At 32.8% G+C, this 144,179-nt stretch overlaps 14 protein-coding genes across 18 annotated transcripts; 6 read left to right on the plus strand and 8 right to left on the minus strand.

Moving 5' to 3' along the window:
• Positions 1 to 44,244: 44,244 nt before the first annotated feature.
• Positions 44,245 to 46,213, minus strand: LOC126769046 (signal peptidase complex catalytic subunit SEC11A). Its single transcript, XM_050487595.1, has 4 exons — positions 45,990 to 46,213; positions 45,646 to 45,905; positions 44,761 to 44,938; positions 44,245 to 44,444 (listed from the first exon to the last, which is right to left on the minus strand). Exons 1-4 carry the CDS (start codon positions 46,035 to 46,037, stop codon positions 44,394 to 44,396), a joined length of 537 nt encoding a protein of 178 aa, XP_050343552.1. The 5' UTR covers positions 46,038 to 46,213; the 3' UTR covers positions 44,245 to 44,393.
• Positions 46,214 to 47,321: 1,108 nt separating this feature from the next.
• On the minus strand, positions 47,322 to 50,712 carry LOC126768957 (NEDD8-activating enzyme E1 catalytic subunit). 3 transcript variants are annotated; one of them, XM_050487453.1, is made up of 7 exons: positions 50,637 to 50,712; positions 50,103 to 50,511; positions 49,861 to 50,021; positions 49,294 to 49,462; positions 48,555 to 48,804; positions 48,174 to 48,393; positions 47,322 to 47,645 (listed from the first exon to the last, which is right to left on the minus strand). In XM_050487453.1, the coding sequence occupies exons 2-7, from the start codon at positions 50,438 to 50,440 to the stop codon at positions 47,431 to 47,433; spliced, it is 1,353 nt and encodes a 450-aa protein (XP_050343410.1). In that variant the 5' UTR covers positions 50,441 to 50,511; positions 50,637 to 50,712; the 3' UTR covers positions 47,322 to 47,430. The 3 variants fall into 3 exon arrangements, with proteins under 3 accessions (XP_050343410.1, XP_050343411.1, XP_050343412.1); XM_050487454.1 differs by having other exon boundaries at positions 50,669 to 50,688; XM_050487455.1 differs by having other exon boundaries at positions 50,673 to 50,687.
• Positions 50,713 to 50,952: 240 nt separating this feature from the next.
• LOC126768874 (uncharacterized) lies at positions 50,953 to 58,618 on the plus strand. Of its 2 annotated transcripts, none has more exons than XM_050487254.1 (10): positions 50,953 to 51,044; positions 51,492 to 51,679; positions 51,807 to 51,968; positions 52,432 to 52,719; positions 53,088 to 53,253; positions 54,153 to 54,300; positions 54,885 to 55,044; positions 55,295 to 55,502; positions 56,138 to 57,037; positions 57,159 to 58,618. In XM_050487254.1, exons 2-10 carry the CDS (start codon positions 51,500 to 51,502, stop codon positions 58,496 to 58,498), a joined length of 3,552 nt encoding a protein of 1,183 aa, XP_050343211.1. In that variant the 5' UTR covers positions 50,953 to 51,044; positions 51,492 to 51,499; the 3' UTR covers positions 58,499 to 58,618. The 2 variants fall into 2 exon arrangements, with proteins under 2 accessions (XP_050343211.1, XP_050343210.1); XM_050487253.1 differs by having other exon boundaries at positions 50,973 to 51,069.
• A 1,640-nt stretch (positions 58,619 to 60,258) lies between these two features.
• On the minus strand, positions 60,259 to 61,978 carry LOC126768934 (ATP synthase subunit beta, mitochondrial-like). The gene has a single exon (XM_050487406.1). The coding sequence runs from the start codon at positions 61,861 to 61,863 to the stop codon at positions 60,316 to 60,318; it is 1,548 nt and encodes a 515-aa protein (XP_050343363.1). The 5' UTR covers positions 61,864 to 61,978; the 3' UTR covers positions 60,259 to 60,315.
• A 1,091-nt stretch (positions 61,979 to 63,069) lies between these two features.
• On the plus strand, positions 63,070 to 65,534 carry LOC126769024 (ubiquinol-cytochrome-c reductase complex assembly factor 1). The gene is made up of 5 exons (XM_050487562.1): positions 63,070 to 63,323; positions 63,401 to 63,568; positions 63,666 to 63,944; positions 64,819 to 65,013; positions 65,389 to 65,534. Exons 1-5 carry the CDS (start codon positions 63,297 to 63,299, stop codon positions 65,467 to 65,469), a joined length of 750 nt encoding a protein of 249 aa, XP_050343519.1. The 5' UTR covers positions 63,070 to 63,296; the 3' UTR covers positions 65,470 to 65,534.
• Positions 65,535 to 66,030: 496 nt separating this feature from the next.
• On the minus strand, positions 66,031 to 72,531 carry LOC126768911 (sphingomyelin phosphodiesterase 1-like). Its single transcript, XM_050487330.1, has 10 exons — positions 72,465 to 72,531; positions 71,777 to 71,919; positions 70,129 to 70,290; positions 69,745 to 69,921; positions 69,296 to 69,658; positions 68,373 to 68,545; positions 67,947 to 68,141; positions 67,381 to 67,551; positions 66,909 to 67,086; positions 66,031 to 66,403 (listed from the first exon to the last, which is right to left on the minus strand). The coding sequence occupies exons 1-10, from the start codon at positions 72,529 to 72,531 to the stop codon at positions 66,065 to 66,067; spliced, it is 1,968 nt and encodes a 655-aa protein (XP_050343287.1). The 3' UTR covers positions 66,031 to 66,064.
• Positions 72,532 to 74,347: 1,816 nt separating this feature from the next.
• Positions 74,348 to 81,118, minus strand: LOC126769237 (sphingomyelin phosphodiesterase-like). The gene is made up of 10 exons (XM_050487875.1): positions 81,052 to 81,118; positions 80,393 to 80,532; positions 78,949 to 79,110; positions 78,256 to 78,420; positions 77,632 to 77,994; positions 77,135 to 77,310; positions 76,382 to 76,576; positions 75,753 to 75,923; positions 75,396 to 75,573; positions 74,348 to 74,692 (listed from the first exon to the last, which is right to left on the minus strand). Exons 1-10 carry the CDS (start codon positions 81,116 to 81,118, stop codon positions 74,348 to 74,350), a joined length of 1,962 nt encoding a protein of 653 aa, XP_050343832.1.
• A 2,515-nt stretch (positions 81,119 to 83,633) lies between these two features.
• LOC126768940 (60S ribosomal export protein NMD3) lies at positions 83,634 to 90,474 on the minus strand. Its single transcript, XM_050487416.1, has 9 exons — positions 90,298 to 90,474; positions 89,963 to 90,097; positions 89,697 to 89,847; positions 89,183 to 89,426; positions 88,611 to 88,904; positions 87,714 to 87,823; positions 87,319 to 87,476; positions 86,576 to 86,749; positions 83,634 to 83,878 (listed from the first exon to the last, which is right to left on the minus strand). Exons 1-9 carry the CDS (start codon positions 90,345 to 90,347, stop codon positions 83,692 to 83,694), a joined length of 1,503 nt encoding a protein of 500 aa, XP_050343373.1. The 5' UTR covers positions 90,348 to 90,474; the 3' UTR covers positions 83,634 to 83,691.
• Positions 90,475 to 91,799: 1,325 nt separating this feature from the next.
• Positions 91,800 to 93,618, plus strand: LOC126768935 (ATP synthase subunit beta, mitochondrial). The gene has a single exon (XM_050487407.1). The coding sequence runs from the start codon at positions 91,910 to 91,912 to the stop codon at positions 93,452 to 93,454; it is 1,545 nt and encodes a 514-aa protein (XP_050343364.1). The 5' UTR covers positions 91,800 to 91,909; the 3' UTR covers positions 93,455 to 93,618.
• Positions 93,619 to 94,663: 1,045 nt separating this feature from the next.
• On the minus strand, positions 94,664 to 96,835 carry LOC126769051 (60S ribosomal protein L24). Its single transcript, XM_050487601.1, has 5 exons — positions 96,753 to 96,835; positions 96,555 to 96,630; positions 96,112 to 96,197; positions 95,290 to 95,451; positions 94,664 to 94,852 (listed from the first exon to the last, which is right to left on the minus strand). Exons 1-5 carry the CDS (start codon positions 96,755 to 96,757, stop codon positions 94,714 to 94,716), a joined length of 468 nt encoding a protein of 155 aa, XP_050343558.1. The 5' UTR covers positions 96,758 to 96,835; the 3' UTR covers positions 94,664 to 94,713.
• Positions 96,836 to 97,337: 502 nt separating this feature from the next.
• LOC126769057 (protein MIX23) lies at positions 97,338 to 98,510 on the plus strand. 2 transcript variants are annotated; one of them, XM_050487608.1, is made up of 3 exons: positions 97,338 to 97,456; positions 97,628 to 97,900; positions 98,335 to 98,510. In XM_050487608.1, exons 1-3 carry the CDS (start codon positions 97,427 to 97,429, stop codon positions 98,440 to 98,442), a joined length of 411 nt encoding a protein of 136 aa, XP_050343565.1. In that variant the 5' UTR covers positions 97,338 to 97,426; the 3' UTR covers positions 98,443 to 98,510. The 2 variants fall into 2 exon arrangements, with proteins under 2 accessions (XP_050343565.1, XP_050343566.1); XM_050487609.1 differs by having other exon boundaries at positions 97,367 to 97,456; positions 97,609 to 97,900.
• Positions 98,511 to 98,786: 276 nt separating this feature from the next.
• On the minus strand, positions 98,787 to 100,263 carry LOC126769056 (UPF0389 protein GA21628). The gene is made up of 2 exons (XM_050487607.1): positions 99,997 to 100,263; positions 98,787 to 99,121 (listed from the first exon to the last, which is right to left on the minus strand). Exons 1-2 carry the CDS (start codon positions 100,197 to 100,199, stop codon positions 98,914 to 98,916), a joined length of 411 nt encoding a protein of 136 aa, XP_050343564.1. The 5' UTR covers positions 100,200 to 100,263; the 3' UTR covers positions 98,787 to 98,913.
• A 907-nt stretch (positions 100,264 to 101,170) lies between these two features.
• Positions 101,171 to 104,616, plus strand: LOC126768951 (protein ST7 homolog). The gene is made up of 5 exons (XM_050487435.1): positions 101,171 to 101,443; positions 102,345 to 102,530; positions 102,966 to 103,154; positions 103,527 to 103,805; positions 103,882 to 104,616. Exons 1-5 carry the CDS (start codon positions 101,297 to 101,299, stop codon positions 104,485 to 104,487), a joined length of 1,407 nt encoding a protein of 468 aa, XP_050343392.1. The 5' UTR covers positions 101,171 to 101,296; the 3' UTR covers positions 104,488 to 104,616.
• Positions 104,617 to 107,790: 3,174 nt separating this feature from the next.
• Positions 107,791 to 109,101, plus strand: LOC126769238 (uncharacterized). Its single transcript, XM_050487876.1, has 3 exons — positions 107,791 to 108,055; positions 108,598 to 108,701; positions 109,048 to 109,101. The coding sequence occupies exons 1-3, from the start codon at positions 107,791 to 107,793 to the stop codon at positions 109,099 to 109,101; spliced, it is 423 nt and encodes a 140-aa protein (XP_050343833.1).
• Positions 109,102 to 144,179: the final 35,078 nt, after the last annotated feature.

A 144,179-nucleotide genomic window follows, 5' to 3' on the forward strand; every position in this document is an offset into this window, starting at 1 on the left:
CGTGTGAATAATTTCCCAGAATACTATTATTATATTATTATTATACTATATCACAAAAATCCACTGAAAACAAGAAATTGTTGATAAAACTTTTTGATTTTGAAATTCCTCTAATAGTGCGCGTGCGGTTCCTGCAGTGAACTGAAGTTCCTATAATGAAGTAAAACTTTTAATAAATAAATTAAGAGAATAGGCAAAATAAATATATTTTAAAGCACAAATATCTATCTTTTAGACAAATTATAGGATAAGCTAGAAACAAAAGATATACATATAATATTTAATTTCTTCTCAGTTTTACCACAGATGATAAGAATAAACAAAATAATATACCTGTATTTATGTGTGTGTGTGTATGCGTGTGTGTGTGTGCGTCAAATGCATGTTTGTGTGTGTAATATTTTATTTTATAATTTAATGATTTTCGTATGCATGTTACATAAAAATATTAGCTTCTGCACTCCTGCTCGATATAAACTATAACTGTGCAAAATTTCACTCTTCGCTGTCCGCGAAAATGTCGTAAAAAGGGGTACAAAGTTTTTGCTTCACGTATTAATATAGTTATAGCATAAACTTATATTATTTAATCTACACTACTAATAATATAAACAAAACTATTGTGGTGGAAAAATGTTTAATATACTTTACATCTTTACATAACAGATTACGGTCAAAACCTAGTCCATCCTATAAAAAACATCCCTAAGCCAGACTCCAGACTAATATTTATAAACTATTTTCAGTGTTCTCTTAAATAATTTGTAAGCATTGTCTTGTCTTGCATGCATATTGTCTTGAAACTGTCCTTCTTGAAACTGAACCGACTTATACAAAAAAATCCCACGTTTAAGACTCTTCAACGAGTTTTTTCTAGAGTTTAATGCGTTTCGGATTCCACTTTAACGAAGCAGTCTTCGCGACTTTTCTTATAGCCATATTTAGTTTCTCATAAAAGCGAAACAAATGGTAGTTATAATAAATTATGCAATGTTTATACGAGTTGAAAGAAGTCTATAAAGAAACTTCAAATAGCAAACGCATATTTTAATTAGGCTCGCGACCCACGTTAATATTGATAAGGTAATTTGAGCGATAAGTGTATTACGGGGCCGGTTAAGCTGGAGTTTGCGGGTTTTATTTCACATAATAACATATTACGAAGAACCGGTGGCACGCGGTCGACCGTCGCGTATTTTCGTTGAAAGTAAATAAAACTTTAACGTGACGTGAACGGCAATTATAGTCTTTCGTATTTAATTATATTTGTTTTTCGTTACTTAAAAGGCAAACAATCGTTTCCTGACTTTGATCATGGGGCATCTGATGGTGAGTCGCCATCACCAAAAGATATCAGAACTGTAATAAATATTAACTATCCCTTACTACTACAACTAACCTTGTGATCTAAGTTGTTATTCTTTGTGCTTATGTTTACACTGGCTCACTCGCCATACAAACGATAACACAACAAAACGAAGTTTTTTGTTTTGAAGTTTTGCTGTTTAGCGGTAAAATATCTATTGAGCTGTAGGTACATACATTATTTTCTAATTTATTTTAATTATGTATTGAAATTACACATACATGTTTAAATTTCGTATCATAATGAAATGCTAGAAAATAAAAACATCGTGATAAATTATTTAAACGTTAATACTATTTCCCTAACGGATTACTAATGAATGTAATTCGAATTCTAAACAAAGGAAACACGAAATAAAATAAAAAAGTAACACAGACGATAGGATGGGTGAAATCAAAATTGCATGCAAAGCTATCTCAACCGTATTTAACTTACAGAGAGGGTTTGTTAATAAATTGTTATTTTTTACTAATTAAGCCACAAGCCTGTAGCCTAGGTTCGTATGCGGGCTGTTAAATTTTGATTTCTTTTTATATAGTAAAAACTTACTTTTATATACTTGAACACAAAGGTATTTATAATCGTGAATCGTACACACAAAATATATATTCCTGTATATAAAAATTGGCTTTTATGATTTTTCGGTACGCTAAATATTTACGTTTTTTATTAAACGTTAAATTATGTTGTTCTTGATTTCATCTTTTTATCTCTTTATCAACATATATCTGAAAGAGATAGTAAAGAATTTTAATAGTTTTTTATTGGTATGGCATATTATAGAGTTGGTGGACAGAACACGTTAACCTTAATCAAAGATCGCGGATTCTGTTTCATTTACCTTTATTGTTGTTCATCTCGTGCTCAACTGTAAGGGGACAATGTACGAGGATGTTTAAGAAAAATCCACCACATATGAATTTCCTAACACGAACCGTACAACGAGAAAAAAGAAACGTTTTTAAAAGGATACGAAACATTTGTCCAGAGTGGGATATTTTCGGTTATTTCCTGTTTTTACTATACATACATAGAAACAACATGTACTTATATATACATCCGGATTTTCATCACTCTTGGTTAGAAGAGTCAATATTGAATTGTGTAACAAACTTTTACCAGTAACGACTACGTTTATAATCCGAATGTTGCGCTTGGTTACCTTTTTTCGTAAACAAACAAACATTCTAACTAGACTTTCGGATGAACCCGCTTCGATGTTATTTATACGAAAAGTTAACATTAATACCGCAAACATCTGAAACAACATAATTTGCATGACGGGTAGGAAATTCAATGAAAATAAACATCAGTAATTGTTTTATAAACATATTGCGTAGGTGAGTGATGTCATAATATTATCTGTGTTAATAGGCATATTAATTGTAAAAGTCTGTCGTGAATGTAATGTCAAGTCAAAGTCAACAGTAAAAATGATTGACATAGAAGCATTACACTTCCTTACTGATTGTCAAAGATCTACCACCAGTTCTAAGAGAAATATCTTATCATATATAATATATATATTAAATGCTATATGTAACTTCTGACTTCAGCGTAAACTTCCAATCGACCTTTCAATGTCAAACACTACGTCGCGTCAGATGTCAATCCACAGCAGCGAATGACGTCTCGTTCACAATACCCGATAATCAGTGCCGCGTGACGTATATTTTTTTTTAAATTTTGACATTTTCTTCTCACACGAGGTTTAAACTGCAATGTTTTGAAACAACTAGACACAACTCAAAGCATTTAAACGCCGCCTAAGATGTTAATATGCCATCATCAGCGTTTTAAAGAGACCACAACAGTACATTTCTACAGTAAGCATCGTGACGCGGTGCGTTGTGTGACGTAAGCGGCTGATGGCGCTAACAACACAAACGTTCCTTAACATTTTGTTTTTTAATTTAACAACTGAACATTTCTGAACGTTATTTGGGCTGTGGTAAAATCCTATACAATTCCCACAAAAAATTATTCGTTTTATGAAGTCGTGTAACAGACGTGACTAGTTTATGCCAAAAAAAAACTTTGTTTATTCAAACTAACAGTATCAAGTACTGGGACCTGTATGACCTGTAACAGTAGGAATATAAATGACGGGAATATAAATATCACAGTAGGTGTGTCACGACACAAAAAAAACTAGATAGAGTGACGTCAAATAGCCATATCATGTTAGTAACAAAAGAAATTACCTTTATAGTCTTAAAGATTCTTCTCCATAGAATTTACAATCCGAACCGGTTGTAGCTTCACGTTTTTTTTATTTTTGTTAAATGACTATTCAAAAGTATCTACTTCTAAGAGTCTATTCAAATAAAGTATATTATAATTTTTAATAAAGGGTACGTCATTAAGAAAGCCAAGATGGCCTAGTGGTTCGAACGCGTGAATCTTAACCGATAATCATGGGTTCAAACCCGGGCAAGCACCACTGAATTTTCATGTGCTTAATTTGTGTTTATAATTCATCTCGTGCTTGACGGTGAAGGAAAGCATCATGAGGAAACCTGCATGTGTCTAATTTCATTGAAATCCTGCCACATGTGTATTCTACCAACCCGAAGCAGCGTGGTGGAATAAGCTTCTCCTCCAAAGGGAGAGGAGGCCTTAGCCCAGCAGTGGGTCATTAAAAGGCTGTTACCGTTACTGTTCTCTGTTACGTCATTAATTGACGTATATTTTATTCACTTTATGATATCACACTTTGACTACATTATGATTCAATATAGTTGGAATAATACAGTGAGCGAAATAATGGAACGCTAATACTGTCCGCAATAAAACCAGTGCTACGGGCTAAACCGTCCAATAATAGAACGATTGCATGCGAAGGGGGAATGCCGACAGCGCTCAGGTATTGAGCACTCAATGTACTTAGGAAGGTCTATGGGCAGAGACCCTTGTATCATCCACGGCTGGGCGACCGCGGTAATGAGGGCGAGTTGCGTAAATTACGCAGTGGAAGGATATGAACGATGCAAGTGTTTGAACTTTTTACGCGTATTTAACTTGCCTACATACACCTTTATACGGTTGCATTCGTTGGTAAGTGTGTATCATAAGAGAGAACTAAAACCGAAGAATGTATTTAAATCAAATTTTGCAACTCCCAATATTAAAACAAAACATTATATTATTGTCTTCCCAACTTCATATTTGTGTCGGTGTATAACCGAAATGTATTTGCATATTTTCAACATACTTTGTTTATATTTTTAAAAATATTGCAGTGCTCGCTGAAAAGTTGAAAACCAATTATTTCCTTACATTATATGTTACAGTAAAAATTCTTAACCGGGCAAAATTATTCTTACCTAAAAACATTAGTCTAAATAGTTTTAAGTTAAAAAGTATTACTTTTGCTTTTTACTAAAAGTATGTTTTCCGGTTTGTCATATATCATATCTAGATAAAGAGCCTTCGCATTTTGAAAAATACTACATATAATTATCATTTTAATAATATTTGCGGGTAATTTTTATTATCTCTTTTGCTTTTTATAGCTTTGACCGGTACTGAACTACTAACTAGTCTTAAAAGTAACTTTTCAAAAAATTACTTTAAACCAACATCGTCAGTCAAAAGTAGGTTACATTAAAAATATTTTTACAATTTAATTTTGCATATAATATTTCAAAATGACATACTTATATCAATTTGAATATCATATTCAATAATATGAATTATTAGATATATAATAATACAAGTGAAAAACGCATTAATGCGTTTCCTCCACATTAAATCTCATATAAGCATTGAGTCTAACTGACATCATTTTTATAACAAATTCATTAAAACAATATTAACCATTTTTTTTTTTAATTCTGTATGATGTTTAGTTTCTGGTCAACCAACTTTTGATAAGGTATATTTGAAATAAAAGTACTTTGAACTTATTTTTCTCGTTAAAAGTGCTTTCGTCCGGTTAAGAGTTTGGACTGTGTCATTTACTGTTTACATGATATATATAAAATATATCAGGTAAAGTTCGAATAAAATATTTTAATTGTATTTAAAAATCGAAACAGGAAATGGTAACTTTTTTTAAATATGAAAATAAATCAAACAAAATTATGTACAAGCAAATTATACATTTCAATAATCTTATCCAAAAATATTCTTATCAGTAATGTACATACTTATATTTTCACAGCATAATTATTTCTTATCAAAAATATCTCGTTTTTTGACATTTTATTAAATAATTTGAACTCTGTATATCCGACAACTTATAAAATACTTTTTATCCCAACAAACAAAATATTTAAAAAAAACTATCTTCAAAGTCAGTTCATAGCTGACTAAGGATTTTTTCGCTAATGTCACTAGTAATTATCACCCAACCAAGTACTCAAAAACGAAGTCATTAACATATATGTGAGTTTTACAAAGATTTAATAATTCCGAACCAAAGGCCGACACCTGCGGCACGATCGTATCTCCGTGAGTTATAAGGCACAGCGAGCTTTAGCATATCATTTCCAACCCTAAGTATTTACCCTAAGTAGATGCTAAAATAGGAACTAAAACTGTGTCATTAAATTGTTTTATGATATTTTTTTTATCATTTTCTATAAATAATCTAAAACTTCAAGAAGCCTTTAACATGGTACATATACAGACAGATAGATAAACTGACATTATTACTAAAATTGTTGGCTTCTATTTGTATTAAAATTATTTTTATTATATAAACATTTAATAATATATTTCAAGGCACGGTCAGACAGAGTCACACATGAGTATTTTCAAACAAAATGTCAAGAGATTCTCATATGGTTTTTTTTTTATGTCAAGACAAAACCAGCCATACAAAACGAGACCTCCAGCAATATCAATGTGTTATTCCACTGTTTCGTTATCCATTTTTGTAAATAAATACAACTTCTTCGTCCCGCCGCCTGTTTGACTACTAAAATGAATACTAAAAGAAAACAACACTTCCTCACGGCCGCTGCGGCCGCGGTTCGGCACGCCGCGCTCCCATTGTATTCCCCCGAGTGCGTCGGTGACGCGACGTGGCCCGAGGAGCTCAGCAGCGCTGTTATCACAACGTCCATATTAACTACTCACTTCGCGTCAACCTCCCTCAGATGATAACATCCCCCGTGAGATGTCTGATCATACCATTACAGACACTATACCATTACCATAACTAGCAAAAAACCCGTCAAACATTGTCCTACCTGTATACCACTTGTCATATCAATCGGTTGATTGGTATATAAGTTGATGAGATTTAAAATAAAGTAAAAAACCCCAATAAAATATATACATGTGCTAACTTTTATGGTAATCGATTAAACGGTTTCTAAGTCTATTAATCTCGAACAGATATACCGATATCCATTTTTATATATTAGTTTTATATGCGTTTTCTTGAACATTTTAAAGAATACAAATTGAACCGAACAGCTTTATAAAAGTGAAATAAGCCGGTTGTATTTCTGCTACTTAACGTCATGTTGATATGAAACAGCTTATTTTATACTTTGGTTCGAAACACTATTGTTTTTATAAAATCCCTTTGTTTATTCTCTTTAAAGACTGTTATTAGAAACAATCTACTTATTGTTAAAAAAAAATAACTTTGCTACATTATTTTTATGCTATAAGATATAAATATGTAGGTATTATCTGTAATATTTATTAAATAGATACCTATTTGTGAAAAGTTATATATAGATTTTCTACTAGTTTCTACTTACTTTAAAAATATATTATATTATTTTTATTCTAAATTCTTCAAAACCCTCACTATATTTCTGTTAAGTGCATAAAGTTGTACATATAAGAATCTCATATAGGACATTTCGTATAATTGACCAAAAAGCTGTTGCAATTGTGCAATTATTCTTTTATGAAAACCGACTTAGTGATATACAAATTTGATGCGTGGATCTTTTAAATATTATTATTATTATGATCGATTTCGCATGACACACTGACATTTCACGAGCGTTTTCTGTGGTGAGTTTCGAGTTTGTTCTTACAGAATAATGCTTGGTCTTAGAAAGGCCAATGCTAACAGCTATTAAACATCTTCAATTGTACTGTATCTTTGTATTCCTTAATTCTCTTTTTATATCTGAGCATAGCATTGTTTTTTTGTAGTTGAGAAATTAATGAGTATTTAGTTTATGGTATGGTAAGTGCATATGTGATATAACTGTGTAAGTAAAACAATTTAATTATTAAATCAAATGCATGAAAAATCATTCGTTGAATAATAATACTTTAAACTAAATAAATACAAATAAGTATTAAAAATAAATAAAAAAGACGTATTTTAATTAATTAAGAAATAAAATAAATGAATATAGTTAAATATTGGTTTCACCCTTTCTGTCATTATTAATTTGTCATTCGAAACACAGCAATTTGTGTTGACTTATCACATGTTAAATAACATTTATAAGTGAGGACGCTTTATTTTTTAAAAAATGAAACCAAATTATGGTATAATGAAATCCTTTCTGCATATGGAGAAAAGAAATATATTTTATAAACACGAAAATGAGAAACTTCCTTTGACCAAAAAATTATTCGCTTCTATGGAAACACAAAGTGACTAGCAACGCAATTTCTGTGGCGATTAATAATACATTTCTTTAAACCAAATACATTTTTTAATATATTAAAATATTATAATTCTGTACGATTTAATATGTGTTTTGGTTATGAACCCATTATTGGTAAGAAATAAACATTTTACAACAAAGTTGTTGACATCATTATAAGAAGTTTTGATGACGAAATATAGTAGACGTCACTTCCGTGACATCACTGTTTAAAAATATTGAAATGATGTTCTGAAGCTCAGGTAAAATATTCTTAATTTAATATTAAAATGATATCTTACATATAATTTGCATATTTTCGCACACATAATATTAAAAAAATAGTGCATGCGATTATCGTTTGTTCTGAAATTGAGATTTTAGTAATTTGATAGCTTCAAATATTGTATTTTTGATCTTAGGATAAAGTTTTGCTATGGAAAGCATGTACTGGTTTTAGTATAAATATGCGGATGGCATACTAATCTGTCTATTGTATTTTTTATATTAAATATTGATAAATCTTGTTTATTTGTTTTTTTTTTAATGTTTTATAGTAGACAAATTTAATGGGATAAGAGAACTTCGCTCATAGACTGATACTGGCAAACATATAATACATCCTGATGACAGCCTTACTACTATTACCTAAACTGGATTACTGATTTCAGTAGAATACCTTTTAGGTAGGTGGTATTTGATAATTCACTCTATGATGCCATTTAAAAGTCCACCACCATGCCTTATAAAAATATTTCTTAACTATTAAGCTATTGACACCTGATGGTACATCAAAGATACCCTACTCATTTGTCAAATCAACGGAATATATGCGTGAGAACTCACAGATTGATGGGTCGGCCTAGATTGAATTACTCGCCACATCTGACGAGGGTCTTACATCTATGCGGGCTTGAGAATAAGAGTAACACTAACGAAATCCTCGAAGATTTTCTTATTCAGATACATTGGTGAATTCGAATTTTTACTTACAATATCTATGAGAAGTTATTTTCACATTTAAATTAGTAAATTATATTTTCAAACTAAACAAGATAATGGATTTTTTTTGTAAGATACAAATAAAATAAATTTTAAAATTAATATAAAACGTATTAATATCATAACAACGAAAATCACAAATGATATTTCACTATAAAATATTTCAGAAACAATTGGATTAAGCGCTTTAAATTCTCAAAGCTGGAGCGCAATTGCAATCAATTTTCGAGGACAATTAACAGAGGCAGGAGTTTATCGGTTAATTCTTTAATTAACGAACAGAGGTTACAGAGTGAGTTGTTTAATACAACGATAATCTGGCTAATTGGATACATTTACCACCATCCTGCCGAAACCGAAACAAGCCTCATCTGAAACTACACTTAAAGTGCATATTGTACTTGAACACGTTTGTAGAGCCGGATGAAGTTACTTCGACTCGAAGTTGCCAGGATATTAATTTTGTTTCTACACGGAAAACACTTATAAACAGCTCTAGCGTATTCAAATTAATATATGTGAGTTGAGTACACAACAAAGATGGTAAAATATTACAATTCACTAAATATGACGTTATAAAAACCATATAAGTTTAGATCTTAGTTCCCAAGGTTGGTTGCGCATTGGCGATATAAGCGATAGTTAACATTTCTTACAATGCCAATGTCTATGGCCGTTGGCAACCACTTACCATCAGGTAGCCCATATGCTCGTCCGCCTACCTATACTATAAAAAAAACAATAAGTTTTATAATCTCTCAATTTTTTGATTATTTTCAATTATCCCTAACTGTTGCTTAACGGATACCGTGCCACCTGTTATACTTTAATAGATCTGTGCCAGACCTTCAAAGATGTACCTACAACAATAACGTCCAAAATTTTAATGCAATAAGAACGACGAACGAACGGATGACAGACGATGAGCATGAAATGCAAACTAAAATAAACAACACTTGATTATCACATATAACATTTTCAGTCTTATCTTAATTAAAATTAATTATTTTTCATTTATAATTGTCTCTTAATTGCTAATATGCACAATTAAATATCTGCGAATATAACGTCTTAATTCGTACCAAATTCCCTGTCCGTTACTATCTATAACCACACAATGTAATTAATTATGGTGCACGGACCATTGATCGATATACTTCAGTCATTAGTTATTGTGTATTTTGACTACATGCAGCGGATAATTAGACCATTTGGGATCGCCATCTTAAATCATTTAAACAGCGATTAATATGGCTAATTATATTGATAGATATTCAGCTTAATAGATATAGCTTACGTTAGTGACCATCTGTAATTTATCTATTGTTGGGTTAAGAGTTAATACAGAGAGTTGATTTGGAGCTTAATAAGCACTAATGCAATTTGCATTGGTGCTCAAAGCTGGCAGCAAGATGTAAATTTTTAATAGAATTGATTTTAAAAACATAAAAGACAAATTAAAAGTAAGCGTAAATCGATAAGAGAAATGACCCGCCAAAGGATTTAATAACCAGTTAAGATATATTATGTATATGTTTTAAACATTTTAAATGCTTAATTTATATATCTAATATATCTAATACATCTATAGCAAAGGCCACTTTCAAATTCAGGTGAAATAATATCACATGCTAAAAAATTACGTAATGACAGTCTATATTGAATTTGTTAGCAATCTACGTAACAAGGCTAAAAATAAAGCCATAAGACAATCCATATTGACAAAAATGTCATTAAAACTAGTAGCCCTTTATACGACGAAGAGTTATTGTTCACAGAGTGCTATGAAGTACTTATTCTTATAAACGATAATGACATACAATTTCATGATTTAATCATTTTTTAAGACAAATTAAGTAAACGCAAAGATTCACGGTTGAAAGCGTCCAACCGACAGTTGTGAAACTTGCAATTGTTGGAAGGTTACGAAATTCTAAAACTGAGTCCACACTCCGGATTGGTGTGTGATCGCATGAAGTAACCACCAAATCAATCTTACTAAAAACACAAGCCAGCAACAGAACATTTATATATGTATTAATACATTTTGTTGAATACATGTAAAAATAAACAAATGTAAATATTGACAAGCAAATATGAAAAATTCTTCCTACACAGATCGTGATAAAATATTAGCACAAACCTAAAATGTAATAATACCGAAGTATTATTACGAAGCGACACATTAGCCGAGGGAAAGCATATTATTTATCATTGTTAGCATTTTATTTTTAACTTTTTTCTACCAACAACCTTTTACATTACGTCCGTATATACTATTATTTTACGTCCCCACAGCCATGAAATTTCAAATTGAGAATCGATCTTAGCCTGAATTATTTTTTCTCAGTTTCTGGTAATAGAACTATCAGTGATTATATTGTTACGACTATTTTAACAGCTTCGTTGGTTAAGTACTCAAATTGCAGATTCCGAGGTACTAAGAGGTACTGGCCACAACCTTACTAGGCATCACCTACTTATCGTATTCTATCGCCAAACAACAAGACTTAGAATTGTTGGTTTGGAGGATGAGCCTGTGTAATAACAGGCACAAGGGCCATAACATCTTAGGTCCCAAGGTTGGTAGCGCATTGGTGATGTAAGGAATGGTTAATATTTTTTACAGTGGAAATGTATGTGTGGTGGGATTACCTTATCAGGTGGAATATTTACCAGTCCAGCTACTTGTCTAAATAAAACAGGTTCAATCTGCGTTCGGTTCAATGAAAAAACTTATATTTGACAATATTATCCTTCTTAAGCTCTTACGAGCGTTGTTCTGGTGTTTGATTTTGCTCCGACATTTATTGCTGTTTCATTACTTGTTCAAATTTATACGTTTTAAATTTGAAGCAAAAATACAATTAAATTTAAAATTGAAATGTATGTAATCCAAGGTGACGCACATGTCTGTGGAGAAAATTTAAACGAAATAAGGTCTTGCGTAGTCTAGTCTTTGTCGAGATTGAATACTTGAGGTGCCATGAGGTGTCTTTATGTCTTTATTTATACTTGGAAGAGAGAACTGGAGATTCTTTAAACTAAATAGCCTAGCTAGGAAGCGTGTAACTGAAAATTGTAGAGTAATGTTTATATTATCCAAGAATTCTTAGAAAAACATTTTATGTGAAATAAATAAATCATAATAATTATCCATGTAGGTGTAAACTAAACATAATTATAAGTCGATAAAAGAATATTACTATGAACACATATATGCTATGTAAGCGTCAAACATCACAAGAGATTACTGAGCCTGTAATCGGGAAGGATAAAACGGATTTGTTTAAGTCGTGACGTAGAAAATTAATAGTCTAAGCACATGCTTGAGCTCCTAAACTAGATGTTGCATATTCAACGAGTGATTTGCGTAGGTAAGCAATCGCTAATATACATAATGGAATCTATGTATGTTCAATTAGACTGCGTATCTTACTTATAATATTAAGGAAATATATGTATTAAACTTGAGACCAACTTTAAGGGATTTAGAAGACTTACTTGTTTGTCTTTAAACATAATATAAAACATAAAAATAAAATACGAATTCTATCATTGCGATAGACAGCATCCTTACTGAAAGAGGTTATATGGATACGTAACTACATCCGCCACCCTGATAGGCCGGTGGCTAAGTTAGTTTAGGTTACCGTAACCGTACCGTAACAGCCTGTGAATGTCCCACTGCTGGGCTAAAGGCCTCCTCTCCTCTTTTTGAGGAGAAGGTTTGGAGCTTATTCCACCACGCTGCTCCAATGCGGGGTGGTAGAATTCACATGTGGCAGAACTTCGGTGAAATTAGACACATGCAGGTTTCCTCACGATGTTTTCCTTCACCGTAAAGCACGAGATGAATTATAATCACAAATTAAGCACATGAAAATTCAGTGGTGCTTGCCCGGGTTTGAACCCACGATCATCGGTTAAGATTCACGCGTTCTTACCACAGGGCCATTAGAATAGACGATAATCCTAAAAGATGTTTCCGAGTTCAAATCCGGACAGGACCACTGAATTTTCATGTTTATAATTCATATCGCGCTTCGCGGTGAATCGTGAGGAAACCTGCCCAAAATATTTTCCTCAAAAAAAAAAAGACGGGGACTTAGCTTAGCTAGGGACATTTATACAGTCTGTTACTATTATATAATGTCGGCATGTATAAACAAATTCTAAAGCAGGTAAAACCACGGGTTACAGCTACGTACGTGTAATATAAAACTACTGATGGTAGTGGCGAATTCACTTGGATAGGCTATATTTATTATATGGGTAGGTTGGGTAGGTATATAGGTATTGACCTGGTACTCATTATTCTGCCGCGAAACATCAGGACTTTGTACTGTTGTGGTAAAATGTAAAGATTCAGTGAGCATCTGTTTTACAAGGGATATTACATAGAAGGTTTTATTTATCATGTAGGATTTGTTTCTTACTGGCGTCAAAAATGGAGGAGCCTCTCAATTCGTCTATTTATATATGTTTTTATACATAAATGTTCGGATATAACTTTTTTATTAATCAATTTAGATGATACTTTTTGCTTGGGTCGAATATAGCTATAGCTGATTCCACCTTAATTTAATTGTTATTAGATATATTTTAAGTATTCAGGCCAACTTTTAATATTGTTTTTTTTTACATTTTATTATAAGGGCACGTTCCTTATAATAAAAACAGGCATACTTAAAAACAGGCATTTTCACATCTGCTTCCTTGTTCTTTTTTATAAAAATGAGAATAAAGAATTAGTATAAAAACAGATGATTCCAAAAAAATATTTCTCTAAACCTAAAATCACAACCAGATATTGTTGATGTTATTCCGCCATTTCTGTTGTTATATTCAAACACAAAAATATTCGCCATTATTTCCTTTACATTTTATTATGTTACAAAAAATCATAAAAGTGGAGTTTTCTTAACACATAATAAAATTCAAGATGTTCTTACATACAATATTCTGTGAACAAGTTTAAAGTTATTCTCCCATATTATTCCAGTATGCTGTTATCCGGTCCATGCAAAAGTAACAATACACTATGCCCAGTACGTATATCCGGATTCAGGTCTTTGTAGCAGGAATTACCAAAAAGGTTTTAATGTTTTTTAATACAATTTGCTTTGTTATATGGTTTTGGTACAAAGATATTCTGCCTACGTAATTAAGCTTTGCTTAAAATCTTTTCTTTTACATTACTAGATGATAATAATAACGAAAATTTAATTTTGTAAGTAAGTTAAAGCTTATTTATTTACAAAAACATTACTGAAATAAGTAAGTTATAATTTAATACTAGCTTCTAATTACCTTCCACAGGTAGAATGAGTCTTATTATATACGCCTTGCACCAGTAAATATATATATATATAGTTAAGTATATATATATATATATATATATATATACTTAACTAAAATTTTCTGTCAATTTAATCAATTAAATATACGAAGCTTTTACTTACAAATGTGAAAATGAAGTGATTAATATTGTGAAAGCATTTACAAATCAATTATTTTTTCTTACTTGATCAAGTCCCTCGCGAAAACAAAGCAATTACGACACTTGGACGTAACCAATGGCAATTAATTTATTTTTGGATGAACGAACGCGCGCTTCTAGGCATCATTCCGGCCTTTTATGTTTGTTTCAATGAAATATTTGAAAAGCCAAACAAATTCTCTGATTGATGATTTTTCTAGCGATTTATTAAATATAAGTAACTGCTACGACCTTGTATGCGTACAATTAAGGTAACCTTAAGATATTTAGAAAATGTAATTATTAAAAAAAAACTGCCGCGATCCAGGTCCTTAGTTTCAGCAGCAGCAATATGCATCTTTTTTTTAATAATACGTTTTTCTTCAAATCTCTGAGAAAAAAATGCTTCAAATACAAAAGTTAAATTTTTTTTAATTAATATAAGTAGGCAGACAATCAGATGGACTACCTGGTGGTAAGCGCCACTACTGCTCACAGACGCCGTAAGAAATATTAACCATTCCTTATTAAGAAGTTATGTCCCATGTGCCTTTATTTACACAAAATCTGACTAACACTGAAAAAGAGTTAGTTAGACCGGAACACAACAATACGAAGTGCCACTGTTTGGCAGTAGAATGTGTGAAAAGTAGGTAGGGCTTGCACAAAGCCCTACCACCCGAGGGTGTATTTCCCTATAGGCCGAGAAGGTCCGTGCCTAATGCGACTAAATTAGCCACGGATTTAATAATCCTCTAAGTGTCGGGATGATAATAATTAATTAGTAAATCCTTATAGCATCACTCTCATGTCTATCTTTTCATCAGTCACAATCTGTCTTTCTGATTTTAGAAGACAGTTTTAAGGCGATCGTTTAAAAAATTCAAAATATTTTTAGGAACGACAACACTTAAAATTTGCTAACATAAAGGACAAGCGGACGCAGTGAGCTACCAATCTACTGATAAGAGGCGGCGAACTATGTAAAACGCTCGCTCGAGTTTCGTATACTAACGAATGGTGTTTTGTTAACAAGAGTACATAGATGACTGCCAAACTATAGTCCATTGTTCGCTATCTATATTGGTGTTAAAAGAACTACATTAGGACACTATGAATTGAACATGCTTAATGTGTCTAAACAAAAAACGCCACCGTTGTTCGTCGAAAACATGTAACGATGGCATGGTGAATAGATTAGATACTCATGGATGTATGAGCTGATTTTTCGAAAATAAGTTAAAAACTTAAGCCTTTTATTTCAGGTACTTAGTGAATTTTCATTATGCGAAGTGACCAATGTAATAAATAAATAATAAATAATAATAATAATATGATGGGACATTATTATTATTGTAGACACACGGCCATCTGATCCCAAATTAAGCAGAGCTTGTGCTATGGAAACCAGACAACTGATATACTACATATACTACTTTTGTTTTGTAAATACATACTTATATAGATAATTACACCCAGACTCAGGACAAACAGACATGTTCATGCACACAAATGTCTATCCTGGGTGGGAATCGAACCCACAACCTTCGGCATGAAAGGCAGGTATCTACCAAACACGCCAAACGGCTCGTCAAACATGAATATAGACAATATGAATGTACATATATAATACCTTCTAACTGTCTCTTAATATATACATAAAAATTATATACATAGCTTACAAACAATGTCCTCCAGAACGATTTCGGCCACGGCAGCCAATCTCAGGAGAGATTAGCCAACTGCGCAGGAGATATTAAAGTGCACAAGTATGTGCGCAAAACAGGTGCACTTTCTTTTCCGTAGCTCCCATAATGCAACCACGAATCGGAGAGAGTTCAGACGCAAGACCAACGACTTTACGTTTATAAATACACAAATATAATCAATATATGTAGGTTACATTTTAAAACACGTTTTAAGTTACAAAACAGTTGAACTTTACGTTTATAAATACACAAATATAATCAATAAATGTAGGTTACATTTTAAAACACGGATGTGTACACACTTCCAACTTCCAGACTCTGGGCTGCTACTGAGAATTTTCTGACAAAAAACCCAAAAACTTTTTATTGGCCCGACCTGGGAATTGAACCTCCAGATCTGCGGGCCTTACATCAAACCACTAGACCGAGGCAGTATAAACATAGCTTATTTGTGATATTTTCGTTTTCTTTTAAATTATGGAAGTTAAATTCTTCGTTCGTTTCTAAAGCCCTGTCTGCAATTTCCGATTGCAATACCGTAATTTTTAAAATGTTCATCGAAAAATAATATTCATCCTTTGATAATACTAATAGTATTCGTCGGCATGAAGCACATGAAATTTAAAAGTATTTACTGACACAGCTTATTCAAACATCAAAGAAGTGCATCTAAGATGATATAACATGCATTTTCAATCAAATACACGAACGTATAAATTGATTTGAATTTTAAAATTCGTGACATCCTGACGTCGTTCTAATGGAATTTCCAATAAAAAAAAATTAATTTTTAAAAATAATTTAAATTATGATTCCTATCTATATAAAACATACGACTTAGCTCATGTACGATCTCATTAAATTACACATATCAACCAAGATAATCTTCTTGTTTTAGATATGTGTAGGTAAGAAGGATTCAGTGGGATAAAATGGGACGAAATATTAAAACCGTTCAATTTACCGCACCGAGAAAATTTACTTTATTTATTGTACTGACGACTATTTTTGAACAAAAAATTATTATTATTGCAAATTACCGTGAAGTTTTATTATAATCATTTTGGGTAGGCCGGTTGACGTGGTTGGTAGATACTTGTCAGATATTTATGTGCATGAACATGTCTGTTTGTCCTGAATCTGGGTGTAATTATCTATATAAGTATGTATTTACAAAAGAAAAATAGTATATGTAGTATATCAGTTGTCTGGTTTCCATAGCACAAGCTCTGTACAAACTTAAAATAAATAAATAAAGGGGTCAGATGTCCGTGTGTGAAAAATGTACCAGGATATTATTATATATATATTGATATTTCGACAATGATTCAGGAATATATTGCTCGAAAACACAAATGATTAAAATTGCTTTTAATTTTCACTTGATATAGAATAAAAATTATATCGCCGGAGGGTAGAACCGTATTACTAAAATTACAACATTTAACAAGGCCTTTTGATATGAAAGTCTGTCGGATACAACAGTTACACGGTCAATCGAACACGTATATTGGAAGACCGGGTCACGGAGGGAGACGAACTCGCAATAAACCGGCTACGTGATATCTGATTTAGCCCATTTTGTCTTCTTGCTAAAAGGAATGCCCGTAATTGATGGTCACCTTTCAGTAATACTTGAAGGGAGTCCACGTCGTTGCATAATCACGTCATTGAGGTGATACTTTTCCATTTTCGTAAAAGAATAATAAAAATCAATCATTATATCATATGTCTGATATATCAGATCTGATATATCATTTTCAAGTATAGAATTCAAAAACTTGAACACAAACGTATAAATAAACATTTGTATAAATACACTATACATTTAATTCAATTTAATAAATTCAAATCTTATTTTGTGGAGTTTATTGTGTATCAGATTTCATTAAAATCAGACGGAGCTATTTTCGCATTTATAATATTATATATTAGTATGGGTATATGAAACAATAAATCATCATGATTTAAATTTCATATTTGTATGCTCTTTGTTTGACATGGCCTATTGTCTGTGCATTTTCCATTATTAGGATCCACGTTATTTCCAGGCCACACCACACTAAAAATGGGGCAGTATCAGTCAAAACACTTCAATCTATTTATATCGACGATTACCAGTTCAAATCAAAAGCACCATTGATTTTTTTTATGTTGAAAATTTATTTCGTGATCGTGTGACTATGAGAAAGCCTTTGATTCGATCGAAACCTGGGCCGTGCTGAATTCTCTTCAAAGGTGCCAAATTGATTATCAGTATATTAGGGTGTTTAAGTGCTTGTACGAGAACGCCACCATGTCGATCCGACTCCAGGATCAGAACTCAAAACCTATCCAACTGCAGAGAGGTGTAAGACAGGGAGACGTAATATCTCCGAAACTGTTTACCGCTGCATTGGAAGATGTTTTCAAGCTTCTGGACTGGAACGGACTTGGCATCAATATCAACGGCGAGTACATCACTCATCTTCGATTTGCTGATGACATTGTAATTATGGCTGAGACCTTGGAAGACCTCGGCACTATGCTCGATGACCTCAGCAGGGCTTTCTAACAAGTGGGTCTAAAAATGAACATGGACAAGACGAAAATCATGTCGAACATCCATGTTGCACCCACTCAAGTCAAGGTTGGAAATTCTGCACTCGAAGTTGTAGACAACTATGTCTACCTAGGTCAGGCCATCCAACTAGGTAGGTCCAACTTCGAGAAAGAGGTCAATCGTCGTCGTCAAATCCCAAATACCGCAGTGTCTCAAGTCGAAAGTCTTCGACCAGTGTGTGTTGCCAGTGATGACTTATGGATCAGAGTCGTGGTCGCTCACAATGGGCCTCATAAGAAGGCTCAAGGTCACTCAAAGGGCAATGGAGAGGGCTATGCTCGCAGTTTCTCTGCGAGATCGAATCAGAAATGATGAAATCCGCAGGCGAACCAAAATAACCGACATAGCCCGAAGAATTGATAAATTGAAGTGGCAGTGGGCGGGGCACATTGCTCGCAGAACCGACGGCCGCTGGGGCAGAAAGGTTCTCGAGTGGCAACCACGAACCGGAAGACGCAGCGTGGGCAGGCCCCCTACAAGGTGGACCGACGACTTAGAACGAGTCGCGGGAAGCCATTGGATGCGGGCAGCGCAAGATCGGCCAACGTGGAAATCCTTTGGGGAGGCCTTTGTCCAGCAGTGGACGTCTTTCGGCTGATATGATGATGATGATGATGATGATCGGTGATAAAGGAATCTGTGAAAAAAGCTGCATGTGTCATGAAAATATGCCACTATACACCAATCCACATAGTGGCTTAAGCTTCAAGCCTTCCCTTTAAAAACAAGCCTTAGTGAAGCTGAAAAAATAAGTTATTTCAGACATTTGAAAATGGGTGCGTTTTTTAATGTTTTAAAAAATATTGTCTTACATTCTTAAAAAGCAAGGCATACAACAAATATTCTTAAAATAAAGTTTTTATAATATAATTCTGAATGAAAACTAAAACATCTAAATTCGAATCGAATTCTTTAATACAAATTAACATCTGATAAAACTAACTTCGTCTTCACTCGCCGTGTATATGTATGTAGTACTTTTCTACTCAGTGTATTTTAACTCGCAAGACATGTTCCGCTATCGCAAGGTATTTATTTGTTTCACTCGCGTACTGCAAGGTATTAAAAACTTTACCAGGTAATAGTCTAACGTGCATAAAGTTGTATTGAAATCGAATTGCATTTAACAAACCTACATGTCTTTAAATTTTTCCTTAAAACTTTTTTACTTTAAAATTATTGTATATATACATATATAAATATAATAGTTTTTAACCGCGAGTTGCTTATATTCCATCCGTATGTCTCTGAACATTACGGTTCGTAATCTATCTCTATACATCTCTATCTATATCTTAAAATGACGTCGGCTTAACTCAAATCAAATTAACAATTTGGCATTCGTAATTGTACGAATAAAATAATTGAATAAATTAAATCATCATCATGTACATATATTATTTTATTTTCTTTTCGCTCGTTTAGTGGCTAGCATTTAATATGCTGATCTGATATCCTAGGTTCAACTCCTCGGTAGACCAATAAAAAGTTATTGTTTTGTTCTGTCGTTCTAATTTTTTTATACTCTTGTGCCCCCGGAAACAAGTGTAGATGATGGTTCTACGACTATTACGCCTAAAATCTCATCAACGGTCTGACTGCAGTCCCATCGGATTTGATGTAAGGGGGAAAATATAATTAACCTGTGTTTCCATTTAGTTAGTTTATTCTTTCTTAGTTAAAATATTCAATTAAATAATTATTTTGTAATCTCAAGAAAGTATAATCTCATTTGAGATATGTGATTTATAATAACAATATGTATTTGTCTTTCTCAATCCTCCTTCAGGACTTATGCCTTTAAAAGGCATGAAAAATGAACCCGATTTTTAATACGTTTTTCTTAGTTGTTGAATTATTTTGTTCAAAACAAAAGATTGAATTAATTGCTAATAAAATTAGTAAATATTTATAATTAATATAAAACAATATATAGCATAATACATAGCGGGCGCTTGTACTATACGCGCCAGGCACACTCGAAGAAGTAGAGAGTGGTGGCAGAGAGGAGGCATGTGGGGTATAAAAAAGCATCATGTCATTGTGTGTGTGGATATGTGGACGCATTGATGATGTAAGCGATGGTTAACATTTCTAACAATTCCAATATCTATGGGTGTTGGTGACTACGTATCATTAGGTGACCCATATGCTCATCCGCCTACCTAGTCTATAAAAAGGCTTATGTTTATGTTATAAAATAAACCTAAATTACAATTTTCAGTTTTCTAGACTAAGTGGTTTTGGCTGTGCGTTAATAGGAGCAAACTATTTTATTATATTTATTTGGGTCTTCATTTTCTTTGTACAACTAATATTATTGAATAATACCATCAGTAATATTAATTTAAATTCGAATTATTTGACTCTTTTATATTATGTAAACTAGCTTCGCAAAATAAAAATGTATACACATAATTATGATATCTACATATATATTTATATATATTATAAAACTTGTAATTCCCAGATCAAGTGGATGCTTAGATATAAACATAAGCTATTTATATGTTTAACAAACGTAAAGAGCTTAAGCATTAACAAAAGAGAACATTACGGGACAAAAGTTAAAGCGCATCATTTATAAAATGAACACGAATGGTGCTATAAAGTGGAATCATGAAAGTTTACAACCTGCTTTAGCTTAGGGCGGACCATTCAATCGTGACGTAAAAAATTTACGATCACGCGTCAAGAGAAACACCAATGAGGCAATAAACAGTCTCCCAATACTTAAGGACTTGTTAAGTTCATTAGCAATTACTAGCATTGACTATCTCGTTGGTGTAGCAGCTAGTTTATCAGGCAGCAGATCGCGAGGTGCTGGGTTCAAACCCAGGGTCGGGTCAATAAAAAGTTATTAAGTTCTTCGGTCCGAAAATTGGTAGTTTGATGCCCAGTGGCAATATTCACCTGTGCCGTGGAAAGCACTTAAAGTTGTTGCCCCTGCGCCTGAATTCTTTCTGGACTAATTAGATGTGCAATCGATCTCAAATATGTAGAAACATTACAAAAGATCTAAAAAATATTCTCTTTAATATATTATTCATTAAACCTTGTTTCTATGAGGGTGTTTATACATACATATATACATATATATATATATATATATATATATATATACATATATATATATACATAATAAAGTTAGCATGTAAATTTGACTTCTTTTTTTATTTCCAAGAATAAGAATAACACTAATAAGAAGTAATATTAAAGTAAGGATTATTTTCATTATAGATACGTGAAGTTTTCATAGCAATACTAGCAATGTTACTTTACTAGTGATAGATAGAGATTAAAATAATTTTGTAATATTTAAGCCTTGCGCCACACAGACCGGAAACTGGTTCTTGCAAGCAGATACAGTGATATCATGTATCCGCTGCTTAATTGTTACCAAGTTTAAGTCAGTGGTATATTCATATTCTTCTTCCATGTAACGAAGTTACGTGAACCATCTATCTCAAGCTCGATGACATTAATACATTGCTAACAAGCTATTACGTAACCATTCGTCATCAATTAAATTTTAGTAGCGCTTTTTTTGAAAACCTGTAAAATACCCTACATACTATTTGTTAACATTACTAATTTCTATGACAAAAATTATTAGTATTTAATTAGGTTATTCAAGTCATATTGAAAAGTACATGAACTATAATGCGATTTATAAGTTGTTTTTTTTTTTGCGTGTAATGTATGGGATTTTATAGACATTAATTATTCATAATCTTTTATATAAAAAGGCAAAGACAAAACATTGTCTTTTTTTTTTTGTCAACTGATTTCCTTCCTATTTTTACTGTTGACGAGCTTTAGTGTTACCAATGAAAAAAATTTGATAATCACAGTAAAACAAATGTTTGAAACATTCAAATTTATTAATGTTTTTTTTCACAAATTGACAATAAAGATTACGGTCGAATTTAAACCACTTTGCGAACACTAGTAATTAATAAAATCACTCACTTTATTCAATATAACATTCGCCTCTTTATATTTATAATTGGCCTGAATGTTGAGTGGGAAGGAATGCCTTTAGGCATTAAGTCCTTTTGTTTCAATTACACAAATTTGGTTAGTAAGATTTTTTAAATCATTAAAAACATCACCTCTAGTTGTTAGTCCTTGAGATTGACTGGCATGTGTAAGATGATAATTTTAATAAACTTAAATAAATTGTAAAATTTTAATAATGGTACAAATTCTTTTGGATATTAAAATGGGTATTTCACAAGATCAATTTTTCGTTCCCTTAAAGTTTTGGTACATATAATTGATTTATTTCTTTGTCAGAGGCTCATTAAGGGATTTATTAGGTCCTTACATATGAAATTAGCGTTTTGTCGTACTGACAACTTTGATCTGAAATATCTCCTCTTTGGTTAAGAATTTCAAATTCAAATTTATAAATTCATTTAGCTGGTACATTTGGTTTTTGAAAACAGTCATTCATTTGTATTTTCCTCATTATTTTATTCTTTGGCGTCGCTTATTGCCGTAAAATGGAAAACATGAAATATCGTTGTATTTAGGAGTACGAGTTTTACCGAGGCAACAATGCTGCAGAAACAGCTCAAAGGATTAATGATGTGTACGGCGCTGGTGTCGCAAAAGAAATCACGGTACGTTTTTGGTTTCAACGTTTTCGTTCTGGAAATTTCGCCCTTCAAAACCAACTCCGTGGACGGCCGGAAACCAAAGTGGAAAATGAAGAATTAAAGGCTATTGTGGTAGTGGCTCCATCACAAAGCACTTCAGAGATAGCTGCAGGCTTTGGGGTAAGTGATAAAACTGTATTAAACCACTTGAAGCAAATCGGAAAAATAAAAAAACTTGAACGATGGGTACCTCATAAATTGAGTGTTGACTCCTGTGTTACTTTGCTCAACCGACACAATAATATAGGGATTTTAAATCGAATCATTACTTGTGATGAAAATTGGATACTGTACGACAATCGGAAGCGCTCGTTGCAATAGCTGAACCCTGGAAACCCAGCCAAATTCTGCCCTAAACGAAAATTAGCGTAAGTGTTTGGTGGACTAGCGACGGTGTCGTTCATTACAGCTTTTAAAATCTGACCAAATGATTACGGCAGATATCTATTGTCAGCAACTGCAAACCATTAAGGAAGAACTAGCTGCTAAACAATAGAGATTGGTCAATCGCTCTAGGCCACTGCTGCTTCACGACAACGCAAGACCACACACTGCACAACAAACAACCACTAAGTTAGTAGAGCTACAATTGGAATTGCGACATCCACCGTACCTTGCTCCAACAGATTACCATTTTTTCCGTAATTTGGACAACTTCTTACAAGGAAAAAAATTCAATTCCGATGCGGCAGTCCAAACCGCTTCAAAGAGTTTATTGATTCTCGCCCCCATGGTTTTTTTAGTAAAGGGATCAATGAACTACCTATGAGATGGCAAAAGTGCGTAGATAACAACGGTGCATATTTTGATTAATTAAATACATTTTACAAAAAAAAATTGACTTTATATTCCTCCCGTAGAAAACGCCAATTTCATATGTAAGGACCTAATATTATGTGATATTGTTATTATATAACAATGTATTATTATTATTATACATATAACATAACTCAAGCTGCTAAGATTTCGTCATAGCACCAACCACTAGGGGTTTCAAATGGAACATGTTTTTTTTTCTTTACTAATTAATAAACTTAAATTAGGTAAAGCAAATAAAATAAAACAACGCTACAGTTTTTTATACTTTGATAAATAAAAATAAAAGTCTTACCAAGAAACGATAACATACACTCGAGTTGAAAGTAAATAATATATTTTTGTATCTTTATATCAAAGTTAACCAAATATTTGATCAATTATATGTCAAAGAGATTTATTATCTGCAAATCATTATAAATTATTCAGAAAATACCTTCTAACTTTTAGACAGTTGTGTCGGTAGGTCAATCAGTCTGTCAATTATATTAACCACATATTGGAAATGTAGAATATTTTATATTACACTAACTTTTACAACTCGTGGCTTTGCTTACGTAGATAATGCATTTTGATCACTCTTTTCCAAGATGGATATATATTTACCGACAAGATTGCATTTTGATTACATCTTATTATTTTGTGTTATTTGTTTTTTCTATAACGTGCAATAAATCGTATTAAAAAACACTGGTCAAAATTGTAACCTGCAATTTTTATTAACTTTAATTGAATATGTTGTTTATTACTATAGGGAATAAACTGCGTGGCGAATAAATTGAACAACAGTTATATCTTTTAAATTCCGCCTTTTTGGAGATTTATTTACACTATCTATTTTATTTTAACTTAATTCTGTATTAATAATTATTTGGAGGCAGTACATTTTGTTTTTATCAAATGTAAAGTGAAAGAACAAAGAAAAAAGTGTATGTAAAGTTTTTTTTGTAATAAAATTTTATAGATTTCCTCGAGTAATGCAATTTTTATTTAAATATAGAAATTCAAATGGGCAAATATAAGTGGTAGATATAAGTGCTCACTATCGCACATAGACATTGGCTGTTTCAGAAATATTAGTCGCTCTATACACCATTAATGCACCGCCAAAAATGGGAATTAGTCTCTTATGATATTTATTACACTGGCTCACTCACCTTCCAAATCGGAACGGATCCACAAACATTATTGGTGGTAGAGCTTTGTGCGAGCTCGTCTGGGTAGGTACAATATATTCTACAGCAAAATAGCAGTGGTATTGTTGTGTTCCGGTTTGAAGGGTGAGTGAGCCTGTATAATTACAGGCACAAGGAATATAACATCTTAGTTCCCAAGGTTGGTGGCGCATTGGTGATGTAAGCGGTGGTTAACATTTCTTACAATGCCAATGTCTATGGGCGTTGGTGACCACTTACCATCAGGCCCATATGTTTGTCCGCCTTCCTATTCTATAAAATAAACGGATCGGAGTCGGTATCTATCCGGAAGAGCTCACCACCTACCATCAAGTAAATGGAATTTAGACTATTTAAAAAAAATACATGAAATATTTTATAATAATTATTAATCTTTTTTAAATTTGTAAAAAAAACTAATTATAACTTGAACTAACATTTAATCACATGATTTAAAATTTATAAGGAGTAGAACCTTTGTTGGAAGCGTGTTCTTATAAATTTACACATAGAATGAGCCCGCATGTAAAAATACCTGAGGTAGAGAGAAATAGTTTTTGGACCAAAAACTCGTTTAAAAACGGATATTGCATTCGAGAACGTTCCAGTTACATCGATGCGACATATACTATTAACCTGATGCGTATTATATAGCTCACGAACATCAGGGGCACACAGAAGTCCAAGATACAACAAAATATAACTTGGGTATATTTAATTTATCTGAAACTAGTTGAACCTCGCCCGAGGAAATTTATTTTTTATTGGCTTCTCAACTCACGCATTTTCGCTCATGGAGAGTTGGAAAAATATACAAGTGCATTTTCAGCGTGGCACGATTGTATAATCACAAAAAGTATAATTAATTATTTTAGTGTGCTAAAACAAATGATACATATAACAGGTCGATTGGCTGAAGTTGAATAAATCAAGGAATCAACGCTGTCGTAAAAACAAAATTTCCTTTCTTAATAAGTATTATAAAGATGTAGAGGTACAAATATAGTGAAACATAATCTCAAAATTTCAAGTTTTTAGTTTTTTTTTTTTTATAGAATAGGAAGGTGGACGAGCATATATACCACCTGATGGTAAGTGGTCACCAAACGCCCTTAGACATTGGCATTGTAAGAAAAGTCAACCATCGCTTATAGCCAATGCGCCACCAACCTTGGGAACTAAGATTTTATGTCCCTTGTGCCTGTAATTACACTGGCTCACTCACCCTTCAAACCGGAACACAACAATATCAAGTATTGCTGTTTTGCGGTAGAATATCTAGATAGTTAGATGAGTGGGTGGTACCTACCCAGACGAGCTTGCACAAAGCCCTACCACCAGTAAACATAAAAGATCTGATACGAGCATTGTAAATGTATATTTATTTACATATTTAGTTTTATTTCAGTTTAGTTTCAAAATTAAATCAAACGATGTAAAACATAAAACATGCCATCGATGTTTAACTATTTATCGTCCGGGATCGAAGCGTATCCGCCTAAAGCCGGTATGACTCTAATATATTTACCTACTCTAAAACTGCTAACAGAATTTTAAGTGAGCTCCTGCTTGATCCGGCAATTTTTTTCATTATATCCAGTGAGCCAACCAGCACCGCAGCCCGCAGATGAGAGCGCATTATTAATTACCTTCTGGCCCAGCATTTAATATTTCACCTTACTGGATCGTCCACAACCGCCTAAGCCTTAAGCCTCTCTTTAATTCGTCATATTTTGTTCGTAACAAACTTTGTAAGCAAATGTATTTTTTAATAATTTTATACAGCTTAAACAATTTTTCGATTAAGCCGTATGTAAGTTAACTTTATATAACCTTACTCATACAAAATACTATCTCCTTTTAAATTTTAGCGGTAAATTTCATTTAAAAATAAAACTCTTTTTTTTTGTAAAGAACATGTTTTTTTAATTATATTTCAAATAGGTAAGCTATTTATTATTTATTAGGTAGGCAGACTGGCAAATAAACCACCCGATAGTTACCACCAGCCAAAGACAATTGGCACTCTTTACGTATCAAATGTGCCACCAAACTGTCAGAGCCAATAGAGCTAAAAGCAATATACAATAAAGTTGTACTGTCAAGATCGCTTACATTTAATAATTTAGAATATTTTTTCTTTTGCGTATGTAGTTAATAGTTCATTGGCTTACCTTTTCAACTGGAACACATTGTATTGCGTTTGGTGGTAGAATAGATAGGGAGGTAATTTTTGCTTACTAGCTTAATATAGTTCAAATAAAATAAGATAAATCAAATTAGTTACTATATGTGTATATCACACGTATCGGTAAAATTGTATAAAGGCAGTAATTGTTAATTACTTTTTTTTCATATCTTATGTTAAATAATTTTTAATTTAAAATTTAATATTATCGTTTGAAACAAAAAAATAATTATTTTTAGTAATAACATATCAAACGAATGTCATCTTTTCACCGGTGTTTATGATTTTATATTAACGTCTTTTACAAAGATGGCTGTTAGTGAAACAACATATTTAATATTATTATTAAATAACTATATTTATATAACAAAATGTCATATGTGCTGCCTTTTTGGATATTTCTTGTAACATAGATATTAAAGGTAAAAGGTTAAAAAACCGTTAATATTCATTAAAGGAAAGAAGATGTCGAATGATGATACAGCTGATTGTGACAGTTTAGTAAATTGTACACCTCTATTACTGAAGTAAAACTAATTCTTCATGTCTCAAGACTTGTACTAACTGTATTTGGTTTGTGGTTTCCTTAACGTAGACTAGATTGAAACTTCGAACTTGCTTTGCAATCACATGAACCGCTTGCAGCATCTAATCTCTGACCAGATCTTGAAATCAACTTAAGAAGAAACTGCACCATGCATTATTTTAAACAGTAATGCGAAATTTGTAGATTGCTATTTCTCTTATTTACTATTTTATTTTTCTCTTTAAAATTATTGCAGATTTCAATAACGTAACGACTAACGGGCTAACTCATAAAAGTTGTGTAGAGACTGTTCAGTTAAACACTGATTATCTGTAATTTTTGATTTGATATTCAAAAGAAGAAAACACAGTATTATTTAACTTATCATATACTGAACAACATTTATAAATAATACCGTAAAGTATTATAAGGTTAATACGTAATAAAGGATCATTAATTTTTTATTTAAATCTAGTCCCACGCAATCATATGAAATACTCAAGTTATTTATCGAATTTCATGTTTTAATCACGACATTAATATAATTCATATACATAAAATATACTTAGAAATAAAAAGTCACAAGTCAATGTCACGCGGAAGCAATATTGGCCTTGTTATAACTTTCTAAAAGAGCTATCAACAAATATTTGTTATTGTAGTGTAATCCGACGAGAATGTTCTCGCCCAAGTAAATAGTCGAGCTGAGATCGATTTAATAAGTCAATAAACCGGCGTCAATTGAACCAATCTCTTTTTACGACTCCCCCGACTACGGGATCAGACATTCGTGTTAGAAATACACATTTTATGAATGTACTGAAACAATAAATAATTTATAAATCTATAGACTATCTATACAATTGCAGGCTTAAAAATTTACAATGAATCCAGTATCATCTGGATTATAGTAAGGAGTTGTTAAGGCTCGCGTAACGTTTAATTGTCGACTCAAAGTGAGTAATTAAAATGGATGTCGTTTCACATTTCTCATTAAATTATTATATAAAGCAGTAAGCCGAGATAATCCAGTGGATAAAACATGTGGGTCTTAATCTGCGCTTTTAATTCATCTTTACTTGTTAGTAGGGCTTTATGCAAGCCCGTCTGGGTAAGTACCACCTACACATCAGATATTCTACCACCTTACAGAAATACTCAATACTGTTGTATTCCAGTTTGAAGGGAGAATGAGTAGGTGTAACTGCCAGCACAAGGGAAATAGCATCTTAGTACTCAAGGTTGGTGACGCATTGCCGATTTAAGAGACGGTTAATATTTCTTACAACACCATTTTCTATAGGAGGTGGTAACCACTTATCATCAGGTGGCCTCTTTGCCCGTACATCTACCTATTTTATTTTTGAAAAAACTCGTGCTCGGGATATAAACAAATATCGTGACCATCTAGTTTTTGAGCGTCGTGGTACGGTTTACGGTTTAAGAATTTATTTCTTAAATTTTATCTTATATTCACTACCAGTCAACGCTAAGTTAGTAGAAAACAATAGATATAATATAAAATACTGTACTAAGCGTTGTTAAATTATTATTTAAAGTGCTATTACTACTGCTGAGCCAAATATGTTACTTATTAAAATTACAACAATATTAAATATTCAGATTTTGCCTTTATCTCGTAAAAATATTTCGAGCTAACATAAGCCATACAAACAGTTCGAAAATTCTGCACAAAAATACGACATTTAAAACCAGTAGAAACAAATAAACGTAACAGCAAAGACATAACCGACCGGAATTGCTGCCAAAGCGCGAGATCGCGTGAATTATATCCCAATGCCCTGAGGGCGACACAAATTTTTACTACCTTAGCTACCAAACACCACTTTTATGCCTTATTAGATATTACGTATCATTTAATTTACAAACATGATATAATTGTAAAAGTTATTTTTCTTAATTATCAAATTACTTTAATAAAACATAAACATTAATAAAATAACTGTAAATTTCCTTTATTTTTTTTTAAGTATACATCGATTTCAATCAATATACAAGGCTTTTACAAAATTAAATACAGAGAATGTACATATTGGATATTGAAAATATTAATAATGAAAAATGTTTTTAAGTAATTAAAAGAGCAAAAGTTTTGAAAGTTTGTTTCCATGATTTAAGTGTATGGTATTGTGGTGTGGGTTTGTTTTACGTCGGTGGTCAGTCGACTGCGGCTTGACAATTATTAGCAAGCACGTACCCGAATAAAATAGCTGCACGTAAGCGTGTATGGTAAAACTTGCATAACATAGAAAAATAAAATTACTTCAAAAGAAAATTACAATTTAAAAAAATAAATAAATTTGCAGTCATGATATTTTCTGAGAATAAAATCATCATAACTCGCTCAATATGATCCTTTCTGATAATGATTTATACGGATCCAAAGAAGTAGGTTTTAATGTTTTACACGAATTTCAATTTCTTTACAAATTATTGAACACATCAATATTATTAAAAAAAATAAAGATGGTATTACCTCCTCAAGTAGTAATGAACGTGTTTTGTCATTTTTCTCGATCTTAGACTCAGAAACAGCACTCGTGTTATGTATATAATGGTAAACTATTTGTGGCGCAATACTAGAAAAGATCACTGTTCTGATGAAATGAAGTCAGTTATATATTAGTAATATTACCTAATGTTGATAAAATATGTTATAGTATAAGTTAGTGCTATTTAGATTCTAGCATTTGTGCCACCTGATGTTATGTGGTCACCACCACCTATGAAGGCATCACATCGGCAATGTAAGAAATAACAACAACACTCACGTAAATACTCTATCATCCTTGGTAGCTAAGATGTTATTTTCTTAGCCCGTAGTTAGTCAGGTTAGCTATATAGTGGTTAATTACAAATGTACTGCGTCAAATAGGATCGTCGGTCGGTTTCCGTTTTGACACCAACCCTACTTTAAAGTTTTTAATACTCAATCGTATTTAACTAAACAAAAACTCCTTTAAAAGAACCTGTCTTTTGATACCTATTGAGATAGGGAAGCGCCTTATTACACAGGTGGAACATAGCTTCATGAACGTTTTCATATAAATAGATAGATATAAATACTACGTTAACCGATAAACACGGACAATTCAATGTACCAGACCTTGAATAGTAAAAATAAGAAGTAACAAAGTATCAGTCATTCTGTATGACAAATTCCAAACTCACCTTATTACAACACTTCAAGAATATACTCGTCAAATTATTATATCACCAACAATCGGTTGTCAACATTTCTCGGGTGAGTAATGAAGTAAGTTCGAAAAAGCAGTGCTATTCTGTAACTGCTGCTCATAATAAAAAAATACTTTTCGAAAATGTAATAATAATATGCCAATTTTGTTCTTAAACTTACTTGCGTTGGTATTTTAACTTTTATATTCTAATTATAAACCAATAGAAAATAAAAGTTAGTTTTCAAGAGAGCACATTTATAAAAATTAAAACAATGAAGAACTTGTTTTAAAGTACTATAACTTTTTTAATTTATTTTTATTTCGCCTTCTGTGGTTAGCTAAAAGGGAAATATATAGATTATACATTAAAATTTGTTATTCAGTTTAAAACATTTTCATCTGGACAAAAGACCTCCTATCCGCTAAGTCCAAAATGGAAAACCCGCTTTACACATCCATTAGACATTCTTTCACAATTTCTAGAAAATTCCCTTTATAAAGTCTTGCACTAAATTGCATAGTATTAAAATGTGCTCGTTAAAATAAAGAGGCCACTGCGAAAGAATTCCGCAAAAGACAATTTTCTTTTAACAGTGTTTTATGTATATTAATGACAAGAGAACAAGAACTGAGCGTACCGACGAACGTACGAGTCAACTCTCTATTGGAATTCTTAATTAGTAGATAGTATAGAGACAAAACTTATGTATTTTTTTAATTTCAAAAGTTTTTTATATTTATAATTTTAATAAATAATTAGTCTAAAATCGCAAATTACCTGTTGAAATGCACAGTTTTTGTTGACCGTTTGGTGAAGTTCTTTTGGCTTGGGCTTGACCATTATCTTACAACAGTTGGCAGTTGTTTTAAACGTTATTATTATTTTTCGTCCTGGGTTCAATTCCTAGGTCGGGCCAATAAAAAGTTATTGGGTTTTTGTCAGCAAAATTCTCAGTAGCAGCCCGGAGTCTGGAAGTTGGAAGTGTGTACACTCCCGTGCCTCGGAAAGCACGTTAAGCTGTTGGTCCTGCGCCTGAACTCTTTCCGGTCGTGTCGTGGATTACCGTCCCATCAGATTATGAGAGTTAGGGAATAGAGAGTGCAGTTGTGTTTGCGCACACACTTGTGCACTTTAATATCTCCTGGGTAGTTGGCTAATCTCTCTTGAGATTTTCCGCCGTGGCCGAAATCAGTCTGGAGGACCTTATTATTTTTCGTGTCGTTCGTCTCTGTCTATCTGGCCGATCCAACTTCTACTACCCCCTATCCTTCATTCGACTTTATAATAATGATGTCCTCCTGACCGATTTCCAACAACTGCGCAGAACATATTATAGAGTAGAAGTGTAAGCACAGACATAGAGACACTATATTCTTTCGCTCTCTTAATCCGATGGAACTGCAAATCCGAAACTGTACTTGTTTTCTAAGGCACAAGACGTTTTTATTACATTTCACTCTGGATTATTCATGAGATTTTTTAAAGAAGAACTCATTTATAATAAATAACTTTTTAAAGAACTATAATTTGGTTTTTTTTTAATTTATTTTCAATATGTAAAGACAATATAATAAAAATTATGTTGCAGCACGTTTTTAAGTATCTGACTATTCTTCTTTCAATACTTATGAGATTAAAGCACGAAACATATAATTACACAAGGTAGGTACCACATTTTCATCACATATTCCACCGCCAGACAGCAATAGTTAGCATTGTTGTGTTCTGGTCCGAACGGTAAGTTAGCCAGTGTAATTGTCATTACAAACACATAGGACATGTGCTTCGATATGTACCTGCACGGAATAGCCAGGCGGGAGGGTAACTCCTGCCAAGAGTATGGTATCTTCGGGCACGGCATGCGCTGGAGTGTTCTGCTTGGAGGCCTCTATGCCTTTCCCTTGCCCCCTTAGTAGGCGGAGACCTCTATCTGCCGAGCGTGATAAACGTCGTGCTTGGTTGCGAGAGGTACCGGATGGAGATGGACAATAAAAACTATTTGTATTGTATTCCATTTTATAGATTGCTTAAATACTATCCCTTGTTTTTATTTATACAAATCGCTTAGCGAACGAAATATAACAACTGTTTTAACGAAAAGTGTAAACTTTACATCAGCACAAATTTACTGAATCGAAAGGCAAATATGGCAACACGCACCCATTAAGCAAATATTGCGTTAGTTAATAAGTATAACATTTGGAATACGTAAATAAATATAATAGTTACAACATTACAATACATTACAATACAATGAAATAAACACTCATTGTTAAAGCTCGCCAAGTTACGCATTCAGTGATATTAGAAGATATATTCTAATGATATCTGCAAATATGGAGTTAAGTCAACAATTGGAGAATTACAATATAACCGAGTTGTTAGAACACGTGAACATTACGCGAAGAAAAAAGGCAAGCATATATAGGTATACATAACAAATTAAGCATATATAATTTGTGTCAATAATAATTAATCTTATGCTCGGATGTTAAATGTTTTACTAACTACGTAGAAAAATAAAAACATGTGTTTAAAATAGCCAATTAATTATTATACGATTATATTTAATGACCTTGGACGGATAATATAATCTATAAGTTCAATGTAACATTTAATTAAATCAAATGAACTTTTAGTCAAATCAGCTGTAAATACGACGAAACATGTTATCTTATTGCAATATATATTAAATCAAATAATTATTAAATATATTATTTATCTAATCCTAATACGAGTATATAACTAAGCCACGTATAACAAAAAGGTAGGTATTACCATGTTAATCGAATTTAGCTTTTCCGAGTTTTAAGCAGGAAAGTCAAAGTAAAGGGCTTACTTCGGAGGGTAACAGCCTCTCAGGATGAGTGGACGTCTCGTGAACATCCCTTTGATCCCCCTCAGTTCAACTTTGTCGCCTAATGATCCGACAGTCATTTGAGAAAAATCACCCGGCTGTACTTGTAAACAAATCGTTGAAGTGGTTGTCTGCGCGACAACCAAAATATTGAAGTACTACAAGTACTAAAATTAATGTAATATTCTGTAAGTTTAAAAATCTTCACCGAAATATACCATTACAATTATAATTGCAATGTCAAAATATTCTTATCATATATTTTTGTTTAAATATTAAATTGCAAAAGAAATATGTATCATAGAACACGAAACATCTAATAGATTTACATTCTGTGACTTATTCAACTAAACAGAACATAACAGTATTGTGTATACTATTGACATTCATCTGATTCATTGAAAAGAGCAACTTAGTTTTCGATTTTCCCGCCGCTTATTCTTACTAGAGGCTGTTGAAAATAGTGCAAAAAATGCTTAGAACAAATTATTGTTTATAACATGGGGCGGACTTATAGCCAATAAGGTATTTCTTCGAGACAACCCAAACGGATACGAGGCTTTTAAATATTAATGGGTAGGTGGTGCTTTAATAGACAAATACGTACGTAATACTTAAATTTAAAACACAAATAAAATAATTTAATTTAATTAAGATAAAAACTCTTCATTATTGCAAAATAATGTAAAAATGCTATAATATTATTTTTTTCTAAATCTCCAAAGAAATTTTGAACAAAAAATAGGTTTCAACTCTGATTTTGTGTTGCATAAGCGTGTAAATGATCTAATAAAACTTCCTCATTAACCAAAACTCAATCCATGTGACAATATACATTGTAACCAGCCACAAGATTTAACTTTACGATATTCGAACTTCAAACTCTAACTGCCACACTCAGAGGCATATTTTAACGTTTACTTTGGGTGCTTCTTGGTATAGATTTCGACACATTTTATTTATTCAGATTTTAAACGTGAGTATCATAATACATAAATATGTAATTATATACTTAATTCAAGCGAACTCCTTATCTGTTTTACTTTATTTCACTTACAAAGTATATTGTGTAATTATACTTTGTTTTCACTTTGATAGCTGTGAACAAGTTAATGGTATATATAAGTATGAACATTGGTCTGTTTTTCCTTTTATAACGAGACTGGAGATATAGTTTTTTTATAGTAATATTCTTTAGTCATAGCAGTGAATATTTACATTTTTTAAATTTCGATATGGCGCTTCTTGGTGCTCTAGGCGTTCTTGTGGTGCTTGTCCAAGTTAAAGTAAGTATAAAATAATATTTTAATAAATCGATATATCTTAATGTGATATAATACCTCCCTTTTATATTTAGGCAACAATAATATTTTACTTAAATGCTATAATCCTTTCCTTTAATCCTATATAATGTATTAGTTAGGAAGACAGTCGGGTAAGCCACCCGATGGTAAATGGTTATCTCCACCCATAGATATTAGCATTGTAAGAAATATTAAATGATGATGATGATGATAATGATATCCGCCAGACCGATTTCGGCCACGGCGGTCAATCTCAAGAGAGATTAGCTAACTACGCAGGAGATATTATAGTGCACAAGTGTGTGCGCAAACACAGGTGCATTCTCATATTCCCATGGGACGGCAATCCGACACGACTGGAAAGAGTTCAATCGCAGGACCAACGGCTTTACACGTTTTCTGAGGCACGGGAGTGTACATACTTCCAACTTTCCAGACTCCAGGCTGCTACTGAGAATTTTCTGACAGAAAAACCTAATAACTTTTTATTGGGCCGACCTGGGAATTAATCCCAGGACCTCCGCGTCTGCGGCCTTACAGCAAGCCACTAGACCAATGAGGCAGTCATATTAAATATCTGCCAGTTACTTTTTTGCTGTGAAGCACATCAGGTCAGCCACCGTAGATGTTAAGGATGTCTAGCGTCAAAATGTTTGTAGAAACAACGATAAGAAACTTTATGAGACAGATTGACATCGATGGATACTTTAATTTTTTTTCGTGTGTCAGCTCTCATGAGTTCCGTCGTACACCAAAATCACTTGAGACTTTGTGTGTCCAACACCACGATATTAAGTTATTCAAGCGTCATTGCACAAAGGTTTGCGAGCCGCCTAGACCGCCTGATCAGTAGCTGTACGTTAAATTGGAGTGTAAATAGGTATATCAATACTATTCCATATGAAAAAAGACGATCAAATGGTCCACCTGGTGAAAAGCGATCATTTTTCTTCTTACAAGTGCACACACTTTCCTTAATTACAGTTAAGACGCGGTGAGACAGATCAACGATATATTTTCCCTAAAGCCCATTATTATAGACTGAATGGATTTTTTTAGCGGTAGTAAAACCCAGGCTTAGTTAATATATACCCAAATTGGTCTGTAAAACTCCTTACCAATCGATTCAACGGTAGTAGCAATATCAAAGCTGTTGGCTATTGGGATAAGGACAACTTATTTCTATTATTAGACTATTATTTTTTTTTTTTATAGAATAGGAAGGCGGACGAGCATATGGGCCACCTGATGGTAAGTGGCCACCAACGCTCTTAGACATTGGCATTGTAAGAAATGTCAACCATCGCTTACATATCCAATGCGCCACCAACCTTGGGAACTAAGATTTTATGTCCCTTGTGCCTGTAATTACACTGGCTCACTCACCCTTCAAACCGGAACACAACAATATCAAGTATTGCTGTTTTGCGATAGAATATCTGATGAGTGGGTGGTACCTACCCAGACGAGCTTGCACAAAGCTCTACCACCAGTAAAAATTAGTGAAATTCAAAATAAAAATATTCTTTATTCGAGTAGGATCTTATAAGTTAATTCGTCATAAGCTACCACTGGTTCGGAATGTAGATACCACTGAGAAGAACCGTCAAGAAAGTGAGTAGTTACCATTTTGTATAAATTATAATAAATAGGCATGTAAATTAAATACAATTTAGTTTATATATGCCGCAAGAAAATCAATGAATAGTTACATCTTTTATCATATAATATAGCATATCATCGAGTAAAAATCTTAATTTTCATCATGACGTTTAAATTTTTAGGTTTTACCAAGATATACGTTTAAGTTCATTATTAAACACGCAATATATTTACATCCGTTTATTGAAGCATAATAAGCTCCAAAACTTTTTCTCGAGAGAATTGGTGACCTTAGCTCAATGGCACACTTACAGGCATTTTTTTAAATACCCCGAATAAAATTTATAAAATGAATATTTATCTTAATTTAAAAAACCCATCCTGTTCTTGATATAAAAATATAAGAAGATTCCTGTCGTTTTCTCAATTTTGTCCTAAATGTTATTTACCGGAAAAGTATAATAGCGGGAAGATCATTAGCATTTACATGGGCTAACAATTTTTTTGTTTAGTTAAATTCTTTCGTGTTTCTGCTGCCAATAATGCTATTTCAAGAAATAATAAGCCGGTATTACATTAGGGGACTCATTTGGACTTTCTCATTTCGCATAATATTAGGTTGACGAGGTATATTTGGTCACGCTACGTCGGATTTTCCACTTCAGCGATTACTATCAGAATGTTTGATTATATTCTGAAATATAACTAGATTATTAAATAACCTAAAATATATTTTTTTTGTTATGAAATGTACTAGACCGTTTTTTATTCTATAATATATATCAAGTTGAAGTTGATATGATTAACCTTCATTTAACTAATGTAAATAAAAATAATATTTGTTCGAGTAAAATAAGAAATAATAGTAATGAATCATTAAAAATATTAATAAATAATAGTAAGAAACTGCGGAAATCACAATTCAATGCAAGCATATCGATTGCATACTTTTAATTACTTAATGGCCTTACTTATAAATCTTACTTTATGGCTGTTTAGTTAAAGACTGATTTCCTGTCATTATTGATTTGATATTCAAAAGAAGAAGCACAGCTTTGTTTAACAAGTCACCTGTTGATAGAAAAGACAGTAAAATAATATCTTTAATAGTGTTCACTAGAAAGTTATTTTCATATTAGGTATTATTTTATAATAATTTACTTAAATGTAAATATAATTTAACAAGACATTTCAAACATAGAGATTTCAAGACAGACCGTATTCATAATTATCTGACAAACTCGGGATGTCTTATAATTTATGCAAATGACAGAAACAAAACTCTTCATTAAATATTTATCGTAAAACAAATGAGGACAGTTTAAACCCTCATTCCGAAATAGGGCGTACGTAACGCACAGCCGTAATAATTTGTTTAACGCCTGAGACATAGTTAATGGGCCAGTGAAATGTTAACCACGAAATGCCTCAGGAGCAAACGAGTGCCCCTCGCCGCATCCCCACTAATTTGCTTAACATTTAAAGGCTAATACAAAATAATTAAAGCTTAATTAACAAGATTACAGCATAAAATTTACCCAATTTAGTTAGTAATTCAATTATTCATGGATTGCCAACAAATATCACTTTTACTAAAAATTAGATAATTTTCTACTTTTTTTATTTTGACATAAAAAAGTGGGTGCGAATTTTTAATATTAATCGCCGCTTTTTCGTGTTTATTTCCCAAGTTACAGCTTGTTAACTTTGTAAAAGGTCGCTGGGGAAATATACTTTCTTGCTATGAATTTGTTTCTTGACCAGCCATGCGAGAGTTCAGTACTTTTCATATACCATAAAGAGACACTTTAAAATTCCATATAACAAGAGCCGTAAAGTTGTGGATAACATCATACATTTTTCAATTTATAAATTCCAATAAAATCCTTCATTAAATTTTTTTTTCATATTTTAAATAATCACGGTTGATCACTAAAATAATTAAAACGATAACAAAACGAACGATTTTAGTCAACATACAAAAAAGGTAATTTTATTAAGTTATTAAGCTAACGATAATGTAAATCATCACTTCATGAGTGCTAAAATTGATTTACTAAAAACTTTTACTAACCGCACTGAAATAGCCCACTCCATCATGTATGTTCGGTCCCTGGTTGGAAGTCATATTCATAAACAAGTGCAGGGAAAGTTTGGCAAAAAAAGTTTTTCTGTATTTATAGCGCCGGGAGGGCCAAAGCCGGCCACTATCAATACGAGACTTTTGGCAAACGAACTCGATGTGAAATCGCTTTATTGCGCTTATTGGGGCTAAGAACATAAATGACAGCAATACAGATTAGAGCACAAGTAATGCAGTGGAAACATTCAAGTATTCTTTATTTATGAAGCTTAAGCGAACTGCAGTGTTATTCTGTAAAAGCTCACTTCGTATCTCACTCGTAAAATATTAATAGCTGATTTACGGTGATAAATTTTGATGCGTATGCGTTATAATTATTCTGACAAATCATGGTCATGTTTAGTAGTATTTTTTGATAAAGAATGAAGTGTATAGACACTATTTCATTATATAATTGATCATCATCAATTAATCATACATTTATATTTATTCTTATTTTTAATCTATCGATGTAGGTACAATAAAGCATAAGTATACGTAATTTGCTTAATTATGACATTGACTGATTTTTAATAATTAATAAATTTAGACCAAATTTTTCATAGCTATTATTGATTACATAAATTATAAATAGATTTTTTTATAACTATTTATATATAGTTAATCGCTCGCGGCTTCGGTTAAGTGGTTTAGCTGTGATAGCACAACAGACAGACATATAACAGATAGTAACTTGGATGACCGAACTCACTCGTATTTTTATGTACTTTTTGTGAAACATTTTTGCACCAATATAGATAAACTTAAAGAGCAAAACCTTAATATACAAGAATTGCTTATTTAATATTATAATATATATTTAGATATATAGTGCATATGAGCTATTACTTCAAACGCAAATTCATGATATAATCAAAGTAATTTGATATCCAAACGTGGGGTGCAGACCTGGAGAGTACTCCAGGTAGAATATAGACGAAACACTTTTGGAGTCAATTTTGTTTTTGGTTTAGCCAATTTTTGTGTATAATATTATAAAGATATAAATTTAATATATACAATAATATATTAATGCTGAAAGTTGTAAAGTTTAGGTAACAAAACCAAAACTGACCTGAAAGTCAAAATTTAAAATTGTTGCAAAAATAAACCTCTATAAATGCCTACTTTGCTAAGTAGGGGTGGTAGGTTTATTTAATCTACATACAAGTATATCCTAGACTTTTGATATACCGATAGAATACTGTTAAAAGTTTAAATAACCCCATTAAACAGGAACTTCTTTACTGCTGCACGTAAAGCAAACACATAAAAAGTTTCTCACGCTAGTAGTTTTGCACTGCAAGGTACAACCACGGGGCATGGACGTGTCGTTCTAACTGCACTAAAAATAAAAGTAATAACACGATAAGTCGTCAGTTCCAAACGACGTTGAACAAACATTTAAAACTGATTCTTCTTATGATAAACCAATGACTGATCAAAATATTCTTCTTTTGTTCTGAGACCAATGCGTATTTTTTTAAATTTCTAATAAAAGGTCGACAGATTGGCAAATAGACCACCTGATAATATGACCATCACCGCCCGTAGATAATAACATTATAACAAATATTAACCATCATTTTAATCAACAAACGCCACTAATCTTATGAACTATGATTCTATGTCAAAAACAGGTTTAAACTGACTTACTCTTCAAAACACAACAATATTGGTGTTTGGTGGTTGTCTTACCTACACATACAGGCTCGCACAAAGCCCTACCAATTTTTAGCTATATCATTTTCAATAAATACTATTTTAATACAATATAATATGGCTGAGTATCCAGTTGCGTACTATTAGGCTGCCGATAAAACCTCATCCAATTTAACCCCTCTTAGACAGAAGACGACCCTCAACATTCATCATTTGAAAAGCACCATCTGTCGTAGGCTTATATCAATAATGTTGCAGGATCTCCCAGTATAATTATTATTATTAATCGGTAGGAAAATATCAAGTACTATACCTACTATATATAGAGATTAGTGTAGTGTCATAAAATAAAAAAGCAATATCGACACTGGCTAATCTCATATAATTAAATAAAAATAGAAAGCTTGTTCACAATATTAACATTCAATTCATAATAACAATTAATTCAACATTTTGAATCATCAGTGTAAAACAGGAATTCACCCATTTACTTGAAGGCTTTTCATATAACTTGCAATAGGCTTATTCCAGTAGCTCACGTATACATTTTATGACTTCAAAAATAGGAATAACTTCTCATATCGATTCATTTTTTTTATGTTTATTACCTTAGAACTCCGTCCGTCCGGTTATCTATAAACCGATTTGGAAAATTATTTTTTACCAAAAAAACTGGAATTAGAAATTTACTGTTGTAGTCTATGCCAGCCACGCTACCAAGTCCTTAGAACAATGACTTCTAACATTTAGATCGAATAAATAAATATAACAGTAACAGTAACAGCCTGTTAATGTCCCACTGCTGGGCTAAGGCCTCCTTTCCCTTTTGAGGAAAAGGTTTGGAGCTTATTCTACCACGCTGCTCCAATGCGGGTTGGTAGAATACACATGTGGCATAATTTCAATGAAATTAGACACATGTAGGTTTCCTCGCGATGTTTTCCTTCACCGTCAAGCACGAGATGAATTATAATCACAAATTAAGCACATGAAAATTCAGTGGTGCTTGCCCGGGTTTGAACCCACGATCGTCAGTTAAGATTCACGCGTTCTAACCACTAGGCCATTTCGGCTTTTTTAAATAAATAAATATAAGACGTTATTAATAAGAAAATCTAGGTTTAAATTATACATCATGAATCACGACTATCATAGAACCTTTGAACCTTTAAACCTAAGTAATGATGAAGCGCTTTCCTTTTAAAGATGATTCGGGCCACATCAATGGTCCGTATCATTACGAAAAGCCCGGATCTAGAATGTGTCGATTACGGATCTAATAGTAATCAATCTTTTTGTAGAAAATACTCCAGATAGTGTTAGAAATCATAAATAGATAAACCTCTATCATACTACCTACTCCTTTATTCACTTTTCTAGCTGACGTCAAACATGAAGAACGTCAACAAATCTTTGATATTTTTGATTCTGATTCGGATTCTGATTGCTTACCGATGTTGATGATATTTTTATAGTTATAAGTTACACCTCGAGGGTCAAGTCTAAAGAAAAAATCATAAAAAAACAATAATAATTAAAATTTGTTGAAAAGCCTAACCGTACATAAAAAATTAAATTTGTAACAAACAGTTAGGCATGTACATTCATATTGAATTATAAAATAAATATAAACAATATTTTTTTTACTTTCAATTTATAAAAACCACCATAAAACATTTTTTACAAAAATATAAATTTTTGATACAGATATGTTTTTAAAGACAGTTTTTTTTGTAAACATTAGGTATTATTAATGTTTGTTGGTTTTTCCATAGATTAGTTTTTGAACCGGCACATATACTTTATATGAATTTTATGTATTATTACTTCATACTAAAACAAATACGTACGGATTTCGATAAAAAATCGTATGAAGATTTTTATATTTTGGAATATCACATAGGATGCTTTTAATACCGGAAAACTGCATTGTCTTTGTGAGATAGCTATTTAGCATAATTCTACAATTCCCGGTTTACACTTATGGCGTAACGTTTTTAAAAATCGGATCTTGGGTCGCCTTGGAAACCCACAAAAGATACTACGCTGATAAGGAGCTTATGGCATAGATATTTGCCTTAATTCGGCCATTTTCTCTGTACATAAAAATGCCCGAAAAAAAATTGATAAAATTTAGTATGGCTAGGTCTTAGATTTTGGAACGCACCGGGTAATCTTTATTCCAGGAAAATGAGTTTTTGGAACAAAGTTCTTTTACACGGTTTACAGTAGAGTGAAATGGCAAACTTATCTATTAAATACTTATGTAAAAAAAGATAGTTAATTTCATTTTTTTCTTCCATGAAATCGGTAAGCGGACTGACAAAGGCGCCATTAACATTGGTGCCATTAGAAATATTAAACATTCCTTAAATCGCCAGCTCGCCACCAACCTTGGGAACTAAAATGTTATGTCTCTTGTGCCTGTTGTTACACTGGCATACTCACTCTTCCAACCGAAACACAACAATAATATACTATTGTTTTTTGGTGGTTTCTGGCTGGCATAAAGCTATATGACCAAGTTTTTTTTTATATATTATATAAAGATATTTGATGGGCCACATATTGGTAAATGATTACCAATGCACAGAAATTGGCTATGTATGAAATATTACACACCACCAACCAAGGAAAATAAGCTATCCCTAGTGCCTTAATCAATACTTGCTTCAATACTGGAGCACAGCAATAAAATGATTGCTGTTCTGAAGTAGAATAATTTTAGACTGTATCATACTTAACCAGAAAAGCTGTCCTACCACGAAGTAAATTAAAATATAATTTTATTCCTGGCAACTATCAAAATTAAAATTTTACATAATTATGCTGTTCTGAGAAAAGAAACAGATCTGTTGAAAATACAAGTTGACGTATAAATATTTAATTATGTGCAACAAAGACGTATTTAGGAACACATTAAAGAATGTTAAAAAAAATCATTGAAATAAAACTCACTGACCGACAACAAATTGTCTTACGAAAATTTACACAGTAGTTTCTTAACGGATCTCAGTACTCAATTTACATAAGGAAATAATTCATCCCACAGATTAAATTCCTTATTTGAAGTCTGCTAAATTAATAATTTTAAGAGAAATAAAATTTAAACTACCACTATTACTCCAAAAATACTTTAGGTTAAATAATAAAACTTTTGGTTTCACTGATATAATATTAATTTTTTGTTCATGTTATCGGATATTTTAGACAAAATTTAAAAAAAAAAAAAAAATTAAGTACATTTATTTGAGTATACTTTACTTATGTTTACTTGTATTACTTTCACAATATGTTCATTAAAACATAGTAAATGCATTAATAAAAATTGATTTGTTTTTTGTATACGGAACAGGTGAAACTCTATGAAGCTTTAACATAATAATTAATTTAAGTGTTATTAAGAAAAACAGATTTATTAAACCAAAATAAATATAATATTCACTCTAGAGAGAACTGCAATTAAAAAAGTGGAAATACATCTGAAAGTCCATTATTCTTTTTACAAACATACTCTCTATTCCATCAGATCGAATTACAACTTCACTCCCTATGTACTAATACATAAATTGCTAAACAGCCCAGGACAGCAAACTGAAATATGAAAAAAAAAAATTTATAAATTATTTTTTTACTATTAATTTTTAATACGAAAATTGAGCTCATTATTTTGATACTGACAAGAATACAGACTTAAATAGGCGACCTGATGAATTATGGGTACATTTATCAAAAATTAGTTACCAGATGATGTGATTTATCATATAATATCCCATATAGCTGCTTCCATAATTATTGGAACACATTGGCCTACTTGAGCTTCAAATGAAACAACACAAATCATTTCTATTCGGTTGTTAAATAATTTGTGATAGCTAAATGGATTTTATATTCTTGTCAAATTATTTACCTTAAACTTAGGATATTCATTCATATAAATTGTGACCATTCCAACGTATGGTAGAAACCCTCTAGTACGACCAACAACATCCTTCTTAGTTAGCCAGAGCTGACCCTGAGCATACAGGCCTCGATCATCAACACTATTATTGTCACCTTTAGTCAAAAATTTAACAGTACCATTGTTCCTAAAAAAGAAAAAAATAATAACCTTCCAAATTAATATCAATTATGTTGTACATAATTAAACTAATTTGACAGAAGAAAAAGTAATGTCTATGATACATGTATAAAAATAATAGCAAATCCCAGTTACACATTTAAAAAATATTTAATTCAAATACAATAATTACAGTAAATTAAATTTTACTAAGCAATTTAAACTTTCTTGTTACAATACAATGATTACAATATCATTTAGAAAATGATAATTTAAAAATAAATCTAGTATAGTTAGGTAACCACATGCATACTTTTAACACACAGACCTTAAGTAAATATTACATAATGAAGTACTATCATGTGCTTTGTTTGTGTTGATAATTCAGCTCATGCTTAACATTAAAGGACAACACAGTAAGAAAACCTGCATGTGTTGAATGAAATTCTGCCACATGTATCAGTACCAATTAACAGTTGGTTGAGTAGCTTGGTGGAATAATAGTGAAGCCTTTTTCTTAAGATGAAAAGACAACATAGCGCTTGGCTTTCCAGTTATCATAATCAATATTCATCTATCAATATAAAATGCTTTACATTAATTATTGTAAGCGCAATAATAGCAACAACCTGTTAGGAACCACCGTGAATATTCATTTAAAAAGCTATATTACGATATATTTAAACATTGTCAATTATTTGGATTGTTTTGCTTTGTTTTGTTCAGGTTACTTACTTTTCATGAAGCTTTAAAACTCTGTGAACAATGGGAATATCACGGCCCTCCACTTTGAAAACTACGATTTCACCGACACGCACTGGTTCATCGGGATAATTAGTAAGAAACAGTAAATCTCCTCTATGAAAAGCTGGCTCCATACTTCCTGAGAGCACAACAACAATTGGACTCTCACTGCCTGTTACGACCATCAGTCCTTTCCATATCATAAGAGCTGACGATACTATCATACCAAAGCTAAGTACTTGGTAAATAAACTGGAATGAAATAAAATTCATGAATAAAGGACCGGTACATGTTCACGTCATCTATACATTTAAATAATAATCAATGAAAGTTACCTGTCTCTTGTTCATTCGCTTAACATCGTCAAATAAACTGTCCAACATTTTTGTTTTTTACCTTTTTGAAAGATTCTAAAGAAAATATAAATTGTACGTTTTGGTTATCCTTACTGTAAAAGAGAGGTAAGTTTATGATTCGACAGCTCGACAGCACCACGTCAGATACACAAAACTTCAAAACATCGAAGCCAACAGATAAAAAATATACCGTCTTAACGTTATATAGGTCAATAATTGGCTCTGGCTCCACTCTGTGGCTTGTCCATTTGGTTTTTAGCTTTTGAAGTTAACATTTTGATTATCGATTCGATCGATTTATAATTCTATATGTAGTATCGATTTTTACTATTTTACAAAAAAAAAATATTGTTTTGTTGATGGCGATTTCATTATAATTTAGTGTTTTTTGTACAAAGCATTTTATGAAAGTTTTAAAATATCGGAATAAAGCATCAATTATATCGGAATGGGAAAAAATATGCCGGCGGGCGGCCTCGTAAGACGGTCAGAAGAGTCTTGTCGTAGACGTCATCAGATAAATATTCTATATCGAACGACAACATTAAATATGTATTTACTATGTAAAGATACAAAAAAAATGTATTTAAGTTTATTTTGCTTAATTAGCGATGTACATAACCCACAATTTTAGGGCATTCGTTTCTTTTTAAAATATTTCCAATTTTTAAATTTATACAATTAATCGATATTTAACTGGATAAGGTTTTTCTTGTCCTGATTTACCACTGTTTAAAACCATTATTTTCGATTTTATATTGATGGAGCGATATTAAGAATAGCAATAAAATTGAACACGTGACAAATGTCCTTATTTTTAAACTGATATATTTATATATTATTACGGTATTATAATGTTACATACATAGAAGTCAGTAGATAAATAAGATTAGGCAGCTTACATACTTCTATTAGACGAGATTTTAAAGTTACCTTTTACGTAACCTAAAACAGTTACGATCTAAAATAAATGTCAAAAAGATATAGAAAAATAACCAATTACCAAATTGACTAAGTATAAATGTGGTATAAGTTGTCGAATATCGTATGAAGTCAAAACCGTATTAGATAGGTATGCACAATTTCAGCTTTCTAAACACTACATTGACAGTCAAGGAATTATGACTATAGAAGTAATAAATATGGAACTATGAAGTTTAGAAGACCAATTTAAAGTTATTTATTAATATAGAATTTCAGAAAAAATTGATTGAAGTGATTACAGCCTAAAAATTATGACTAAAAACTAAACATTTGGCATTGTCATAATACATATTTTAATTATAGTAAATTTGAAATGATACTAATAGAAACAATTTTAAAATAATTTATTAAACTTCTTATGTTAATAATACAAAAGCATGTGAATTATATTCATAGCATTCAGCAATTATTATGGTTAAATAAACTAAAGGTAGTCTTATCGCCCCATATCAACATCGGCATTTTCAGAAAATTTCAGTTTAATTGTTAAAGTGTTAGGGGTTGTAGCATCAGCTACAAGTATATCACATCCATTGTATAGTCCTAACTCAGTAATTTTCTTTTTTAAATTATCTCTTGTTTTTTCTTCAATGCTCTTGATTGAAGACATGTACAAAGTTTTGTTGCGACCATTGATGATTGTTGTAATTCCTTAAAAAAATTGGATTGTAAAATTATATAAAGTATTATAAATATATATCTAAATCATTAGCCAATGGCTAGGTAGGCAGAATATATGGAGCTTTCATATGCTTTATAGGAGTCCAGTCATTGTCTTGGCAATGAAGGATAGTGAGAAAATTTATGTTGGAAGAAATTCCGCTATGTGTATCCACCACCCTGCACAGGAGCAGAATAGTGGAATACATCCCCAACATTGTCTTTCAAACCATAAAAGAAGTTTATATAATACTTCACAATGATCAATTGAGTAGTTAAGACATGAAAGTAATCAAATAAACTCACTTTTGCATTTATAATATTAGTTATTATTTGCAATTTATATATTATAGTATAAGTAGCTGGAAATTTTAGATCTATTTAATACTCTTTTTAAATTTAATGTAAATTTGTAAATGTAAATTTTATTCAACAACAATTAATCTAATAACCTTTTTTTTAATAATTGTATTGAAAATTCATTAAATTTTGGTGTTTTGGTGATTACATTAAACTCACCTGGACTTTTCATTAAATATCCTTTATCTTCACACAATTTATCATAGATTGCCTGCAATGTTGCATCAGATTCAATTTCCATTACTCTAGTAGTATTACTACAAGCAACACAATCTTGACGTTTCTCAGCTCCGAATGTGTAGGTATACACTCCTTCAGACATATTGAGAACCATGTAGTTGTTCATATTAGTACAGCATGAAGAAGCTAATTTAAAAACCTAAAACAAGTAATTAACTATATAAACAAAATTTTGGAAATATGTAACAAAGTGCTAGGTAGCACATAATCTTTTAAATGACCTTGCAACACCTAAGAGCAAATACTTATGGTAATAAAATAATTATAAAGCATCTGTTTATGTTCACTTATAATATTTACCTCAGTTGCACAAGTAGCAGCAATTGCAGCATTAGTACTTGCTACAGCTGGTATAATATTCTTTAAGACACCCTGAGTTAACCTGTATGTAACTGAAGTAATCCCATATTTCATGGCTCTTTCCTGTGCCTTCTCATACACCCAGGCAACATGCTGTGGATCATCACCATCAAGTGTAGTTGAACTACCCCAGGGATTTTCTTTCGCCCATTGCAAAACTTTAACATACTCAATACAATGCTCTGGTAATCTGGAATATTAATATATTGTTATTTAATACAATACAATAATAGTGTCGATTTTAATTGTTATAGCAAATTTCTTAACTTTCTCCAAATTATCATAAAGTAGATGAATAAAACACTTAAGGCAATTACATAATTAAATATGTTTTAGCACAGATAGCAGTATGTACTGTAGTAGTACAAAGACCATTGTGGAATAAAATAAAATTATTTTTTACATAAGCAAAGTATTACAGAGAAAATGTCTTGATTTATGGGGCCAGTATACTTAAATTTAAAATATCGTCCATGAGTAATAACGATAATTAAAACCCATATCAACACATTTAGACACTAATATAATATTAAAAAAATTGCAGCTCAATTATGACAATTTTATATATATATTTTTTTTTTATATTCGCCGGGAGGGCAAATGACTCTACTCCACCTGATGGTAAGTGGTAGTAGAGTCCAAACGCGTTTAAAGCGTTTGGACTCTACTAATTACATACCTTGGAGTGTTAGCAATAGTACAGAGTGGAAACGTTTTCTGAGGTGGGTAAAGATCCAAAGTGCACTCAATACATGCACTCATTCCTGGAAGAATTACTCTTGCATTTCCTTTGAATCCCTCTGTACCTCCATCCACCAATGGAATCACACTACTTTGATCTAAGCTTCCTGTCAACAAGAATTTATTATTACTTATCAATCAATATGTATGTATATTAATGATAATGATCACTATAATGTTACTAAAGTCCATCTGCTTACAGAATGCATTCCATTTACACAGTTCATTTAAGAACTATTACCAGACATTAATAGAAATAATGCTTTAAGCAGCATTTATCAACACAAATTCTTATGAACACCATATTAAAAAAAATATGGTTCTGACAACATTTTAAATGCTTTATGATATAATATTTCTAACTATTTTTGAAGTCACATCAGAAGGTAGACATGAAACATCAAAATTAAGATGAAAGTGTATCTTGGAAAGTTACAAAATCACATTATGATCCACAATTATAAAGCTATATACATATGTAGTAGGTAAATAAATAAAGTATTACTGTCATCATTGTATTGTAGCAAAGACATTAGCATTCCATTCAGCCAGCGTCTTGCAACAATTGAGTCAAGTCCACAAACTACAATATGGAACTGGCGATAAAATCCTTCATCTAGGTCCTGGATGGCACAATGATGCGCTACTGCCTCACATCCTGGAACCCTAAAATATATAATAATATAGCAAGAATTAATACTCAAATAATAAAATAAAAATACGGCTACTTTAGTTTTTATTAATTACCTCTTATTTACAAATTCAACTGCACATTTGGCTTTAGATAATCCAATATCATTTTTTCGAAATAAAAACTGTCTATTAAGATTTGATAGCTCTATAGTATCCATATCCACAATGTGTATCTTCTTAAAACCCATGAGAGATAAGTCCTTTAGTAGCTCGCAGCCAAGACCACCAGCCCCAACTATCAAAACTTTGCAGGAATTCATTATGAAATCTAGTATTTCAGCCGACGGTTCAAAATCGGGATGACAGAAAGGACCAGATCTCTCTAACAACTTTCTTATGTTATGCCATCTTCTCTGCTGGTAATCAAGGGTTTGGGATTCTGCATCTGCCATATTTTATTGTTTAATTCAACACTAACAGCAGTAGATTTTAAACTAAAGGTTTTTTGCCGGCAATCTGATATCTGCATCAAAAATAATATTTGTACTTAAAAACTACAAATATATCGCTTATTCCCATATTAGTTAACATACAATTAAGTCAAGAAAAAAACAAGAAATAAAGTGCAACTTTATTAATACTACCTACCATTAGATTCAGAACTTAAAATAAAACTTTACCTACTAAAAATTATTAACTATTGTCTTCAATCTCCTGAACATTCGTAAATGTCAAAACCGAATCTGCGAAGAATGACATATGGAAACATTGATTTAAACGAATGTACGTCTAAAAATATTCTTATGAAAAAAATACTACAATATATTAATAATTTTTAATATTTCGTAATATTTATTATTTTCTTTTTAATTGTTATACGAATGAAATATACGAAATTATATTTTATTATTGACAGATATAAATACACACAAATGTGTTAGTAGATGGCTGGTTAGCTATATCGTTGATATGTATTCATTTGTTAAATATGGCGTGATGGTGGTGAATTTGTCGAAACATAAGGATTTTCAAGTTCGAAGTTTTCAAGATTTCCTTGTAAGTTTCAAGGTTTAAATACTTGGTTAGTTTTCTGCATTAAATTCAATATTAGTCGAACGTGTTTTTTTAAGATGAGGATCAATGTTTTCGTCGAAATTCGAGGGAGAGACTGTTAGACTGTGAACATTTTATACTTTGTAGCACGTAAACCTCGTGATTAAAAACCATGCTTTAACTAAGTTTAACCGATTATATTTCTAGTTAAATAAAAAAGTTCTCTTAATAACACGATGACAATTGAGACCTTTAATAGTGATTATTAGATAACAGATCCTTTGTAAATAGTAAGTTTGTATAGTACCTTGGATGGTCGGCGTTATTCGAAACAGTGCATTTATTATCTTAACTGTTGAAACACGTTTTCCAAAATTAAAGAAAAGATATAATGCAGTAAAAATATGTCTTTGCATTTTTTCATGTGTATATATAATGTGATCTTTATAGATGTCAAAATGGCTGGTAATAAAATAAACACTAAGAAAAAAGAAGAGAAAAATAAGGCAAATAGATTAAGTGGACAATCAATTGAGGAAAATGAAGAAACAGATTTTTCATTACTTAGAAAACCAATACAGACAAATATAACTGGATTTTCTCAGGCTAGGAAAATTTTTGACCAAGCAACTGAAGAGGTAAAAATTTATTGCAAATATTAATTTACATGGAAAAGTTTAAAATTGAAATGTTCATATTACCATTTTTTTTTTTCAATGTTATTAATTTTCAATCAAAGTTAATTTATTTTTTGTTATGTTTCAGCTGAAAAGTTTGCTAACTAATGAATGTGATCTATTATATGAATGTAAGGTGTGTCGGAATATATTTAGAAGTTTGGCAAATTTTATATCACACAAACGTGTGTATTGCAAAGAGAAATTTAATTCATCTATTCATGGCCATTTCTTTAAGGAAACATGTTCTGTAAGTATTTCAAAAACATTTGAAATTTATCTTTGATTCATAATTGATTAATAATATTTATCTTATAATAACGTTAATAACATTTGAAATAATTTTGTGTATTGAAAAGACCTAGTAGTTGAATATTTTCAAGTAAGCACAGATTCGAACTTGATAGTAATATATTATGATTCTTTTGATAAATTTCAATACTGAAAAGTAATGTGTGTAACAGATTGTTAGATATTAACTAAAATAAATTTTAAATTAATTAAAAGCTTTATTTACTAAATATGCAAAGGAAATTTAAAAATGAGATCATAAAATTTCAATACTGAAAAGTAATGTGTGAAACAGATTGTTAGATATTAACTAAAATAAATTTTAAATTAATTAAAAGCTTTATTTACTAAATATGCAAAGGAAATTTAAAAATGAGATCATAAATACATATTAATAGTTAAATATTAATTTCTACTTACAGATACAGGAGGTATTAAAAATAAGGAAATTAGAGGAGAGTTATCAGGAGTCTTTGAAGGATTTAAATGATTCAAACAATTTAAAGGATGAAGACTGTGACAAACGGATTCCCATAACCAAGGACATAACAGAAGTAGTAGAAAGAATAGTTAAACACAAGGGAGTTCAAGAAGAAAAACTTCAGGAACAACAATTGGTTTTCCAGAAAATTCCAAAGAGTTCAGTTGCCGTTTATCAAAACATTGCTGGTATTGATGATGAAACCAGTAGTGATAGTATGCAGCTCCAAGTATGTTATTTTTATATTTAAAATGAATCCTAGTTTCTTAATGTTGTCAGTCATGGTCATTAACATCATGTAGATGACAAAGGCTTTGAGGGATGAAGCTTATTTCACTATGATGCTCCAGTGCCGTTATTTAATGTATATGCAAAATTTCATCCAACACATGTTGGTATTGAGTAACAATATGTTTTACTTTGCACCATATTCATGATGATTAAAAATATTAATTAATTATTACTTAATTTAAAGACACTTACAGATTTACCCTACAATCTTTGGTAAAGATCCAAATGCTTTTGTAAAAAAAAAAATCATAAGAACATAAACTAATTTTAATATAATTTAAAAATATATTTTGTGATTATTTGTAGGTAAAAGAATTAGATAATATATTATCACAAGAAAATGCAATTCTACAAAGTGATGGAACATTTAAAGTACAAAGTAAAAATAATCTGTCTTCAACTGTGGACAGTATAATACAAATAAGTGATGACGAAGAGAATGAGGATATGGATGAGCTTAAATGTAGAATCTGTAAGTATTATTTTATTACTCTTATGAAAACAGTATTATGTGATGCAATATTATGAATAAGCTCAAAACCTTCTCCTCAAAAAAGGAGAGGAGGCCTTAGCCCAGCAGTGGGACATTAACAGGCTGTTATTGTTGTTGTTGTAATATTATGCTTCAGCAAATCTCTATTAAAAATGTTAGTAAGGTCAATAATAGCCTGTAAATGTGTAGAGTAAACAATTTATTTCCTTTAATGGAGAATGATTAGAGTTCTAGCTCTGTTCCAATTGGTATTGGTCGATACTATGTGGCTGATTTTTATCTCACACATACAGCTTTCCTCACTATGTCTATATACAAAACATGAATTATAAATTTATGTTAAACTCATTTATATATTGCTTTGTTTTATTCTTTCTATATAATTTGTCTGCAATATGTGTATTGGCATCACCAATGAACTTTTCTTGCTTTTTTCATTAAAATGCAGTGGGTTTGAAGTTGAACCCTCTATCTTTGGTTTATTTGTAAATGTTTGATTGATGTAAATGTAATGTTTAGGTTAGTTTTGTAAAAATTTTCTCAATGTACCTCTGAATTATATAATATATTAAATAATCTTGTCTTATTTGTTTATATTTATACATTTATCATTGGATGGTGTTGTGTAGAAATATTCCAACACACAAAAATGTTAATATAATTATTTAAAAGAGAAAATCCTTTCTATAGTGGCATAATGTTATGGAATATCTCTATAATAATATGCATAACATTGTTACATAATTTTCCTCTTTTAAATGTTAATAAATTTTAGTTTAGTGTCATCTATGTTTCTGTGGGTTGGAACATTTTTATTTAAAATGTTCCAATTGTTTCTCTAAAGTGTTTATACATAATATTTATCTACAAATTTTTAGGTGATCTTCAATTTTCAACTCAAAAAACATTAAAGTTCCACATGAAGTACAAACACCTGGAGAGTCGTCTGGTCTACCCTTGTCCGGATTGCTTGGATATATTTTCAACTTCATGGAGTGTTTATCGACATCTATTTAAAGTTCATAGGTAAGAACATATATTGTCACTAATCTTTGTACATTGTTTCTATTAATCTCATGTCATACATTCATAATCTATCTGTATAAATAAAAATGAATATTAATATAGTTGTCCACTATGCGTTCCCAAACCATTGAGCAAATTGTGATGTATAGGCTAAAAAAAGTAGTACTTTTCTTTGTATGTTTGTCCTTCTATATAAAAGATTTACATAGACCCTTTTTTTTTTTTTTTAATATCCTGGGACGTTTTTCACACACGGCCATCTGATCCCAAATTAAGCTTGTACAAAGCTTGTGCTATGGAAATCAGACAACTGATATACTACATTTACTACTTTTCTTTTGTAAATACATACTTATATAGATAATTACACCCAGACTCAGGACAAACAGACATGTTCATGCACACAAATGTCTGTCCTGGGTGGGAATCGAACCCACAACCTTCGGCGTGAAAAGGCAAGTATCTACCGACCACGCCAACCGGCTCGTCAAATCGTCCTTATTCTACCCGTGCGAAGCCGGGAGGGGTAGCCTGTTTTATATATAATTAAAATATTAAATGATTCTTAAAATAATAATTTTCAGAAAAACAGCTGCTCAAATTCGTCGGTTGCGAGAGTCAATACAAGCAAAAGCATTCCGAATGAATAATCCACCCGCTTTTTATGAAAAGCGAAAGACAACTCCGAAGAATGTTGTTCCACAGAAAATAACTGAGGAGGAGAGACTCGACCAGGAAAATCAGGTACTTACCATTAAGAACACTTATGATAAAGTATTTGTTACACTGCTTGTAGATATATTATTATAGTAGTTTGATTATATTTTTATGTTATGAGTATATAAATCTATGACAGCTACCATTGTCATAACTGGATAAATGTATTTTGGCCATAATAAAAATAATCAGATTAAAGTTAAATAAACATTTTAAAGAGAAAAAATAATCTGATTGATATGAAATTTGAATAATTGTATTTTTTCAACGTTCTCAGGCGTGGCTAGAGCAGTTAGACGGCGAAGGTGACGGACGACGCTGTGGCGGTTGCGGACGAACCTTCGAACGTCGCGCCGCGCTCGCTGCGCATGCGCACACATGCGCGCGCAGGCATCGCCGACGTATACAGATACAAATCAGGAAAGATTACGACAAGACGCAACACAACCCCTACTTGACACAACCTCGTGTCGCTTCGGTCGCAGGTACGCCTTAATCGCCTTATGCGTCACAATTTCGATGGCCCACCGCCCAAATTAGTCTTGTTTGCCAACATAATAATTGTTAGTATGTCTCCAACACTTTTGGTTGGTCCGACGATATAGAACAGACATCTATACAATACCACTTTGTGGCATCTATATATAAGAATGGTATTGCCGCTACTTGTTTCACTATAAGATAAATAATTTATAAACTACTGTTAAATCTTGCTGTCTAAATGCATTTTATACCTAACTAGATTCTTTATATTTATAATGGCTAAGGCTGTGTTATTTAATTTATTCACAAAACAATATCAGCTTAGAAATGTATGTAATTTCATATGTCATATTTGAAAAGCTAATTCAGGTTAAATTAATGGGATTATTAGCAATGAAAAGGTCTTTTTATAACTTCACTCAAGTTAGAAACTGACTTGTGATTAAACTTATTTTTTTAATTAATTAACCATCATCAGTCATCATCATCATTTTATTAGTGTAGTTATATCGTCGTAATTTATGAAGCAGTTTCTCCAAATATCTCTTGCCAAACTAAAAAACACTGCTTTTATTTTTTAAGTATAGAAACTATCCATTAAAAACATTGTAAATAAAATATAACATATCCTTTTTAGATACTGCAACGGTTCTTGAAGACATTGAAATAGAAAATAAAACTGAAGATAAAGTGAAAAATGTTGAAAAAGATAAAAATGAGGAAAATGAAAAATATGAAGAAACTTATAAAAATGAACAAAAAGATAAAAATGAACAAAAAGATAAAAATGAGAAAAATGAAAAATATGAAGAAACTGATAAAAATGAACAAAAAGATAGAAATGAGAAAAGAGATACATTTGAAGAAAAAAATAAAACAGATAAATCTGAAGAACAATTAACCGAAGCAGTCATGACAATCATAGAGGAGAAAAAGGAGCAAAATAAAGAAAATAATGCAATGGAAATTGATAATACCATTGTACAAAATAAGCCATACTTTTACGACAGTACACTAATGAATAAATTGCCATTTGCTCAACAAGCCGAAAAAAGTAACTTCAACGCGTTTAAACAAAAAATGCAACCAGATACAGAAATAGACAAACTGCTCTGTAAAAAATGTGATAATAAATTTAAAGAATTTATTGAACTCTTTGATCACATGAGTGCACATTATAAATGGGTGCGATATGCCTGTAAATTATGTAACTTTAAACATTTTAATTTTGATAACCTTCTAGAACATGTAAAAGTCGTCCATAAACTTAAAGGTAATACTGATTTTTACTATAGCACAGTTAAGGCAATTGATGGAGCTGAAGCTTTAGAGTTTGCGGAATCTAACGATGAAGTAATTGTTGCAAATGAAATTTGTCCGGATTCAAGGCGGCCTAGCAGGTGTTCCAGTGATTCTAGTCGGTTATCTGATGATAGCTCCAGCAGCAGTACGCGGGTGACCGAGGTCGGGTCCCGGAAAAGAAAAGCGACTCGTTATAAGAATAACTTGAAGAAGAAGAAAGAATCTTTTATTTCAGGTTTGTTTTTTTGAGAGTAATTCGAAATGCACATTATTATTATAATGTTTTTATTTTGACATCAATGTTAAATGTATTAAACCCATACCATATCATGTTAAAAGTTATTTCTTTTTTTCAGATGATGTTGATGACCAAAAAGTAGATGAAAGTCTAAAAGAGGTTATTCTCATAGAGAACGATTCACTATCAAATTCTAAAGTATTTGAAGAGAATTCTTCAGATTTTGATGAACTTGAAGAGAAAATAACAAAACGACATCAAATTGAATTAGCAACTGTAACATCTCGTAGACCTGTTCGTAAGAAAACTAAACCTAAAAACGAAGATTTTGAATACGATTTGTCTAACTTGTTAAAACTGGAAGCGCAAGGGTATCGCGATTATCAGCCGGTAGCTGCTAAGCCAACACAAAGTAAAAAGAAAATACAGCAAGACATTCAAAATAACTATGACCTAATTAATAAAGATTGTTGTGGGGCATTAACAACTCTATCCCGTAAGTCAGTGGAAAATGCACAAAGTCATATGAAAACTCTTGATCTATTTAATACTCCAAAAGAAACACGATCATCGACTGTTTTTGCTCGGCCTTCGATACCGAAAATTACCAAAGTTGATAAAATATCCCCAAAGAAAGATGAAAAAGAATTAAAAGATACACCTAACGTAAATAAAGTTTTAGAATCATCCAACTTGCCTAGTTTTACTAAAGACGTTCCTGGTAATGAAATGAATGAAACTTCTAGTGCAATTTTTGTAAATAAAAAGTCTAAAACTGCCGAGTCAGAGTTAAGTAAAGAATTACAAGACACGCCTACTAAAGTGCACAGTAATGATAAAGTTTTAGTTGATTCTAACAAAGAACAAGTCAAAGATAAAGTACCCGTAGAAACGATAAAAGTTACCGGAGTTCCAGTAATAGACGCAGCAAAACCAAGCATAAACGTACCTATGGTGCCTATAAAATTTCGTCGACAAAGCTTAGAAGTCATTAAAAATCCTTTAATAAAGAAAAATATAACGGATTTTACAAAAGCTGGTATGAAAACTAAAATTTTAGTTATAAAACCAATAAATAGGAACATAGATGGTACTCAAGCTTTAAATTCACCGCTGAAATTTCAAACTATTAAGATAAAAGATCCTAATAAAAGCATAGCTTTAAAAGAAGATAAAAAGGACCAAGTGGTAGTGGTCAAAGTACCTAAAGTGGATTGTAATATAACTAAAACAATATCTAGTAACGTTATCGTCAATAACGTAAATCCGTCTACCGTTGATGAAATTAAAAGTCCTGTTAACGAAGAAATTGTTTTAGACCCAACTTCCAGTGAAAATGACGAAGGTGTGTTAGATGCTAATGTAAATAAACAAATAGACTGTGAGCCCACTTCTCACGTATCTGTTATTAAAACCACTGAAATGATCATTAGTAATGATAGAACAGAAAATGTCTAACGTCAAATGCTTACGCGAAGTATTATTTCTTTTTCTTGAGAATATAATGTTATGTTTGTACAGTTCTTAATATTGTAAGTTTAGGTAGAAAAAATAAAATTTAAGCTGCCATGCCTCATACTTAATTTTTAATATTTCCTGACCTGCCTATTTTTTTTTATTTTATTTAAAGTGTATACTGGTAAATGACCTGTCTGATAGTAAGTAGTCACCGCCATTACATTACCAATCTTGGAAACTGAGAGAAACTGAAAAATTCTCATCAAATAAATCATGACTATGAAAAATAAAATGGTAATAACACGTTTCATCAGGTCTTTATTAAAACTTTGTCATATTACTTATGATGAAACGATTAAGTTTTGCGATAAATTACGATTCAATACGTTCGATACGTTCCAATCGATGTGGTACGGGGTATAGTCTGTTAAAACAAACTCGAATCTTATTAAAATATCCCTCAATACCGATAAGAACACGTTATTTTTTTCTGTAAAAATGTATTAAAAGTTCAAATCGTCATCATTGCTTCATTTAGCTTCAAAACCATCGGCAATCGCAAATCGCAAATTGCAAATCGCAATAAGTAAAGTAAAAAAAAATAAGTACTTAGTCCAATCATGGAACATTTATAGCTCGTTTTTTATTTATATTGTGTCTTGGAATTTTCTGTCATTACTTCTAGAGCTTTCACGAATCCATAACCAAACGTAATTCGTCCGTATGCTTCACGACTGTTCTGAATCGTAGACAATAAGAATAAAATAATTAATGGTATCCTACTATTATATGCAAATACACCATGCAAAAATATATTTGTTTGCGCGTCTCGACTTATTATTCTCTTATCTCGAATTATTTGTAGATTTTTTGTTTAAAAAAGTAAGTACCTACACCGTGTTTTTTTTTTTCAATGAGAGTAATTAAATAAACCTAACATTAAATATTAATTGACCGTGTCCAGCATAGCAGCGTAGTTAAACAAAGGACAATTAAGTAATATGTAATCAATACATTTTTAAATAACATAATAAAACGATAATAAGTAATTTTGACAGCCTCGCTGTTACATGAACCCGGTGTCGGACACTGGTATCGACCACTAAACGTCCATTGCGTCGATGAACCCGAAAAAACTTCAAAAATGCAAATCTAGTCAATTTTTAGTGGCATATAATGACGTGTTTGAACTTGGCAGTGGCTGTTATAGATCTTACTAGACTATACAAATAAAGTATTTTCCTCAATGTGACATGCTTTTTTAGAAAATACATTTTACAGCTCATACTCTCGTTGTAAATATATAATAGAAATTGAAGTACATTCTTTTATTTAAAAATTAATTACTAATGAAAATACAAAATGATGAGATTGATGCTGTAAGAGCATGTTACTTGTACTTTTAAATATTACAGATAAAATCCTAACATAATATAAATGCACATTGTAACTGGTTAATATATAAGTATGAACTATATCCAAAAACCTTTTTTCATATTTATTACATTCATTCTTTGTCATATACTATTAGTAACCTTATTTTAAACCAATAGTTTAATTATTATTTTTCCTTCATTCATATATGCTCCCTAATGAAACATATTTATATATTGTATAAATAGGTTTTTTAATTTATTAGATTATATATAGATAAAATATATTTATTAGATTAAGTAGAATGAAAATTCATAGTAAAAAGGCAGTAATGCAGTAATTTAGGGCCTTATAAACTACGGGTTTCTAGAAATAAATAGACAATAAATTGTTACAGCTAAATTTATTATGAAATATGATACAATCTTTCATTTACTTCATATTTATGCATTTTTAGCTAAAGTTTCAGCTTTAGCAACAACTTCCTCTATCGGTCCAACCATGTAGAATGCAACTTCTGGTAAATGATCATACTCTCCTTGAAGGATTTTAGAGAATCCCTTAATGGTTTCCTCAAGAGGTACAAGTTTTCCGGCATGGCCAGTGAAAACCTCAGCTACCTGGAAAGGTTGGGAAAGGAACCTCTGGATCTTACGTGCACGTGCTACAGTCAGCTTGTCCTCTTCAGACAACTCATCCATACCAAGGATAGCAATAATGTCCTGTAGAGATTTGTAGTCTTGTAGAATCTTCTGAACGCCACGTGCTACATTGTAGTGCTCAGCACCAATGATGTTAGGGTCCATAATACGTGAGGTAGAGTCAAGAGGATCTACAGCAGGGTAGATACCCAGTTCAGCAATAGCACGGGACAATACAGTGGTAGCATCCAAGTGAGCGAAGGTGGTAGCAGGAGCAGGGTCAGTCAAGTCATCAGCAGGTACATAAATGGCCTGTACAGAAGTGATAGATCCCTTCTTGGTGGTGGTGATACGTTCCTGCATAGTACCCATGTCAGTGGCAAGGGTGGGTTGGTAACCTACAGCAGAAGGAATACGACCCAGCAACGCAGATACTTCTGAACCAGCCTGGGTGAATCTGAAAATGTTATCAATGAAAAGTAGTACATCCTGTCCTTCCTGATCACGGAAGTATTCAGCAACCGTCAGTCCTGTGAGAGCGACACGGGCACGCGCGCCAGGGGGCTCGTTCATCTGACCGTACACAAGCGCTACTTTGGATGTCTTGTCTGTCAGGGAAATTACACCTGATTCAATCATCTCGTGGTACAAATCGTTACCTTCGCGAGTGCGCTCTCCTACACCAGCGAATACTGAGTAACCACCGTGGGCCTTAGCAACGTTGTTGATCAGTTCCATAATAAGTACGGTCTTGCCGACACCAGCGCCGCCGAAAAGACCAATCTTACCTCCCTTGGCGTAAGGCGCAAGCAGATCTACGACCTTGATACCAGTTACCAGAATTTCTTGCTCTACAGACATGTCGACGAATGCAGGCGCCTCGGCGTGAATGGCGGCTGTCTTGTCGGTGGGGATTGGACCACGCTCATCGATGGGTTCTCCGATTACATTGATGATACGTCCTAGGGTCTCCGCTCCAACGGGAATACGAATAGGTGAGCCAGAGTCGAGGACAGCCTGTCCACGAACGAGACCCTCTGTGCCGTCCATGGCAATGGTACGTACTGTATTTTCACCCAAGTGCTGGGCCACTTCGAGCACCAGACGTGGTGTACGATTTTGTACTTCGAGGGCATTTAGAATAGGTGGAAGATTATCCTCGAATTGTACATCTACTACGGCACCAATGACTGCAACCACCTTACCTTGCCCTTTTCCGGAGGCTTTTGCTGCATAATCCCTCTTATTTCCAGAAACAGCAACAATTTTGCCGCACTCCGCTAGAGCTTTTTCGGCAACTGATTTTGCGGCTAAAAAGCCGCCACCAACCCTACTTACAGCCCCTAACATTTTTTAAGATTGAATAACTGGGCAAAGTGTACGGGCGGTTGCAAAGTAAAATTATGTAACCTATAAAATTATCTAGTCCTACAGTCGATCAGTCGCCGACGTGAAAATACACCACAGATAATATTAAGACTTAAAAGTTGAAAGCTTAGTTAACAAATCAATAATCAGGTTGATTTAATACAGATTAAGCGAATAGATGGAGTTTTTTATATGAATATATAGTAAACAATACAAGCAGTTTTTTTTTATATTATTAAAGAAAAAGTCAAAGAAAAGCAACAGTCATGACTTTTATTTCTTTGAATGAATTCAATACTCTTTAGGTAAGTAATAAGTTATTGTCAAAAGATATGGGATACATCGATATAGCGGCTTCAATACTCTAAAGTAAATTGCATACAATATACCGTAAAACTGAATGTACCCAGCTGAACATTATACTAGATGCGCCGTATATTAACATCAAATATTGCATTACAGTTTTGCAGAGCTGAATCAAATCGTAATCTTTTTACTTTATAAAGGTGAAGGTGCTTATTTTGCTACTTAGTGATTGTATACTCTTTAGGAGAAATATAGCAACAATAATTAAATTTTTATAATTCTATTGGATCTATGTTAATAATAATAACGTTTACTTTTTAGATATCAATTAGCCATACCATTTTAATTAAAAATAACCAGGTACCAAAAAAACATTTACTTTATTAACCAACACCTAAGTAATTAGATTGACCCGACCCTAAGACTAAAATAAGAAATAAAAATATCAAATCAGATGAACTGCTTTTATTAGGCTAGGAAATATACCTCTTTAAATATATTTGTTATCACCACCCACTGATCAGATATTCTGCCGCAAAACAGCAGTAATTGGTATTGTTGTGTTCCAGTTTGAACGGTGAATGAGTCAGTGTAATTACAGGTTCAAGAGACATAATATCTTAGTTCCCAAGGTTGGTGGCGCATTCGCGATTATCATTTCTTACAATGTCTATGGGCGTTGGTGGCCACTTATCATCAGGTGGCCCATATGCTCGTCTGCCTACCTAAACTATAAATATATATATATATGTTATGGGATACTGCGCAAGTGTGGTCTGTGGACTTACTTTAGTTATAAGCACTGGATTCAAAATGTCACTAAATTTTTGACTCATTGTCAACTGATTAATGACTGCTCATTTTAGTTCTTAAGTAGTTGTAATAGAATCTAAAATATCTTGCAGAATTCAGAAGAATCTAATAGTTCGTCTTTAATGCAATTTGAAGTTTGTTTATATATTAAATATAAAATAAATTATAATTAAGGAAAAATATTTTAGAATAATATACTTACTATAATAACTTTAATAGTTCTAAAGTAAAAACATGTTTGTTATAGTTTAAAACAAAAATATTCTATTGGCGTTAAAATTTTGTGAAAAACAACAATGTTTCGAAATCGAGTTTTAACAAGAGTAAGCTTAATAATATGTAATAATTACAGATACGAAATAAGAACAGAATGCATTTGTAAACGTATAAATAATTTTAGATATTGTGGCGACATGGAGCATTTAATAAAATCGATTATGCAAGACCTAGTGCAATCCGTTTGTGTACGAATTCAATAAACATGAGAGACCAAGGCACCGTAGCTCTCAAAGAAAGTTATGTTAAGAAATTTATGAATGCTGTAGGATGGATGGATCAAGAGAGAACAGTAAGTTAGCATCCAGCCTCATCTCAGCTATTATAACCTCACTTTAAGACTAACAACAATTTGACACAATAACCTATTAATTTTGTATTTTTTTCAGCGTTTAAAGTTAACGGGTTACTTTCTGTATGAATCTGTACCGGTCAAAGTTGCATACAATGAATGGTTTGAGATTCTAGAACTCCCAGACACATTTGCATCTTGGTTTATAATAACTGAACTTCATGTGTGGTTATTACTTGTACGCTATATGGCTGAAGATGTAACTTCATTGAGTGGTCAAAAAAAAAAATATGTCAAAGGAGATGGACATTTTGTAAGGAATTGTATTATAGAAGCCCTATGGGCTGATGTTGCAAATAGAATCAAGTTATTGGAGGTAATTAATTGTATAATTTATAAATATACTATATATACCTATAACCATTAATCAAAATTCCACCCAGTAAGATAAAAAATAAAAGAAAGTATATCTTTCAGGAAATAAAATTAAATAAATAATGACAGATTGTGTAATTCTCATAATATTATTGTTTTAAGCTTCATTTCTATACTTTAGAGTGAAATGAAAAGTTATTATGAATGTATTAGAAAGTTACCTGATATATTTGTAGAAAGTATATCAGGAATGATGTATAAAAATACAGATATACTGGTATTTTACTATTACATTTAATTAAATTAATTTTGTTATGAAAAGTCAATATCAATGAATTATAGAATATTTAGCTCTTTGATAAAAACAATGAACATCAATATTAGTTTATCTCAAATAAATAATACACAAGTCTTATTAGATTCTTATTAATCTTGTAAAGGAAAAATTTTTGTTATCTAAAGTGTTAATGATAAACAAACAACCTATGCCATGCTAAAGCGGAGTCCATCTAATGGCTAATATAACTGGAGAGTTGTTTGATGTGCTTTGTGACATACAGACTAAGATTCAGTTTACATATACATGCATATATAAATTATGTATGTTATAAATATGTAGGTAGTATTTATTTATTTGAATTTACCTAAATTGTTTCTTCACTTTTTGTTTAATTGACAATAATATAATATCGAAAGTTTATAGATGAGCAGAATCTTCTGGCATAGGTATTATAAATACTTCTAAGAAGGTTAACATTAACAAAGGTAATAGTGGTATGTTTTTGACAGATTATGTCATATATTATGTCATAAACAAAAAAATGTTTACTTTAATAGTTTTTACAATATTAAGTTTAAATCCAATCTCATTTTAGGGAGCAAATCCAACAATAGCAAAAAAGCAAGTAACAGAACTATCTGAACAGTTCCAAGCTGCATTAGTTGGGTATGATGAAGGGCTTGGTGAGGACAAAATATTGGCTGCAGCTGTTTGGAGGAGGTTTTATTCCCTGTCCGAAGATACAAAAGCAGAGAACATTGTCAAAATTGTTCACTTCATAAGACATCAGGTTTGTATATAAATAAAAAATATAGCCCTATCTTAGTCAGGTCTTGGACAAGTTGGTCATACTACTCGAAATCTGTATACTGTCTGTCGATAAATCTTGCCTTGTTTGCTAATTGAACAATGAATCATACTTCAAAAAAAGTTCTTGATATTGCAAAGTATTGGTTTATCTATGACATATCAGATTTGTGCGTTACATAACAAATTGTTAAATTAGGAACCTGGAGTTATTGTGTAAAATAACCAGTTAATAATAGATTAGATTAGAACTACACGGTAAAATATATATTAGCAATTTTTTGAAAAACAAAAATACATTCTATTATATTATTTTTTTAATAATTTGTTGAACATAACCAAACTTTTGTTGTTTCAGTTGTCCGAATTAGATAAAATTCCTAGTGAAAATTTGAGATGGAAACCCGAAGTCAACTGGTTGAGTATAATTAAACATTGAAATTAAAATAGGTTGTTAAAAAAGTTGTTGAAGTTTGTTATAAAGTAAGTTTATAAAGTAAGCTATACTGTTTTTTATTTACAAACAAGATTACGACCACGGTGGGGGGAGGTGTTACTCTATTTCCTTTTTTACAACCTGTATGCATAATTTAGTGATGATAGGTTCAGTAATTAAAATGTGAAAGCGCAACAAACTCCCTGTCGCATTTGTAATATTAGTAAGGCAGGCAACCCTCTTTAATAGAAGTAGATTTGATAAAACTTAAACAGATGACAGCTTTTTTTTTTCATTTTGTGTCATTGAAAAAAAAAAAACTATGAACAAAACCGAAGACTAGAAATTATGTGGTAATTATTGCAACAAATCAAGGTATGTGTAAACGTCGTAAAAAATATTTTCATATTGATGTTTATTTTTTATTATTACAGAACAAAGTGTGGCTTTACTTTTAGTGTGGAATACAATTCGGTAAACCCTATGTTGCGCAATATTTAATTTAAATATTTTTATTATTCACACGATACACACATATTGAAATTAAAGGGTAAAAAAGACTCATTTTTGTGATATGTTATTTATTAATGAGAATTATTTAGTGTAGTGAGAAGTACAGTTCACGTAGTTCATCACACTTTTCACGCTCCCACAGAACTGTCAAAACAGCTCTGCATATAATGTTAATTTTACAATTACTATCGCAATTCGGCACTCGTTCGTCACTTACTTTTGAGAAAAATGCTGCATAAAGATCTAATGTGTCTAGTTTATTCGTCACCATTTCATAAGTTAAATCATTCATAGTAGCAGCTGAGAGATCGTTGATTCCGAAACTGTTTTTCATATCGTAAAGTTGGAACCAGTGTGGTCTTCTGTGTGGCGTGAGGTTCGCTTCGGTGAGATTATATACGTAGTTCAAAATATTACTTGGTTTCTAAAGCATAAAAAATATGTATAATTATGTCGGAAGGCATTGTAAGCTCGTGATTTACAAAATTCTTTAACGTAAATTGGTTTATATAATTATTTTGCAGAAGAAAGTTACACAAATTAAAAACAAAAACACGTATCGAAGAAATTAAAACGTATTTCATTTATAATTAATAGCAATTCTGCTGTAAGATATTAATGATAGCATTTGCAACTTTGATATCGTTGCCAATCAAATGGTTCATCCATTCGACTCATGATCCTAATGACTTCTGACTTCATTTTACTAACGTTGTGCACGTCTGCCTCTTGTATTAAAAAATATATGATCAACTCTAGGCGCTCTAGGTACCGGCGAGTTTCACATACACCCCCCCCCACGTCATGTGAGGTAAACGCCTTATGCGTTTAGAGATTTAGGTAAATCTCTAAATGAGTGGATCATTATATATATATGTCGTAATTTTTTTTAGAGAAAATATGCTAACCATAACAACAAATGTACTCACAAACGTGGTCGTGTTGAACGTGGCTATCTTATAATTTACATTGTAGAACGTGTAGGAGGTAGCACTACCGGCTCCCCATGCCATGTTAATAGGCGACCCGTCTTCTGTACTGTAGAATATCTTGTATTCGTCAGAGTGTGTGTGACCATTAAATTCTCCCTTAATTGTTGATGAGAAACTGAAATTGGCCACATATTGTTAAATCCGGTTGACCCTATGAATCTTATTTATTTATTCTTTATTGCACAAAATTTACAAACATATAATAACAAGTACATTTGGTATGCAAAGGTGGCCTTATCACTTACAGTGATCTCTTCCAGGCAACCTCTGTAAAGATAAATATAAATGGTATTAAATTTTATCAGTATTTTCAAAGTAGCGATGTTGCCAGCCTGATTTGCTGAACGTTGTTTATGTATCTAATAATATAATAATGTATCTAAATAATAATTGTAAGTTTCCGAGTTACCGAGTAACAACTCTGTTATATTCTCTTGTCCATGTATATATGAGGTCGTGAACTCCAGGCGGAATGTGAGCCAGAATATGGACGCTTTCACCAGCTAATTCAGCTTTATGTAACTCGTGAACGAGCCATTCCAAATGCCTTTTAGAATCTAACGGATCGTAGACCAACCACCTGCAAGTTTAAGACAAAACAATTATTGAATTAATTTAATTTGAAATGTTGCTTTTTAAGCAAATTGTCAATTAATCCTATGAAGTTGTTCAAAGTTAAAATAGTAATAATATCTACTATATTTTAAGGAAATATCGCATTTGACATTATTACATTTTTTGGAAATATCTTATAAATCCTTTAATTATTTTTGTAGTAATGTTTTTAAGACACCTTATTATAACTGAAAGCAATATAGGATATGAATGGAAATTAAGAAAATAACCTAACAGTTGTTTCCCCTTTAATTAAAAAGCAGTAAAAAAACTTCCAATCATAAAAACGCGTGATGCGTTCCCGCGACCTACTTAATAAATTTTTAAAATGATAATAACATAAATTCAAATCAAACCTACCAATTAAATCTATAAGCAATATTATTATTAATAGAAATAACTCGTAATCCAGGCCTGACCAGCATGGAGAAACCACCGTGTTCTCGTAGAGTAGCCTTTGCGTCCTCTGTTAAATAAAAGTCCCATTTCTTAGCTAAAGATTCGTACAACCAAGTCGTGTTTAATTTGTCGTCTTTAATTGTACTTGGTGCAAATCTGTAAATAATGTAGCATAATTTTTGATGAAGTAATTATAATTGATAAAAATGTTAATAATCGATTTTTGAAAAAGATGTTCATCAGATTAATGTTATAAAAATTCTATGCAATTAGATTATAGCTACAAAAAAGTTTCTAAATAAAATATTCTTCTATATAAATTATATGCATTTTTAGTATTTTGTGATTTCATTTGTAATAAGTAACAAACTAGTCAAGTTTACTGACTGGTTCGTTGGTTGAGATTCGTGATTTCCAATACAAGGTACAATTAAAACATCACCGAATTCTTTTCTCATCTTGTTAATAATGTGTAAGTTAACTTCATCGATAAGTTCGTACGTTGTTTCCCATATGTGGTGGTCGATACTATCTCCTATGTAATATACAATATCTATATCCTGAAAAAATACGTAATTTGAGTGTTTCATTAAATGATTTCACTAATAACACGCATTGTGTTTAATTAAATGAAGTGGGAATTTAACTATTAATTATTTCGGTAATTCTGTGTATTATAAAAACATATAATATTTTATATACTTCGTCATGTAATTTACCAAACACGACTAAACAGGTTTTTTTTAATAGAGCCTTATTGTATTGTTCTTTCAAATAACACAGACAAAAGTTACTCCTTTGAGTATACATTCTGCGATACGATTAACCGTTCACTTTTTATTTTAGTATTTCTTAAATGTATTTGCCATGCTATCCACTATCTCTTGTAATCGTTGTTGAGGGATGTTCACTTTTCAATCATAGCGTCTTTCGACTGTTGTATTATTTTCGCAACGAACAAAATTCGAAGACGTCATTCTTAAATTGTTCATGATTGCAGGATTTTGTGTAAAAGTATCCATAATTGGGAGAGGCTTGATCTCTGCTCGTAACATTGGATGCAAGATACAAGATTATCGTAACGTACGTATGTACGTGTAAAACGCTTAACGAGCAAATCAATGTCACAAAACCAATATGAACTAAAATAATATCAGTCTCATATTCTCAAAACTGTGATAAATTCAGAATTAGCCACATAAGAATGTTAATTGTGGCGCTGATGGTACATAAAACTAAATATAGGTAGGATTCTATTGAGAAGAAATAGCTCTTTGTAAATTTACTTTAGCATATTTACATTGTCTAACCTTATGTTTAGAAACTGTTTCAATGACGTCATCGTATGCCCAATAAGGTGAATCGCAACGCCTGTAGTCTCCCCAATATCCAGCTGGCGGTGAATTTCTAGTAATTCTTCTAGAATTGGATAAATTTTTAATATCGTTTGCTAAATCTAAATCCAATATTAAGTCATCTCCTACTTCAAATATTCGATCCCTGAAGATTGAATCTGTTATATCAGTGTTATAGTCATAGGATCGTGGAGTCTGGCCTTTTCTACAACAAGTAAGCTCGCTACAATCAGCAACACCGTTAGGTTCATACAAGGGATCGATATGACCGTCTGTGATGAGAGCAATTGTCAATGAACCATTACTTTTCGTTGATATCTGTATAAAATATAATTATTAACAATTATCATTTTATTGTTATAAATATTAGTTTTTATAATATTACCCTCGTCATAATTACTTACCGTGTCATATTGTGTATCTTTACTTATTGGAATATATTCAGGTAAATCAATTGTCCATTCAAACCTGGGATCATTGAATCCACAAGTGTTCGGATCTTCGGCATTTTGAAATAGGAGGCTGCAAAATGTTCTAGGCGCGGCCTCTGGCGTCGTTTTTATTATGTATGCTAGTATAGGCTGTTGAAATTTAAATATTACTGGTTTTAAGACGAACATTTTTATATCTGAAATATTTTAGAAATTATTTTAGGTAAGATTTACTGTTCTTTAACTGTTGTACTTATGTTTGTTTTCGAACTTCAAATTTTAAAAACGAATAAAGTTCGCATTCTCTCACTATATACATAGTATATTTATCAGAACCGTTTATAAAAAAAAACTTACTATATTTAATCTCAAAACTCCTGAGCAAGTTCTATAACTGACGACCTGTATGATGTTACATAATGGTGTTGAAGTATCTATAATCATTTCATCGGTGTTCCCTTCATGAACCAAATAGCTTAGTACAGCAAATACGCTGCTGCATATAAGGCAGATAATATCCTGTAAACACACATATTCCTCAGAATCTCGTCACTTAATATATGTATATATATGTAATAATATAAGTAAGTAAATATGGTCCTCCAGACCGATTTCGGCCACGGCGGCCAATCTCAAGAGAGATTAATCAACTGCGCAAGGACATGTTATAGTGCACAAGTGTGTGCGCAAACGCAGGTGCACTCTATTCCCTAGCTCTCGACCAGAAAGAGTTCAGGCGGACCAACGGCTTTACTTGCTGTCCGTGTCACTGGAGTGTACACACTTCCAACTTCCGGACCCCGGGCTGCTAATGAGAATTTTCTGACAGAAAAACCATGGGAATCTAGCCACTATACCAACGAGCCAGTCAGGTAATAATATAAGGCATTTTTGAAAGTCACACTATTCGAAATAAGTTAATTCTCTCGCCAGCAAATTATTCATCTATATACTTATTTAGGAACAATAAGCAGTTTTTAATAATATAATACGCATATTCTGAAAAACGAGGTCAATGAACTTCGAGTATTGTATATTTGACATTGAAAATGAAACATTATTAATAGTTTCAAAATACCTGACATCATAAGTAATTAAAATCGACGTTAATTCAATGATAAAATTAGATAATAAAGAGTACGGCATATTTATAATAAAAATATTAATTGTATTTAGCTAGCTATCTTTTGTATAACACGGTCAATAAAATTATCATTCCCAAATAGCATGGCTCAATATAGTCTACGAAAACTACCTACGCTTGAAATCTATGTGATGTAATGTAATTTTTTCATTATTTATTTTTGATTTAACTTGTTAAAGTTTTATAGATTTGTACTTTATATTTATTTATCATAGGCACATGCAGAAAAAGAATCGCTGCAGGTCCAAAAGTACGGACAACGGAGACGCATCTAACACCTTCACAATACATGACATACGGAGACATTGGACGTGACGAGAAAGCTACAATTGAATATATATCATATCAGCATATCCATGAAAAACTTTGTTTTTTGTACCGACGACAGCGAATTCCTCCGATTTTGAAGATTCTGAATTACAACCTAAAAATGCGGATCCATAATAGAGAGACCCGATTATGGTAAGTTTGGCCGAATACCTTTCAGACTGACGAAATACTACAGAATCCTACAAAGTAAACTAACACCCTTACAAGTAAGTAAACTGGCATTCATTCGGATTTGAAGAAGAAGTCAACTAGACTCGAAGACGTCAAATGCGAACTCATAATGCAAATGAATACTATATTTCGATATATTTTTTTAAATTCTTAAATTAAGATTGTGATGCTGCCTTATAATAATTATGGAGGCACATTAAAATACATTAAGAGAAATTAAATATAAGATACACCAAAGGCAAAGGACAAAAGTTTTCGGTTATAAAAATAAAAGAAAAAAATATGTTTATCACTTATTCTCAAATATTATTGGCTAATATATTTTCTCAAAAATCATCATGACTTTTCAATGATTCTCACCGATATGCTATTTCTTGCATATTGCATGTTAAAAACAGCGTTAGAAGCTGGTTTGTAGATTTCGAAAACATCTTGAATCGTTTTCAAATCAGCCTCTGTTGTTTTATTCTTTACAGCTTTAATAAATAATTGTTGAAGTTCATCTAAAAAAATTTAAAAAGTTACATAATGTTTAGGATTAAGACATTTGTACATATGCCTATACATATTATCGATGATGTTGCAGAGTCTAATTTTAATTAATTGAATAATTTTATTTGAACATTTTTTAAATATTCTCAAATTCATTTTACACGAACGAATAAAATAAAAAGAACTAAAATAGAATGCGCGTAAAGAAACAACCAGTGACCTGATTCTGATTGAAGGTTTTTTACTTGTTATTTGTTTTGTCAAACTATGTTATGTTGTGTTAGCCGGTGGCGCATTTTTTTAATAACTTTCTTAGGAATATCGTCATCCGCACACCTTCAGTTTTGTATCGATCTTTTTAATCTTTGAAGAAAGGCCTGTAATTTCTAGGTACCGAAGAAATAAAGTCGGGAAGTTTATCACATGAAATTTTCTTCACACCGATGTCACCGTATCGAATATGAAGTTTGGCTCTAGGAATACTCATTAAATGAAAGATTTTCAAACTTATATAAAAAAAAAAAATGTTAAGGTAAAAAAAAAACATTCGACTTACCCGAACCTATAAGCCTAGTTGCAATACTCAAATTTAGTATTAACAGTGCCACAATAAATATTTTCATTCTGATCGTTGATATCAATGAACGACATATGATGAATTTATAAAGTGTACCTTTAAATAAATAATCCTTGAATTTTAAATATGATTACACGTTACACAGGGCTGAGCAATACTAAAATTACTAGTAATTGAAATACAATATAAATATACGTTGTTGGTAGTTAAAATACGTAGTGCAAAGGTATTTTGTACTTTTTTGTTGGTATTTAAAAAAAAAATTGGCTTCAAAATTTATACATGATATGAAGAACCAGATTAGACTGGCCGCAGAGGAGCAATTTGAAGCATTTTTTTCATATTGTACCACAAGTAAAACAAAACACAGAAAGACGATTCGATAAGTCTTTTAAACTATCACCTGAATATATGTTTGCTAGAAAATATCAAAGCAGATGAGAAGAAATTCTTCCGATTCATGCAAAAGGTAAATGAGGTAAATGGCAAAAGTATGTGGAACAAATGTTAAGATTAGTTAAGATACCCAAACTACTAAAATTAAAAAAAATATTTATACAATTTACCACAAAATTTTGTTTTCCAGAACCTATAAAAATATTGTTTTATTTAAATTGTCCAACTTTCCATAGAAAGAGGATCTATCATTTTTTTAAATTTTGCGCTTGTAAAATTTTCTAATATAGGACAGGAACTTCTGAACCGACCGTATTCCAAATTGACATAAGCAAATAACACTTCCAAGGGTAAGTAGGTACTAATTGAAATACTTTCTTGGATATTGTACGTCAATTTATTATATGTTCTGAACGTATGTATTTATGTCAGCCCTACACGCGAGACGTACTGAACAATCGTATCAAGTAATTATATCTCATCGTGTATCGTATGTAGATGCAGATATACTTCAGAATGCCATGTTATTGGCCTTTAATACGGATTTTTTTATCGATATGTAGTTAATCTGCTATCAATCACAATATTATAAGTTCATGAAAATCATGTTCTACTTGAACTACCATGGTTGGATATCTTTTTTGTCACAGCGATAGGACAAGCGGACCGTATCCATTTTCGCAGCAGATTTCCATTTTATACAACGCACACTTAAGGAAAATTAGCCACCATTGTCGTTTTATGGTTATATATGTAGCTTGAAATCACCAATAAATATGTTTTGAATGTTCTTATATATTTTTATCCAATATCACCAATGTGCCACCAACCTTGGGAATGAATATGTTATGTCCCTTGTGCCCGTAGTTACACTGGCCACTTCACCTCCAACCGGAATACAACAATACTACATATTGCTGTTTGGAGGTAGAATATCAGATAGTGTTCCAAGTCCTACCACCAAGTAAAATTGTATATTGTGTTGAAGTTAAATTTGTATTATTATGTTATTTTTGTATGTAGTAGTAGTAACAGCCTGTAAATGTCCCACTGCTGGGCTAAGGCCTCCTCTCCCTTTTTTGAGGAGAAGGTTTGGAGCTTATTCCACCACGCTGCTCCAATGCGGGTTGGTGGAATACACATGTGGCAGAATTTCGATGAAATTAGACACATGCAGGTTTCCTCACGATGTTTTCCTTCACCGAAAAGCACGAGATGAATTATAACAGAAATTAAGCACATGAAAATTCAGAGGTGCTTGCCCGGGTTTGAACCCACGTTCATCGGTTAAGATTCACGCGTTCTTACCACTGGGCCATCTCGAATTAAATTAATTTAGATTTTTGTATAATCTAAATTAATTTAATTAAATAGGACGTCTAGTCATTTTTATTTAAGAAAATACAGAAGAGGTAAAAGTAAGTAAAAACAAAATTTTAAAAATAATAATAATATTAAAATAAGAATTATTCTATATGTAACGAAAAGAATAGTTCCCGTAGTTCGTCACACTTTTCACGCTTCCACAAGACTGTCACAACGGTTTTGCATAAATTGTCAATTTTACAATATCTATTGCAATACGGCCATCTTCTGTCACTCAGTTTTGAGTAGAATGCTGCATACATATCTAAGGCTAACAAATTATTCGTCACCATTTTATAAGTCAAATCATTCATAGTAGCAGGTGAGAGGTCGTTGATTGCAAATGTGTTTTTCATATCGTAAAGTTGGAACCAGTGTGGTCTCCTGTGTGGTGCAAGGTTCGCTTCCGTAAGATTGTATACGTAGTTCACAATATTACTTGGTTCCTAAAACATACATTGTAATTGGTAAAATGTAAACACCGTATCGCTGAAAGCAACCGTATTATTTATAATTATACCATGATAGCCTATTTATTTTTCTTTTTATTGTATTTTGTTCAATAATCGATCGATCGTCGATTTACATAATTGTTTTGCAAAGGAAGACTAGTACATTTCATTTTGTTATAAATCGTACACAGATTGAATTGAAAACTTGCCTACATTTTATTTTTCACTGGAAAAACGCATCATGCGTTTTCCCCACGGGAGCAGTGGGGGGCTCGCCGATGTCCGAGGGGCCGAGTGCGCCCCGAACATCGGAATACCCACTAAAAAACCAGCGGTACCCTTTCCGTCATAGCGAGGAGTGCCACGGGGGCGCTTGCGCATGCTTGCCTACTTGCTAAACAGAGAATAAATTTAGTGCTCAAAGATCGAACTGCGCAAGTTTGTCCGGTATTGAAATAATTAAGTGTAATAATCAACCTTAATTGAGATGAACGTAAATATGAAGCCTAACGATGCAGATTAAGGTTCCGGAAACTATTCTGTTAAGTTTAAATTTGGAAATTGGCGAGTATAAATAATTCTTCGATGTGTACTTTTTGTTATTACAACTGAGTTTTTGTATATACGTACAATGTACGTGAATGTATGTTTGTATGTAGATTCTATTAAACGTTAGTAGCACACTTAATATACTTACAAAGGTGGTTGTGTTGAATGTAGCTATCTTATAGTTAACATTGTAGAACGTATAAGCGGTCGTGCTGCCGGCCCCCCACACCATGTTGATAGGTGACCCATCTTCTGTACTGTAAAATATCTTGTATTCGTCGGAATGTGTGTGACCGCTGAACTGTCCCTTGATAGTTGACGAGAAACTGAAAACCCATATCTGTTGTCAATCTAGCAGAGAAAATTCTTCGGTATCACCATGTGGATAAAAAATTGTGGATGCCGACACATCTATTTTATATTATATATGCATATAGAGAGCAATTGTTATGAAAAGTTTATTATAAATTACTCAAAACATATTTAATAAAAAATATAAAATTACCGAGTAACGACTCTGTTATATTCTCTTGACCATGTATATATGAGGTCGTGAACTCCAGGCGGAATGTGAGCCAGAATATGGACGCTTTCACCAGCTAATTCAGCTTTATGTAACTCGTGAACGAGCCATTCCAAATGCCTTTTAGATTCTAAGGGATCGTAGACAACCCACCTGTAATTTTATTTCACTAAGAAAAATTAATGTGTTAGATTTATATAAAAATACGGTCTGATCTTTCGGTTGAAATTTCGGTATTATGTGTGTTATTTTATTTCTCGTGAAGTAACAGGCAGTCAATACTGGGCTAAGGCCTCCTTTCATTTTGAAGAAAAGTTTTGGAGCTTCTTTTACAACACTTCTCCAATGCGGCTTGGTGGATACACAATGACAATTTTCTTTCATACACATACAGGTTTCCTCACATTGTTATACTTCACATTAAAATTTACTTGTGCTTGATTGAACCCGCAATCAATAAATCAAATTCTAACATGAGCTTTAAATTTGTCAATTGTTAAATTTAACAGCAGTAAAAACAAGAAAACTGATATAGTTTTTATTTATTAGAGAAAAATAGCTCCGGCACTTGCAGTTTAGACATACATACCCACAATTATAATCGAACTTACCAATTAGATTTATAAGGAATATTATTATTAATAGAAATAACTCGTAATCCAGGTCTGACGAGCATAGATATGCCACCGTGTTCACGGACAGTAGCTTTTGCGTCTTCTGTTAAGTAAAAGTCCCATTTCCTAGCTAAAGATTCATACAACCAAGTTGTATTAACTTTGTCGCCTTTGACTGAACTTGGTGCAAATCTGAAATAAATGGAATTTATTTTGGCATTTACATATCAATGCAGGCGCGGATTCAGCCCTAAAAAAGGTTTCGGTCGTTGCTATCCAAAAATCGGCCAAGTGCGAATCGAACTAAGGACTCACTCATGATCACACTTGGGCAAAATGTAATAAGATTAATGATTACGATTACAGATTAACTTTGATTGATTCTGAATAAGGCGCGCGGGGGTGCTCTGGTGCACTTAGTCGACTTTACTTTTTATTACTTTTGTTATACTGCAACTATGATTGATGACTGCTCATTGCAAGCATAATTGCGGTGATTTTTGCCCAAGTCTACTTACGATCAATACTTTGCATTCCTACAAAGTTTAATAAATGGTTCTAGGTTGTGCCTAGAACGGTGAATTTACGCCCGTATTAATGTAAATGGTAAAATAAAGGTGATTTAATTCAATTAATTATTAATCCGTTACTTTTGCACAAATCTCTCGTTTAAAATGAAATCATGATGCTCGTTTTGGTAGTTAAATTTGTAACGTCTACATATCGGGACATATTTATTTAACATCTTACTGGTTCGTAGGCTGAGATTCATGATTTCCAATGGAAGGTACGATTAAAACATTATCACCGAATTCTTTTCTCATCTTGTTAATAATGTGTAAGTTAACTTCATCTATTCGTTCGTACGTTGTTTCCCACACGTGGTGGTCGATACTGTCTCCTATGTAATATACAACATTTATATCCTGAAAAAATATGTACCAATAAAAAATATTTCATACCAAGCAGTATCTTAAAAAGCTAAGGTAAGGACTGAGATGAAATTAAAAATCTAATTTGTCTGCTATAGTTGAGGATCTTGGTAAGCCTCTTTCAAAATTTTGTTTTGTTGCCCTTTTTGATTAATAAAAGTCAGTAAATTTTTATCAATATATTTTTATCTGTTGAAGGGTTCTGTTATTTTCTTGAAATAAAGCTTATTCTAAATAACTTTGTCGATTTTTTGGAAAGTATGAAAAACAAGCGTTAATATTTATATATTAGATTTAAGATATAAGTTATGATACCTTATGTTTAGCCATTGTTTCAATGACGTCATCATAAGCCCAATAAGGCGAATTGCAATTCCTGTAATCTCCCCAATACCCAGCAGGTGCTGAATTTCTGGTACTTCTTGTTACAAGTGATAAGTTTCTAATATCGTTTGCTAAATCTAAATCCAATATATAATCATTTCCTATTTCAAATATGCGATCCTTAAATACTGAATCTGCTACATCAATGTCATATTCATGAGATCGTGGAGTTTGTCCTTTTCTACAGCAAGTTGGCTCGTTACAATTAGCAACGCCATAAGGCTCATACAAGGGATCGATGTGAGCGTCGGTGATGAGAGCTATTGTCAATGGATCATTGCTTTTGGTGGTAATCTACAGTTAAAATTTACTTAAAATAAAGATAACATTATATTTAATTCATCATCAAGTTAATTTATAATTCATCATTCAAATTTATTTTTGATTTCAAGCTAGTTGTGATAATTTATTAGTTTTAGTTTCAATAAGTGAGCTGCATATTTGAATACAAAGATAATATCAGAAACTAATATAAAAAACAAACAAAAGTCGAAAGAGTCGGATATAAGACGTTGTCGGTTTCATTGAACACGATTCATTGAAACTATTACTTACTGTATCAACTTTAATTGGATTAAATTCCGGTAAATCTATTGTCCATTCAAATCTAGGATCATCAAACGTACAGGTGTTGGGATTACCGCCATTTTGTAATACAAGGCCACAGAATGTTCTAGGCGCGGCCTCTGGCGTGGTCCTTATTATATATGTTAGTATTGGCTGTTGAAAAAAAGAACTTTTGTATTCATAAATATACGTATCTATAAACAAGATACATATATCTTATCAATTTCTCCCAATATCATCCAAAAAATAATTACCTACTGTTTTTAACGCGATATCTATACATTAATGCTGTCATTTCAGTACTCTAGCTCTCACCAAGAAGTACTATATGAGCTAATGCTAATGAATTCCGATAAACTTAAGCTAACCAAATCAAAATTAAATAACTCTAATATTACTATCACTAAACATCTTTCATTTTATTTATTTAACTATCATATATTTTCGTGTTAATTATTAGGGTCTATGCCGGATATATCACACGTATCTAATCAAAGATATTACAATGAATCCATAGACAATTTATTTCTTTTTAATGATTAGACAAATTCCTAAAAATTACTAACGCTGTTAGTCATATTTTAAACATTATATTAATCTGGCAAATTATAAATAAATCAATTTAATTATAACGTAATTTATACGTGCAACATAGAAGTGAAAAATATAATATAAACTTACTATGTTTAATGGAATAACTCCAGAGCAGGTTTTTTCACTGACATTCGCTAAAGCTATACACAGAATTGTCAATGCTTCTATAAGCATTTCATCCGTATTCCCTTCATGAACCAAATCTCTTAATGCAGCGAACGCGCTGCTACAAATTAAGCAAGTTATATCCTGTAAGCAAACATTTTCTTTATAGAGTATACAAAAAAAACTAAATACTAAACATAATAAAGCTAAACACGCAAAGAAAATATCAGAGCGTTATATCTGACATTGGCTATAATAAATATTACAATTAAAGTTAGATACGAAGTGTTTTTTTAGAATAGCACTGCAGCGTTCTGAAATAGCATGTGTGGAAAAACCAGTAAACCATTGAAGTTTTATATATTTAATTTGTGATTATAGCTAATTTCGTACTTGACTTGAAAACATTCTGAGGAACCTACATGTGTCTCATAGGATGACACCAAACCACACGAATAAGATCAAAATCTTTGCCTTGAAACGACAGGTGCCCTATACCCAGCAGTGAAAAAATCGGGGTCAGGTTAGTTGTTAACAGTACCTGGGCGACCGAGCGAACAAAGCTCGTGATTCGTCGTGATTGATCGTGATTGAACCCTATATAGGTAAACTTAAAAAGCAAAATCTAAAAACCTAAGAGTCAAGAAGTTAAAGCCATTGCCGAGATAAACGGTGGTAAATAAATGTATTATATATATAATACAAAAAATGCTCATTTACTATTATAAGATACTTTTACTAGTATAATGTTCGCTCATAGATGTTTCGAACAAATTTTTATACGGTTATTTCTTTTATTTTTTAAAGATAACACTAAGGCACGTCCGTAGCTACCAACCAAAAAAAAAAGAAATCAATTGAAAAACATAGGAATAAGAGGTACCTACTGTTGTGCTGTGGTAAACTGTTTTTTTTTTCTTTGTTATTTATATCTAGAGATTTAAGAATAATGAGGTAGAGCCAAAAAAAATATATTGTAAAACGATTAAACCATTATATAAAAAATACATTCAATCTCTATCGAAAAATACCTCGGATTTTTCCTTTATTAGGGCTTTTAAAAACTATTTGAAATCAAGATTAATCTTAGTATTTAGATAAAATCATAAAAATTATAAGATATGATCTGCATTGCTATTCTGGAAGAACTCACTTCATTACTCACCCGTGTAATGTTGACAACCGACTTATGGTGATATACTATTTTGATACGTGTATTTATAAAATGTTATAATTATTATGGTCAATATTGCATATCAGTTTCTAAAATTTCACTACCAATTTCTGTAGTGAGTCTCAAGTTTGCTCTTAGAATAAAACCTACTGTTAAAAAAATGTTATTTTTAATTTTAATATTATTATTTTTTGTTTGACTTTATGTATTCCTCAAAAATCAAACAAATAATTGTCTTTGAATGACACTTACCGATCTACTATTTGTTTCATACTGCATTTTAAGAGCAATGGAAGCTGGTCTGTATATTTCGAAAACATCTTGAATCGTGTTCCATTCATTGTTTGTTGTTTCGTTTTTTACTGCTTTAATAAATATTTTTTGGAGTTCCTCTAAAATCGTTACATAAAGTTTAGCATATCACGTTTTTTATAATATCAATGAGTGGTGGATTTATCAATGTATAGGCTTGCTTACAAAACTTGACGTAAATTTAAAGGAAAAATTTAGGGGAATCTCTTATCCAAAATGATAAGAACGAACGTACTCTAAGTCGCATAACACTGTTTCTTTTCTACCTATGGTCGTTTTTAAAATGTTATTACATCTAATTAATTTTTAGGTTCTACGATAAAATTTGTAGTCAAACTTAGTAATTACCCTTTTTGAATGTAATTATATACATAATGGTAATTTGGATAAAGTGATCGTTTCGCGTGTCGCCCGTAACATTTGATTTTTTTATTTTAGTATTATGAAATAATTGAGATTTAACCAGTAGCGCAATAAGTCTTTCTTCTTGTTAAACAAATAGTCATTAAAGAGACTTATGTAAACATACTTTAAATTTAAAAAATGCCTTTGATTACAAAAATATTAATCGGCTTCTTAAAATATATATATATACTTACCCGAAGTTATAAATTTAGTTGCAACACATGAGTTTATAATTAACAGTATTATAAAAATCACATTCATTATGACCCTAGATGTTTCACAATGAACGAAGGTTTTTAACTTAATGTTATTATATTTGCTTAATTCTTAAATACATTAAGCACGTGATATTTTTAAAAAGTTTTCTTGTCACGTTATTATCTAGACATATTTCGTATGCAGTTATAAATATACTAAGGCAAGATTGTTGTGATTAAAGGATAATATTTTATTATCGATAACTCCTTAATCCATTATCAATCACATTATCATACTAATATGAAGAGGAATGTTTGTTTGTTTTTTACCAGTTAAAAAAAAACATACATCAAATGATATGAAACGCATGGTATATTTTCATATCGTAGAGAACATGTACAGCCTATTTAATAAGGTTGTATATGTTTTGAGATATACCTCGTCAATGTAGAAGCGTTTTGTACGGGAGGAATATAAAGTCCTTTTTTTCGTAAAATATATTTGATTAATTAAATTCTGCACCGTTGTTATCTATGCACATTTGCCATCTCAATCAATAAACTCTTTGAAGGCGGTTTTGAACTGCCGCATCGGAGTTTAATTTTTTTCCTTGTGTTGTAGTTGTCCAAATTCCGAAAAGAATGGTAATCTGTTGGAGCAAGGTCCGGGGAGTACGGTGGATAACGTAGACATTCCAATTGTAGCTCATCTAACTTAGTGGTTGTTTGTTGTGCAGTGTGGTCTTGCGTTGTCGTGAAGCAGCAGTGGCCTAGAGCGATTGACCAATCTCGGTTGTTTAGCGGCTAGTTCTTCCTTCATGGTTTGCAGTTGCTGACAATAGTTATCTGCCGTAATCGTTTGGCCAGATTTTAGACAGCTGTAGTGAACGACACCGGCGCTAGTCCACCAAACATTCACAAGTAACTTTTTCTGACTCAATTTTCGTTTAGGGCAGGATTTGGCTGGGTCTCCAGGGTTCAGCCATTGCGACGAGCGCTTCCGATTATCGTACAGTATCCACTTTTCATCACAAGTAATGATTTGATTTAAAATCCCTTCATTATTGTGTTGGTTGAGCAAAAAACGCGTGTTTGCAAGTTCGATTCACTCAATTCATGAGGTACCCATCGTTCAAGTTTTTTTACTTTCCCGATTTGCTTCAAGTGGATTAATACAGTTTTATCACTTACCCCGAAGCCTGCAGCTATCTCTGAAGTGCTTTGTGATGGATCCGCTTCCACAATAGCCTTTAATTCTTCATTTTCCACTTTGGTCACCGGCCGTCTACCGGGTTGGTTCTGAAGGTCGAAATTTCCAGAACGAAAATGTTGAAACCAAAAACGTACCGTGCTTTCTTTTGCGACGCCAGTGCCGTACACATAATAAATCCTTCGAGCTGTTTCTGCAGCAGTGGTGCCACGGTAGAACTCGTACTCGGGAATATACGATATTTCATGTTTTCCATTGTGCGGTAATAAGCGACACCAAAGAAAAAAATAATGAGGAAAAAACAAATAAATGACTGTTTTCAAAACTCAAATGTACCAGCTAAATGAATTTATAAATTTGAATTTGCATCTTAACCAAAGAAGAGATATCAAATCAAAGTGATCAGTGAAACAAAATGCTAATTTCATATGTATAATTTTCATATGGTAACTTTTCAACCGGACGCTCACAAAAATAAAACAGACTAAATATTTAAATAAACAATCACTTGGTGCGTGTCCTGTACAATTAACTCTTAAAACTATAAATTTTAATTTCGTACTCATCTATACAACTCATAAACATAACAAATACATCTCCCCATTTTATTAAAAAAATGTTGAGTGACGCTTTTATGTCATACAATAAAAAAAATGTCAGCGATAGCTCCACCTATCAGGTCCAACTTTCATCAAATCGTCCATGGATTCCATAATGTACATAAAAATATTTCATCAAAGTGATCGAGTTGTTTAGGAGAATAAGTACGAACACACCGGATTTTTATATCCATAAAGATGTACTATATAACTTTGTATGGCTGATTTAAACGACTTCTATTTTATATATAATGAACAAGTACTACTTTTTGAGGTTCAAATACTTATTATAAAATGCATTCAGAGTTGTGAGGCGTGCTGTAAGATATGCACAACGCGGAGATCGCGATCGCGATACTACAAGTACAAACATAATATTGATAACATATTAATTAATTTATCGTATTTAATTAGTTTTTATACCATGTTAACCGACGTGTAAAATAATATACTTTTTCATTTAAAATGAATATGGACCAGTGGTTAGGACACCACCAAGAAAGCACAACTATTTTTTTATATGCATATTTTTGTTTATAATTCTTTTTATATTATTGTTATAGGTAGGCGGCCTCGCAAGTGGGCCCAGGCATTGACATTGTTATATATTATAACAAAAATATTAATCTTACACTTCCGAAGCGCCATCAACGTTGGAAACTTCATCACGTTTTCGGAAGTGACGGACAAAATCGAAAGGAAACCTACGACTGCGATGAAAATCTGCCACATGTATATGCATCAACCAATTCTTTAATAATAGACAAGGGTATTTATCATTTTTATATTTTAAAATACATTAATATGCAAAAGTAATTTATTACAACATTAAACTTCTGTCATTTCTTCATCTTCGATGATCAAATCATCCAACATTTCAGCAAGAGTGATTCTCGGTAATGACGGGTCTATCTCGTCGGTATCGACCGGTATCTTGTTCTCATCTTTAAAGATGTTGATGTTCTGTCTCATGGCTGGATCTTCTTCCAAGTCATCCAAAAACTCGTTGTAATCACTGTACAAAAAAGAATTACATCATATTAATAGCCAGTAGGCAAAAGAAACAGAGGTAGACAAACTATGAGATGGGAGGACGACATTAAAAAAGTAGCGGTTCCAACATGGACTCGCAAAGCAAAACAGGATAGAATGGAAATCTAGAGGAGGTATTGGTCGGAAGACAAGCTCTAGGAGATTGACGACCGTGAGCCGATATCTTACTTCAAAAATTTAGGACACATCAAAAGGAAAAAATATTATTATTATTATTTGTATAAATAAGAACAGCAATAAAGACTTTATTTATTTATTTATTAATAGCTAGTCGTTTCCGCTTCGCACGGGTAGATAAAAAGAAAAATGTATTTTGGATAGGATTTGAGTAATATGTTTTTAGTGAGCGTCTATGTCGGGGAAGGAGTAACTGTGACAAACTTGAGGTTAATCGGGCGGATAGTTTAGGAGATATCGTGATGAGTGGTATTTTTTATAGAATAGAAAGGCGGCCTTGCATATGGGCCACCTGATGGTAAGTGGTCACCAACGCCCATAGACATTGGCATTGTAAGAAATGTTAACCATCGCTTACATCACCAATGCGCCACCAACCTTGGGTGAAGATGTTATGTCCCTTGTGCCTGTAATTACACTGGCTCACTCACCCTTTAAACCGGAACACAACAATACCAAGTACTACTGTTTTGCGGTAGAATATCTGATAAGTGGGTGGTACCTACCAAGACGAGCTTGCACAAAGCTTTACCACCAGTAAATTTGCTTATTATATATTGATATGGGTAACACAAAGTTATTTTTACATTTCAGAAGCAATTTATATGAATCGGGGAAGTGTACGTATATAATGCGTTTGTATTTAGCTTATCAATTTCGATTCAGTATTTTATTAATATGTTACTACGTTCAGCGAAAAAAAATAATATTTTAATTTATTCGTCTTTGCCAATGCAGCCATTTTTTTTTCCAAATGAAATACAAGTCCTTTATGAATTTGATATTGAGCAAGCATTTTGTGATATTAACTAAAAATAATATAAACAAACTGATACTCTAGAGTAAACTTTCACGTGTTCTACGTGAATGCACGAAGCAATTGTACAAACTCAGTATTGCTATAGATGCAAGCATTTAAATGTTTGTTTTTTTTTTTAAATCTACCATAAACATAATTTTATATGTAAAAATGGGCCAAGATCAAAGTTTTATTTTCTATTTTTTTTTTTTCTATTAAAGTATTCGATATGAGTTAAGCACGTGAAATTAAATGCGATTAGATAAAAACGCCGTCGTATTACATAAGTATCATGAAACTGTTTATGACTAGACTCCGTTATCTTGTGGCATTAACATCATGTCCTACAGTGGCACGTATTGGCACGATCTTTCTATACAACTTTGGCCAATTAATTATCGAAAAATGTATATATTACAATAAATTTATATTATATTATAATAATAATAATAATAATCTCCTAGGACATTTTTCACACACGGCCATCTGATCCCAAATTAAGCTTGTACAAAGCTTGTGCTATGGAAACGAGACAACTGTTTTTTTTTTCGACTACTTTTCTTTTGTAAATACATACTTATATAGGTAATTACACCCAGACTCAGGACAAACAGACGTGTTCATGCACACAAATGTCTGTCCTGGGTGGGAATCGAACCCACAACCTTAGGCATGAAAGGCAAGTATCTACCAACCACGCCAACCGGCTCGTCATATATTATATTTTTTACTATTTTTACAGATTGATATTTTCGTATTTGTACTATCGATTTTTCTAAGGTTTACAAGCCATTTTGGCCCCACCTTTTTAACGCTGAAAACGCGTTACGCATTCAGTCTTAACGAGGAGCGCCACTGGAATTTTTCCCTCACCTACTCTAGACGATTTTTTTAAAGTATTTTATATACATAAAAATATTATGTACAAATTTATCCAAGGCTTGTCCAGCTTAGATTTAACATACTTCTCTTTATATCGTATCCATCGAGCAAGATATTTTTTTACTTACTAATTAATAACATTTTAAAATAAACGACAGACAGCTTATGCCGGTAAAGGTAAAAAAAGAAAAAAAATTGCACAAGAAGACCTTATATGGTATACGTAGGTGAGTACTAAGGAAAAAAAATTCAAAATTCTTCTCCTTAGGGGGTTATATAGAGGATGAAATTTGTAAGTACATATGTTATTGTATCTCCCCATTTTGCTATAATAGTTCGCGAGCGTGTACCAGCACCACTGAATTTTCATGTGCTTAATTTGTGTTTATAATTCATCTAGTGCTTGACGGTGAAGGACAACATCGTGAGGAAACCTGCATGTGTCTAATTTCATTGAAATTCTGCCACATGTGTATTTTACCCACTCGCATTGGAGCAGCGTGTTGGAATAAGCTCCAAACCTTCTCCTCAAAAAGGGAGAGGAGGCCTTAGCCCAGCAGTGAGACATTAACGGGCTGTTACTGTTACTGTACTGTGTACCAGGGGGGCCCATTCTGCTAATTTATATACTTTACGATATGTTCCCAATTCTATTCTGATCCAACTTCGACCGAACCGCAACTGTATCGTTGTATTAGTTTAATAGGAAAACGATTAAACGATAACATTTCGATTCGATTGCGATAATTTGACAATTTGTTAGTAGAATTGTCACCAATTGAGACAGCGGTGTGTACTCACTCGTCGTTGACGGAGACGGGCTGCTCGTGCATGTGTCGCAGCTTCCAGGCGCGCGCGCGTCTTCGAGCCGCTTTCTCTCCGTAGTGCTTCTTCACGAGATACACGTCTGGGATTAAGCTGCGGTCCAATTTTTCCAGGTGGACATCGTTCACATTTGATTCACCCAAATTGTATCTATATTATTTAAAAAAAATTATAATTGAACTACGCGTCTTTGTAATTTTTCATGGTGATGGTGAGTTAAAGACCCGTTTTTTTTTAATATTTGGCGTGTAGGCTATATTGAGATACTGAGGCGTATATTGTTGAGAGACGGATCCAGGTATGAAGCTAACCAATACTCAAAGACCGAAGGAATGATATATATTTATTTACGACACGTCACAATTGTTTGAGTACAGAGTACTGACTGATTGATTAATGTATTACAATATTCGAATAAGAAATTGTTATGATCTCGTCATGCCAAATATGGAGTACGACTAAAAAGGCGATGTGCTGACGGCACAAATACAATGCATAGATTGGCCACATGAGAAAATGTCTACATTAAATAAGTGGACATATGTATTGCCCGAACAAAATAAAAATAGATCCCATAAAAAAATTAAAAACAAGAATAATTCACGATTAAATATTATTGCTGAAATCTTAAGGTCAATATAATAAAATCTTTAAACATAAAATTCAGATTCAACATAAATCTTTTTCATTGTTTATTCAATTACTTGTTTATATCTTACCCCAATACAGTGTCACCCGGCTTCAATATATGTCCTAAATGTGTTTTTGTATGCACTGGACTTATATCTAGGCCAAGTTCGCTCGCTTTCACAACCCATACATCTGCTATAACGTGTTTGTTAGATACCATGCCTTGGCCTGGGAAAGTTTTCTTTTCCTGTAAAAAAATATTTTATTATTGATTTACAACTTGGGACTCATAGCCGATAGAAAGTGAACAAGAATGTTATTTAAACTTGTCTCTGCACTGTACTATTTTTAAGTGGAAACTTTGATGGTTTATGTCCTGGAATTAATTGGTTTATTTAATGAAATATTATACTGTTTGTTTCCTAACAAAAATAAAATAACATAAAAAATTAAATTAAAATTAAAAATATGCAAAAATACCTACATGTTCTTTCAATATATCAATATCCATAACAATATATTCCACCAACTGTTTCGGATTACATATCGGGTTGAACGGATAGCGCCAATATTGGGTTGAAGATATATCACAAACTGCAAAATTAACTCCAAATTAATATATGTAATTAAACTTTGTGAATGAAAATTAAATGCTTAACACAAATGATATCAAGGTTTCATAACACAATATAAATGCAAACAATTTGTGGCTATATATACTTGTACATTATATATTTTTTTTTTTATAGAATAGGAAGGCGGACGAGCATATGGTAAGTGATCACCAAACGTCCTTAGACAATAGCCAATGCGTCACCAACCTTGGAAACTAAGATTTTATGTCCCTTGCGCCTGTAATTACACTGGCTCACTCACCCTTCTAACCGGAACACAACAATATCAAGTATTGCTGTTTTGCGGTAGAATATCTGATGAATGGGTGGTACCTACCCAGGCGAGCTTGCACAAAGCCCTACCACCAGTTATATTCCTTGTGCCTGTAATTACACTGTCCCATTAAATCTTTAAAAGTTTGGTAAATTTGACAGATGTAGGAAACTTTATTGTTACCCGACATCATTTAAAAATGCACCATTTGCACCCGGAGCTCCATTCACTGTTGTAAATATAAGATGTTTGATAAACACCCTATCAAGCCAAAACGTTCCCATGTTAACATGTCTATATAAATGTTATGGCAATGTTAAAAAATGGAAATTGTAAAAAAAAAACATCATATATATCATAAGTGTGTAGTGCTGCAATGGTTCAAGGAGTGGTTTATATTCCTTGCAATACACATTAGGTAAGGTCCACTTACCATCAGGTGCTCCATTTGACCAACTATATACCTAGAATATAAAAAAAAATTGTGTGATACCTTGTCCAGTGTATGCATCAATTAAATGTAAAGTGCTTGTCACACGTTGCACCAAACATATTGGTGATATCGATCCCAGACTCTGTGTCAACTTCTTAGGTAGGCATACAACGCTGTCCTTGGATAAAGGCACAATTTCAACGCTGAATGTGAATTTATAGTTATAAATATTGCTGTGAATATCATGAGAAATCAGTTTCTTCGATTGCTGACATTTAATTGGCAACACTGATTGAATAAAATCAACCATTTTCCGAGCATGGTTTTCTGTAGCATAGAAAAAGTCCAAGCCATCTGAAAAAATGAAATGTTTATAAATTATTTTTTTAACAAATTAAATATATTATTAGTGCTTGCAAGCCAATGATAACTTTAGTAACACTGAAGTCATCATGAAAATGATAATAATTAAATTAGTTAGGTAAATTTTACTGGTATATATAATATAAAATATTGTTTTTTTTTAACTTTATATGAAATGATACTGTTTGTTTTCCTTGAATATTAAATAAACAAAGAAAAATATTATAGCATTCCTAATAACAATCACAAAATGCAAGATAAAAAGTTACCACAATTAGGTTTAATCCCAAGTGTATTAACATGAGCCTTGTGCCTTAATATCAATTGTTCCAAGTAGTAAAATGTCTTTCTGTTGTTAGCTCTTTGACGCACTTGTACCAGGGCACGCCAATAATCCTGAGCTTCTGAGCGATGACAAGCATCACACATCTGATGCTGAATCACATACTCAACTATGAATGTTTGCTGGAGAACTGTTCCACCCATTACTTCACCTTGCACTGTTAGTTTTACCTTTAATCAATTTATATTAAGTTAACTTAATTGCAAATTCAAATTTTTAATGCGCACAATATTAATTGAAACAGAATTATTATATGTTGTGCAATATATATATATTTTTAATAATTTAATATGGTTAAGTATACAATGGAACAAATATAATAAATAACAAAATAAAAAAACTGCAAATACATAATTATATATATCCACCGGTAGGTGGATTATTTAAGTAATTATATTACTTTAAGTTAATTTGATTCGAATTATTAAATTAGAACTTACTTTAATTCTCTTGGAATGTGGTTCAGTCCAAGCAAAGCCAGCATCAACTAGTTTCACTCGGTTAAGACCTTTAAGTCTTTTTAAACAAACGGCTAGAAGCTCCCGAGACTCAAGAGCACAAACTAACCATTCTGATGGTGGTTGTAAGTATCTAAAAAAAATGTTGTGTTTCAAAATGTAAGGTGAAGCATTTATAAAATTAGTTGAGTTTTTATTTTTTTAATGGCTCATATATTATTAGTAACTAAGCACATAAAAACACTAACCTTTCGCAGCCTCTGCAAAAAAACAAGGTTGCTTGTTTTGGTATGCCATCTGTGATATCGACATGAGCCCGCAGACATGCGACACACATATTTGAAGGGTTTGCTTCGATTGGCACTGCGCATTGGCAGCATAATCTGAAAAATAACACATGACATACTCCTCAAATATTATAATACATTTTTAGTTTCTCATTAGTTCTCAATTTTGGCTTTTTGACAAAATACTAAACATTTTTTTCGATTTGGGAAAATATCGGTAAATGCCTTAACCTTTTTTGTTTAAAATTGTTATTCATGATAATATAACCTTTAAAATACTAATAACAATAACTTACATTCGGGTCTCATTAGGGACTAACTCATTTTCAGGTGATATGTATTCCATTATCAAAAAGAACTTGTGTGCGATCCTAAAATTAAAAACTACAAAATCACATATAAATATTTCTTAAAATGTTAAGTCTTCAAAGTTCAAACGTGTTGAACTTATGACATATTATGGCAGTGGCCCAGCTGACAGATGATCAGTCAGTAGCTGTGTTGCCAACCTTGGCAAAACAAATCCAACTTAAAAAAAACAGTAAAATGGTAACTTCTTAAAAATGTTTCTCAGAATAATCGAATTATTTAGTAAATGCAATTATTTACTGTTTGATTTAACATAAATTACTTGTAGAGTTATTTATTATTATTTCAAATATTCATACAAAAAATCACTCATTATTATTAAAATGTCTTTTTTCCTATAAAATATACAAAATTTCACCAAACCCTTTGTTCGTCAGTGAAATCAAACAAGAAATGTTTGAAAGAACCCGGTTTTACTTTCTTAACAGAAACAACAGACAGCCTAACCTATCCTTGTTACATGTATGAACTGTAAATTTAGCTGTTCTTTTTTACTATCTACCAATGGCACTGGTTAAATGAATAGGGAATCGCCAGAGCACGTAGTTCCATAATCTGAGGAAATTTGATCTTTGAAGTAAACGCGCGATACAAACAAAAAACTTCTGTGTTGCCTTGAGTTAAGGATTATTTTGGTTTATCATATTGTCTGTTACATATTGCGTTTTAAGCTTACATTTAATTCTGATACATGGACCCCCGAAAACAGTAGAATATTGAACTAAAACAAAAAACAGGGATCTCTTATTGAAAACAGTAAATCTACTGTTAAAACAGTGAGGTTGGCAGCAAAGAACTCAGCAGGTACCGTACTCAACAGCTCAGTAGTCAGTAACACACGTTTGACACAAACTAAATTACAAAACTGACAGGGAAATAATAGCAACTGTCTCTGCCATTATTTTGTATAATACCAAAATTTTAGATACAATTTATGTAGGTAATATTTTACTTTTTAAATGATTATTGGCAGTAGTATAATAATACAAGTTTTATTAATATTACAGTTGCAATAATTTTGTTTAACTATATAAAAATTCCTTACACTGTAAATGCACTGAAATAATAATTGTATGTCGTGAGTATATAAATAATAATTTATGTACATCTCGTATTACTGATATGGCACTTTTACTTAACAATACAAAGTAACATGGTATTTAGCAGTACTTAGTGATGAGAATTTCATATACATGTATCAGTCCTTCTGGGAAAAATAAATATTATGATATATATATTATTTACTAAATATTTCTAACAATGGATGTAATTCTGACCCATTCCGTGGCACATTTGCTAGCTTTGCTGTTTTTATTAATTAAAAATTAGAAAAAAATATATTTATGACTAAAATAAACGAATCGATTATTACCATAAACAATTTTTATCAGTCGAAACGGAAATGTGAACCATGAATTAAAAATTATCACTGCACTATGGTCATTATTCCTCTTACGTAAACTTCGACAAGCACCGATTTTTTAAAAGAAGAAGATATCTACTGCTGTACATTCCTACGAAAACTTTTAAAAAACGAACATGTTTTCTACCGTTGGTAGAGCTGGTCTCTTGGCCACGAGGACGGTAGTTAACAACTCCTTGACCGAGAAGACACCTTTGGTTGCCGGAGCCTTAGTGAATAAACGTGACTATGCAGCCAAAGCAGCAGGAAAAGGTCAAGGTAAGGTGGTAGCTGTTATCGGTGCTGTCGTAGATGTACAATTTGAGGATAATCTACCTCCCATCCTTAATGCTCTCGAGGTTCAGAACAGGTCCCCTCGGCTCGTCCTTGAAGTGGCGCAGCACTTGGGTGAAAATACAGTACGTACCATTGCCATGGACGGTACAGAGGGTCTCGTTCGTGGACAGGCCGTCCTCGACTCTGGCTCACCTATTCGTATTCCCGTTGGAGCGGAGACCCTTGGACGTATCATCAATGTAATCGGAGAACCTATCGATGAGCGTGGTCCAATTCCTACCGACAAGACAGCCGCCATTCACGCCGAGGCGCCTGCATTCGTCGACATGTCTGTAGAGCAAGAAATTCTGGTAACTGGTATCAAGGTCGTAGATCTGCTTGCGCCTTACGCCAAGGGAGGTAAGATCGGTCTTTTCGGCGGCGCTGGTGTCGGCAAGACCGTACTTATTATGGAACTGATCAACAACGTTGCTAAGGCCCACGGTGGTTACTCAGTATTCGCTGGTGTAGGAGAGCGCACTCGCGAAGGTAACGATTTGTACCACGAGATGATTGAATCAGGTGTAATTTCCCTGACAGACAAGACATCCAAAGTAGCGCTTGTGTACGGTCAGATGAACGAGCCCCCTGGCGCGCGTGCCCGTGTCGCTCTCACAGGACTGACGGTTGCTGAATACTTCCGTGATCAGGAAGGACAGGATGTACTACTTTTCATTGATAACATTTTCAGATTCACCCAGGCTGGTTCAGAGGTATCTGCGTTGCTGGGTCGTATTCCTTCTGCTGTAGGTTACCAACCCACCCTTGCCACTGACATGGGTACTATGCAGGAACGTATCACCACCACCAAGAAGGGATCTATCACTTCTGTACAGGCTATTTATGTACCTGCTGATGACTTGACTGACCCTGCTCCTGCTACCACCTTCGCTCACTTGGATGCTACCACTGTATTGTCCCGTGCTATTGCTGAACTGGGTATCTACCCTGCTGTAGATCCTCTTGACTCTACCTCACGTATTATGGACCCTAACATCATTGGTGCTGAGCACTACAATGTAGCACGTGGCGTTCAGAAGATTCTACAAGACTACAAATCTCTACAGGACATTATTGCTATCCTTGGTATGGATGAGTTGTCTGAAGAAGACAAGCTGACTGTAGCACGTGCACGTAAGATCCAGAGGTTCCTTTCCCAACCTTTCCAGGTAGCTGAGGTTTTCACTGGCCATGCCGGAAAACTTGTACCTCTTGAGGAAACCATTAAGGGATTCTCTAAAATTCTTCAAGGAGAGTATGACCATTTACCTGAAGTTGCATTCTACATGGTTGGCCCAATCGAGGAAGTTGTTGCTAAAGCTGAAACTTTGGCCAAGAATGCATAAACCTTTTCCTAGAAATTATATTAGATGAGTAGTCATTTGAAAAACTCATGTTATTTATTATTATTCAAATACTATTGTATCTCAACACCCAATACAAAATGTAAAAGTAATACAAGCATGCAATAACTCCATTTGGTAAACGACAAAATAAAAATTTACTCCTATTTGAAATTTTTCATTTTTCTTCTACAATTACTAAAACACTCAGATCAATTACTAGATTTTTTTTTGATCTGTTGTCAATTTCTTGTGATAAATAATATATATATATATACTATAAAGGTCTTATTTTAATTTATAGTTGGCCATCCAATTTGCATATTATTAATATTATGTAATGTTATATAATCTGAAATACCTATATTTTCCATTGTTTTTATTTTTTTATTATTTGTGACCTTGCTGTGGTATAAAATGTTTTTTTTCATCTACAAATAATTACAAAATTTCTTGCACAAGAATGTATAAAACTATAAAGAGTACTTATAAAAGTGCCTATTAAAGTGCATTATATAAAATTTGACATAAATTTAGCTAGGCCTTACAGTCGTACAAAAAATTAGACATGCGAGCAGTACATCTAATTCAGCTATATTCAACCTATATAAGGGCCACAAACTACTACGTGTTGTGTTAGTGTCGCGGGCCGCAAAAAAACAATTATTTAAGTAATGATTTCTTAGGTTTCGGGATTGTTACAAATTGAACATTTTTTTATTATTTCATGACGTTTCAAACACTGCAGTGCTGACCCCAAGCAGTTGTTTAGTTCAAATTATTAGGTGTTAACAAATAAAGGGCCGCAGGAGTATCGCTGATCTAGATATTATAATACTTTTTATGACAGGTTCATTTTGAGTAATTAAATAGATACCTATATAATTCGTGAGCCATTTTTTTACAACTTAAAAAACGATTTTTCTTCTACTTTTCAACTCTTGTGTTAATTACCATATTCATGGGATTCCCCTTAACCGTGTATTTAAAAAAGAAAATTAACTGAGTTTGCTAAGATATCGTTATATACACAAACTTTTCAAAGTCAATTAAATATTTCTGTTAAAATTAGGTGTATGTTGCTATATACTAAAACCCAATTATGATTGTAATTATTATTAAGTGAAAATTCAATGTGTCATGCATAATATAAATCATGAAAATCAGTTAAATTATTATTACAAAACATAACATTGTAAATAAAGCAAAATATAGTAAATAAAACAACACTTTTTTGTTTATTGTTTATTTAACAAAGGTTTTTATCGTTTTCCTCCAACACGTGGTGCAGCCTTCTGACTCACTTTAGCAGCCTTCGCTTTAGGAGCAGCCTTTGCTTTAGGTGCTGGAGCAGTGGTCTTCTTTGCTGCTTTTGTTGATTTCTTCTGTTCCTTTGCAGCCCTAATTTAAAAAAGAAAATTGTAATTAAAATGCTATTAAATTATTATCATATTCCTGATACATCAGTTCAAATGATTGTTTAAGAAAAGTGATACCATAAAGTACCTAAGAAAAATACATTAACTATTAAAATTATCATTTTAGAGTTTAGCTTTGAGTGTTTGATTTGTTTTAGAAAGATTTAAAGAATTTGAAGAATTACATCAAATATAAATTAAAATTTTAATTAACATTATTACTATTGTTCTATATTATTTATTAGAAGTTGATTGTTGATATACATCATTTATTCCTGTTAACTAAATATAATTTCACAACTCAACACCACCATGGTATCTAGAGTATGAATTAGAAGTATGTTCCTAATGTTAAAATGTCCTTGCATCTATGAATTAACAAAATAAATACTATACTATAAAAACAAACAAGGGGCTTACTTAATAGCCTGTTCTCTTTGGGCTTTCCTGACTTCAGGTTTCATGTTACGCTTGGCCATGATATCACTGAGGGATGCACCGACAATAGCACGTTGGAACTTTTGAGTTCTTCTGGTGCGCTTCTTGGCCTGCTCTTCTTCTTGACCTTTCTTGAACTTGCGCCTGCCAAATGTTTATAACCTTAATACTTCCTCTTTTAGAATAAAACTAATAAGGTTATATATTTATAAAATATATTGTTTATTGATCTTGGTTATAATTCATTTAAGATTTTTGATAAATCCAAATAAACATAAATTAATTTATAAACATTTTACTGATGAAATGAGACAATTATTTTTTTCGCTGGAAAAACGCATTACGCGGTTCCCCCACGGGAAGTGGGGGGGGGGAAGGTTGGGTTCGCCGGTGTCCAAGGCGCCGAGTGCGCCCCGAACATCGGAATACCACCTAAAAAACCAGCTGTACCTTTTCCGTCTTAACGAGGAGAGCCACGGGATCGTTTTCGCATGTACTACATGACTCACCCAGTAGTCCAACCAACATTTGAATGAGCTTCAATTTAATAAATGTAGCAAATTCCCAATAAGTTTTGAAAATTTTCAATTAAGTACTATAGAAGACTAATTATAAGATTTTTATACACTTTTTAACTTTGTCTAAACACTACAAATGTGTGTAGTGTGTTTAGAACATCAATGTTGACAAATTAAATATAAATTTTTAATGCATCCTATTTAATGTTATTGTTATATAGTCTAAAATAATGAATAAATTTTTGAGTTTATTTTTATTATATTAGTTAAATAATATATAGCATACCTGTACAACACAGTCCAGGTAACTTTACGAGGATTTCTCCTCATAAGATGTGCAGCTTCACATTTTGAGTTTAAGAATGTGAAGGTCTGAAAACAATAAGATTATTTAAGCAGAAGAAAGATTACACATAACTAAAGCATATATATATGGTTTACAAAAATATATTAAGCACTTGAATGTATGTTATTTACTTTTTAAATAAATATAATCTATCCAGCACATTTTAAGGGTAAGAGAAATTTTTATTTTAATCAGTGTTTCCTATCATTACAAATGAATGACTACATCTATATTCGTTTAGTTGGCGGTGAAAGATTCTAACCTATTTGCCAAAACAATGCTTATGTTACATTTCACAGGGTCCATGTATTGTAATGAACCTAATCAAAATGATGTTTGAAAAGACTTATTATTCTTTATTCAAAATAACAAAATAAGTTTACCTTGCCATCCACTTTAACCATGGTTTTCCCATGGCCAGGATAAATCTTGTAACCACTGTAGGCACAAAGTCCGATCCTGCAAATAAAACACTTATCATAAAAACAATTCACTTCACCTCATTATTAATATAAATACGATATAAAAGAATATGTGATTTAGAAGATTTAATAAAATGCAAAATTATATGATAAACGTACTTCATTTTGACTTCTGTTACGAAAAGAAAGAATAGTTCAAGTGTTGTACAGATACTAATAAAAGTATCGATTCCTTTGTACCATTGATAGTGAAATCGATTAAAAAAAGATATTACAAATATTATAGTGTTTAAGGAAGTTAAGATTATTTTGTTGTTACCTAATAGTAGTTAAGTATTATAGTTCTATATTCCACTCAATTTATCATTACAATAATTTGTAGGGTATACTTTTATTGAACAAAAACAAGTTAACATTGAAAATAAGTCATTGTAATACATTTCGTTTGCCTTTTTTCCAGTATCGAAATCCAAATGCTGATTCAATTATTATATAAATATTTTTTTATCCAATTTTAATTAAATTATATAAAAGGAATCCAAAAGTAGACAACAGCAATTTATACGGAAATAGGTTTTATATATTAATAAAAACACCTTTATGAGATAAATATATAAGATAATAAAGAAAAAACTAAAAGAACAGTAAAAGTAAAAGAAAATAACATTTTACTGTAGTGATGTTATCATTTTTGGATCATTTAAATTTGAGCAGAGTATGAAATCACTACGTTTTAAATTTGACATTTGATACAGTTAAATATCTGTGGTTTATGGTTTTTATTTTTTTATACTATAAGTACATAGGTATCCGGATTAAAGATACGAATTAAAATGATTTGTCCAGATTTTTTAGAGTTTCAGGTTTGTTAGATAAATGCATGCAAAAATAGTTGACACGTTTATTCATAAAGTAAAAAATATATTTATCATATCATTTTTTATTTCAATCGCCATAACCTAAAAATAACCTAATAGTCAACATTCATAATTTTGATATTTGTTTTTATTTGTAGGTGTTTTTGTTTCTTTCAGGATGTCTTGAAAAAGATGCGAGTTCTGGATGATAAAATAGTTTATACTTTAAATACATCAATACCTACCGAATCATTTAAAACTAAAGTAGATGCATCATCGGCTTGCCATAATTTATATGATCTGATACAAAAAGGTCACAGTGATAGGGAGAGTATTATAAAAAATTGTATAGTTGCAACGGCTGAGACTGTTAAAAAACTAAAGAGTGCAAAAGAAAGTAAACCTGATGACATAGATGTTATTAAAAATCTTAAAGCTGAACAAAGAAAGGTAAAAGTTCTACATTTTGATTTGATAAAACCACAAAACAAACTAATGTGCCACTTGATGTTAAGTGCGTACTGGCAACAGGATATGGTGATGTAAGAAATATTAATAATTCCTTACATTGCAAAGGTGCCACCAACCTTGGAAACAAAGATGATATGTTCCTTGTGCCTGTAGTTACAGTACTAAATATTGATGCTTAGATTAAAAAAACAATAAAATGTTTAGAGCTAAAATATCTAGTTGCAGGCTTGTACAAAGTCTTGCCACCTACATATTAAACATATCTAATCATACTAAAATAAAATATAAATTCTAATTGGGTATCTTAAATATTTTTAGTCTTCATTATTTTTATTTTATTGTTTTCATTGTTCAGCCAGTCTGAACATATATATGTAAAAAGAAGTTTGTTATATGATTATTTTATTTTGCAGTTACGTCTCTTACAAACTGAATTAAGTGTGGAGGAAGTAATCAAGGAAAAGACTACAAAGCTATTCACCGAGAAATGTAGAAGTTACTACAAACCAAATACCTTATGAAGACTGATAATCATGCATTTAAATAATGGGTTTTCTGTAAATAGATATATAAATAGATTTTGAAGCAATTGTTTTTTAATTTGCCTCTTGGTTAGTAAATATGTTAAATATTTTTTCACTACTAATGTGATACTTACTGATCAACTAAAATAATTAAAAAAAACCATCAACATTGTCACCTGTCAGTTCACTGCTGGATATTGACTTATCTAAATATTAGATAAAATGTATATATAGTTTATAAGTGTTTGTATTTATAGTGTTTTCTTCAACATAGAAAATTATTACTAGTATTATGAATATGAGATGTGTGGATCAATTTCATGATAAGACAAAAAAATTACTTTTGCTTTTAAAAATTATATTTCTCTACATAAGTTATATAATATGTTGTGTTAATGTCTCATAATAAATATTAACCTATATCTATTGGAGTAACACAGCTTAAAAAATATTTTAGTTTACACATGATTAATTTTTCTGAGCTTCTTGCTTCTTTTTGTAATCTTCTTCATATTGTTTGTGCCAGTCTAAATTCATTTGTTGGACAGATTCACCTCTCTTCGCCGCAGCTTTACCAGAAAACACAGCATATACACTAGCGAGAATAGTGAGGAGTATAAGATAGTTTGAAAGTTTAATTCTTGCTTCACTTCGAGTCCTCTCTAATAAGTCTAAACTGAAATAATATTTTTTTAATTAATATTGATAAATGATGCAATTTAATGTAACTATAATTGGTAATTTATAAATTTCAAAACATCTTACTGCATGAAATAAAAACTCATTATCTACAATAAATTACAAATACTTATCTATGGTAATTTCTATGTTATTTATTTACATAATTTTTTTACAGTTAACCTAGTATTCATAATTGGAATAAAAATATATATGAAATGTTATAAATGATGGTGAACCTATATAATAGTAATAATAATATATAAATAGTAGTTATAATAGTACTTTATAGTAGTAGTGCAGTAATATAGAGGACCTGTGGGAACAAATTTTTATAGTTGAGGCGAGATTTAGTTTTTTATACTATACATTGTAAAGTTATGCAAAAGTCCTGTCCTTTGTGAATTTTTCAATTTTGGAACTGAGAAACTATAAAAACTTAATAAACTTTAACTTGATAAAAATTCAAAATGACTTAACTGTGTGAAAATAAACCTGTGGATTTTACAGGATGGAATTTCACACAGGAATTGTTTTGGAATATTGATGGGCATTCCTTATTTATTAGAAGTTTGATGAAAGTTCAGTAGTTTTGAAATTTGGCGTTTGTTCTTTAGGGTTGTTTATGAGTAAAACACAGATGTTAATGTTTGTTTGTTTTTGAACATTCATACGACACTGTACTTCCCCAAACTTCTGTTAACCTGGATTGACTTTGATACTAAAGCAATAATTATTTCCGTTTTTATAGCACTTAGCCATTTTTTTTGCAATTAATGTATTCTTGTATGGAGGTGATGAACATATTATTCATTGTAATGTTTATTTTTGTTAATTGCATAACATTCTAAGGTCATTTTGAAAGTTACGTACGATACTTCTTTCGGTATTTCAGCCTTGCTTTTGTACTTTTTAGTCCATACAAGAATAAATTTTTGAAATTCATTTGGTCTGTATCTTGCACCTATAGGACTGTCTCTGCTTGTAGGCTGGTTTGCTCCGCCTTGAGGTGTACACATAAATCTTCTTAGTATACTTATTGAAGGTCTAAATCTAAAAAGGAGAAGCTTATCCATTTTTAATTGATCCGTCCGAAATCCCACGACCTTCAAAATATTACGATGAAAGTAAAATTAAATTAAAAATAACCAATGTTGCCATTGCATATTTGACAATTTCCCGATGCAGCATATAATCCTTATGTTATACTTTTGTTCTGTTCTTTAGGTGGAACTCTATGAACTTAAACAGGTGGGACTTACTGGCGCTGAGTGCACTGGAATACCCACCAAAAAACCAGCGGTACCCACTCCATCTATATTAAGGCATCATGGGATTATTTTTCGACACGTAACATTTACTTCTCGTTTTAAAATGGCTTTTACTCATATTTTTGTATTTGGAATAATATACACTTAAATTTTCCCTTAATGCAGGGAAAAAATGTAAACTTAGGCAGCCTCACTTTTGACAAGATGTAATTTTTTTGGTTTTGACATTTTTGGGAATGCAAAGATAATAAATACCATAATATTATGGTAAAAATACTATAATATTATGGTAATTTATTATTATTATGGTAATTTATTCCAATACAATACAAATTATATAGTTAGATTTCTTTATCACTTAACAGTGTTGTAAATATATATATACAACCAGTTTCACTTCCGAATGATGAATTATATATTCAATTGAAATATTATTTTTAAGTATTTATTTTAAGACGAGTATTGCGGGCCAATTTTGAAGTTAGTTTTATATATTTTCATTGCAAACTTTGTTTTAAACAATAATATTAATTAAAAACATTAATTAAATTTAAACATTAGTGTTTATTTAGAATGTAGTTTATTATGACTAGTTTGCTTGTGTTGATGTTAATTTTTTTGAATTCGCTTAATGTTTCAATTACATTACTCAATTAACTTGGCTTGGCTGTACGGTTCTATACTGTAGCATTTTCTAAAAGAAAATAAAACAAAAAAAGCTTAATGTCTAATATGACAGTAATATTAATGTCACATATGTGATTTGACAATTCTGACATCATATATGATTATTTGTTTATTTATTTATATTAATAATTATTAAGAATAATATAGAATTAATTTTATTATTGTTTTTATTACCGATTTTGACGTGACAGAGACGATTTGAAATAACTTTCAATATGATGTGGGATTCCTCAACATTTTTAGGTGCATTAACGCCTAAGTTTTACGTAGCCTTAACCGGTACTTCATCTCTAATATCCGGCTTAATACTTATATTCGAGTGGTGGTATTTTCGAAAATATGGCACTTCGTTTATAGAACAGGTACTAAGAGCCTTTGTTACAATTCAAGTTAATAAATTAATTAATGACAATCTATAAAGGTAAAACCTTTTGCCATAGAGGCTTATTTTTCATGCTTATGAAATGTTTTGTCGCTTAGTAAGTTTTGACTCTTGATATTATGTGATCAATAAAATTTATATATTTCTTTATTTTTTTATATTTATTGTTTTAATATTCAAATAAGATTGATTGAAAGATTGAAATGAAATTAGAAAAGACCTAATCGACTTTAATAAAATAAATGTACTAAATTAGTTTACAACTCATAGAAAATAACTAAAAAAAATTTAAAAGTATTAGGAAGTATATTATATACTTTAGTAATACATTTATTTGAATAACACTGTCATATTTTTAATAATAATCACATATTTTTTTTTTATTTAGACCAATATTTTTGATATCTGTTTTTTTAATTTATTGAATTCACTATTTCTCCTCTATTAAAGGACCCTCCGTCTTTGGCATGCACAATGTTACTATTCAATAGTCCAAGTCACTGATATGGAAATGTTAGATAGCAAAACCATTAAGTTACCTCATAATCTAGATAGAAAAGTGATAATAAACAAATTAGTTCAACCTTAAATGTATTTAAAAGAAGTTCTGTTATATATTTATTCAGTTTGTTTATAAGAAAGTGTTTAGTGCTGTTGATACATTTCAAAGTTTTTAATTTCAATAACTTAAATTTGGGAAAGTTTTGCATTTATAGAATTTTTTACAAGCTTTTATTGAAGCACTACAGTTAGTCAATGACGATTCAACAGTGTTTGTAAAAGCCTACTTATATGAAGTCTTATTTTGATTTGCGTATGTGTTAGTCAGATCTTACATCTAACTGTTGCCCATAGAAAGAAAACATTCTAAATGTTATCAGGTATCACTGACACAACTGGGGCCATGGCTCGGTGGAAACAGTTCGCAGGCCACCGAGCCAGAAGGTGGCGATTGCAAAGTGTGGCGCAATCCCATGTCGCTCTTGCGCGGTGCGGAGTACGGCAGGCTATGGAGCGCTGCACGTCGAGCTCCACTTACCTACTATGATATGAATCTATCTGCCCAAGTAAGATTGCTAAAAAAAGTTAATGTACTACCATGTTATTTAGTATTGGCACTAGCGATTATAGTACGATTGTCAACACTGCACTACTTGAATTATACACATATTCTTAGAAACTCTAAAAGTAATATATTATAAAAAACCCACATTTCATTTACACAATAAAATAAAAATCTAGCCATCGCGATTCAGAAATGCTCGATACCAAAACCAGCGCCATCCAGTGACGAAGTGTCCGAACCACACATGACAATTCTATTCTACTCTTTATTTAAATACATTCTTAACAACGATTTAGTCTTGTGGAATAACCGTATTTACTTTAAGTTGAAGATGTAGCCTCTCTCGACTGTTATATATCTTATAACGTATATATTATACAGATGATTATTTAAAATAAAGATATATTAGGCCGTAGTCGTAATTACGTTGTTATAGGAACACCAGGCGTGGTTCGGTAGCGGGGGAGGAGGCGCGGGTGGCGCGGACGAGGCGTTGGCACGTGCGTGGCGCGAGCGTGAGCCAGCGACGCGAGTTGCGTGCGCGCGCGCCGCTCTCGCGCTTCGTCCCGACTGTGCCGCCGCGCTGCTGCTACTTGCAGAGGAGGATGCGCCTACCGTACTTGAAGTATGACCTTATTTATCATTTTTCGGGGACAGTTAGTAAACAGTGGGATTTAGGGAGTACAGTTACAGGTACTAAAGGAGAAAGAAAGGTTATTACGAAAAAAATGTTTTATAGCTATGGCTATCGTGCAACCTTAAAGAGAATAAGTAGTTGATTGTAGATAATGCAAAAACAATCTACGTAATCGTAAAAACACATTCAATGTGATGTAGAGTGTTATAATAATGATAATGTTATTATTAAGTATGTGGCTTAGAATTATCAAAAAATAATTAAGTGTAATATAAATGACGAGGCTTAAGATATCTGAATTCGGTCCGGTACTCTCGAATGTACTTAAGACGTCAGTTAAAAATGCCGTAATTTTCGTAGGCGGAGCGCGTACTGAGGCGTGCCTGGCGCGCGGGCGAGGCGGCGTGGCGCGCTCTGGCAGCCGCGGGCGCGGCCGGCGCGGCGCGGCGCGAGGCGGCAGTACTCGCGCACGTCAAGCGGCGCGCCGCCATGTGCGCGCGTCGGCTCGGTCGCCTGCGCGACGCCGCGCGCTTGTTCCGCGAGCTGGCCCGTGACGCGCCACCTGCGCTGCACGCGCTCGCCCTGCACGAGAACCTCATCGAGGTGCTTCTGGAGCAGCGCGCTTACGCCGATGTGCAGGTCACTATTCCAATGTTATGACCGATAACTTTTTTATGCTTTCGTATGCTGCATACTTTATGTGCCATTCATTCAGGCTGTCCTGGCCCGGTATGATGATGTGGGATTGCCAAGGTCAGCCACGGTGTGCTATACGGCAGCACTGCTTCGGGCACGCGCTGCTAGCCCGGCGGCGGGTGCGGGTGCGCGTGCGCATGCTGAAGCGGTAGCTCTCGAAGCTATTCGCCGCGCCATCGAATTCAACCCTCACGTGCCCGAATACCTGTTGGAATTACGGCCACTGACGCTCCCACCAGAGCACGTGCTCAAGCGCGGTGATAGTGAAGCTGTCGCGTACGCATTTTGGCATCTCCGGCACTGGCGCGCTGCGGACGGCGCACTGCGGCTGCTGGGCGCGGCGTGGGCGGCAGCAGAGCGGGAGGGTGCAGACGCGGGGGTGGGGCGAGCCGGAGCGTGCCTGCAGTGTGCGGATCGCGAGCTGTTGCCGGCGCACCACACGCTGTCCGTGTTCCCGCGCCGGCGAGCGCCGGCTCTTCTGCCGCTCGCTGCGGCGCTGTGCGCGGCGACGGCGCTGCTGGCGCTGCTGGCGCACCGCTGGCCGGCGGCGGCGGCGCAGGCTGCGCGGGCAGCGGCGCAGGCGCTCGACCCGCGGCCGCTACTACGCCTACTCACTGCTATTTGAGCGCCCTCTCCGAGATTAGTTTTAAATTATCATATAATAGTTATATGTGTTACGTTCGTGCGTAATTTATTTATTTATTTCGGTCGAATTAAGTTTTCTATATATGTAAGTTAAGATACTGTAAGCTCAATAAAGGACATATAAGATAAATTTCTATCATTTTGACAAACTCAAGATCATTTAGATCTTTCTTTTTTTAACGATAGCTGTGATGTTTTGAACGATTTTATTTGCCATTTTTTTACTAATTAATTCTCGTATTTTTTTAATAACTATTTTTACACAAAAAATATTAAGCAAGACGAATTTATGAGGACATTATTAGAATTTGTAAAATTAATAAATTAATTTTATAAATTCTGTTGAAAAAATTCTCCTGATCCTACCGCTTCTACATCCAATTATGTTGCTCTCTCTACTCTACTACTCTCTACTCTATCTCAGGTTATCTACCTGGCTGGAAGGTGCGTTACGCTGCGTTTGTCGGTCTCCACTCTCGGTCTCGTCTGCTCCCAATGTTTATTGAGATATATGAATAAAAATTTGAATTTAATTTTAGGAAAGTCTAAAAATTACACTTATAAAATGGTATTCCTTCAATCTTTTTCTAATTTTTGAGAGTAGTTTTTACAGAATTTGAAAATACAAGGCATAATAAATAAATAAATTGCCAGCACTTTTGATGATGACACCTGATGGTAAGTGGTCACCAACGCCCATAGACGTTGGCATTGTAAGAAATGTTAACCATCGTTTACATCACCAATGCGCCACCAACCTTGGGAACTAAGAGGTTATGTCCCTTGTGCCTGAAATTACACTGACTCATTCACCCTTCAAACCGAAACACAACCATACTAAATACTGCTGTTTTGCGGTAGAATATTTGATGAGTGGGTACCCTAGCCAGACGAGCTGGTACAAAGGTCTACCATCAGTTTAGTCTTGATAATTATAGCCATATCCAACCGCGTGATTTCTACGTCCACCTGTTACACAATCGAAATATAATTAGTATATAACCTAATCCAATCGAAGAACGAGTAAAGATGAAAAAAATCTTAGATTCACGTATTCCACGCGATTTGCTTATAGCTCTGTAATATTATGCAATACAAATAGTTTTTGACTATTTTTTTGTATTTTGTAAAATATACATTTTTTTTTCTACTGTATAAATTACGATGTAACAAAAACCAATAAGATTTACCCGGATATTTATATTACAATACTATTCCTCTTAACCACTTAGGATTATCCACTTTAATTTTACTTTCAAAGTTTTGATAACAACTTCGCTGACTTTTAAGACGCCATTTTTTTGGATAATTATGAAAATCATAGATTTCATTCGAGATCTCGAACAAAGATGTTGCTTCAATTTAATGTCAAAGTTGTTTAACTGACTTTACTCTGCTTGTGATTGATCTATAATTATAAAATTATTAAAATTTATGATTATGTAATTTAATTCATTTTGAAGAGAATTATATAGAGAATTTAAAAAGATTGGGTTGTCGCTTCTCATTTGGCTAGCCAGGTGGAACCAGGTATAATATTATTATTATTTAAGCTAATTTTATTTGCACGTTTGTATAAGGTTGCTTATGTAAAAGTGCCTAAAATAAGAGTTGCCATCTTATAAATTTACATCAGAATGAGAAAGAGCAGATTACAAACAAACAAGAATGCAGTATTCCAACTCTCAGACATTATATCATTATATATATAAGTATTATATATATATATATATATAATACTTATTATTATATATATATATAATACTTATTACATAAAAAGAATATACTAAACTGAAAACTGCTCGAAGTATTAATAAAAGCTTTAATTGAATCCTAAATCGCACTTTCGACATGTATTGGTATTCTACAAAAGACTATATGGGTTTATGAGAAGTATTATCTAAAAACCTTTATTTTTTTTAACATTTTTTTAGTCCTAACCTTCATAACATTTCTTGGCAGTAAATAAAAACAAGTAGTCCAACAGCTTACTACACTTATTTATGAAACCATAAATTGTCAGAATGTCAATACAAGATATTTGATGTTCAAAAAATGTAACAAAAAACTAAAATATGAAGAAAGCAAGCAAAAAAAAGGGGGGCGTATAAATCCATGTATAGCGACTGTATAATTAAAATAAGACCTACTTTTCTAAAAAAATATGTTTCTAAGCCACCTGATAGATATATTTCAAATACTCCCCAAGTTTTTATTTTAGTCTTAGTAGAAACTGATCCTTAGTATCCGACATGAGAAGATAGCATTACAAGTATTGCACGATTTGTTACCAGACTTTAGAATTTCAGGTCCAGGTAGAAGGTCCAGGTTAGGTTTCGTAATTAATTTCTAGTTGTTGGTACAGCTGGTGTTTTAAATTTAAACCTAGTTGAGCTTATCAACCGAGCGTGCGTGAACGTAGTACCCACATGTTACAGAAAATAAAAAAAAATAACAAAATACAAACAGAACGATTACTTCAACTAAACATAAGTCTCAAAGCAATGTAGTAAACAATTTATCGGAAGCATATTGAAAAAAATACATATCAGTATACCATCGTAGCCAACATTTTTATAATAACTATAGAGCAAACATTTTCATAATTTTAGAAATATGTTTTGTTAATTACCATAATTTATTTACATAAATTAAATGTATAATTAAATTAATGACCTGGGCCTATGACTTAGTCCCGATCGGTTCGAGTGAGACCGCATGCAACAGGCGGCAACCTGATTAGAAGCTGATGTTGTTCGCCGTAGTACGTTGACTTTTCAGCTCTGTAAGTCTGTACGAGTGAGTCGCTTGCTCGAGCATCGGTCCGCTATTCGCTCGTTTAGCCGGCATCCATGGTCGGACGTCAGTCTCGCGGCACACGCTCGCCGTGGTAGTCGTTGTCGAATGTTAATTTGCCCTGAATTTGAGAACCCGGTACTTATAAAAGTTTCGGGAGCGTGGACTTACTTTTGTATTGACACTTTTAAAGGTTTATTATTTGGCTTTCATACATAAACAAATATTTTACATGTAAATCGAAATATATGTTGTTTTAAGCTTTAGAAGGAATTAATTTAAAAAAAATATCAGTGTTTTTCTTCTGAGAGGACGATACATAAAAATATTTTAAATGCGCCAACTGTTAAGATTGAAATAAAATTACAACTCGCAAACTAATTCAACTTACAAAAATGAGTGAAGAAGCTAAAGGACTTTATAGAGAGTGTTGGATGAGCGTGTAGCACGAACGTGCGTGCGGCCCGGATGCGGGTTCGCGGGTGCGATGGCGGCGCGCCGCCTCGTGCTCAACGGATTAACGGCGGAGGTGGCAGGCGAGACAAACACGGAACATGCAGGGCACGCGGAGCACGTGCAGCTCACGGAGCTCGAGCATACTCGATGCGAAAACCCCACCTCAGCGCCAGCCTCACCAGAGTTCTACCACGAGCTCGAATTATACCGACAGCTTCTTGCGCTGCCCGCCGAGCGCTCACCTCGCCGCCGTTCTCGCACCCCCGACCCACCGCCGTCGGTGAGCGCTGTTCGCGGTAAGTTTGGGATTAGTTGATAACTTGATATTCGTCATGGTCGCGTTTAAGAAACCGGGAAATTTTTAGTAATCTGGACATTTGATACAAAAAACGACACACAAAAGTAAAAAATACTATTTTTATGTACGTATTATTCAAACTATTTCAAAATAACTAAAAGTCCGTAAATCCACTTCTGAACAAGGGCCTCCTCTTGAGGAGATGGTTTTGGAGTTGATTCCATTACCTGCTCCACTGCGGGTAGTTGGTTAGTCATTATCCGTAGTATGCAGGTTTCCTCACGATGTTTTGCTTCGTTATAGTTATCATAGTAAATAAGACTGGTTGAACTTCTCAGGTGTATTTTATATAACTCTTGCCATGCAATAATTCTACAAAATATATAGTAAAGTAGTAAAGTAGTGTAGTAGAAACAATCAGGGGATTGAGATCGAACCTCGAAGTGTTACCTTTAAGTTTACAAGCCTCTATGAAAACTAAAAAAAGTAACTTATGTTTTTATTATAACGCAGTTGTTACAGCTTTCGTTTTGTTATTAGACGTGGTGTCCCGACGATGCCGAACGCCGGCTCCGCGAATGAATACGCGCGCCGCACCACGGACGCCGCGTGCGCCTCTGCTGCCCGTCTCCCGGCCCGCGAAGGTAAGCTCCACTCGTATCTTATCTACATTCGAATATTTTGTGAATGCCGTAATTTAAAATATATTTTATCATCAACATATTGTATTTTAGTATTTTATTATGTATATGTTAATTAATATAAAATAATTATATTTCTAACATTAAAAATCTAAACATTTTTATACGTTTTTAATATCGCAACTTTCGACCGAAATAAATTTAGAAAAGATGAAGAACCAAAAAATTAAATGTAAGCGAGTGCTCTCTACCAAACGCTCGCGTTCTTTTAACCTAAAGCTGTATTCCAGATAAGAGCGAGACAGTATGCTAATCGCTACAATTAGCGTACTTTGTAAAACTCTTACAGAATATTGTCGAAGTTTCTAAAGATGACTTGAAACTTAACTCTATTGCCAGATAGCGACCGACACAATTATTCAGGTCTGCAGCTATCCGCAATGAAGCCGTTATATTTATATCGAATAAAATAATTTATTATTATGTCACCTATATATTACCTTATTATTAAGCCAAAGCATAAGAGTCAACAGCAAAATAACTTATGACTCAATTTTCAGCTATAAAAAAAATCGATTACATAAGCTTAATTTCTAAGTAAACATATTATTTATTAAAAAGTGATAATTTATGTTTGATCTTCAGTTTCTCATTTTCCGTTTTTTAAACGAAAATTTGATCAGACACTTAAAAATTGTAGCAATTTATTATATTGGGGCAATTCTGGTCTATCGGAATTCTAGTAATTTAACTCTTCATACGCTTACCTTTCGTATGGAGGCTATTCGCGTGCGGCGCCTTTCTCCCCTGACGTAAAACGTTGTTAAACGAAAGATAATAATCTATCCATTAAATTTCCTCACAAGCCGTCCCGAGTGTTCCGCGGGAAATGTAGATATTTGAAATTTATGTCATATTATGTGCTTTTACGAATATTTCAGTTCAGATAAGCGAACGCTAATTTCCTTTATAAGCTTTCGCACCGTACGGCCTCGTCATTTATCATTTTCATATCATTATGAATACGATGTGACATTTAAAAATATAAATTTTATATTTAATTAAATATATATTATCTTCTTTGTTAGTTCATGTACCTAATTTGATAGTCAACTAACTATCCATCCCTGGTTTGCACGCGTAGAATAAGGGTCAGGCCAGAGTCTACGCTGGACACTTCACCAAAGCTTCATCATAATCGGATAAGCTTATTAACGTATAGAGTAAAAACGTACAAATATTCATTTTATTTATTTAAAATTATAAGTTACAATTCTTAAATTCATCCTAGTAGTAGTAATTTATTTACTAGCTGAATAACCTTAGCGAATGCTTAGCGTAGGTAACACAAATTTACTTTGACTTTTTAATATAGTAAATAGTTTGATATTAATGTACAAAAATCATATACCATAGATTTTTCAGAAGCAATTGTACGTTTGCGTAGCAACGTGTCTAGCTACGCTCCTAATTTTTAACTCGTAGCACGGCTACGCTCACCTATAGAGTTGATTGAAAAGCGTCAGTCATAATCGAGAGGAGTTATGCATTATATTTTCTATTAATATTTAGTTATTGATAATATTTTCTATAATAACCAAGTCAAATATATTTGAATATGCAAGTAGCGTTTTTTTAGTATTCTTAATAATAATCATAATATCCTGGACATCGTTCACACACGGCCATCTGATCCCAAATTAAGCAGAGCTTGTGCTGTGGAAACCAGACAACTGATATACTACATATACAACTTTTCTTTTGTAATTACATACTTATATAGATAATTACACCCGGACTCAGGACAAACAGATATTTTCATACACACAAATATCTGTCCTGGGTGGAAATCGAACCCACAACCTTCAGCGTGGTTGGTAGATGTTATATAAGGAAACTTTTAGAAAGCCATTCGCACTTAGGTAGTGCTAAAGATTTTTTTTTGCAAAAAAATTTTTAAGTGCCCAAACACGTAAAACTGTTAAATCTAGAATATCATCCATATGACGGTTCATCTATCCATCCGTCGAATAATCCAATAAATATATAAACCGACACAATGAAAATATATGTACATTATGAGCAGCTTAGTGTTGTTAACATACTATTTATTTAAAAAGACGTTGGTCTAGTAGATAGTATATAAGACCCTGGTGGGCTAGGTGGGTTCCTTGAACCTCAGCGACCCAACTAGGACCGTCGGAGTGACACGGTAATATGCGCGTGACCCCGTGACGCCCCCAGAGGTGGAGAGTATGCCGCTGATTGTTCACAGTGGAGGAAGCGCGTAAATGTGTTTTTCTTTTTTTTATGTAAGAGGGGGCAAGCGAGCAGAGGGCTCACCTGATGGAAAATGACTACCACCGCCCATCTACATCTGCAACACCCGAGGGTTTGCAGGTGCGTTGCCGGCCTTAGAATGAATTTTCTAGCAAGATATTTTGCACATACTTGTACACTATTATATGGTAGTTGTAGTAATTGCGCACTTGGCTTGTCTTTCCTGAGAATAACCGCCGTGACCGAAATCGGCCAGGAGGATATTATTTAAGCATGCACATTTAAGGCTTCATATATACTATGTATAGGTTTTTTTAAGGCCGCAGACCCGGAGGTCCTGGGTTCAATTCCCAGGTCAGGCCAATAAAAAGATATTGGGTTTTTCTGTCAGAAAATCCTCAGTAGCGGAGCCTGGAAGTTGGAATTGTGTACACTCCCGTGCCTCGGAAAGCACGAAAAGCCGTTTGTCCAGCACCTGAACTCTTTCCGGCCGTGTCGGATTGCCGTCCTATCGGATTATGAGAGTTAGGGAATAAAGAGTGCATCTGTGTTTGCACACACACTTGTGCACTATAATATAACCTGCGTAGTTGGATAATCTCTTTTGCGATTGGCCGCCGTGGCCGAAATCGGTCTGGACATTATTATTATTATAGGTTTTTATAAATAATGTCAAGAGACATTCTCTTCTAGTTAACCCTAAGTAAAACAAATAATATATGGTGCAAATAACACAAAGTAAAACAAAAATAACATGTAATGATAAAAACTAAATGAAAATACATACAGTGTGTATCTCCAATTAATAAGTGAACGCGTATATTATTCTAACAAGACTGAAAAAATATATTTACAAAAATTAAGGAGAAAACTAATGAGGTACAAATTGTGTACATAGAGATTATTATATAACGTTGCAGCGTGTGAAAATGTATTTTAATATTTATGATAATATATTGAATAGAATTTTAGATATTTGGAACATTTCTTTTCCTTATTTTTCTCTTTAAATTATAAACTACAAAATTAAAATGCATTTACTTACGTTATACGTGAACGAGGTAGCAAACTCTATATCAGTACAAAATTTAATTTCTTTCGTAGAAATTAAATTTTTAATTTCTTTCGTAGAAATTAAATTACGAAAAAAATATATATCATGCTTCTTACATGGCAGATGGAAAAGACATGCAAGTAAAAAGAAGCAGATTTTTGCTTAAGGATACACTTTGTGTTGAAGCCACGGGCGTTCTGTCCTTGTTTGTTTGTTGTTTCTAGAATAAATGCGAAAACCTTTTGTCTTAAACTGACCACGTCCGGTATTACGCAAATAGATTGTTTCAATGTCTCCTCTTTGCTACGGAACGAAACAACATTATTAATGCAAATGTTTTCAACGAATATGTCTTTGGGTATTTTTCTTATCATATGAAATAGACAAGGAAATAAGGAAAGAGTATCCGTGAATTAAACGCTATATTTATTTTTAAATTAAAATGACGCGTAATGAGTCTTTCAATGTTATATTTAAGAAATAATACAAATGAACCTGTAACTTTCAGCAAGTTACTTTAAGCTAAAGAGCTAGTTAGTATATCATCTACTAAGTGCAATTAAAAAACTAAATTAAAAAAAAGAATACAAGAAATGTCACAATACTGTCGAGATAGTATGTATCAAGATACTAAATTGAGAATAAATATATGTTTTTTAACACAAGTAAGTCTAATAAAAATATATTATGTTCGTAGATAGTGACTTAGCGGTCGGTGTCCCTGCAGGGTGCTCGGGACGAGGACCAGTTAACATGAATATTCATTAATGTTCATTTTTCGAGACGTATGACTTATATCCCCCGAATTCGGGGAGCGCAACGAAATTCTTAAATTATCATTTTACTAGTAATTATCTCAAATGCTGTAATATTTGCTTTGTTCTCTTTTACGATTTCTTAAAATAACCAATAGTTTTAAAAAAGAAAATATGTCACGGTTATTTTTTTATAACAATGAATAACAAATGCTTTGTATCGATTTATTTATGAATTACGTATGTATTGTAAAGCTGGTGTGTTTTTTTTAATTAAAAATCTGCGTTCCTGTATTCGGCGCTCTTGACTATCTTATATATGTATATCGATCATTACTTTTTTATCACATATATAATATCTATACAATGTAAAATGCATATACTTTAACGGATAATAAAAACTTTGTTTGGGTAAAATAGTTTTACGGCGTTACTTATAAACGGTGCTTAGCGGCTGTTTAGCAAACACCGATTTCGCTCTCACTGTCATTATTGATTTGACATTCAAAAGAAGAACAGAATTGTTTAATTAATTACTCACTAAGCCAAGCTTATAAGTTAATTTGAGTGACATGAAATTACCAATGCAGAATAAATAATAATAACAAAGTAACTATAGCTGACACTGAATAATATTTCATTATAAAAATAGTAACGAAACGAATGTTAGGGGGCATTAATCGCGCGCTTGTGACAACAGTGGGTAAGTCCTCGGCGTTCTCTCGGGATGCACGAACTGTTTTATGACCTCGGCTAAGCCAGTGCAAACGCGACTAAGCGTTGAAAGCTTTGTATGAAACAATGCGATTTAAAAACTAACTTTTGTTTTAATCTTATCTGTATAATCATATTTTTATGAATATAGTTTTCACTATTCTCATTATATGCCGTATAATATAATAGTAGGTGTAACAGTCGCCTTTGGAGTTGGTTGGTTGGTTGTAAGTCCACCCACCAACCATGTGGAGGTGGGGAACGAACCCACCAGCAAAGGATACTCAAGGACTGTAGGCGTCAGATAGACGACTGGCCGTAAACAACAAACAAATCTGACAAATCACAAAAGACAAATCCTTTCAATGCGGTTAATACACTCCGTGACCCAAAATAAAGGGCATTAGAACAAGCGAATGATGATGATTATTTTATTTTTTAAAACGTGGCTAAGGAAAAAAAATTTAAAATGTTTCCGGAGGATGACTTTACAAAAGAATTACTAATAGTGAAATTGTCAATTAAGTACGGTTTTAAAGGCTCTATTTAGAGCGCGAGCGGGTTGTGGGATGCAGGGTAAAGTCATTTACGCGATAATTTCCCGCTTTGTACGCGTTTCATGTATAGTGAGATAACTTTAACACCGTCTCGAGGCTACGTACATGGAAATCATAGCAATTGTCGAACTGGTAGGACGTTCAAAACATTTAGACTTACTGAACATATTTTATAGATTTACACACACACACACACACATATGTAGTAATAAAACCGTTGTTGTAGTGTGCAGCTGACAACATTTGGAAGCGAGTAAATATGTTAAGCGGTTTGAAGGTATTCTTAAAATTTATATCTCTCATTGAGCTGAGTTGACAGCAATCATCAATCGAATTTCACTTTCCTTTTATTGATTTTCACGTTTTAATTTCACTTTACATACTTATTTAACAGCTCAATAACTTAGCTATGAGTGCGTGCTTAATTTGTGTTTATAATTCGAAAAGTCAACGATTGCATAAATCTATCGTTTATAGATAAGTTATAGGAAATATTTATATGTTTAAAATGGGGTAATGTTATTGTTAAAAGGTATCTTTAGCGAAATTCGCGGGGCTTGTTTTTTTTTTTTTATAGAATAGGAAGGTGGACGAGCATATGGGCCACCTGATGGTAAGTGGTCACCAAACGCCCTTAGACATTGGCATTGTAAGAAATGTCAACCATCGCTTATAGCCAATGCGCCACCAACCTTGGGAACTAAGATTTTATGTCCCTTGTGCCTGTAATTACACTGGCTCACTCACCCTTCAAACCGGAACACAACAATATCAAGTATTGCTGTTTTGCGGTAAAATATCTGATGAGTGGGTGGTACCTACCCAGACGAGCTTGCACAAAGCCCTACCACCAGTAAACGTTGCTTGACGTATTAGCAGTTAGTTAGTTGGTCGAATAGATCGCTTGGCGTATGTTTATATATTAGTTAAAAATATCTCGGGATAAAATACTTATTTTATCTGTACGAAGACGGTAGAGGGAGCTAGTATATTATAAAAGCATTCGGGATAATTGGAGATTAGGCTAATAATTTAATTAGTCGAATGTCCGAGCAACGGAGCGAGGTTAACGGTTATTGCGGACGACGAGCGCGGAATACTTTGTAAAACGAAACAATAGAGTCAACCTTTAAATGATTGGGGAAGACGAAAAAGAAATTTCACTTTATCGTTGCTTACTTCGTGTGTGATCTATAGAATAACGTTATGATATCCGTTCCTATTACAGTAACAGCCTGTGAATGTCCCACTGCTGGGCTAAGGCCTCCTCTCCCTTTTTGAGGAGAAGGTTTTTGGAGCTTATTCCAACACGCTGCTCCAATGCTGTTTGGTGAAATACACAAGTGGCAGAATTTTATTGAAATTAGACACATGTAGGTTTCCACGATGTTTTCCTTCACCGTCAAGCACGAGATGAATTATAATCACAAATTAAGCACATGAAAATTCAGTGGTGCTCGCCCGGGTTTGAATCTACGATCACCGGTTAAGATTCTCGCGTTCTAATGTGCGCGTTTCTAATCGCGTTTCTAATCGCGTTCTTTTGTTTAAAAATATATAATCTATCTTTATAAATTTTACTAAATTGACTCTGTTAGATTCTGCTGCGGACTGCACTGTAGATATATTACTTAAAGTTTTGTCATGGACCTTTTAGTTTTGGCAGTGTTTTCTTGGAAAATGACCCGACCACCAATTTTGTCTCCGACTGCGTTGACATGATAAGATATTTTATTGTAATATTTAAATTGTATGCACACCATGTAACTATGTTTGTTGCGAAACTATAGTCCAGCAATTCTCGACCACTGTGTCGCGGCACTTTTGTGTGCCGTGAAATTCTAAAAGTGTGCCGCCAAATGTATATATAAAATTATGTTGATATTATTAAATAATATGATTTAAAAAGAAAAATCAACCAACTAAAAACTAAAAAAGATCAAGATTGTTCAATGTAGAAGACGATATGAGAGTAGCATTGCCATTTTTACCACCAAATATAAATAAAAAAAATCATACTCAAATTTCGCATTAAAAGTATTCTTATTATTAACTTGTAATTAATTCCTTAATAATCGTACTGTTGTTATTGTAGTACATATTATTTTATTTCGTAAATTTAAAATTATTATCAAAAACTTTTTTACGCAGTGCATAATATAAATAATAATAATCAATTTGTATGTATTATCATATATAAGTCATTAACATATTACTAATATATAAGGTTAAAAGCCGGCAACGCATCTGCAGGCCCTCGGGTGTTGCAGATGTCCATGGGCGGTGGCAGTCACTTTCCATCAGGTGAGCCTCCTGCTCGTTTGCCCCCCTTTTTAGATAAAAACTACGGTATTTTTGTTTGACTACCATCTTATTAATTTTATATTCCCGTGACATATAAACACTGAAATAAACGAGTCCTGCAAGTTGCTCAGAGTCCGGCGGGGCCCCGTCGGGTCCGTTGCGGTGGCGCTTGGCAGTGGAGCGGTAATCTGTGTGCAACCGATCGAGAAATGACCGACGCGCTGTGGCTCAGTGAAGCTATTCTGCAAAAATCATATTTAACAGTCGATACTCAACCCTTGTGTTGTATTGATTCAGTACAAAGCGATACGCCAATATGATGCTTGTATTCTTTATAGACTTACTTTCTGCTGTTAGAAATTTACAGTAGCAGCTTTTTTAAGAGTATGGAAATGAGTTTATGCCTCAGAAAACATGTAAATTAGTTTTTCCAGCGTCTCAACCACTCTTAGTGGCGGATTACTGTCCTATCAGAATATTAGTTACCTTTAGTTAACACTTGTGAACCATATGTCCTAGGAAGTTGCAGTCTTAATCTGCGTGGTAAAGGCCACTGTGGCTGAAATTGGTCTTGACGGCATCATTATTATTTAAAACCATACTGTAGACAAAATTCAGAAATTTTAGTAAAGAAATAACGCACTTTGATATAGTTGATTAACAACCCATAAATAATTCCTGGAAAAAGGCCTTTTCTCTTAAGAAAAATAATTGGAACTTCTTGTTTGACGTTGCTTCAGTGCGGATTGGTGGAAATGTATGTCGGCAGAATTTCGTGCGAAATATCATAAATAAGTATGATGGTTTTTCTTCACCGTTATAATTGATATCAATTAAAATATAATCAAGAAAAAGCGATCTTCGATTAAAGTTCTTGTGTTCAATCGATTGGATCATTTCAAGTCACTAGTTCTCACTGGTGGATTCACCCTTATGTCAAAAAGATGATTTAAAAAGTAATGGTTTCTGCAGTGGACTACTTTAAGATTGTTTTTAGAGAATTCTGAGAGGATGGCGAAAGTAACTTATGATTTATGGTCTCACCGCAACGCGGTGTGGTGTGCGGACTGACAGGAAGAGACGTTGATTAATATTTGTGTGAGTACCGATGACAGCAGGTAAGACGACTTAACGTAGGCATTGAAAATATCTCGAAAACTACCTATAAAATTAAAACTGTATGAAATTAAATACTAAGAAAATTTAAATAAAATGAAATACTTTTACTGGGTGCAACTCATCAAATATTCTATCACAAATAGCAATACTTAGTATTGTTATGTTCGGGAATGAAGGTTGAGTGAGACTGAGTTTTGAGTGACTTGAGGTTGAGTGACACTTATGCCTGTAGTTGCATAAGTGTTATAAAATCTTGGAGTTGGCGGCGCATTGGTGATGTAAGGAATGGTTAACATTTCTTACAGCGCCAAGGCCTATGGTGGCGGCGACCACATACCATCAAGTGGCCCGTTTGCCCGTCCTCCTACCTTTTGTATAAATAAAAATATTGGGAAGTAGGTAGTTTTAAACAAAAAAAAATACTAATTTTCTTACAAACTTTTATCCCTAGCTTAACATCCTTAGGGGATGAATTTAAAAAAAAATCTTTTAGTATTTTCCTACGTTATATAAGGGATTCTTGGGCAAACTTGTATACGTCCAGACCCACCGTTTAGGGCTGTGCGTTTTGTCAGTCAGTAATTATAAAATTTTATTAAGTAGGTTATTATATTATGAATTCTTATGAAAATAATGCAGGATTTAGATTGATCGGTGAAAAGTAATTGCGTTGAGTGCACACAGTACTGTTACTAGCTGGAGATTAGGGCTCTTTAGCATAATTAATGAAGCCATTACAATTAGTAGCGACATCTGACTGTCACCACAACGAGACTAAACACTGTGAGAGGCAGAGACTGCTGGATGTGACACGGTTAGAACCTTCACTGTTCATAAGTGGGCATATATATCTTGATAACTCAGAATACACTAGATAAGTTTGAGAATAACTTATATATAAATAACAAATACGGTCTTTCGAAGCTTGAAATGAAATACATTTTTGATTAAAATATTGCTCGTCTAGGATTAATATTTATTTATAGAAAATAAAGTTTCTACATTGGTTGCGCATTCTTATGTCTAATATCGGCAAGAGAACGTTGCGCGACTAACCGACAACATTGAATTGCACTTTACTCACTTCAACGGTGGAGCTGACGGAGGTACCTATTTATTTGTATAAGTGTACCAGTTACTCCGACACAACAGAAATGTATGCAAATCAAATCACAATACTATAAAGGCTTCATAACTTTACGATACTTCCTAGATTTGATTGCAATTTATAGCACAAAGAAAGTAGGTTTTTGTTATTATCTTAAAGAGCTGTAGTTGAAATTAGAGAAAAGTTTATTTTACGCTAAAAGGAATAATTTTTTGGTAGTTTTATAGTAGTAGATGGGTGATTTAATTTTTTGGACCAATAAACAGTAGACAGGAATTTGTTCTTTGTTAATATAGAAATCCGTATTGGCCCTGTGGCTTTAACACATGAATTTTACTTGAAAAGTGTGAGTCCAAATTCCGCCCACTAAATTTTGACGTAGCTATGTTCTTAATTATTTTCACACTGGTTGGCGAAAGAATCTACTGATCATCACGGTGTTGGAATTCGTTTTCAGCCTTCTCATCAAAACCACAGGAAGTCTTAGCCGAGCAATGGGATATTTACATCAACAGATTTTTCTGAAATGGTTTTCTTTTACATTATATAATTTAGACCAAACCAATATATTATTGCTATGTTGCACTTTGCTAAAATTCGTTGAGTAAAAGTGTAAATGGGGACAATGATTTCTCTGAGAGAACGCGTGCCAGATACTTTTGTTCTACAAACTTACAACTATGGACAGTGGTTCCTCATGGACGCGGTTATATAAATAAAAGGCTTTGTAAGTGAGCTTGCCGTTGTAATATTTTGTGCTGGGATCATAGTGTCCGCTATAAACAGAAATTGCGTGTCGCGAGTTAAATGGTGCGAAGATGTCACGCCGAGTGCGGGCTTATTGTGACGTATTTATTACACTCGTTTTTATTTGTTGTGTTTTTTTTTCAAAGATTTTTTGTTGCATTATATTATTTCTTTGCGTAAAAGCATTGGTGGTAATGTTATTTTTTCTTTCGTTTATTTGTTTTACCAACAGCTGAGATACAAAATATGTATATTTTTATTTCCTTTTAAGATACATCAAAGAGTTGAAGCAGCTAAAGAAATAGCTCTAGGGGGCAGGATTGAAAGTTTGACGAAACGAGACCCTTTTAACTACATTGCTTATTATAAAAAACACAATTTCATAAGAAGAAAAGATGGGAGAAGTGAAAAATCATTCTTAATATATAATATACTCAGAATTTCGATTCCATATTAGTATATTATAAACGGTACTATTACGAGTGTCATAATGAATGTACATATATTCAACTTTTGCAATTGACTTGCTGTTGTTAGAGCTAATCATGTTTTTTGATCCGATTAAAAATACATTAATACAATTTTTATCGAACGAGACAATATTATTTTGAACCCAGGACCTCCAAATCTGCAGCCTCATAAGCTAGCCACTAGACTCACGCGGCAGTCATGTTTTACCAACATAACAATTATAACATTAGAAACATTAACATTATTATTTATAAATGGAAAATTACAAAGCTTTGTGCAAGCTCGTCTGGGTAGGTACCACCTACTCATCAGATATTCTACCGCAAAACAGCAGTACTTGGTATTGTTGTGTTCCGGTTTAAAGGGTGAGTGAGCCAGTGTAATTACAGGTACAAGGGATATAACATCTTTATGTAACCGATGGTTTATATTTCTTACAATGCTAATGTCTATGGACGTTGTTGACCACTCACCATCAGGTGGCCCATATGCTCGTCCGTCTATCTATTCAATAAAAACAAGAAAAAAAAACCAAATAATTTAACGAAATTTAACGACTGACCCGAAACATCAAACTTTGTAGACGACATTTTTTCGCCTGTAACGATATAGAAGTTGTTGTTGTATAACAGTAATATTTGTATTATTATACGTTCCGGAAATTGTACGTGACAAAGTTTAGATGACCGCAACGCGTACTCGTTATAAAGTGTCACAAGCAGTGCCGACAAACTAGCAGCATTGTGCTCCAGTAAACAGCCCTATATTTGAATTGTCCACAAGATTCACTTGAAACATTATATAAATAAATTTAGTTTCAATTCGCGACTCTTTCAACAAATCATTATCTTAATTTAACACTGAATCAATTAAATAATCCTGTAAATATATAATAGTAACGCTGATATTTAGAGGCTATTCTTGAGGAGTAGGTTATTAATACGGCGCATACTTTAGTTTTGGTTTAGAATTATTTTTATATAGAACTGAAAACAATGTTAAGCAATTTACGTCGTACAATAATATATAAATTTACTTAAGCAATATATAATTGCTGCGCAAACGTAAATTGCTTGACTTTCAATTATCGACTGGCTTTTTTAATATTGTTTTAAGTTATGGGTAGATAAGGCAGTTACACTTATAAGTGTGGAGAAGTTTTAGTAATACTTATTTTATCAATACATGTTTGATGTTAATACATTTTCGAATGAAATATTAAAACATCCACCTATTTTTAACATTTCACGAAAATTCGTCAAAGTTCCCTTTGAAAGCAATAATGAAAAATAAGAGCACGTATACGTGCAGCAAAAGCAGACAGAATATTGTCCGAATATATGGAATTTTTCGTTGCACTCTAGTCATAACGAACACGCTTATAGCAATCAATATCTTTCTACATATTTGTACCTGTGGAATTAGCTCCTATATTTTTACGTGCAACGCATGAAAAAAACTTACTTTACTCAATTTACAACATTTGGATACAAAAAAAAAATGTATTTCACGACTGTTATATATTAACTCATTTTTTTAGTACCAAGTATGTTTTCCAAAACTATCTAATATTCACACAAAATCTGCTGTCTCATTTTCAGTCCCATTTGGTGACAGGGAGTCGCGGTATGTTCAGCTATTTTAATAAAGCGACCTAGCACGTGTTCGCCTCACTCGCGTACAGAAACCGCGATTGAATTGCAAATTACCACGTAATATAACACATCATTTGCTACATTTGTATCATAGAATTAATGAATTCAAACTATTCAACTATAAACTACGTACTAACTGATGTCGGTGCGTCTGTTTGAGGTTAGTAGACTTTGACACCGTTTGACCGATACTCTAGAAGTATTGGTCCTAATAGATTTTTTGTTTCGACTGTTAAATAGAAAAATAGAAATCGTTTCATGTCTTTTCAATAATAAATTTTATATATGTAGCCTAGTAAGTTCTTGCATGGATTATTTAAATATCCAACAATGGTGACATATCAAGGTAACCTATAAACAACAAGCCTATGTTCTCATAGAAATTTCTTTTTTCCAAAACATTGATTGAAGTGATGATGTTCAACAGAAAGTTTTAATGAATATAAATTTGTTAGTATTTTATGTAAAACGGAATGTAAACTAAACGACATCACAAGCGTAGCCCGGCTCGACGCCGGGATCATTGAGTTTCTCTAACTTTTATCTAATTTGGTGTAGTTAAAACTGCATGTGAAGTTCAGTTAAATATATTACATCAACAATACATATATTAAAGCTCGTGTTATCACAAACTCTCACTTTCGTCTCGGCTTTCTCAGCAGTGGCAGAAAGAAAGAAGTAAACAAAAGAAAACGCTCTTTGTCCATGTTCAAATATTCTGCGGCCGATTAAAAATCGCCATAATTTTCGGTCATCTCGAGTCTTGCTTACACAGAAAATTATGTTGTGTATGGCAGATTATATGGGATAGAATTTTTAAATTATTGTCGTCATGTTGCTGCTTATAAGATGTTATAGTCATGTCATGTCGTGTGCTATAAGATGTAGAATCCTGTACAAAACAAGAAAAGCAGATATCAGAATCTACATTATTGTAATAAATTGTTGGATAAGGCTTTGATATATGAATTAGGTAATCAGTATTCAACGATTCTGATGGCACTTACAAGTAAGCTCTTTAGACGAGTAGTTTCAAGTCGACATAAGTTCAAGCTACAATAGCTCGACCTCTCGTCTCAGTACAAAGCATCCATAGTTTGCATTTTGATGGTCGATCACCGTGTTGTGCTCGTTAAACTTCTTGACCAATTTAAAGTGATCGCACGATCGTCTAATTTATATGTAATGAGTTTTATAAATATAATAAAAAATACAATAATAAATAAATATAATACATTTATTTATATTATTTTTATACAAGCAGTTATCGTTAAATTGTGTATAAAGTGCATTGAAGTCTAGCTAAATATATAAAAGTGAACGAGGCATCGATGAAACAGAAGGCTTAGCTGCAAGCGAGGCGCGAATGCCGGCATAATCCCGGCACGCGCGCTGGTGGCGCGGCGCTCGCATGAATATTCACGCGTGCTACGTGACCGATCAGCAGATCGCTCGACACGATTGCGTCACATCCACTCCGCTACGACAGCATTGACTGATATTCGGAAATAACTGTTTCAAAACTAACACTTCGATATTAGCTTCCATCGTTTGAAAAACAAAAAAGCTGATAAAGATACGAATGTTTATCAACTTTTGATAAATATTAATTTAGGTGGATAAAATATTCTGTTATTTAACAGATATACTTCTTTTTTTACTTGTTCTGTCAAGAAAAGTATAACATACTTTTAGTACTGCATTGATACTTAGTAACTTTTCTCAAGATGTTATTAATAAATTAGTTATAATTTAGAAGAATCTAATATAAGTATGAATATCTGATGTTAATGATTATTTAGTAGCATTAACGGCTTCCAAATATTGAAACATGCTAAATGGTTTGTACTGTAGATAATTGAAGAATAACGAGGTTATTGATATGTAATATTTAATTAAAAATACACATTTGAGAACTGTATAGGCTGTTAGTCGCGCTTCTCGCGGGAAATCATACTCGGTAATATCGACGATCCGATCAACGCAAATATATTGAGCTGTGCGTATGCGTGTGCGTATACAAGTATGTGTGTACGTGTAACACACATACTTGTATGTTATGTGTGTCGCTGAAATAAAAATAAATAATTTTCAATGTGTGCTTTTAAAAAAAAATGTTTCAAAGTTGTATTGAATTTGTTACATGTATTGTTTTATTTTTAATCTATTTGTATAAAATATGTTTTTTTAAATGTTTTAAGAATTATATATTTTTCGAAACTTGTAAGACGATTCAATTTAATCGACTTACATACTAAGCGACGAACTATTAACAGTTTTTTTTTAAATGAAAAAACAACTACGGCATCTGTTGCGTAGCTTTCGTCTGTAGATACTGAAACCGTCACTGTACCACTGAAGGCGGTGGATCGACTGACTGAATGAAGTCAGTGTCTACATCGTTATTATTAGATCTTAAATATTCCTTTGCGGCTCTAATTACACTGACATACTCATTCCTCAAAATGAAACATAGCATAAATTATAAAGTATTGATGACGACTATCCTATTAACCAGAAAAACAAGCATTATTCGTTATTCCATATAGTAAGCATTATATTCTTTGTAATTGAAAATTTTATATTTTTGCTTCTCCATTTTATTTTATTTAATCTTGTAAAATGGAGGTTTGGATTGTTATTTATTACAATAATGTGAAAAATTAAATAACATAAGTATGTTAATTAAAAATGTTATCAATTTAAAACATCACTATTTGGCCGTATTATATCTGTTGAGTATACTGTATATATCCAATAAGGTTGCAGTAGTAGAATTAAACCTTATTGGTTTTAAGCTATCTCGTAGTCTCTTTTACAAGCCTTCGTTTAATTTTACTTGTACGTGGGTCAAATCTTACTGAATTTTCAACTAGTTCAATCTTTTTGACTCAAATTACGGTATTGTTGTGTTCCGGTTTGAATGGTGAATGAGCCAATGCAATTACAGGCACAAGAGACATAACATCTTATTTTCCAAGAATGTTGGCGCATTAGCAATATCAGCGACGGTTAATATTTCTTACAATGCAAATGTTTACGGGCGTTGGTGACCACTTACCATTAGGTGGCCCATATGCTCGTCCGCCTAAATAAAAAACCTAGCATATAAAAAATCCTAACGCCTCGTATAAAAAAATCTAGCATATTAAAATTTACAGTGATTAAATAAAAATATAATTTCATTCAATATGAATTTGTTAAGAATATATAGCTATGTTGTAATTATTTTTTGGGGGCACGTTTCAAAGCTAAGGAAAAAGAGGTCACTCATCTTGTAACTTGAAAGTCACATGAAGTGACTCTTCAAGTGTTATTTTAGGATCGGGTGATCTTTACTTTGATGAAATACAATTGTATCTTAAGTGTGACTCGTAATGAACTCTTTATAAAGATCATAATGCAATAAAACTAAACTATATTTTCCCATGAAACATGTTAGTTGAAGGTAAAATAGTAAAAAATATTATTTGATAGTTAATGAATCTTTATATCCGAAGTTACTTTGTGTTACAAAAAATATTAAAAATTCAACTCAACTTAAATCGAATAAGTTGATTTTGTTGCTTTAATTTTTAATATCGACTACACTACAACTTTACATTTTTCTTTATATTTTAAAATAATCACTTGTTTTTAATTTATAAAACACCTTAACCGTTTAAAATTAATTTACAAAACAGTATCGTCGTTTATTTATGGATGGAGGGTAGTGGTAAATTTCGCCCAATAAAACTGACAGAGTAAGGAATATTGTATCACTTACGCCGCCAATCACGGGATCTAAATTTTTATATCCTTGTCACTGTAAGGGTTTATTTATCCTTCAAACCGGAATACAGCAATACAAAGTATTATTATTTGGTGGTAGAATTGACATGTGAGTTTTTAAAAGGTTAAAAGTTTGTAAAAAGTTAAAACACCGATACTCGTTGTTATAATAAGATGTGCGATTTCCAGCAGATTGAACAGAATAAAGCCATTTCAATGGTTGCTAGTTAGAGCTAAGGTATTGTTTTGTTAAGCGCATCTAAGATTACTATAAGTGCTAAACATTTCACAGGAAAAGTTAGACTGGCTGGCTGGATTTAAAATGGTACTAAAACACACTGCGAACTGTCCGGACCGTTAAATAAACGGGATAAGAGTAAGCTAATGATGATGATCATATTTTTACGACATAAGTGTAATATCAATTAATAAGAAGTAATTAATCTCAAAATTACGAATTTAAGCACATTTCATCAAGACACGAACGAAACAATTCAAAATAGATAATTATGTTATAAAAATCATATCGATACCTTACACTGACAGGAAGTGACAGGTAACAATTGTCATGATAACCACGCGTAACAGAATAGCAAAAATAAAAAAAAATAAGTATTTGACAGCTACGACGTGTATACTGCCAGAGCCATTGTCCACAGACAATATAATAAATGTTAAACTCGCATATTTATTATATCTAGAATCATATGTTGAAACGATTATTAAATCGTATTTCAGTTGTATTGGTTTGTTAATGACGTGATAGCTGTGCCATTATTGTTATATGTAGGATCATAAACATAATCATTATAGGATATAGCGAGCAGAAACTCCGATGAGAATCATGTAGATTCTGATCTGAATAACGACCATTGTCGGAAATACACTACTCTGATTACATAATTATTTACATCAAAAGCATAGGAATGTTTGGAGTTAAATTTTGTACGCTTTTTGTTTTGTTGTTGAACTTGGGGCCAATCCAGGAAGAAAGCATTTTAAGCTGTAAATAGGTTACCGAGGGTCATGAGTAAAACTCTTACCGGGGTCTTTATCAACGTAATAGAACCCAAAACATTGATTGTTAGAATTTTTGTCTTTGTCTGTGCGTTTATGCACGCTAATCTTAGAAGTTAAAGTTTACAGGTTAGGTAGGTATTTCGTTTCGTTGCTACATTTATATTTTTTTCATGGTTTTGTTAAATATATACTTAGTTGTATAGTTTGACGAGTGAAGTAAAACCTTAAATATATACAAATAAAAATAGTTAAAAATAGTATAAATCGTGACCGCGTGGAATGGTGGCAAGAATGCTAGCAACATTTCCCCTTTGAATCGAAATTCCAATTCCCTGGGCGAAAACTGAACGAGTTAGTCGGTTAGTTGATATTTTAGTTTTAAAACTACACAATTTCCTGTGAAGGTATCGCTTGTAGACACTTTAAATAAAGCACAGGGAAAAACATTGAAGTATGTCGGAATAGATTTAAGGGAATAATCTATGTTTCCAATTGTATGTTGCCCTATCTAGATCCGAGTGCGGCACAAACCGAATAATTCCAATATCCCACAAAAATAAAACTAGAAATTTTGTATATACTAAAATAATATAAGTCAGTTCTTAGTGATTTTTTTAAGTTATACGCGGGTGAAACCGCTGGTACAGCTAGTTATCAAATATGTTCTTAGATGTATAACTCTGCATTTACGATTTTTGTATATTAGTCTATTTTCATATTAATTATCTGTATTTGGCACAACAAAAAATGTTGCCATGATCATGATTATTTACTTAAGATGTGATTGCAAGCAGGAATGTAACAGAAAAGTTAAGTAATAAACCGTAAATGTTTTCTTTGGATTTGAGATCCATCCTACACCTCAAATCTTATGCAGGTTATTTACTTATTGACTCAAAGTGTACGGTCGCAGGACCTCGGAATCAGAAACCTTATAAATATTATTCATTATAGGCTTTAGACCAATGGGAAGGTTATCCTAACAGAATAGCTAGACTGTTAACGTCGTGCAACGGCGGAGGATGAAATCCGAAGCCTATTAGCAGTTACTCGGCAGGTGACAGGCAGTACTCGTAAAATCTTCGATATGATTTTGTATTTTACACAATGTGCTCCCAAACATAAAATGTGTGCGTTTTTTTTTAAATGTTATGACTATGTTATTACATGTACTGTATTACCTTTAATAATTTTATCTATATACTTTTTTTATTATTGTTAGTAACAGTGTAGTTCCAATAAAATCGTATATTAGTTATAATTCTAAAGTATGTAAATAATAACTTGTCTTGTTATTTTCTTTTACAATGCTTTGCTTCTTCCGTCGTTCCTAGTATTCGATTTAAAAATGACTTGCTCTGTATATATATTGACTGGACACTTACGATTCAAATGACCACCTCCATAGTTACGGTTGTGACACTTGTGCTATAAAACTAAATGTTCCAAAAATGACATTTCTGTATTTGAAAAGTCGAGACCCCTATATATATTGGAGTGGACCAAAAGTTTGCGTGATTCAGTATTTCGTGTTATTAAATAAATAAAAATAAAGTCCAACTAGTTTGTTGTGTAAAATCCTTCTCAGTATAGAATATAATATATAAATTCCTTAAACATAAAAAGTTTTATAGAAAGTAATATATCGTCTACGACGCACTGAACCAGAATAATCTAGTTTCTGAAAGCTATAACGTGACAATTTAGGTCGTAGCAAACAAGAAGTGCTCAACGTCTAAGCTTTATTGCGCGTGACACGCTGGAGTCATATAAAGTGTTCGGCTGCAGCCGCAGATAGCACGGTACGTGGTGACGAAGTTCGCTGCACTACTTGGCTCGCAGACGGATGTTATTACTGCTATTTGTTATACCTCCATACTAGATTTGTTGCAACGCCTCCTATATCAGTTCTGCGAAAGAGTACAGCCATTATGGCTATCGATGATATAACAATAGCCTGTTATATGTTTTATTGATAAAACTTGGACGATCCGTGTCCAAGGCTTTTGTCACATGTTCGATATTTGTAAAGGATTTATTGAAAACGTATAAGAATAAATCCTTAATATCTATAACGATGTGTGTCGTCTGTGTCAGCGTATCGAATAAATAGCAGACCAGGTTACCGAAATAAGGAGCATATTATTCCTAGTATGAAATCAAGAATTACTTTACGTTTTTCCAACGCTCAAAATTACTTTGGACTTTCCATACGCTCTCGATATTGTTATGCACGAAAGGGCGGATGTCGGAATTTTTAATAACTGCCCTTGAATCGGTGAGCTGAATACATTATTACTTAAAATAAAAAAATACGTAACAGAAAAATATGTTCAACATTTCAATACATTATTGATATGTATTTTAATAATACTTAACAAGCATTGCGATATACTGAAAATAGTTATGCTTGAAAGTTGCTCAAAATTATAAGAGATGTATTTTAGGTACATAGGCTTACATTGTTAAAAAATATATGTCATTTTTTTTATTGACATATCTTCCTTTATTTATTTATTTTATTTTTCATTTAATTGTAAGCAACGTAATTCATACATGATATATAGCGAAAGAAACTTCGTCCTAGTCGGGTGTCCAACGATACTTTTCATTTTTATCACTATATATGTATATAAAAAGAACATTAAAGGTTAGGAAAGTTTATTGCCTGATGAAGAAATTACACTGTTTATATATAAAGCATGCCTGAACCGCTCGCGGTTGTTTTATTAGCTTATCTCGTGTCTCATTACCGGCTGCCGCTTGCAAACAACGCGCTCGTTTCGTAAACACTGCCTTGCATAATTACGAACGATTATCTTTGCTTCAAATAGCGACTTATTAAATCTTAAACAGTTATTAAACTGTTCTGTCACTTTAGAAATATTGCTTTGAAATATTGGGAGTTAAAAAATATTGCACGCTTAAGATGCATTGTCATATATACCTTTATTGTAGACTAGTTTCCGCCCGCGACTTTGCTTACGTGTGAAGGTTTGTTAGGGTGTATCAGAAAAGGACGTAGGGTACTATAAAAACTTGTATGCAAAGAGTATTATAGCGAGATTATCTCAGTGGTGCTTGTCCAGTTTTGATTCAGTAATATTAGGTGAATATAAAGGTGCTCTAGACAATTTAGTTCAAAAGTACGAATGTAAATATTATATTCAATACTTATCTTATTCGGTAGTCGACGACGAGCATTTTGTGATTATCAGTAGATCTAAGTTACTTAGGTAACAAAGTTAGTAGTCAATCGATGGTAAAATGGACACACGACGCCCATCTACAATTCCTACTTTATTATATAACAAATAATCAATACATTTCAAAGTTTTCAAGTTTTCAAGCTCCACTTAACGATGCTTTACATGCTTTCCGAGGCACGGGAATGTACACATTTCCAATTTGCAGAGGATTTGCGACCTCACATCTAGTCACGAAGCCAACGAGGCAGTCAAATCGTTTGGCGTAGTACCACTGACCGAGAGAAAACTGTACGCATTATTTTGTAGGTTATTTTAATTCGAGATAATTTAATATTAACAAAAATTATAGAACCATAATCGAATAAACTTATATAACTATTTTATAAAATTGCTAAAACTGATATTCAGATATAAATAATTCGAGTTCTGTTTGAATTCTTATCACGATATTAAATTTTAATTTACCGCGGGCTAAATCATTCCATTTCTTTCAATGTGTCCTTGGAGACTTAATGCTGTAAAAATATAATTACATATATTGTTTCGTGTATCCTGAATACATACAAATTACTTATTAACTATTTTGATTTATATTATGTTTTATACAGAAATAAGTTTTGCACGTAAAAATAATTACGTTTTGCAATGAAGTCGTTGAAAGGTATTTTTAGATTTGATATCAACATTAAATTAATGTACTACTGAATCGAAGGTAATAAAATTTTCTACCTACGAGTCCAAGGATATATATTTATATATAGTTTAGTCACAGTAACCATTTCTAAGTTTAAAAAGAATGAAAAAAAAATAATGTTAATTTTCACTAATTACATTATATATTTGTCACATTTACTGGTGGTAGAGCTTTGTGCAAGCTCGTCTGGGTAGGTACCACCCTCTCATCAGATATTCTACCGCAAAACAGCAGTACTTATTATTGTTGTGTTCCGGTTTGAAGGGTGAGTGAGCCAGTGTAATTACAGGCACAAGGGACATAAAATCTTAGTTCCCAAGGTTGGTGGCGCATTGGCTATGTAAGCGATGGTTGACATTTCTTACAATGCCAATGTCTAAGGGCGTTTGGTGACCACTTACCATCAGGTGGCCCATATGCTCGTCCGTCTTCCTATTTTATAAAAAAAAAACATAGTATTAATCCATATCAAAAGTAAAACATTTTAATTTTAAACGTTTACTATAAATAAAATTTACTTTTTACATTTAGCAATTTGGACTAGGTGAAAAAAAAAGTTCCTTTGTTTGTTTCGTATGCGTTCCTATACGATTCTTTTGCTTTACTTGGAAACTTTGTACATTTGTTGTTGAAACTTGTCTGAAGTTTTCTGGCGCACTAATATGAACGTATAATTGGTGGCGAATTTATATTAATCTATAATAATATAAATGCGAAACTAATTCCGACTGTCTGTTACACTTTAATGGCTAAATCACTGAACTGATTTTGATGAAATTTGGTATGAAGCAAGCTTGGTCTCCAAGAAAGGACAAAGACGCCTTTTCATATATTTCACGCGACCCAACTAGTTTCATATAATTACTTACAAAAGAGGTATTGCATGTCGAGCTTTACCTAGTCTAATTTAGAAAATTCATAATATAAATCGTGAAGTCAAATTGGTTTAAACTCAGTTGCAAGATTTGAACCACGAAAATTTAACTGACAGGTAAATTTTCGAAGATAAACAATTGCTTGTAAAATTTTATATCTAATACGTGTGACTCGGAGCACGTGCCAGGACTGAAAACTCCTTTAGTGTTAAATACATCCTTGCAGATGAAAAATACATATTCTCCAGAACTTATCTCAATCTCTATAGTATACATGTTTGATGATAAAATGACATCGATTGTTCTTTCCCCTTTTATGGCGTCGATTAAAAAACACGTAGAGTATACGTCAACATTGCAGTATGGGCAAATAGATCGCTTAGCTCGACACTAATATATGTTTATGTCACATTATTTAATCGAATCTCAATTGATTTCTCTATCTAGTGATTTCTAATCATGATTGCTCATGTCATTTCATATTATACATGATTGCTCATGAGCAATCATGTATAATAACTCAACATGAGATTGCTCATGTATAATTTGAAACTGTGAACTTTACGGTTTCTTATTGTATCTTATTAACAAATAAGTTTTATTGAATGTTCGTATCCCTTGTCTGAGCCGATATCGGCTCGCGCTATTTATTACACTGAACCAGCTCCGTCTGAGCCATCGCTGCACACTTGCAACTGTGAGGAAAATTGCATTCGTTTTTCCTTCACGAGTGATAAAAGCTATTCATTTTATGTTCAAAGTAATCTTTTGTACCAACATTTGGATGCTGTAATAAATATTTTATGCTTTCCTTGTATTTAAATTGATAATATCCCCCATATTCGAGTCCTATAATTTGATAAAAAAATATGACAAGTTTATATTTCGTACGTTTCCGAAAATTATTAATCATATTTTCATCTTTACACAAACTACTATTTGGTTAGGTTAGAATATACATTTTTTATAAAATTTAACGTTCAGAACATTTACAAAGTAAAACATTTGCGAATTGAGTGTTTTTCAAAAGGTCTTTCATAGAACGATATGTTTGCAGACCAAGTTAGTCACCTCAATTGCCATATGTTTTTGTTAGGGAATCGGCATGTTAAATGTTTTTTGGATTTATAATACTTCGTTTTTGCTTTTGAGAATCTATAATCCGTACAGTTATTACATAAGGCATAATATTGGTGGAAACGATCCAACGGGCGTTGACTTTATAATGCTTTCATTAGAAAATCCGATAAAGCTCTTCGAAGATTGCAGAGTTTAGTTTTATTAACGTTACGTTATTTAAATTATATTTTTTCTTTTAATAAAAATGACTTAATGACTGCCTGTAATTTGTCTCTTAAAATAGGCTGTTAGGGACGAAATACTTTTGGTGATCACTAATAATTTCTTTCGATACGGTATCGACAATTTAACTGAGGTATGTAAGTATATAACACAATGATTATATAGGTATATTTTCTTGGTTTCTGTTTTCCTATTGACATAGAACATTAAAATCAAGCTTCATCTGAAAACATTCTTAATCTGAAACACCGTAGACTGTTATATGTGTTCTATCGGAGGCAACTACTGGCTGATTCACTGATGGAACTGAAAATTTACGAGATTATTATTAAAGCTCATTCGTTCGCTCACAAAGGTTCCATTATCTACTAGCTATTGGCTTTCGTTCTCGGCGATTTTATTTCGTTTGAAAGATAGTATTTCTGTAACAGTATAATATGATGGTCTCGCTACAATTATTTTATCGATATTATATTTAGTACGATGAAGATATCCTTATTTATAATTTAAGCTAATGTAGCGATTAATTTAACAAAGAAAATCATATTATATATTTATAGCCCGATGAGGCGACGCAATCCAAAATGACCGGATATTTTTCAGGTGCTTCCTGAATCGGAAGACAGACCAAAGACTTTGTGTGCTTTTCAAGGCATTGTAGCAGGTGGCAGGTGTACTGCCAACATTCTAACTCTAGTCTTTTACTGAAAAAAAACGCTTATGACTATTTTATTTTGAGAATTTAAAGCGCGTGTGCTACCGCGCTTAAAGCGCCTTTAATCATAGCAGCTGTTATTACATAGAGTACTAATATTTAGGCGTAGAATAATTATTTAATGAGTAAATGAAACCAACCTCGTTAAGCATATGAACTCTTTTAACCGCTAAGAGATACCACAGTTAAAATATCATTTAACTTCTTATTATTGAACCCATGACTTTATGATTTGTAGAATAACACTAACTTAGTACCTCTGAAGTAAAAAAACTAGCTCAAGGTGTTATCGATCACGTATCCACACTTACATATGTCACAAATTTGTGGCAACACTTTATTTAAGACGAGGCGTCAAAGTAACTTGCGCACCACAGGTGTGTGTAAGAATCTAGTGACGAGTGTTACGAGCAAGAAATGAGCAAGATTTATTTCCCTCGTAAGTGTTACAGCGACATATAAACGAGACATTTGGGCGAAATTGTGTGAAAGTAGCGTAACATTTGATTTTGTAATAAAGGATACGTAAAGCGCATAACAAAAATTATTTACTACATTTTTATTCATGCCTAATTTTAAATGCAGTAAATATGTTATTTATAAACACTTTTTTTTACATATTTTTATTAGCTTCGTTTCATATATTTCAGGTTTACTAAAAAATGTTTACTAAAAGTGTGTAATTACAAACGTTAAAAGCATTCGACCTTGAAATATTATACTCATCACGGCAAAGAAGATTCAAGTCAAAAGTAAAGTTATAGTAACATCTCGTAAAAGGGCAGCCTCTTCGCAGAAATAGAACGTATCGGGTTAGACCAGATATGTCCCATGGTGTGGTTGGTGGTGTGACAACTTCACGACACAGGCATGTTGACTCACAATGTTTTCCTTCATATGAACACGAAACGAATTATAAACATGAGTCAGAAAGGGATATCTTAGCTTAAAATACTTTTCCATTTTCTTTGTATTTTTTTAGTAAATATTATAATCTTTCAATTCGGGTAATTTCTTCACACATTAGCTAAGCTAAAATTAACTACACCTTACAACTTACATTCACTTCTAACAGCCTAATATTTTAATATCCACGAGTTGTCAGAGTCCATCCTTTATTACATTTCTCACTGAGCGAGCACTGAAGCTGTGGCAGGGCGATAAATGCGTTGGTCATTTGTCGCTTCGAGCGGACTCTCGCACTTTGCCATTGTTATCGGTCTTGATGCATTTAAAACCTTTATTGGAGCACATTTTACAGCTTCGAGTTTTTCTCATTTAAATGGACTTGATTAATACAATACTTTGTTTACATAAGAATTATTTACTTTACTTAAAAAAATAACATAAAAATCCAAATTAAAAATTTCTTATGTATGAATCATGACCGCGTCCGAGAATAGTGACAAAAATGCTTGCAGCAATTCCTCGTTCAATCGCAATACCGACTTTCTGGGCGAAAAATTAACCAGCCCTCCTGTCATCAGTGGAGACAATAAGACGGGTTATATAAATTTGATTTTTATAATGTACATTAATCGAAAATAAAATAAAAAGAAAATTTAGAAACTTTTGTTTGTTTTTTTTTAATTGCTAGCAGTTTTTACATAAGTATTATTAAAAAAACATATTATATAAAATTAAAACATTTACAGATTAAATTTGATTTTTATAATGTACATTAATCGAAAATAAAATAAAAAGAAAATTTAGAAACTTTTGTTTGTTTTTTTTTAATTGCTAGCAGTTTTTACATAAGTATTATTAAAAAAACATATTATATAAAATTAAAACATTTACAGATTAAAGCAAAATTATTCAAAACAAATACAAGTTGTTGGAAATAAATATGTGTTAAAATACATAATTACAATTTAGTTAGAAATAGAAAACAGCTATTAACATAACGTAACTATATAAATTAAATTATAAAAGTAGAACTGTATAACTTAATATAAATTAATTTGTGTAAAGAAAGTATAAAACAAACTTTAAAAATATAAAACAATATGAGACCTCAAAATAAAATAATAATAACCGCAAACACCACATTACCTAATGTTATATTCAGTTTCTTATTCAAATATAAAAAAAATGTACAGCTTAATCAAGAACTTAATGTATTAGCAGTTTTGTTGTCAATCTGTTTATAACTTGATGTGACACGAAGCTGAAGTGTCAGCAAATAAAAATAATTCGAGCGTAAAATAAAATATATCAAAATATTGATAAGCCTATAAATAAGAGCTATGTAGCTGATGATCCCGCTGAGTTCGGTCACTGTTATAAGTATTAACCCGTATTAGACGTATTAAAAAAATGTAGAGGAAGCGTTCTTAAAAGCAAAGAAGTATTTTATTATTTATAATATATTTAAAAGATCTAAAACTTATATTTAAACATAAGAAATGTTGGTAAAGGTTTTCTCTTTTGATTTTTTATTGAAGTATTTTGTTATATTTAATGGAAACTACGCGATATTTAAATTGACAGCTTCTTAAATATAAGACCTTTGAGGTAAACGTTTCTCATAATTTCCTCCATCCATCATTTAATATTCAACAAGATTTTATCTGCGTTCACTTTTATTAATGTTTAATGACGTCACATTTTGAATATACTTTTTAAATTATGTCATTATATCAGTGAGTAATAGTTATCAGTGATTAATACTTTCATTTATTGCCTAGTGGAAGGAGCACGTTTATTTTAATAAAAAATTCGGGTGGCAAACCCACTGAGTTTTTGTCTGATTTATTGTTGTTTAAAATTCATCTGATGTTTTGCGATGAAACCTGCATATGTTGCTGAATATCTGAATTTTTGTCACGTTTGTATCTATCAACCCGTATTGGAACACTGGCATAATTAACTCAAAAACTATCTTCTGGCCATAAACGACTTTTACGCAGTAGTGGGAAATTTACCGGCATTGTATGCCGGTAAATTTCTAAATAATATGCCGGTAAAGTGGGTTTTTTTATTTTTTATTTTAGTATGACTTTGTCTTGGTCAACCATACAAATTCTCCAGCTTCATAAGACACTAGCTGATTCGCGTAAAACATTTCTGCTCCGCCGTCGTGAGTCGTAGCGTAATATTATTAAGTTTATAAAATCTTTCTTAATAAATGGAATTTTGTCAATTTTTTTTAATATGTTACTTTTTAATCCTGAGATTAACAACAAACAATAAAACAATACAAACTCTTTATATACTTGTAATAATATAGATAAATAATAGTTAAATACAAAGCAATGTTCGAGTATCTTTAAAAAGGAGCAAGTTAATTGTATGTTCAGTAATTGCGCGCTAAATTAAGTGTCTAGGTCTAACATCACTCGACGGTTTACCCTGTGAGGCTGACTGCCTAATTTGCTCGTCTCGACCGATACTAATAGCCACGTTGTTTGTTAGGAATAATAAAACTTTGCTAATATTTTGTTTTAAAATATAATTGTATAAGGCGGTTGTGACTTTAATTAACACATAAATACAGAGGTATTTACAGAGAAATAGTAGAAATTAAATAGTATTAAATATGTTTAAATCACTCCAATTTGTAATTAATTCATGTATTTTGATTAATGATTGTTCTAGGAGTTTTGATAAATCTATAAATACCCTAACTTACAACTCACAGCTTAAATAAGATATAGAGACTTAAAAGGTTACTTTCGCTTCCAAAATGGGTTTATCGAAATTTATTATATTTTATTTGATTTAAATGGACTTTAACTAAGCTTCATCCAATCGATTATTCGATAAGAGAAATATAGTCATATTTGGACTAAGAGGAATGTATCACGTTTTTTTTTTTTTATATGCGCCGGGATGGCAAATGACTCTACTCCACCTGATGGTAAGTGGTAGTAGAGTCCAAACGCGACGACGGCCAGTACAGTCGGGAAGAATGTTCTGTACTAGCCGTCCCCGCCTTGCCGGCCCGCAAGATGCCTCTTCACGTCTAGATAGTTTTGGAATATCCTTAAAAATATAATATACTAATATCCAGCATAGTCGATTTCAGTCAATTTATGACTTGTAAGCATTATATTTGTTTATAATAAACATGTATAATACAGATAATAATAACAAAGTATAAATATAGATCTATGCTAAAAACGTAATCGTTTTACACGTACCAATCGGTACGTGTAGTAATTGCTCATCAATCTACGTCAAAAGTAAGGACCGTAACAGAATTACATATTTCAATAGCTCGCTAACGACAGCTACAAATGAAAATAAAAATGTTTCGTCTTTATTAACAATTGGCCAGTTGCAAAATTTAAATATTTTTTCATAAATATTGGTAAAATAATTCGTTTTGGTGGTTGGACGTCATGGATACGAAATTAGGCGTGCCACATGTTTACCAATTATTCTATTGCCCAACAATAATAACTTGTATTGCTGGTTTCTAATTTGAAGAGTGAGTGAGACAGTACAATAATAGGTACAAGTCTAATGTATATATTTTAAATGTCGCATTTACATTACCGTGCCATGCCGTGGAGTACCGGCTTAGAATAGTACTCCCCCAATCTCATCCCGTGGGTGTCGTAAGAGGCGACTGAGGGACTGGGAAATGGGGGTATGGGCAGCAGCGTCCCCCCCCCATAAACATCTTACCCCCTACTGCGCTCGCCAACACGCCTGCCCAGCGCGGTGAGTATGGGCAAACCCCCCCCTTAATGGCAGATGCGCCAAAAAAAAGGCCCCCAGTTACCGGCAAGCCCGCAAAACGACTGCACATGGCAACGTACAATGGACGCTCGATGAGGCTGGACCATCACCTCGCCGAATTAGAAGTAGAGTTAAGTCATATAAACTGGCATATACTGGGGTTATCTGAAGTCCGAAGACAGGGGGAGGACACGATAACTCTAGAGTCCGGTAACTTACTCTACTTCCGCGAAGGTGATAACCTCTCCCAGGGTGGTGTCGGTTTTCTAGTCAAAAAGGATCTCATTAGCAGCATTGTGGAAATCAGTAGTGTGTCGAACCGGGTAGCGTACCTTGTCCTAAAACTTTCCGACAGGTACTCCCTGAAGTAAAGGTATATGCGCCAACTTCGACATACTCTGATGATGTGGTCGAAGCGATGTACGAGGACATCGCAAAGGCCCTCAACGACACCTCGAAGGCCCACTACAATGTTGTTATGGGAGACTTTAATGCTAAAATGGGAGTACAAGATAGCGGTGAATCGAAAGTCGGACCTTACGGCTTGGGCTGCAGAAATCACAGGGGGCAAATGCTGGTAAACTTTCTCGAAGCGCAGGGGCTTTTTTTGATGAATTCTTTCTTTCAAAAGAAGCCTCAGAGGAGGTGGACCTGGCGAAGCCCCGATAACGTGACAAGGAACGAGATAGACTTTATCATTTCGAATAAAAGGCACATATTTAGAGATGTTTCAGTGATCACCAGGTTTAATACCGGAAGTGATCACCGCTTGGTTCGAGGCACTCTAAATATCAACTTAAAAGCAGAAAGATCGAGAATGATGAGGTCTACTCTCCGACCTACCATGCTCCAAGCTGCTCAAGGCTCCGAAAAGTTCCAAATGGAACTTCAAAATCAATTCACCGCGTTGGAAACCATAAGCAGCATTGATGAGAGAACTGACACGCTGGTCAAAATACTTCAAAACACATCCCGCAAGTGTTTTCCGCCACAGAGAAGAGACAACGCACCAAAACTCTCTGCTGAGACACTCGGGCTCATGAGAAAACGACGAGAACAACCATCTAACTACCATAGTTTTTGTCAGATAAGGCCTTAAATCGAATAATAAAAACGATGACGCGACGCGATTTCCGACGCTCTAATACCCGTGCCATCAAGGCTGCGATTGAGCAAAATCGGGGATCGAAAGTGTTCGCTCGCAAGTTTGGGAGGCCGCGTCTGACAAAACTTAAAACTGAAAATGGTGGGGTCGTTACCTCTAGGCCTGAGATTGTCGGTGAAGTAGAGAGGTTTTATGGGCAGTTGTTCTCTTCAAGATTGGATAAACCCGTGGGAATCAGTATTGATGACCAGCGCGCCCCTCTTACGCGCCATTACTCCGAGGAGCTCCCGGTCGTTGACCAAGGTGAGATTAGGGCGGCTCTAGAACAGCTTAAAAACAACAAAGCTCCGGGAGATGACGGAATCACAACAGAGTTGCTTAAGGCAGGCGGGACTCCGGTCCTGAAAGAGCTAGCAAGCCTCTTTAATTCCGTCATCCAACATGGCAAGACCCTGGAAACGTGGAGCGGGAGTGAGGTGGTACTGTTTTTCAAGAAAGGTGATAAAACCCTCTTGAAAAACTACAGACCAATCTCCCTCCTGAGTCACGTGTATAAGCTGTTCTCAAGAGTCGTCACGAACCGTCTCGCCAGACGACTTGACGAGTTCCATTTGTGGACTACGAGAAAGCCTTCGACTCCATCGAAACCTGGGCAGTGCTCGACTCATTGCAGAGATGTCATATCGATTGGAGATATATCGAGATACATCTCTGTACAACGCCGCTACAATGACTGTCCACATCTAGGACTGTAAGACGAAGGCGATCCAACTGTGCAGAGGGGTGAGACAGGGGGATGTAATATCCCCGAAACTGTTCTCCAACGCGTTGGAAGACGTTTTCAAGACGCTGGATTGGACTAGGTATGGAGTCAATGTAAACGGCGAGTACATCTCACACCTTCGATTTGCCGACGATATCGTCATCATAGCAGAGTCGCTGGAACAACTCACCGAAATGCTGCGTAGCCTAGGCGAGTCTTCCCGGTGTGTCGGTCTCGGTATAAACTTGGACAAGACCAAGGTCATGTTCAATAGGCATGTCGTGCCGGGACCGATATACGTCGAGGGGAAACCTCTCGAAGTTGTTAGTGAATATACCTACCTAGGACAGATAATACAAGTCGGTAAGAACAACTTCGAGAAGGAAGCCGATCGAAGAATTCGCTTGGGATGGGCAACATTTGGCAACCTTCGTCAAGTCCTCAAGTCGTCTATACCGCAATGTTTGAAGACGAAAGTCTTCAACCAATGCGTCTTACCTGCCATTACATACGGTGCCGAAACGTGGACACTAACTGCGGGACTAGTCCACAAATTCAAAGTCGCTCAGCGTGCTATGGAGCGAGCTATGCTCGGAGTATCTTTGAAGGATAAGATCAGAAATGAGATTATCCGGAAAAGAACCGGAGTCACCGACATAGCTTGCAAAATTAGCAGGCTGAAGTGGCAGTGGGCTGGTCACGTATGTCGTAGGACCGATGGCCGTTGGAGCAGACGAGTCCTAGAGTGGAGACCGCGAATCGGCAAGCGCAGCTTAGGGCGCCCTCCAGCCAGGTGGAACGACGACCTTAAGAAGGTGGCGGGCACCAACTGGATGCGGAAGGCGGAGGACAGAGAGCTTAGGCGCACCTTGGGAGAGATCTATGTTTAGCAGTGGACAACGATTGGCTGTTGATTTGATTTTTTTTTTTGATTTACATTACATGACATCTTCGATAGCATCATGACATGATGCTTTTCTACAACATAAATAAAATAAAAACTGATTTCAGAAACGAAACTGACTAAAAGTTATCTATTCTTAACCGCTGACAAAAGAAAAAAGTATATCACATGCGTCTTACAGTAATAAAAAAATTAAAGACCAGAAAATGTATTCAGCGGAGCTCTTAAATGATATAAAATGCAGGTCAGGAACTTTTCGAATTCAATGACTCTTGAACTTTGCCGACTTTGTTTATTACTGTCTGTGCTTTGTAGTTACATATAAGACCATAATATTATGTACTGTATATCACATAGTGACATAGTTTTATTATTATTGTATAACATCAAATTATAATATCACAATAAATATAATTTGATGCTATTTTGTCAATAGAATAAATATTGTACAATCATATACATGATCAATTATATTCAATTCGTAAATTAGTTTTATTCGAATTCTAGTCGATGGCGTATTTTGTCATTAAGATATTTTGCAAAGCAAACAGTTCGTTGACTTGACATGAATCATGTTGTTGTAGGATTTTGACTTGACTTATGTTCGTCGTTACTCTGATGGCTGTTGATCGCATATAATCGTGATGGAACCAGAATCCAGCGATAAAAATCTTACGCGAATCCGTCTTGTTTGTGAACTATCCCTATGTTCATAGCCATCAATTATTGTATGATGACAATGTTTAGATTTCCAACGTTAACTGCATTTACTGTTATCAAATAAGAATTGCTTTTATGCCTTTATTTATTGAAAGTGGTATGGTAGTTTAGTTTAAATGACTTCTTTACACAAACACTACTTGAGCCGGTGAGTAAAGCCGCTAACTTTTAATCCGGTTTTGCAATATTTAGTATTTGACTTGTTATTTAGGTCAAACTATTGGTTGCGCTCGAGTGCAGCGCAGTTTGTGAAGGTAGTTTAACAACGAAAACTGAGATTACTTATAAATTGGACTTGGTAGCTAGTTTGTGTATCTACGAGTGACGCTTTACAAGGTTTATTATACTTTATTAGAAACAAAAGAAAAACAATTAACTATAACCAAAACTTGTAAAAAAAGTAATTTATTTTCTCTTCAAGTATAGCAATATTAAAGCGTTCTTGCATTTTGAGATAAGAATGTAGCATTTAATGGTCAAGGGTAGATGTTTGGGAATTACGTCATAGCGTTAGTTGTTTACTCATCGTTCTAGTGAGTCTTCGGACACGTTATTATAAAATCTCATATTTCGAATCACAAAAATACAGCAATAATTCGAAAGGACAATATCGTTGCTTCTAAAATTTTCGACATGTCTTTAGTAAAGACGTTAATTATATAAATTGCTTATTATTCAATAAGCTTATTAGGTTTCTCTCTGCTGCTTAACAACAATGTACTCTTGACCTACTAAAGTAAATATAAAAATTATTTTTTTTTGCTTATCCGATTATTTTGTAGTCAAGAAAGTTATGTTTGCATATTTGAAGTGAAAATGAAATAAACTTGTTTGTTGAACGTCATAATTAATAGAAAGAAAAACAACAATTACATACAATAAAAAAATTTTCATTACAATAGCGTAGAAAATCAGCTTTCCAATGTATTTGTGACTAACAAAAACCTATCAGAAGTAAAGTGGTAATAATGCAGCAATTTATATATTGTATATTTTACTACAAACTCGGTAAATAGCAGCATTTAACGTTTCAGCGAATGTAAGCCGGTCTTCAATATTATTGTAAAGTTTATAATACTGTCGTATTTTTTTCTGATCAGTAATAACTGGGATTTAGTATTAATTATTATTTCAATATTTAGCGCACATCAAGTGTAAGATCATTACTTATAAATAATTATTAATAACGTAATAAATACGAAAGTCGACTATACTCTTATTTATAAATATTAAAATATAATATGATTGGATTTAAAAAAAATTAAGGATGGTATTCCACTCTTTATATATTCACGTGAAGACCTTAAAATTCACATAAAGACCGGCTGTCATCTATTTTTATTGCTAATTCTTACATTACAGGCACAATAAGTAAGTGTTTCTAATAGAATTAATTAATTGAAAATTATAACAAAATTATAAAAATTTACTTGTTTCTGATTTAGTCCTTTGTATTCACCCAACTACTTATCTGGATGCCAAATTTGAACTTTCTAGGTCATCTGGAACTGGGTTAGAGTTTTGATCTATAGGTCAGCCAGTGATAAAATTGACGATTTTTGGACGTTAATATCTAAATGAGGTGTGTGTGTCCGTTTGAGGTGTGCTTATGAAGTTTGGAGCACATATGTATCTTGCAGGTTTTAATATATGAGTAAAATTTGATATGTTTATGTGAAATAGTTTTTGAGTTATAAGGGGGCAAAAGTGTGCTGCTCGCCAGTTCTGTTAGCTTGAACTTGACTTGACACGCTACCGCGTGTCTAGATGTCTTGCGCAGTTGGCTAATCTCTCTTGAGATTGGCCGCCATGGCCCGAAATCTGTCTGGAGGACTATTATTATATTTTTTCTGTCATCTTATTTATTTTTCCTTGTTTGTTTGTTCCTTGTTTATTGACAATTATTTTTTATCAGTTCCAGTTTTTTTTTAAATTATAAACAGTAATTCATATTTCAATAGCAAGATGAATTTTAACCGATCCTTATTTAAATTCAAGTCTCGGTACATATCGAGGAAATTTCACTCTGGATATGTTTTAGAAGCAAGCGATATGTAATATTGCAAACACTCCTTATTTCCTCTATATACAACATTGTTAAATTGTGATTCTAAAAAAATAGATTAATTGTTCGCGAGTACTTGCTTCGCAAGTCATATAAATATAGTTTTATTATTAACCTGTATTTCACATATTAAGTGAATTGTATTCTTTTTTAGAAATATATATTTTCGATCGTAAACGAGTAAATTTTTTTTAAGAGATACATACTCATCTGATGTTAATGGATCTTATTCCCCCATATACATTGGCTCTTCAATAAATATAAATTACTTCTTTAATCGTAAATGCACTTTTTTAAAGCCGGAATTTTTTTTGCAAGCCTGAACACAGCTATACAGTACTTTGAAGTTTACGCGGAAAGACGCTGATGAGTTCATGTTTCCCATGTGCATTTACAAAGCCTTACCTTTGATCTTTAAGCCTTTAATAATGAAGTAAATATACTCATAAATAGAATTGCCTCATACGAGTTGCTGTAGACTCAATCCCCGAAACTCCGCGCCATCATCAATACAAGTCTCGGCGGACACGCGCTCTTATTACCATATCGGTCCCTTTGTTCCATGTTATTTATCACATGCCCTTGCGACAAAGGTTACAAATTACAATAAACAGTGTTTTCAAATATGGACTTTAAAATATAAGTAATATGCAGGAGATTGACTTAAAGCTTTTTAAAAGCAATATAAAATAAATTAAAACGGATATATTTGGTTTCAGTCCAAGAAATTAATGTTACTTGGGATTTCGCAAGTGGTTCGATACAGCTATGAGGCGTAATGTTTATATTCATTGACTTAGATATAGGATCTAAAAAGCTGAATATTTGAACTGGTAATCGTGAAAAGAAGGGTAAAGATTAGTGAATATAAGTTAGTTTTGAAGT

This window comes from Nymphalis io, chromosome 6 (genome assembly GCF_905147045.1).
Source record: "Nymphalis io chromosome 6, ilAglIoxx1.1, whole genome shotgun sequence".
In the NCBI taxonomy this organism is placed as follows: Eukaryota; Metazoa; Arthropoda; class Insecta; order Lepidoptera; family Nymphalidae; genus Nymphalis; species Nymphalis io.

Bases quoted from the DNA above. Each gene is read 5' to 3' on its own strand.
- LOC126769024 (XM_050487562.1), top strand. From the start codon at position 63,297: ATGTTTCGAAATCGAGTTTTAACAAGA. The intron at 63,569-63,665 runs GTAAGTTAGCAT...TATTTTTTTCAG, and splicing joins GGATGGATCAAGAGAGAACA to CGTTTAAAGTTAACGGGTTA. The intron at 65,014-65,388 runs GTTTGTATATAA...TTGTTGTTTCAG, and splicing joins TTCACTTCATAAGACATCAG to TTGTCCGAATTAGATAAAAT.
- LOC126769051 (XM_050487601.1), bottom strand. The intron at 96,198-96,554 runs GTAAACTTATTT...TATTGTTTTCAG, and splicing joins TGGTTAAAGTGGATGGCAAG to ACCTTCACATTCTTAAACTC. The intron at 94,853-95,289 runs GTAAGCCCCTTG...TTTTTAAATTAG, and splicing joins CAAAGAGAACAGGCTATTAA to GGCTGCAAAGGAACAGAAGA.
- LOC126769238 (XM_050487876.1), top strand. From the start codon at position 107,791: ATGGCGGCGCGCCGCCTCGTGCTCAACGGATTAACGGCGGAGGTGGCA. The intron at 108,056-108,597 runs GTAAGTTTGGGA...TTTTGTTATTAG, and splicing joins GTCGGTGAGCGCTGTTCGCG to ACGTGGTGTCCCGACGATGC. The intron at 108,702-109,047 runs GTAAGCTCCACT...AAACTCTTACAG, and splicing joins CCGTCTCCCGGCCCGCGAAG to AATATTGTCGAAGTTTCTAA.
- LOC126768934 (XM_050487406.1), bottom strand. From the start codon at position 61,863: ATGTTAGGGGCTGTAAGTAGGGTTGGTGGCGGCTTTTTAGCCGCAAAA.
- LOC126768940 (XM_050487416.1), bottom strand. From the start codon at position 90,347: ATGGAATACATATCACCTGAAAATGAGTTAGTCCCTAATGAGACCCGA. The intron at 89,848-89,962 runs GTTAGTGTTTTT...CATTTTTTTTAG, and splicing joins TTTTGCAGAGGCTGCGAAAG to ATACTTACAACCACCATCAG. The intron at 86,750-87,318 runs GTAAGATATAAA...TAAATAATATAG, and splicing joins CCGGGTGACACTGTATTGGG to ATACAATTTGGGTGAATCAA.
- LOC126769237 (XM_050487875.1), bottom strand. From the start codon at position 81,118: ATGAATGTGATTTTTATAATACTGTTAATTATAAACTCATGTGTTGCA. The intron at 80,533-81,051 runs GTAAGTATATAT...TAACGATTTTAG, and splicing joins AACTAAATTTATAACTTCGG to AGGAACTCCAAAAAATATTT. The intron at 76,577-77,134 runs GTAAGATGTTAA...CATTTATTTCAG, and splicing joins GAATCTCAGCCTACGAACCA to ATTTGCACCAAGTTCAGTCA.
- LOC126768935 (XM_050487407.1), top strand. From the start codon at position 91,910: ATGTTTTCTACCGTTGGTAGAGCTGGTCTCTTGGCCACGAGGACGGTA.
- LOC126769046 (XM_050487595.1), bottom strand. From the start codon at position 46,037: ATGTTGGACAGTTTATTTGACGATGTTAAGCGAATGAACAAGAGACAG. The intron at 45,906-45,989 runs GTAACTTTCATT...ATTTCATTCCAG, and splicing joins AGCGAATGAACAAGAGACAG to TTTATTTACCAAGTACTTAG. The intron at 44,939-45,645 runs GTAAGTAACCTG...TTTCTTTTTTAG, and splicing joins GTTTTAAAGCTTCATGAAAA to GAACAATGGTACTGTTAAAT.
- LOC126769056 (XM_050487607.1), bottom strand. From the start codon at position 100,199: ATGGATAAGCTTCTCCTTTTTAGATTTAGACCTTCAATAAGTATACTA. The intron at 99,122-99,996 runs GTACGTAACTTT...ATATTATTTCAG, and splicing joins GAAATACCGAAAGAAGTATC to TTTAGACTTATTAGAGAGGA.
- LOC126768957 (XM_050487453.1), bottom strand. From the start codon at position 50,440: ATGGCAGATGCAGAATCCCAAACCCTTGATTACCAGCAGAGAAGATGG. The intron at 50,022-50,102 runs GTAATTAATAAA...TATATATTTTAG, and splicing joins GTTGAATTTGTAAATAAGAG to GGTTCCAGGATGTGAGGCAG. The intron at 48,805-49,293 runs GTATGTAATTAG...TTAATATTCCAG, and splicing joins ACTATTGCTAACACTCCAAG to ATTACCAGAGCATTGTATTG.
- LOC126768911 (XM_050487330.1), bottom strand. From the start codon at position 72,531: ATGAAAATATTTATTGTGGCACTGTTAATACTAAATTTGAGTATTGCA. The intron at 71,920-72,464 runs GTAAGTCGAATG...AAATTTTTTTAG, and splicing joins AACTAGGCTTATAGGTTCGG to ATGAACTTCAACAATTATTT. The intron at 68,546-69,295 runs GTTAGACAATGT...GTATTTTTTCAG, and splicing joins AAACAGTTTCTAAACATAAG to GATATAGATATTGTATATTA.
- LOC126768951 (XM_050487435.1), top strand. From the start codon at position 101,297: ATGATGTGGGATTCCTCAACATTTTTAGGTGCATTAACGCCTAAGTTT. The intron at 102,531-102,965 runs GTAAGATTGCTA...ACGTTGTTATAG, and splicing joins ATATGAATCTATCTGCCCAA to GAACACCAGGCGTGGTTCGG. The intron at 103,806-103,881 runs GTCACTATTCCA...CCATTCATTCAG, and splicing joins GCGCTTACGCCGATGTGCAG to GCTGTCCTGGCCCGGTATGA.
- LOC126768874 (XM_050487254.1), top strand. From the start codon at position 51,500: ATGGCTGGTAATAAAATAAACACTAAGAAAAAAGAAGAGAAAAATAAG. The intron at 54,301-54,884 runs GTAAGAACATAT...AATAATTTTCAG, and splicing joins CATCTATTTAAAGTTCATAG to AAAAACAGCTGCTCAAATTC. The intron at 55,045-55,294 runs GTACTTACCATT...CAACGTTCTCAG, and splicing joins GACTCGACCAGGAAAATCAG to GCGTGGCTAGAGCAGTTAGA.
- LOC126769057 (XM_050487608.1), top strand. From the start codon at position 97,427: ATGATTTGTCCAGATTTTTTAGAGTTTCAG. The intron at 97,457-97,627 runs GTTTGTTAGATA...TGTTTCTTTCAG, and splicing joins CAGATTTTTTAGAGTTTCAG to GATGTCTTGAAAAAGATGCG. The intron at 97,901-98,334 runs GTAAAAGTTCTA...TTTATTTTGCAG, and splicing joins TTAAAGCTGAACAAAGAAAG to TTACGTCTCTTACAAACTGA.